The sequence below is a fragment of the Haliotis cracherodii genome, unplaced genomic scaffold, assembly GCF_022045235.1.
Source record: "Haliotis cracherodii isolate W230 unplaced genomic scaffold, xgHalCrac1.p SCAF_16, whole genome shotgun sequence".
Lineage (NCBI taxonomy): Eukaryota > Metazoa > Mollusca > Gastropoda > Lepetellida > Haliotidae > Haliotis > Haliotis cracherodii.
In genome coordinates, this window is record NW_027266271.1 from 12,516,147 (window position 1) to 12,641,087 (window position 124,941).

General features: G+C 40.1%; 7 protein-coding genes across 8 annotated transcripts; 5 read left to right on the plus strand and 2 right to left on the minus strand.

Annotated features, from left to right (window-relative positions):
• Positions 1-4,767: 4,767 nt before the first annotated feature.
• LOC139463391 (IQ calmodulin-binding motif-containing protein 1-like) lies at positions 4,768-22,845 on the minus strand. The gene is made up of 14 exons (XM_071244650.1): positions 22,629-22,845; positions 20,556-20,718; positions 19,560-19,698; positions 18,988-19,093; positions 17,953-18,052; positions 16,083-16,178; positions 15,040-15,114; positions 14,711-14,819; positions 14,207-14,316; positions 13,086-13,228; positions 11,586-11,734; positions 9,644-9,775; positions 7,131-7,287; positions 4,768-6,256 (listed from the first exon to the last, which is right to left on the minus strand). Exons 1-14 carry the CDS (start codon positions 22,726-22,728, stop codon positions 6,060-6,062), a joined length of 1,776 nt encoding a protein of 591 aa, XP_071100751.1. The 5' UTR covers positions 22,729-22,845; the 3' UTR covers positions 4,768-6,059.
• A 3,376-nt stretch (positions 22,846-26,221) lies between these two features.
• LOC139463831 (uncharacterized) lies at positions 26,222-41,745 on the plus strand. The gene is made up of 5 exons (XM_071245201.1): positions 26,222-26,300; positions 29,011-30,314; positions 32,463-33,855; positions 35,686-35,809; positions 37,311-41,745. The coding sequence occupies exons 2-5, from the start codon at positions 29,036-29,038 to the stop codon at positions 38,058-38,060; spliced, it is 3,546 nt and encodes a 1,181-aa protein (XP_071101302.1). The 5' UTR covers positions 26,222-26,300; positions 29,011-29,035; the 3' UTR covers positions 38,061-41,745.
• Positions 41,746-45,687: 3,942 nt separating this feature from the next.
• LOC139463832 (uncharacterized) lies at positions 45,688-58,872 on the plus strand. The gene is made up of 5 exons (XM_071245202.1): positions 45,688-45,758; positions 49,219-51,251; positions 55,007-56,426; positions 56,698-56,821; positions 57,235-58,872. Exons 2-5 carry the CDS (start codon positions 49,244-49,246, stop codon positions 57,796-57,798), a joined length of 4,116 nt encoding a protein of 1,371 aa, XP_071101303.1. The 5' UTR covers positions 45,688-45,758; positions 49,219-49,243; the 3' UTR covers positions 57,799-58,872.
• A 2,808-nt stretch (positions 58,873-61,680) lies between these two features.
• Positions 61,681-75,771, minus strand: LOC139463392 (phosphopantothenate--cysteine ligase-like). Its single transcript, XM_071244651.1, has 7 exons — positions 75,563-75,771; positions 71,538-71,626; positions 68,803-68,927; positions 66,548-66,762; positions 65,852-65,974; positions 65,514-65,579; positions 61,681-63,758 (listed from the first exon to the last, which is right to left on the minus strand). Exons 1-7 carry the CDS (start codon positions 75,698-75,700, stop codon positions 63,588-63,590), a joined length of 927 nt encoding a protein of 308 aa, XP_071100752.1. The 5' UTR covers positions 75,701-75,771; the 3' UTR covers positions 61,681-63,587.
• Positions 75,772-79,234: 3,463 nt separating this feature from the next.
• LOC139463833 (uncharacterized) lies at positions 79,235-85,271 on the plus strand. 2 transcript variants are annotated; one of them, XM_071245203.1, is made up of 7 exons: positions 79,235-79,510; positions 80,146-80,359; positions 81,508-81,651; positions 82,114-82,446; positions 83,398-83,685; positions 84,334-84,459; positions 84,865-85,271. In XM_071245203.1, the coding sequence occupies exons 1-7, from the start codon at positions 79,385-79,387 to the stop codon at positions 85,101-85,103; spliced, it is 1,470 nt and encodes a 489-aa protein (XP_071101304.1). In that variant the 5' UTR covers positions 79,235-79,384; the 3' UTR covers positions 85,104-85,271. The 2 variants fall into 2 exon arrangements, with proteins under 2 accessions (XP_071101304.1, XP_071101305.1); XM_071245204.1 differs by having other exon boundaries at positions 79,430-79,518.
• A 2,862-nt stretch (positions 85,272-88,133) lies between these two features.
• Positions 88,134-98,355, plus strand: LOC139463393 (uncharacterized). Its single transcript, XM_071244652.1, has 9 exons — positions 88,134-88,461; positions 90,860-90,987; positions 93,433-93,723; positions 94,245-94,392; positions 94,487-94,636; positions 95,326-95,616; positions 95,941-96,210; positions 96,913-97,038; positions 98,210-98,355. The coding sequence occupies exons 1-9, from the start codon at positions 88,134-88,136 to the stop codon at positions 98,353-98,355; spliced, it is 1,878 nt and encodes a 625-aa protein (XP_071100753.1).
• Positions 98,356-105,078: 6,723 nt separating this feature from the next.
• Positions 105,079-118,757, plus strand: LOC139463584 (uncharacterized). Its single transcript, XM_071244855.1, has 9 exons — positions 105,079-105,400; positions 109,364-109,470; positions 111,658-111,948; positions 112,477-112,624; positions 113,396-113,545; positions 114,252-114,554; positions 115,475-115,744; positions 116,446-116,571; positions 118,612-118,757. The coding sequence occupies exons 1-9, from the start codon at positions 105,079-105,081 to the stop codon at positions 118,755-118,757; spliced, it is 1,863 nt and encodes a 620-aa protein (XP_071100956.1).
• The last annotated feature ends 6,184 nt before the right edge of the window (positions 118,758-124,941 follow it).

The following is a 124,941-nucleotide window of genomic DNA, read 5'->3' on the forward strand; positions in this document are numbered from 1 at the left end:
TTTGGATTTGTACACGACGGCTTGGCGGGAGTCTTGGTAGGAACCTTGACCGAGGCAGGACACACGACCCTGTATTGATGGTTATTTTTAAGGGTGATGCCCTTGAACTAGAGGAACACGCACTGGGCATGACTGAGTACAGAGACTAAATACAGATGTACTTTCTCTGGGTTGAAATGTCTGAGACTTAGAACTCTTACATCACAGAGAGGACGCATGGCGAGTAGCCTATCATCAACAGTCAACAACAAACTGATTACATGTCGTTGGTAGGTGACGTTTGTGATATATGTTTACACGAAGGTGGGTGAAACTGACTCCACATATTCCAAAGCGGAATGGCTTAAAAGAATATTTTGATATATAATGAGTTGAAAAAATGACTTGTTGTAAATAAGATAGCCGCACGTGAATCTCTCTCTCTCTCTCTCTCTCTCTCTCTCACACACACACGCGCGCACGCGCGCACACACAAATAAAATATTAAATGTGGGCCCTAAGAGGCTTTGATTTGTTGTCCTACTTATCGTTGACATATTTTATTGTCTCGTACAGTTTATCCCCTGTCCACTAAAACCACTTTAGTTCATCTCTAAGTAGAAACCAGTGGTAGTGACATTTATCATTCACACATAGCCAACTCAGTCTGATCAATGTAACCTAGGTCCTGTAAATAAATGATCTGGCCTCTCCTTGAACCGCCGTGCTTTAACAAATGAACTGTCTCCAGATTGAATATTGTTCAGATCCATTGGTATTTGTTGTCAACCATCCTTAGGATAGTTATGGCGCTGTCACTTGACCTTTGATCAACTTTATTAAGACTGATTTATCAAGCTATCGAACTTGGGCCTATTTTAAATGAATAATATGGCCTGTCCAGTAACAGTGATTTGGCACAAATAGACTCCAGCTCTTTGTGCGTGTTGTGAAGTCGTCAAAGACAAAATACTATGCAGTTGTGACTCATTGGTCGGGGTACTGCGGTAAGTGCCTGATGTCATCCCAGTGGGTTTCGGTTGGTTGGTTTGTTTTGTTGTTTAACGCCGCACTCAGCAATATTCCAGCTATATGACGGCGGTCTGTAAATAATCGAGTCTGGACCAAACAATCCAGCGATTAATATCATGAGCATCGATCCACGCAATTGGGATCGATGACATGCATCAACCAAGTCAGTGAGCCTGACCACCCGATCCCGTTAGTCGGCTTTTTCGACAAGCATAGTCGCCTTTTATGGCAAGCATGGGTTGCTCAAGACCTATTCTACCCCGGAATCTTCACGGGTCCCCAGTGGGTTTCGGGTTAGAATAGGTTCCCACTTACCTCTGTCTGGAGGGGGAGATTGGGTTAAACCCGGGTTCGAATCCCAACGTTGTTACAATGTGTGACACCGTTTCGGATGTCCCCTGACGCGATATTGCAGGAATATAGCTAAAAGCGGCGTAAACCCATACTCATTTACTCGTTTTAGCTACGAAATAGATTTTTTGCACGTGCAAAACGCGGGTTATAAGTACATGGTTTTAGCAGTCGTCGGTATATATCCAAGTAAGATGGGAGAGTGAGAGAGATCTTTGCTCGGCTGTGTGAAGTGTACAGATTACTGCGGTGAGTCATTTCTTGCAATAAAGTAAAATTATGTGAGTGGTTATTGGATGTCATAGGTGTCCGTGTATCGTTTGAAAATTAACTGATCAACATCGCGCGCGCTTTCATTTCCAGTTTTTTTATCTCTGATTTGAATACCCAGTTACACTAGAATTTAAAAACTAAATGGTTCGTTATTGTACTGCCAGTACACAAATATGAGGAAAACGAATACTAGTATGCTGTTTGATATCAAGGGTCAATATAATCTTGTACATTTCCGGTGAGGTGAAATTGGGTTTAACGTCGCGTCCAAGATTATTGCAATTATATAGCGATGTGCATGCATGTGTGTGTGTGGCTGCTTGTGCTAGTCCGGACTGATGCCGATTTATAGTGCTAGCCCAACTGAGATACCATGCCGCAGTTTAACATGAATACCCCACTCAGACACAGTATACTGACTCCGAACCGACCAGTCCTTGTTTTAACCCCTTAATGCCGAGCGTCAGACAGGGTAACAACAAGTAACATCTTTAAACGTCTTTAGGTATGACGCGGCCGGGGATCGAACCCCGGACCTTCGGCTCTCCGGGCGGACGCTCTACCTCTAGACCACGGAGGCGGTCTGTACATTTCAGGAATCAAATCCAAAACTATCAGGATCTTCGAAAAGACCAATGGCGCGACTGGATGACTCAAATAAAACTTGTCACCCAGTGTCTTATTGATGTTCTACAACTATTCCTTCATTTGCGAGGTTCTATTTTGTGGTTTTACTTTTGAAGGAAAGCATTATATGAGACGTTAGTTCATGCAAAACCTCTCAATATCTTTTCCTGTGTTTGACAAACACCCTTTAGAGGCTTATAAAACTTTAGTGAACAAAGCGAGCACGGGTATGATGCTGACAAACAATCAAATTCAAAGCGAATGTTAGATTCGGACACACGATTGTAGGATTCTGTCACAGCACAAAGACAACTGGGCCATCGTGTACCAGGCGGCTAAATAAAGTACTGAAGTCAACCATCGCGCACCAGGCGGCTAAATAAAGTACTGCAGTCAACCATCGCGCACCAGGCGGCTAATTAAAGCACTGCAGTCAACCATCGCGCACCAGGCGGCTAATTAAAGCACTGCAGTCAACCATCGCGCACCAGGCGGCTAATTAAAGCACTGCAGTCAACCATTGCGCACCAGGCGGCTAATTAATGCACTGCAGTCAACCATCGCGCACCAGGCGGCTAATTAAAGCACTGCAGTCAACCATCGAGCTCCAGGCGGCTAATTAAAGCACTGCTATCTTGCAGTTAAAGTTGATTCTATGCGATGTCGTTGAAAGCATTGATCAAATATGTTTCAGTTGCCCCGCATGGCTTTCTGGTTTGTTCATCCTATCCGGAAAAAAAGAAGACGATTTGAACTCTGTATAAAGTTCTTCCCCGAACTGTCGACATTCCCATTGTACAACCTTAATCATAGCGAGAGAGCGAAAGCTGTTTTACGGTGAAATATCACAGCTTTATCATTGCAGCTTATACGTCTTGTGTATGTTGTTTAATTCCGCACTCAGCAATATTCCATCTGTGTGATGGCGGTCTGTAAATAATAGTCTGGACCAGACAATCCAGAGATCGACATCATGTGAACATATCTACGCAAATGTGATACGAGGATATGCATCAACAAAGTCAATGAGACTAACCACCCGATCCCGTTAGTCGCCTCTTATAAATAATCGAATATCATATCTGAACGGTAATACGGTTGAGGTATAATGAAACACAATCATCCAGGTTTAACATTGCAACCTGCTGACGTTCATATGGGTTAAACCTTACACAACCATTGCTAATGTCAGTCTGTTCTGACCTAGAATCCCAGTTGGACACAATTTATAAGAGCCATCGTTTATTATGAACTGTGAACTCTTAAAATAACTTTTTCGTTTTCATTACATCTGACCGTGAAAACAACTTAACTAAAACAGGAGTTGGTTCATCAAAATAACGACCTTGTATATCTCATTTTGATCGAGAACAGTATCTTGACCTTTAAAAATAAAGGCACGACCTCTAGAAACTTGCATGTAAATTCATGACTTTGGAAGCTCATTCAATATTGGGAGGTTTCATACTTGTGTGCTGGAATTCGCTTTGCGTGACACATTAACTATAATAATAAGAAAGAATCGGATGTTCTTCTTTTAAGTAGTACATGTTTCGTTACGAGACCATAGGTTGGCGTCTTGAAGAGTCAAATCACTTGAACTAATACTCGTTTTCTATTTTGATATCGCAAATATACAGTTTTCAAAACATAACGATTATAAAGAATGTATTGTCGCAGATCGGACAAAATGAAGCATTTAACGTCAGTCACGAACAATTACGTGCCAATTCCTTTCAGAAACCAGGGTTCCAAGCAAATTATTTCAGCTTTTTTGTCTTAGCTTTATTACAAAATCACCTCTTGCCAGTACTTGCTCCAGTCATACTGCAGCCATATGACTTACAGAGGCATTAAACGTCTCTCATTCAACCAATATTAGCCATACGTGTGTCTCACAGCAGTATATCTATGGCTTATTGTCTATATTGTCTAAAGGAAATTACCCACTTTGCTGAAACAACAGGATTACATTGCCTGGAGGTGAGTACCCCTAGAAGTCCCTGAATCTTACATACACCGACCACAGGGCTTAGAATCAATAGTGGGCGAATGAGTATATTTTTATGCCGTTTTTAAGCAACATCGCGGCAGGGAACACCAGAAATGGACTCCACACATTGTACCCATGTGGGGGGGAATCGGGCCTCGGCTACCCGACCGCCACCTTCAGTACCTGTGTGGGTAAGAGTTTCTAGTAATAAAGTTGAAGTTGTTTGAAATAATAACGTCAGTTGTGGGGAAATCAATATGTTAAATATACAACTCAAAAGAAGTTAAAGAACACCTGATTTTGCACGTTAATCTGTCGTGTCTGGTGGGTACATTTACCGTCAGTTAACTACCTTGGCTCGGGAAAATGGGTGGGTTTTGCTACACGTAACCTTCAAATTGTTGGTGTTCTTCAATATGTTATGTATATGGTTGAAACACTTTTTAGGTGGGATAAAAACTCAAATATATCATGAATAAATACGAACCAAAAAAAACAAAGATGGACGGATTTATTCACTTTACAAAATGATACATAAATACTTCTATGTACAAGATCGGTATGAAATGACCCCAAAATAATATAATGTTTATCATTCAAACTCAACATGTCACTGAGTTCGGTTGGAGAATTACTCAAACATTACTTCCTAAATAAGGAGTGAATATGGTTGTTCACTGCATTTAGGAATATTACAGCAATATCATGGGGGTTGGGGGGAGAGGGGTGCACCAGAAATGGACTTCACACATTGTACCCATGCATGTGGGAATCGAACCTGGGCCTTGGTGTGTTGAAAGCTTTCACCACTTGGCCATCCCACTGCCCAATAGTGAATAAAAGCAGAGACCATAAAATAGATTTGATTTTATGGTCTCTGGTATAAGGTAGATTTAACCTCACTTAGTATGACCAGTATTTCAAGTATTTTAAGTGAGGAGACAAGTTAACCATGAATCATGCTGTAGTTGAAACCAAGGAGTTTAAACCATTACAATGACATCAATCTGTTGTGCCAGTTTATTCTGAGCCAGCAACATTGGTCATTCTGAAAGTGCATTTTAACATGTAAAACTGATGCAATCATAGATCTTTATGCAAAATTATAGAGATATTCTACATTAACTCAACATGGTTTTAAGTAAGAGAAATCACTGAAATCTGTTGATTGTCATGATTTCTCCATTACATAAAGATAAGAACAAGATACTGGTGTGGCAGATCTTTGAACTCATAGCCAACAGATCTTGGCATCACTTGTAGTGCCATTGGCCACCCTATACAGAGTCATGCACTGTCTTGGTTTGGTTTGTTTGTTGTTTAACGCAGCACTCAGCAATATTCCAACTATATGACGGCGGTCTGTAAATAATTGAGTCTGGTCCAGACAATCCAGTGATTGACATCGTGCGCAGCGATCCAGGCAATTGGGATCGATGACATGCATGAACCAAGTCTGCGAGCCTGACCACCCAATCCCGTTAGGCGCCTCTCACGACAAGCATAGTCGCCAGTGACGGCAAGAATGGGTTGCTGAAGACCTATTCCACTATCCTTCATGCTCTGATTCTTACTGCTAACAGTTTCAGTCGAACTTTGTTGAGAAGATAATGAGCCGTATTCCTTAGATGCAAGCACCAGAACAACACAAAACCATAAATCTATAAGTCATATATAGCTTGATAATGTTGATCTGGGAATGATATCTGAAGACAAAGGTAAGTATTGACATCGGACCTAGTTGTTTTTATCTTCCCGGAACATATGAAACGACGAAAGAAAAGCAATGTTGTTGTTATTTCTACTAGAAGATGATGTCCTCCTGGTACATCTCAAAATCTGTCGCCTCCTCATCTTCCTCGCCCAGTCTCTTCCACCAGGGGAGCTGTAGCCGCTTCATCGTCTCTACGTGGTTGGAGCGAGCCTTGGCACCAACTGGCACTGATCTGCTGGTGTACATGTGGACATCCTTCTGTGTCACAGACTTCAGGGGCGGTGCCACTGCATGTAGTTTAAATATAAATACATAGAACTCAGATAGAACATATATAACTCCATGGAACATGGAACTCAGAAATTGAGGGGCATCTATCAATCATGCGATGAAATTTGGGAAAGTGGAATTTGTTTAGTATATCCATTTTTGATAGTATTAATGCCAAATATGTTGGACAAGTCTTTAGCTTTACCTTGGTGAAAACAATACATAGGGATTATTACACTCACATGTGTGTCACACTGATTTTACGAAACGAGTGTCAGAATTCTTGTATTTCCCGAGCAAGAGCAAGGGTAATACCTGAATTCTTCCACAAGTTCTGTATAATCAGTATGACACTGTGAGTGTAATCATTTCTTTATTACCCATTACTTCTTTATCCTTGAGCTCCCCTTTAGAAAAATGCAGTTATCTCCACCACTGTCCTAGAAACCACAATTTGTCGAATGACGTCAACAATCTTCAGCTTTGACATTGTTTTCTTGTGTGACGTCATTCCGACCTAATGTCTCAATAAGATTTAAATGACATCAACAATGCCGTCCGTATGACAGAAATAATACACTGGTGTGCGAGAAGTGATATGATTTTATAACTCGGTCATTTCTAAACCTATGGGTAATAAATCAATTTATGAAGCTTTGTGTTCTTGAGAATCATTGTATTATTGTGAAATATGCAGTATTTCAGCAAAAGTGTACACATTAAATATTCCTCAAGACATTTCAAGACACCCTCCCAAACGTTTATCATATCACGAGTCTAGCATAACATTATATTTTCTATCTTCAATTGATCTCCATCAACCCACAAACACTTTTTCCATCTAAATCTTTTTCTAAAAATTATGGAGATAATTTTTATAATGTCCCTTACACAGTATGAGCTCCGAATCTGTGTCAAGACGAGCAATGAGGGCATCTCGCTGTTGCTGCGTGCGTCGCTGAGAGCGCACACTGGCATAATGATGATGTAGCATCTCGGCAGCCTTTGTGTGAATCTCCAGCAGCTCCTCGGGGGTCTTACTGGGGGTCTGGAAGACAAACGGTTCCTCAGATGAGTTAGTGGGTAACTGAGTGTGGCATGCAGTAGTCACATACAAGGCTTATTTCTGTAACAGTTGCAAGTGGTCAGTTTTTACAAGACTGATCCATGCAATCAGGGCTTGATGAATTTTACCAGTGATCTGTTATATCTAACAGATGGTCTTCTCCACTAGTGACTGCAGAACTATCCACAGAACCAAGTTCCCAAAGCAATGGAGTTAACTGACTATACAAGTCCACTTTCCACCCTTGCTGGAATTATGGAGTTATATTTTGGCTGTACGAACGAGTCTATGCGTAGTCCAGTCATAATCGTGTAACAAAATCGACATCTGGTTTGATGCACTTCATGAAGTAAGACCGGTTGTATCACTAAAGAGATTTTGATCATCGATCAGATCATCTTGACTGGGTGCAGTCATTTTGATTTAAGAAAATGGAAGTAATATGAGAGGTGGAATCTCACTGGTCAACAGAAGGGACATGTAATAACCACTGGTGGTGCTATGATCGAACCCATTCCAGCCTAGTTTGGCAAGGTTGGAAACAGCACTTTTACAGTCAGTTAACTCCCTTGCCTCAGGAAGATGCCATAGAACTATGACAGAGGCGGATCCAGGATTTTGAAAAAATGACTGCTGTACATAATACCCTAGTCACAAAGTGACGTGGCTGATGGGACAGTCAACATGTGAGGTGACAACTGAATACATGAACACTGCACTCCACCTCGGGATCCTCCAGAGTAGCAAATGGTGAAATCCTATAAATTACAATAGAATAAAGAGTACACTGTACATTGTTGAAATAAATATCATGTGCATGGGTGAATTGTAACTCCACAAACAGTTTTGTGGTATTGGTGTCTTTAACATTGGCTTCTAGTTGGTGCCTGTAGATCACCTTGTTGGGTGAGACATTGAAACATGTTGAAACATGTGCACATGATCTTGAAGTTCCCTCATTGGGACTACGTCAAAGCCCCCTAAATGAAGACATATTATACATTAAAAATGGGTTATTTTATTCGTCTGGACAATAAGCTTAGAGGTATGGAATGTCTTAAAAGATTGATGTTTCGTGGATGTGTAAGGGTTAGACCCAAATATGAAATTTTTGACATGCATTTGGTGCATGTAGACATAAATAAGTGTTTGCATTTTTCAATGATAGGTAGCCCTGTACTTGGGAGTACTCAACTTATCAACAAATCAACTTATCATACAGACTCAAATCCTACTTGGAAAGAAATTGGACATTTCTTAACCATTGCTACAAGAATGTGTTTTCATTAATATCTTAAATATTGGTGTTAATATATCATCTTGTAAATTTAAAAGAACATATGAATTATAATAAGAAAATTTTGTCAAGTCTCTTAGAAAAGGATACGTTGTCTTCAGTCCTAGTTTCATTTCACAATGTAAGGGACATAACTCTCATCAAGCCAAGCCATTTCAAACAAGGGAGATTGTCTTTAATCTTTACGACACAGGAGATACTGTTTCTTCTAACTCTTAAAAGAATACTGACATAATTAAAGAAATTTAATAGTACAATAATCATGATGATACCCACCCTAACTTTGGGGTGGAGTTGGAAAGTGGTCAAAAGCGCCAGGTGCCAAGAACGTATCCCGCTAGTGACCAGGTAGTTATTCCATGGACCAGCAATGTTTTCAGGTGTTGTCACTACCCCTAGTGAACAGTATATTCACCCTGTGCCCTCAAAGAATCCACTCATCCATAGATGACAAGAGGGTGGAAACACGAATACGTAAATACATCCGAAACGCAAAATTGTGGTGTCACTCTGAGCAAGTGACTCAAAAGCACCTCTGTTCACCTTACAGGAAATGTGTGCCTGATATGTGAGGTGGATGTGAAAACCTTCTGGTGCCTTTTGGCAGCATGGGTTGTATACTCCCCAAGTAGTTGAAAATGATAATTGAATGCATACAGATACATTAATTGGGGAACAAATAAACCATATCAGAGATGTCTCGATAAGATCTCTTGATGTCTGTATGAAGTAATAATTGTTGGACAGTACAATTTCAGAGTTAAAGGTATAATGACAAGTTGGTGCAGAATGATTCCTACATGGCATACATAAAAGACAATTTGTGCTGCATGTTTATTCCAACTTTATGACAGCGGACTGTAATTACTCAAATCTGGACCAGACAATCCAGTGATAGATATTTTGAACTCCCCTCGTCTCCCGTATGGGACATCCATCTATTTGCCTCATATAACCAGCATAGGTTCTAGAGACTAATTCTCCACAGGGAGCCTACTGTGTACATGGTAAACATACAACCGGACCCACACAAGTACTCACCGGGTTGCTCTCCCGCCAGTTCTCAATCTGCTGATGCAGCTCTAACCGCTTCACATCAGTGAGGCCAGGGGGTTTGAGGGAGATGGGGACGTCTTCCCGCCTCTTGTCCAGCCGGTCCATCCACCTCCGCACCTACAGAGAGGAAGCAGGTTGGGGGCATTCAAACAATAATCCACCAGCATGACGAGCTATTTCTTGTCATATAAATCCATAATGGTGAGAGGTCTTAGCACTTCAACTATCACAAGCCTAATCATATTGACAGTTTCAAAAAGTTTCAAGATCCTTTCACTTACATAGCGATGCAAATGCATGTTTGTTGTTTAACATCACACTCAGCAATATTCCAGCTATATTACGGCGGTCTGTAAATAAACGAGTCTGGACCAGACAATCCAGTGACTGAGATCATGAGCACCGATCCATGCAATTGGGATACGATGACATGCATCAACCAAGTTAGCGAGCCAGACCACCCGATCCCATTAGTCGCCTCCTATGACAAGCATAGTCGCCTTGTACGAAAAGCATGGGTTCCTGAAGACCTATTCTACCCCGGATCTTCACGGGTCGAAAATGTTTGTGTGTTTGGCTGCTTGTACTAACCCACACTGTTTTGCTAGCCGACTGAGATATCATGACACAGTTTAACATGGATATGTCTCTCAGACACATAATACTGATCCCGAGCAAACCAATCCATGTAGCATCTTTTGACGTATTTAGGTATGACACGGAATTCTAACCACTGACCTTCCACTCTCAGGGAGGGGCAGTCGGGTGGCCTAGTGGTCAAAGCGTTCGCTCGTCACGCTGAAGACCCAGGTTTGATTCCCGACATGGGTACAACGTGTGAAGCCCATTTCTGGTGTCCCCCGCCGTGATATTGATGGAATATTGCTAAAAACGGCATAAAACCATAATCACTCACTCACTCCACTCTACTGACGCTCTACTGACACTCTACTGACACTCTACTCACTACTCACCAGGGAGACACTAACATCTACTGTACTGGAGCAGTACACATGCACCTACTTGGGTCATGAACCAGGTGTGAGGTGAAAGGGGGTTTAATGTCGCGTCCAAGATTATTGCACTTATTTTAACGTCTTTAGGTATGACGCGGTCTTGGATCGAACCCTGGACCTTCCGCTCTCTGGTCGGACGCTCTACCATTAGACCACGGAGGCGGTCCGGGTCAAGAACCATGTACACCATGTATACATCCCAAGCAAGGTGGCCTAGCTTTGGTTACTGGTGGCCTATAGCCCGTGTTTAAAACTGTATACATGATATTGTTATGCTCAAATATGTTTCATAAATTGTTTTTAAATACAACTTTGCATAAATAACTAAATTGTGAGTATATTAACTTGGTCTCGTCACTAAATGGCTGAAATAATGCTGATGCAACATTAAATTTTAACTCACTCACTCACTCACTCACTCACTCACTGTGGTATACTGAAACCCTAAGCCAATGTTCTTTTCCCTTTTTGTTTGTTTAATGCTTAAAAAATTTCAGCAAGAGAAGAGGCTGCTCGTAAAAAATAATGGAACAAACCAGTGACTGATATTGTCAGCAACAGTTTACACCACCAGAGTACGATGACACACAATCAACTAAGTCACCAAGCCGATCAATGAAGTCGCCTCGTACCTCAACCACAGGTTACTTGGGACTCGGACCCAGCAAACCAGTTCAAAGCTGAGAGCTGGTCTTGAGAAGCAGGACGAAACAGGCACATTAAACTGGTCATCTTTTCAAGGCCAAAATGGGGTACAACAACATTAACATGGGTTACATGCCAGAAAAGGCTCATCTGGTGGTAGGGTTTTTAACATGACAGTACCGTTGACACAAATATTGATTAAACAAATTTACAAATCGTGTATCAATCACAAATGAGTGACCAAGACTAATTTGGAAGGTACATACTGTTCTCTGTATCTTTATGACAGCCTTGACCTGTCGTGCGACCTCCTGGCGACCTGGAAGTCGATTCCTCTCTTTGTGACCCCTCCACATTGTTTGAATCTTGACAGCGGCATCAGATTGTTCTCTCTGCAGAAACCTGGGTATCTGCACTGAAGACACACAACAATAATCAAATAAGGGTGACTAGTGGAAGCATTGTTACTGTTGCAATAGTATTGTGATAGCTACAATACTGTCATGATAAACCCATGAGTGAGTGAGTATGGTTTTATGCCGCTTTTAGCAATATTCCAGCAATATCACGGCGGGGGACACCAGAAATGGGCTTCACACATTGTACCCATGTCGGGAATCGAACCCGGGTCTTCGGCATAACGTGCTAACGCTTTAACCACTAGGCTACCCGACCGCCCCTGATAAACCCATGAAGATTCCGGGGTGGAATAGGTCTTCAGCAACCCATGCTTGTCGTAAAAGGTGACTAACGGGATTGGGTGGTCAGGCTGGCTGACTTGGTTGATGCATGTCATCGCGTGGATCGATGCTCATGATATTAACCACTGGGTTGTCTGGTCCAGACTCGATTATTTACAGACCGCCATCATATAGCTGGATTATTGCTGAGTACGGCGTTAAACAACAAACCAACCAACCAACTGTCATGATACTGTCATGATACCACAGAAACAGGAACTCAATAGTTTAAAGAATAAGGAACTTGATTTACCTGCACCAGGTGAATGTTGACATAAAAACCAAGTTGCACAAACAAAACCAGGTTGCACCCTGGTCCAATATTTTTATCAAAGTTAAAACAGGCCAGTCTGCTGCCAGTGTGACATAAATAAATGATGTATTGCTGTAAGACATAATAGGAACATGTGCAGTATTAAGTCAGTGAACCAATGGGGACTCAGTGTAAGAATATACAACCCCAGCAACCCATGCTTGTTATAAGAGGCAATTAATTGCATCGGGTGGTCAGGTTCAGAGATATGGTTGATTGCATGTAGTAGTATCCCAGTTGAATAAATCAATGTTCATGACATCAATCATTGGTCCAGACTTGACTTGACTAGACATGGGTGAGTGAGTGATTATTGCGAAATGCCACATCAGCAACCTTGCAGCTATTGGCGGCAAGTACTGTAAATCGTAAAATTAATGCGTCTCCAAAAGAATGTGACCGTTGACCCCAAGTAAAAAATGTGCCTCAATACGAATGTGACATCCCCCCCTCTCAAGCATCAGTGGATTGCTGCTCAATAAACAGTGATGTGGAATACATAGTTGTCTGTTTGTTTTCAGCTTATGTCTAAGTTGGTATTTCTGCTATCCAAAATGTCTTATTGTTGATATGAATGCGATGTTTAAGAACGCGAGCAAAGATCAATTAAATTGTTGCATTTAATTCACGCTCACGCTTTCAAGATTTACAGCATATTACTGGAGTATGTCATTAAACAAACAAACACATAAGACAAATGGATGATATGTTACCTGCTGGCATTATTTCTATCAAGTGGAGGCGTCTCTCCTTGAACTCCCTCATGATCCGCTGTCTGTTAAGTTTCAGATGGTGGTAAAACTCGGCATCTATCTTTGTCTGTTCTCGGAAACGTTCTTCTTTCTCCTTCTTGAGTCTAGTGAATCAACCAAACATATCAAAACATTGCAAGTCCGTGAGTGAATATTGTTCAACAGAGTAGTTAGCTAACACAAGCACAGATACATCGATTTAGAAAAGAGGGGTGCACTGAAAATACAACAATGCCATCGAAATAATTCAGGAAACAATTGTGGTATCCCAATGTCTGCGACGTGTAAGGGGCAACACAACACATGGCTGTCGAGCATGGAGATGAGCTGCAATTTCTAATAATCGTCTGACCCATGGTTTGTACTCTAGTAACCTGATGAAAATTTGCAGCAATTTCATTAACCATCTGAGCTTGATTTCGTAGAGCCTGGTTTCAGATCAGTTGATCCTGTACTCTTGTCGTTGACCTGGGACGCCCTGAAGAGGGTCGATCGTCAACATTTTGGGTTTGTTGGTACCTGTTCCATAGTCAGCTGTTCACAGACTGTGAAACACTTAACGTATTGGCCACTGCACTGCGAACTTCTGACAGTTTCTAGCATGCCAATAAACCACAGATGCTCCGCACGTTGCAGACTCCACATCACTAGTTCATACACATACATACACTTCCTTGAAAGTATATAAAATCAGGACTGACACCTTTTGCATGTGTGTGGTGCTATTGCATAAGACATGAAAACTATAGGACGTATTTTGGTGTTAAGTTCTACCGACATAAACGTTCTTGTATAGGATGTTTGTCAGCAACACTTATCTTCGTTCTGATTCTTGGTATCAACAGTTTAATTTCATGATGCTATTTCCTTTATTTAAGAGTAAAGTTGACAATCCAGTGGTTGATAGCATGAACAACAATCTATAACAACAAGCTATAGGGGTGTAACAACATACAGTCAAACAAGTCACACACTGTCACCACCCAATTTCTATTTAGTAAGCTCCTACAACATGCATTAGGTACACGCCCCGGGCCATTTAGCCTCAGAAAACACATAGGGAAATATGAAATTTAACTAACCTGTAAGTTCTCTGAAACTTCTTGAAAGCCGCATTTGCCCTCCTAAGTTTGATTCTTGTAATGCATCCCTTCCAACATGCTTGCAGATAGATTGCTGCCAGATGGTATTTCTGGAAGGAGGGATGAAGACTTACAAAGATGGATGGACTGCTGGTTTAAAATCGCAGCAAACCCTGCAGGATCACTATTGTAAAGTGAGGCAGTAGACCTTTAACCACCATTAACAGTGCTTATTCAGATATATTCCAGCCAGACAGCCGTTTGTCAGTCCGTTTAAAAAGTTGTCAGTCAAGATTTCTCTTACACTGGACTGAACAATCAAGACAAACAACTACAGGTGAGAATAATGAAATCCATGCATTGTTGATCTATGCATGGAATAATTATTGCAAGTTTTGAGCTGTATGTTAAGATTGAGCCAAAATAAACTCACAACATAAGTCCATATTCTTTATTTTATTAATTAAATCATGGGGTACTTAGGACCTGACTCAGGTCACACACCTCCATCTCTGCCTTTTTAGCACTTCCGGTGTCGAGGAGGACCAACAGCTGCTTCAGCTCTCTGGCAAACCCCTTGCCATGCCACTTCCCTAGTAATGGCCGTAGACCTCTGAAATGGGTGACATAACACTGATATATGGAAACTAAAACAAACCAATTAATTTGCAATGTTCTGTGAGATGTTCAACTACTGTTCAGTGAGTATAGTTTCTTGCCTCTTTTAGCAATATTCCAGCAATTTCACAGCGGGGGACACCAGAAATGGTCTTCCCTAACATTAAAAGCTGCCTATGTTATCTGCACATGTTTCCGAGGCTGATGATACTTACTTGTATCTTGTACACAGGACATCCACTATCAGTCTGAATGCATCACAGATCTTCAAGATACACTTGGTAGCTGCCCTGAAGAAACAACATCAGTTCACAACCAAGACATTCTAAACTGGGATATCATAAATGATGCATTCTCAATTCTGCTTCAGACACTCAAAATGACAGCAAACAGTTCAGCAAACATGGAGTTCATAACTGATCATTGAAATGGACTAGTATAACTAGAATGTGTTTTTTACCCAAATACATGTGTCTCTCCCATACTTTTTTTTAATACATTAGCTCAAGTTGTTACTGTAAATGTGTTTGCAAGTCCGAAAAACAATAATAGCAATTATAGCCTAGAAAGATAATGGTTTAACACAGAAATATTCATTAATGCAGAGTGTTGGTTGGAAACAAACGCTACCTGTTTGAGACTTAGTCCAAATTGTTTCCATGGAAACACAACAAATTAAAAAATAAATAAAAATATGATATGCTCATTGCACATGTATAGTTTCATGCAAATGTATTCATTAGTTTGAGAGTTAGGGCTCGGAAACAAAGCCTAGAGTTGTTTGAGGCTAAGTCCAAACAGTTTCCAAGGAAACGTAACAAACTAAAATATAGAAACATTTCGAAATAGCAAAAGGCACCTGTGAAGCTGATGAGCAATGCATATCTCAAGTTTCGTTAAAATATGTTGAACGGTTTTCAAGTTATGGCCCAGAAACGAACCCTACCCTTGCTTGAGACTAAGTCGAAATTGTTTCCAGGGAATCATAAAAAAATAAAATTTTGAAAAAATTCAATGCATATGTGTATTTTAAACATGCGAACAGTAATAAAAAAATCATGAAAAAACACGTTTTCACTTTTAAAGTCTACTGTATGCTAACTTCAATACCAAAATATCATTAGAAAAGCATTCACAACTCAATTATTGTTTGGCATGTACAAAATTGATGGGGATTGCCACAATATTCTGACAGGCCAGGATGAGAGAGCAGGGATGGGGAATGCTAATCATGTCAGTTATGGAGACTGTTACTTACGCTCCAACAGCCACATTGTTGTTTACTGAGATCTTGTAAATCAGTTCATCCAAGATGCTGTAGACGATTTTCTGGTCAATTTGTGACAAAGCAACACTGAAATAATACAAAAAAATAAGAGCTTGGTACATACTGGTACTGGTACTCCATAAGGCAACAAAGCAAGTGTTCATTTCTCTACACCAATATCTAGGATGATCAGTAGCACATCTGTCCAGGACACCACCTAAACAAGACACCCTCCATACAGGACACCCTCTGTACAGGACATCCTCCATACAGGACACCATCTGTACAGGACACCCTCTGTACAGGACACCCTCCATTCAGGACACCCTCCATACAGGACATCCTCCATACAGGACACCCTCTGTACAGGACACCACCTGTACAGGACACCCTCTGTACTGGACACCCTCTGTACAGGACACCACCTGTACAGGACACCCTCTGTACAGGACACCCTCTGTACAGGACACCCTCTGTACAGGACATCCTCTGTACAGGACACCACCTGTACAGGACACCCTCTGTACAGGACATCCTCTGTACAGGACACCACCTGTACAGGACACCCTCCATACAGGACACCCTCTGTACAGGACACCCTCTGTACAGGACACCCTCTGTACAGGACACCCTCTGTCCAGGACACCATGTGTACAGGACACTATACTGGACACCCTCTGTACAGGACACCCTCTGTACATGACACCATGTGTATAGGACACCCTCTATACAGTGAGTGAGTGAGTTAATGCTTTACGTCACATCGGCAATATTCCAGCCATATCGTGACGATCCCCTCTATACAGGACACCACCTGTACAGGACACCCTCTGTACATGACACCATGTGTATAGGACACCCTCTATACAGGACACCACCTGTACAGGACACCCTCTGCGTAGGACACCCCCTGTACAGGACACCCTCTATACAGGACACCATGTGTACAGGACACCATGTGTACAGGACACCCTCTGTATATGACACCCCCTTTACAGGACACCCTCTGTATATGACACCCCCTTTACAGGACACCCTCTGTACATCAGTTTTGTTTGTTTGTCGTTTAACGCCGTACTCAGCAATATTCCAGCAATGTGGCACAGAGGAAACACTCAACCATGTTGTGAGTCAGAGTGATGGAATCGCAGCTAAAGGTGGCTATTATCTTGAACATTTTGCTAACAGTCAAGCAAGTGATTACTGCCAGCCATATTCCACCTATCACTGATTGAGTATGGGCCAGGCAAACCAGTGTTGGATAGCATGAGCAAGCACCATCTGGGTACGATGATATACAATGAACCAGGTAACACATTATAACACCTGATAATCAGTTTTGTCATCTATTACAGGCACTGGTTACTTGGACATTGCAAGCCCCACATGGTTGAATGTTGACCCTAGGAGGAACACCCCTTTATACAACCTTACAATTGTCTCTGGCAGGAGGAGTCAAAAGAAGAATGACAGTGTGCACAAAGGCAGAGCAATCAAATCTAACACTTATTTGTTTTCATCTCACACAAAACCACCTTGCCACTGTGATACCTTCAAGAAAAGTCTCCCAGTTTTAACTCAATGATGGAGGCATGGGTGGCCCAGTCATCTTGCACACTGCAATTCACCGTTCAGAATTGAATACCAGAAACTTTTGGATCATGAGTATGTTTCTAGGTTTCTCAGCATCATACCTGTGCTTGAGGTTTTCACCACAGTGATAAATGTCGAACACCTGCATCACTTCCGGCTTTCCTCCCACATTAAACTCACACACTAGATATAACTGGAATACTGTTCAAACCGGTGTTGAACAAAACTCACTAACAAACAAAACGATTCTCTTCTAAAAAAACCTTACCCATATGCCCTGATGACCTTGTCCATCATGGTGATAACTGCTACCACCGTATCCGGCTCATCTGTTATCAGCAGCTGGAGTAGCCACGGAGACTTCAAAACTGAGAAACAGTTCAAGGATTATGACCTCATGAATCTTCTTATTATCATATTCAGTGATAATGATCATGCAAATACTGATCAATGGATTAGTTCACATGCTGCATCATGGCACACTGTGTTAAATAAGTCTAAGCCCGGCTAACCAGTGACCACCTCCGTGGTCTAGTGGTAGAGCGTCCGCCTTGAGAGCAGAAGGTCAGGGACACAGGTTTGATCCCCGGCCGCATCATACCAAAAGATGTTAAAAGATGGTACTTGTTGTTACCTAGCCTGGCGCTCTGCATTTAGGGGCCAAAACAATGACAAGTCGGCTCGAAGTCAGTATACTGTGGGGTATTCATGTTAAACTGCGTCATGGTATCTCAGTGGGCTAGCACTATTAATCAGCATTACTCTGGACTAGAACAAGTAGCCACACAAACAGCTGCATGCACTTCACTATATAAGTGCATTTCACCTCACCAGACTAACTAGTGGTTGATATTATGAGCAACAACCAACACCAAGGCATTACAGTCAGCCAAGTCAGACCTAGACCAATCTAACTTAACTGCCACTTATGGTAAGCCATAGAATAGCTTAACCTACAATACTCCTACTAACCTACTATACATAATAAGTTCCCCAGGCAGTTAGACAACTGACTGAAGGGCTGCTTATTAAATTTGTCAGAGATCGAGCACTAGAGAACCAATGATGAAAATAAAACTTTGGGGATAATTGATACCTATCAATTATATAACTTTCTTGTGTATTTTCTGAAGAAAATTTTGACTGTCATTATCAAGATTAGTACGGGATGGTTATAAAGATTACTTACATATTCGTCTGGAAGGGGGCACTTATTGGCAAGGTGTGCTGAATAGAGCAAATACTGGTATTATGGGTAGTGTATGTTCATGAGTGTACTATGATGCCTTCAATAACAACTTACTCTCAGCAACTAATGTGACATAGCCACTGGCGAGGTACACCACAGACTCCATGATGGCCTTAATGTAACCCGTGTACTCCATCTTCTTCCTCTCCGGCTGGTCCACCTTAAACACAGTTCACCCACATGTCAACAGCTACATACTTAAACAAAATTGCAAATCATGTAGGTATTATTTCGAATATGTATAATCATCTAGCCAAAATATAGCTCCAAAATATAACACCTAGATTGGCAAGGGTGAAAACTGGACTTTAATAGTCAGTTAACTCTTTCATAAGAAATAACAGGATTTCAAAACACAATTGTCTTATCATTGATGGCGTGAGAAAATGTATATAACGAACAGATTTCTCCGATCCTTGTAGTTCATCATATCCACATTCTACTGTATGCATTGTTTGAAAAGTGTATCGCACTATTCCGGTATACTATGCAGTTCTACTATTCTTTGTGATGACCTACATTATTTTACAGCATGCATATGAATGACTTACATCATCAAAATCATCAAGGAAAAAAAACCTACATAACAATGCTGAACAGAAATATTGATGGTAGAAAAAGCATACCTCATCCTGTTTGAGTGCTGTAATCTGGGCCTGAATCCGCCGAGTCAGCAGGAAAATGTAATCAAGCGCTCGAGGCAGATGGTGCTCTTGAAACTGCCGCATCTCTTGACGAGGAAGGTTCAGACCAGAACTTGCCTGACTGCAAATGCACACAATTCATGATTTGGTTTGGTTTGGTTTGGTTTGGTTTGGTTTGGTTTGGTTAGTTGTATCAAGCGCATAATCCACTACCACTGACTATGAAATTGCCACAATTAGAATGTTAGGATATATACCACTCAAAGAAGATAAAGAACAAATGCCATGACAGAATAACTATAGTAATATCAAATAATAAGGTTTCTTTAACTTCTTTTCAGCAGTATACATGATATATAGCGTATACCATATTCGCCATACTAAGGGGGTTCCTTATCAAAAGGGGGCACAGGTGGCTCAATCGTCTAAGGCGCCGCAATTCGCTGTGCAGAGTTGCGTCCCTTGGGCACGCCAGAAACATATGATTGTGAGTTAAAATCGCCCAGATTATGTTTCTAGGTTTGTCAGCACCATACCCGTGCTCAATGGTTTCACAGAAGCAGTAAACATGTGAAATCTGCATCACTTCGGGCTTTCCTCCCACATTAAGCTAACACGCCGCAATATAGTTCGAATACTCTCAAAAGCGGTGTTAAAACCCAACTCACTCACCTTACTAAAACTTTTATAATGGTTACAAGGCAATTACATATATATATATATATATATCACTTCTAAGCTTGTTTTCTGTAAAACAAATCTGCAATATACACAAAAAACTACAGACTGTAATGTAAATTTTCAATTTGAGTAGGGGGCTCTGATGAAGAGAACTTGCATATTGGTTTAGAAGTTGGTAGTGAGGTGATTCTTGCCGAAGGGGGTTCAATACGTAGAATACAGTAGAATAGTTTTTAACACTACATCAGAGTGTGCCATATAAAAACTGATTTAATCTAATGTGCTGTATTGGATTACCTGAGCAAGTCCACCAGCCTGACAGCTGTCCTCCACTCCCCTGGGATGATGCTGAAGTCCTGTCTGAGGACAAGGATGAGCACCTGCAGCAGGTTGTACTCCCATACTTCTCGCCGCAGTCGCACAAAGTCAACCTCACCTGCTTCAGCAGTGTCCAAAATATCTGAAACAGCAGTTCATTAGAGTCCACAACAATTCAGGCAAAAGTCTTTCTATTTTGAAAAACTGTAATTTGAAGCAATAGCTTCAGTTTTCTGTAATTATCCTACTAAATCTATCAGGCAATGCAAATGCAGTATGTCTTGTAAACTATCATGAGTTACAAATCAAAACAGCAAAAGATCAAAACTTTTGGCCAAATTACTCCAGTTGTATGTACCAGGTGTACAGTAAACTGAGAAAGACATTGATATAACAAACACTGAGACATGTAAATTGGTTGGTTTACATATTTGTTAATTTTAACTTGTTACTCACATGTCCCACATGTTACTGTTGTTCACATAAGTTCATATATCATAAAAGAAATTGTTGTGGAATGCTTCTGTAAGTAAATATTGATTGTCAGGATGGTTAAGAGCTGAAAATAAATTCGTTGCATCTCAGTATCTGTTGACTGGTTATATAAGATAGCTACACAATAAATCCCAAAGAACAATGAAGAACGAAGCGTGGTTTACTTCACAATAAAACATTGTTCTATCCTGACGTCATTTCTGGAGATTTGAATAGGTGCTCGCAACTTGATGACGTCATATATTGGACGACATTATTTTCGAGAGGGAAGTGTCTAGTAAGTCGTTCCCTATACATGTAGCTGGGCTATGTAGACAATCAGTGGCCGAACTTTAACAGAGAGATATGACAATCGGTATTGGGAGAAAAGGTACAGATAATCGACGTGAGGATTGTGAGGATATGCAGGAAATACCAAACTTGACCCACCTGTTTGTAAAATGCACTTGTCTGACATTTCCGAGGTCGGATTGCATTCAGAGAGTCATCATCATCATTAAAATTTGGGTAAATACTTTTAAAGCTTGTACATTTTATCAACATCCTTAAGAGGCTGTACATAATGTTGATGTCTCATAAGAAATAAACGACTTGTGTTTGTTGTTTATCATACAATAAAACACTGCAGGGAGAATAAACCACTCGATAAACAACTCCCACTTGTCACTTCTTATTACTTATTATTATTTCTTATGTACAATATTCTCACACGGATTCTTTTTGATGATAAATTGTCTGTTGGCAACTTTAAAACAGTAAATATGCTATATCATTCTGGGAGTATTTCCATTTAACACAGACGAAAGTGGTTGGTAAGCAAAACGAGTAGTGGTCATAAGCATGTAAGGTTTCTAATTCAAACATATTTTCATGTCTTCAGGATCATGTTGTATGGCTATACATACTCATGTCATCAAAAGTGTAGGCAATTCATGTGTGCATTTGAACTTCTACGAAAAAAAAGAGGTTTGGACAAGCTGTAAGTGCTTTTTGGTTCTCATATGGGTTAGACTGGAGTATACCGGACACCTTTGGCAGCTCTGGTAACGGATTTGCAGGAGATCCTTCCCTAGTAGTGATTTTTAAGTTGTTCAGATGCCCTTTTTAGCAATCTTGCTAAATTAACAGGGGTTCTGGAGGGCTTGTCCCCCACTAAAGTCCATTATGGAACATCTATTTTTCTGCTTATTGTGAGCTTTATACCCCAATATTTCAAATAGTATCAAACACATATGTCAAAATGGTATCAAGTATCATGCAAGTGTACCCTCATAAGTGAGGCTTCAGAGTTAAATAGGGGATGTGGGGGTAAAATTATGTGGTTGTTTTTCTTACACTGATAACTTTAAATGATAAAAAAATCCAATGCCAAAGAACTAAAATGCTTTTAGACCATGCCATTATAGATAGCAATCTACTGATCTGCATCCTTATAATACAGCCACTTCATAACATATATGAAGGCATTAAGATCAATCATGGGCACAGTTTAAAGTGGTTATTTCTGGAACAAAAACTGTAGTTGTAAAGGATGTTCACTCTGAAATGTGAATAAACCTTTTAGCTTCAACAACGTCAGAGGCAGTTTTCTCTCGCGTGTATCTGCAACAAGGTTAGCGAGGTTGATAACTCGTTGGTCTTTTTCTTTCTTCGCCATTGTCAGCTTTGATCCATTAATCCCATTAATGTTATTCAACGAGGAGATAGGGTCATCTTTTGGGTACAAGTGTGTTTTCTTTCAAGCGAACCGCGACACAGTTACAAGTTTGATCATGTCAACATAATAGAGTTACTTGCCCTTGTTAGTCGTTTCGGCAAGCTCTTCACAGCGATAGCTAGTCGTCCTCTATCAGAATAACGAAAATAGCACGCACTGTAATGGAGCTTGTCGTGGTTTATTCCTTTGAGGTTCGTAGTTCTTCAAGCTACTAAAATTACACTGGAATCGGGAAAATGGAGTTGATTCAAGATATGTGTCATTTATATGCTTCTGTAACACAATGATCAACCAAAGTACCTTTGATTTCTTTTCGTCTCAAATCACGAAGAAAGCTTTTTGTAGCACCCTCGACGGTTTCAGTCTAAAACAGCCATGTTCCAAAATTGCAATACGATATTCGAATGGCAAAAACTCCGTTTTTACTTTCTAACGCATCGTTAGAAATTGGCGCTAGATTTTATGGTCTTTGTTGGCACTTGTCCTATAGTTCTTGCAAAACGGCCCAATAGTCAAGGTATAATAAGGACTGGTAGAAATTCGCCCCTTTTTAAGAGTTCCGCGTTAACTCTTAAAAGGGGCGAATTTCTACATGTCCTTATTATACCTTGACTATTGGGCCGTTTTGCAAGAACTATGCGGGTGTGAAAAGTGAGGGACCATATATGGTCCCGTGGCACCAAGAGGGTTAAGGACTAGTGGACTAAAACTTTTAGTTTCTATCGCTGATTTTTACGGCTGTATGAACTATCCCCTGGCAAGAAATACATTAGCACAGCTAGCTTTCAGGTTCTATACAACGTTTATCTAATGCAAATTTCTTAACATTGAGTATTCGAGCTATTCTAGTTCGAACAAGGGCGATGAGGTAGCCTAGTGGTTAAAGCGTTCGCTCGTCACGCCGAAAACCCGTGTTTGATTCCCCACATGAGTACAATGGCTAAAGCCTATTTCTGGTGCCCGCCCTCCCTTCATTACAATGTCATAATACAACGCTAGCTAAATACTATATACAACAACAATGCTCAAAATACACAGTAACCTAAGCTTCCAGATTAATAAAGTAATAATTGAATGAACTTACCCTATATGATACAGTGAAGAGAACGTGCTGAGAAATATGTGTTGATTAACCAGTAGAAGTTGTGATCAGGGTATCCACATGATTGCAGAGAACATGCAAAAAGCTAGATAACAAAGAGCACCTAATCACAGGTCAAGCCTGTGACCGACCCAGTGACAATAGCCATGAACCTAAGAACGAAATGGTTGAACCTCCCAAGCTATATACAGAACTAGCTTACCTGTGAATTAGAAGATTTGTGCAAGTGCTGAAGTTAACGCAAGTATTTAAGACAATAAATGTTAAATATTTAGGTTAGCTTATTAATTTAATTCATGTTTGGTTATTAAAATGATACTTTAAATTCTAACAATATTCTATTTACAAGCATACTGCTATACTGAGACAGTACATTACGTAATATTATTTTTTAAAATTGCGTATATATGTGAAGGTCAAAAGTCGTATCTAGATCAAGAATTAGATAAACTCACTTGACTTACAGTCAGTTGAGCTAAAAGTTTCATTTATACCAGAGAACCAAATGTTTCCATCAACGCTGATGTCGCACAAAAGGGGCAAGGGTGTGCATAATAAAGTAGTCATTTTATTTAACTGGATTCATTGTTTTTGGTGTGTCTTTTAATTGGTTGGTTTGTTGTTTAACGCCGCACTCAGCAATGTTCCAGCTATATGACGACGGTCTGTAAATAATCAAGTCTGGACCAGACAATCCAGTGATTAATATCATAAGGATCGATCCACGCAATTGGGATCGATGATATGCTTCAAACCGGCAGCGAGCCTGACCACCCGATCCCGTTAGTCGTCTCTTACGACAAGCAGAGTCGCCTTTTACGGCAAGCATGGGTTGCTGAAGACCTATTCTACCCCGGATCTTCCCGGGTCTGTCTTTTATTTACTCAGAACATGAGTGAGTATGGTTTTACGCCACTTTTAGCCATATCACGACGGGGGACACCAGAAATGGGCTTCACACATGTGGGGAATCGAACCTGGGCCTTCGGCGTGACGAGCAAACGCTGTAACCACCAGGCTATCCCACCGCTCCTATTTTGATGTAAATGCTGACAAAGAATAATTTCATTAATTAGAATACACCTTACATTTATTACTGTCCAGCAATATATGCTCTTATGTTTGCTGATGACGGGTCATCTATTGCTGATACACCTTTAAATTTACAAAAGAAGATCAATGCGTTGGAACATTTTTGCAATACCACAGGCATGAAGGTAAACTTAAGGAAAAACTAAAGTTATGGTATTCGGAAATGGCGGAACCCTTAGACATTATGAAAAATAGAAATTTAATAGTGTATATATATCGTTTTATAGATATTTGGGTATTGTGTTCAAGCTCACACTTGTTTGGACTAAGGCACGAAATACTCTTGCTGCGCAACAAGGCCATTATGACATTATATAGATATCAAAAGAAAGCTGGTAATATACCCTGTCAAGATTTATATAAGATATTGGATGCTATAATTGTGCCTATTGTCTATTACGGTGCAGAAGTATGGGGCATCACATAGTGTAAAATTATTGAAGATGTATAGAACAAAATGTGTAAACGGTTTCTAAATACAGGTAAAACAACAAACAATGGTGTGGTTTTAGAAGAGTGCGGCAGAGCCCCTCTCCAACTTGTGTATACCACAAGGGCCATCAAGTATTGATGCAGACTGCCTCGCCAATGCTATTTAAAGCTCAAATCACTGGACCATTTTGGTCGCACCACATGGGCTACTCACATTAAGAATATTTTGTTAAAATTAGGATTTCGATATGTATGGTTCACACAAGATGTTGGCTATGTGAAGATATTTATTCATCTTTTTAAACATGATTATTTGTCGCAAGCTCCGACGTTCATACAGTTTGGCCCTCACTCTATGAACGTTCATACTCCAATGAACTCACACAAAGTGAAGGTCAACTCTTAAATGTATCTTGATCTAAATTATATTATTTAAAAATCAATAAAAAATGGGTGATCTTTACGAATTATTGCCAAATAATATAATTGCCGCTTATTGCAATATATTCTTTCTTTTGGGGTAAAAGACTGCAGTCACTTCTGGAGTATAACTTTATAACTTTGGAGTCCATATACCATCTATAGACTCCCTGACCTATATGTCAATTCTTTCAGCAGTGAGTCCTGCAGTGCACCTGCCGCCAGTCTATGTAACTTAACTCTCCCCTGGGTTCACGCTTACTGGCACCTCTGTGTGGCTCCCGGCACACGGCACATAGGAGCCTTCCCCCACGCCACCCGTGTCCTGTTCCTTACCGCCAGATTGCGGTTAGTGCCGTTTTGACGCTGTACCGATATCGCTTTTCGCGGCTTTCAAAGGGAGATAATAAAACACGCCGAAAGAAGTTGGATGTGCACCGGCTCGATATTTTCATCCTTTTGCGAGGTAATGCATTAATGACAAGTTGGCTCGTCTTCAGCTTCGAAGTGCTATTGTAAAACAACTGTTGTACATTAGATTTATATCGAGACCAACTCAATAAATGGTGCTTTCTAAGACAGAAGAAAGATAACTGTCGGCCATATTTGTTTGCTCGTGCTGCTAATAAAGCGGCGCGCGACAGCGTTGCTATTGGAAGAATGGGGGGATAAATAACCAAAATACAGAGATAATGACACCGAATGCATTTTTATGGTTTTACAAGACTATGCCCTCGAATTGAATATCAAAGAAAAGAAGTTTATCAGGCTAACACAAACAGCTGATAAAGGAAGGAGCTCTCGCACATGCAAATCCTTACCACAATGGCGGAAGTTATGTTTTTCTCATCTTCCGAGGCAAGAGATTTTGTTTGTTGTTAACGCCGTACTCGGCAATATTACAGCTATATCTGTAAATAATCGAGTCCAATCCAGACAATTCAGTGATTGACATCATGAGCATCGATCGACACAATTGGGATCGATGACATGCATCAACCAAGTCAGTGAGCCTGACCTCCTGATCCCGTATGTTATTACGTCGAATACGGTAATCATGTTAATACTGATGCATTTGTTATGACCGCATAATGTGAACACATTGAAATATGGGACATAATAACATCCGCAGCGAAATACACAACCACCTGCAGATCAGCAATACAATTGCAGGGATAATTCCAGCAATGAGAAGAAAATGGTGGACAACAGTTTCAACACATGTTAATATTTTTATTTTCAAATTTTCTGTCTCTTTGCAATTATTTACATTTTAATGTTATTTATTTAGCGTCAAGAAAGTCCAATTATCGATATGTAGTATTTGTTGTCAATCTGAGCATAATGGCCAGTCAGGGTTTGTGTTTCCACTGATGACAAGCATGTCATTGTAGTTTGGCAAGGCAACTGCCTCCGAGCAATCCCCAAAACTGTATCTAGTTTTAAGGTATGGAATAAAGAAAACATGTTTCGATTTCTTTCATGTCATAATAAGCAATTATCTCAGAATAAACATGCTCAGGGACCTATGGTGAAATTTTATTGGAATTAAATGCATCTCGCAATCACCACTAGTTTTACACAGTGTACAGGAATATAGCAATGAACATGATGAATGTTTATGACATTGATCAAACGTGACATTACCGTGAAGAAAAATATATAATACAATCGTTGTCAAAGTTTCTTAGGTATGTTCAATATTCTATATTTTTGACTGCTTAGAAATCTTGCCTGCTCTCCAGCTTTTCCCATGGCCGCCATTTTCTCACACTTTTCTGAAGTAGTGCTAAGTCACCATTTGAAGCGCCTTTTCACAGAAAAGAGCTCTGTGTTTCTGTTGCTGATGCTTCCACTATAAGAGGTTCGCGTATCCATTTCAAATGGCTTTGTTTGCATGGAATATGGCTTTGTGATCTATTTTATATCTTATTTCTCAAGGAAGGCAAAGAGGTTTGAATGTGGTCATAGAAAGCCTTATTAAGAAAGCTATTTGTCGGCATTACTCTCATCATTTTTGTTAACTACACTACAGTCAGAAAAAATGTTTTGCATTTAAAACAAATTATTCTATTGAGAACATTTATGATGCTCAGAGTTGAAACTTTGTGTTAAGTATATATAACGGTTGTGTATTGCTACCTTGTTTTACAATAGTACAATTGTTCTTGCAGATTAAGAAACATGGAGATTTAGACCTAGTTAGTTGTTCATATTTGTTAAAACGTTTGTATTTTTACAGAAAATATTGGAATAGCATTGCTGACAGCAACTTCATTCAAGTGTTTTTCTTTGTTGACATTTTAAACTTTTGACTACATATATACTGGTGTGCCGGAGGCTGAATTATGTTTCCCCCGTCAAAGGCTTATTATTCTCCTGAGCTAAAAGAGTTGGGGTAGACACATGTAGTTAGGATTTCTCTCCGTCCTTCTGAGGACATGTTTTTGTGCTACCTATAATTTGAAACTACTGCATTGATTCTTTTCCAACTTGAACATTTTCTATACCAATAGTTTGTTGGTTGGTTGGTTGTTTTACGCCGCACTCAGCAATATTTCAGCTATATGACGGTGGTCTGTAGATAATCAAGTCTGGACCAGACAATCCAGTGATTGATATCATGAGCATCAATCCACACATTTGGAATCGATGACATGCATCAACCAAGTCAGTGAGTCTGACCTCCTGATCCCTTTCGTTGCCTCTTATGACAAGCATAGTCGCCTTTTACGACAAGCATAGGTTGCTGAAGAGCTATTCCACCCCGGATCTTCACGGGTCTCTATACCAATAGAAGAGATGCAGTGCAAAGTTGGATTTTAATTTTTTGATTTTTCCGAAATATTACAGCTTTTTTTCACTTAAATTATTTTTACGTAAACATTTGTAGGAGCTGTTACATGAAAACTACTGCCTGGATTCTTTACTCATGTAGGTAACAGTTTCATACTAATAGAAGAGGTGTAGTGCAAAGTTTGATTTTGATATGTGGACTTTCTGAAAAAATGTGTTTTTCATTCTTTGAACCGAGAAATTTGTTGGGAGTCGAGGTCGGGGGTATCAGTGAGTCTTGTTCACTTATGTCTCTTTTATATTGCAAAACCCAAATCACCACCCCACCCCTAAATATCAATGGTCAGCCACTTATAATAAGTGATCTTCTGTTCTTTCAGGTTCTGGCGAGCTCCAAGATCAGACATGTTTTCTAGGTTTGGGAGCGGGGAGCCGGTCAAGAAGAGCGCCAATATTTGGGATGATGGTGATGACACACCATCACAGTTCTCCAGAACAGGCATGTATTCTAGGCCGAAGTTTCAGTATGGCAGCAGCGGGAGAGGGCAGTTAGACAAGACGAGCCAACAGACAGGAGGCAATCTGTGGGATGATGCTGATGAGAATCCATCACAGCTCTCACGTGGCAGCAGGACAGTTTCTGACAAGACAGGCAGATTCAGTGGATATTCTAAGTTTAGTTTCCAGGAGTCTCAAACTGCCCCTACTTCAGACACTTGGGGTGGTTTGAGGTCTTCCTTCAGAAATGAGTCATTGGACAAAGGTCCAGGTAAAGATTACTTCGGTGCCCAAAGCAGAAATCTAGGCATGGAAACTGAGAGCAGTGGAAGAGGCAGAGGTTGGACCACTGGCCAAAGGATGGAGACAGACAGATTGCCCCATGCAGGCATTGACACCGGCAGCAACAGATTTGGCATGGAATCGAGAGGTTTGGAGTCGGATAGAAGATTCCTCGGAAGTAGTAACACATCATATCCAATGGAAACCGAAAGTATGAGATTTGATGAAGGTGGCAGAAACTGGACAAATTTTGCAAATCCTACAAATTTAAGGAAGGAACCCGAAAGTCACATGTTCAGTGACAGACACAGAGGCTCATCCTCACAGCCCAGAAATGAAACCAGAAACCAATGGTCCCATGAAAGTCCTCGAAGTCATTCTGCAGGTGCCCGTTGGGAAAGAGAAAGCTACAGATTGAGTGAAACACCTAGAGGTCCATCTGCTGGACAAGAAAGAGCTCGGGGAAGGGACAACTCTGTGCTGGATACAGGGGTAATGCAAGAGTTGAAAATGAGGATGGCTGCCGAAAGGCAGCAAAGCAGAGCCAATCCTGTCGACATGAACAAGGTCATGAAAGTTATGAACATTGTGGACCAGCTTTCTGATGAGCCCAGGCAAAATGTTTCTCCGAGGGGAAATCCAAGGACTAGAGATTTTTATGGAAAAGTAGAAACTGCACACCCTCACGAATCAAGGGGTTTGAAAAGAGATGGCAGCATGCATAGCATCAAAGACAGAGAGGATAGAAGCTTTAAGAGAGGGAGGAGGGAAGACTTTGGAGACCAAGAAAGACCCAGAAGCTATCAACGGACTGAAACATTTAGAGACCAACAGAAGTCCAGTATTCACACAAGAGAAAAACCAGTTTCATTACTGGACTTGAAGTTTGATTTTCCAAAACAGGGTAAGTTACTTCTTACAAGTGGTACAACTGGTTATTATGACCCAACACCCTTCCAAGTACGATAAGTCGGTGCTGTTCATACCAGAGTTCAAAATTAAGCATGAAAGTCAGTGGGTGTTGGTCATGACCCTAATGTTGAAAGTTTAGGGTTTTGGGGTTCCCTTGAGTCAAATACCGCAGAGGACCTCCAGGACACCAGGGCCCCCTTTTATTTTGAACACTGCAAACTAAGCTACCACCTGATTCCCATTATGCTAGAGTATGTATCATTTTATTGCCATGTTAGTTTCAATTATGACACAGAGTCAGGTATTTATCTAGACCTGCTCAGTGGTCGATATTCAGCACCATATCTGAAGCAAATGACAATGAAAAGTCCCTGTTGGAATTTTAAAATTCCCAGTTCACCAGCATTTACGCAAATAAGAATGTTAAGAATAATCAGTTTTGAACAATATCACGATTTGCCTGCCAATGGTAGTTAAATAGATTTGAATCTTCATTTTCCCGAGGGGGCGGTCAGGTAGCCTAGTGGTTAAAGCGTTCGCTCGTCATACCGAAGACCCAGGTTCGATTCCCGACATGGGTACAATGTGTGAAGCCTATTTCTGGTGTCCCCCGCCGTGATATTGCTGGAATATTGCTAAAAGCGGCGTAAAACCATACTCACTCTCTCACTCATTTTCCCGAGGCAAGGGAGTTCACTGACCAGTTTCCACCTTTGCCAAACTATGCTGGAATTCGGGAGTTATATTTTTGCTTGACTAATGAGTCCATGCATAGTCCAATCAAATTCGCGTAACAAAATTAGAAATGAGGTTCATTACCATGGATTTCAACATGCAGATTTTCATTGACTGCATGATTTGCAAAGCATGTGTACCGTCACCTGGGCGTAGACCGATATTTCTCAATTTTGTTTCATGTTTTTAATGATGGTGCTCAAGTGATTTGATGCACTACGCGAGGTAAGACCCATTTTATTACAGTATACATTTTGATTATCAATCAGATCATTTTGACTGGGTGCCCCACCATTTTGTTTGAAGCAAGTGATTTGAGAAGTGGAATTTGATTGGTCAAAAGGAGGGACGGAAGGGGCATAACTTGTAATAGCCACTGGTGGAGCTACGAGGTAGAAATGAAATTTCAGCCTAGTTCGACAAGGGTGAAAACTGGAATCCTTGCCTTGGGAGATGGGAATCCTAAACAAATCTCGTCAGCTGAATATTGCCAAGTGTGGCGTTAAACAACAAACAAACACAAGAGCCTACTGTATGTTCGAGTATTTTTAAGGTAAAGTTAACTTTTGTAATCTCTCTCCATAATTTTCATTTTTCCAAAAGCTACAAGGCGCGAACAAAGCTCTTCACATCATTTTCAGTAGATTTTAGTGTTAATTAATATATGTGGACTCCCATCAGCTGAGCTTACTTGACTGAACAGCAGAAAGAGTGTTGGGCACGCTTGAGTTGAAACCCATGGTCGTGTGTTTGGATCCCGGTTCTCCATGATTATGTTTCTAGGTTTAAAGTGGTAAGTGTCTAACACATGCCTCACTTCCTGCTTTCATCCCTCATCAATTTGACACACTGGAGTTCTGTTCCAAGCAGCATTAAACCCAAACTCACTCACTCGCTGACTTGGTTGATGCATGTCATCAATCCCAATTGCATAGATCGATGCTCGTGTCAGTCACTGGATTGTCTGGTCCAGACTCAATTATTTACAGACCGCCGTCATATAGCTGGAATACTGCTGAGTGCTGCGTTAAACAACAAACACTCACTCACTCATTCATGAAGATTCGGGGTGGAATAGCCCTTCAGCAACCTATGCTTGCCGTAAAAGGCGACTATGCGTGTCGTAAGAGGCAACATACAGGATCAGGAGGTCAGGCTCGCTGACTTGGTTGATGCATGTCATCGATCCCCATGATCATGATGATGTCAATCCCTTGATTGTCTAGTCCAGACTCGATTATTTTACAGCCCGCCATCATATAGCTGGAATATTGCCATGATTACTGAGTGCGGAGTTTCACAACAAACAAACACACCACAACACAACATAACACAACACACTGTTAAAACCCTTTCACCTTGTGTCCACCTTACCTTTGAATGAACACTGATGCTTGCATTACAGGTGTGCAGGAAACAATGGGTTTGAAGCTGAGAAGACTGGTTGCCAATATCAAGAGCTTCAAGGCTTCCGGTGACCACGTAAATGACATTCACACCCTCGACATTTCTCTGGCTAAGTGTAAAATAAGGTCTGATTACAAGCAGGAAGTGCTGGGGAAAGTTGGAAAAAAACTCACATTTACTGGATGTTTGATGGTTAATGGTATCTTCCTTGCCAGGTGTCTGGGTACAGGTAAGAAGGAGGTGAAACATGCATGCTACGAGGAAGCTATTAAAATCCTGATGACTAAACCTGTGGAAGAAATTATGGAAATGAAGGACGAAGGTAGCGATAACATGATGAAGAAATTGCTTGCTGTTGAAGAGAAGAAAAAGGCTACGAAAGAAGTGGTTCCTGGAGCACCAAATCTTGAGCTGTGTGAAAAATTGGAAAAGTTGATCAAATATCTTAATGGTTTCAAGAAGAGAGCTGATACACCAATAATTGAGTTGAACAATGCTAATGTAGCTGCAAGCAATGTCTTCCATCGGGAATACAGGGAAGACTCAATGGAGCTTGTCAAGAGTACCTCTCTTGGTAAAGGACATCTTACACTTGACGGGCATCTGATTGCTACTGCTGTTGGGAAGGTATCCAAACGAGTGAAGTACAGGACATATGCAAAAGGAATCGATTTTCTCAAGAACAGTCCTATGTCTGTTGTTCTGGAGGGAGTCCCTGCAGACGACAACTACTCTAACCTATCTGCCCATGATGTTCTGTCATCCAGACATGTGGGTCTTCCAGACGAGGAGACGCAGCAGAAGCTGGGCAAACTGATTGGTCAGGTGAAGAGGATGGCCAACTCCAATCAGGCTGCAAACAACATACTCCAGATTGCTTCAAAAAATACCAATCTCCTCCTGACTTGTCTTTCAAAGAGAGGAGCAAAAGGTGGCGAGTTATTTACCGAATGTGATCTTTACGTCGACTGCATCTATATCTGCACAGGGGAAGGCTACAAATATACCGATGCAGTAAAGCAGACCTACGAGGAAGCAATAAGGGTGCTTTCCAACAGTTCTCCAGACGTCATCTTCAACGACTTCAAGCGCATAACAACTCAAGATGTGCACAATGTCACGGAAGTTTGTGAGGTTTGGGAAGGGAAGAAGATGAAGACATTCTTCTGGTCAAATTATCATAAGATCCAAACCTTCAAGAAAAGAATACTCTTCAAGCAAAATCCTGACTACACAGAATTTCCAAGGGATTGGGAACGAATGATTATCATGGAACAAGAAAAGTTTTCGTCAGATCGGGTGAACAAGGCCTACGAAATACTTCTTAACTCTGCAACCAGAAACTTTGTGACTCTGCATGGGAAGGGCTCAACCGAAGGAAATGTTCTCAAGTAAGTATTTGTTTGTTGTTTAATGCTGCACTCAACAATATTCCGGCTTTATGACGGGGGTCTGTAAATAACCTGGATCAGACAGTAAATAGTCTGGACCAGACAATCCAGTGATTGAAATCATGAGCATCGATCCTAGCAATTGTATAACCATTGTAATACAGCAGAACCCTGTTAATCTAGATTCCACTAATCCCGAAACTGAACCTCACGGATTATCGTGTTTAGGATATATAAATTTATACTACTCTAAAGAAGCTAAAGAACGCCCGATTCTTTCATATTACCATGGTTAATCTGTGAAAGAATCAGGTGTTCCTTCACTCTCTTTTTTATCCCCCCGACATATAATGTCTGTCTGTCCGTCTGTAATCATTGTTTGTCCAGAGCATATTTCCTAAACCGTACAACCTAGCTTCACAAAGCTTGGTACACTTACCAATCAGGCTCAGTAGAAGTGCCTTTTGCTATTTAGAGATTTTTAGAATTTTATATTTTTGTCGTTTCCATGGAAATATTTTGAACTTAGGAAATTTGAGGGTACTGCTTTTGTCCAGAGCATATTTTCTAAACCGTACAACCTAGCTTCGCAAAACTTGGTACACTTAACATACAGGCTCAGTAGAAGTGCCTTTTGCTATTTAGAGATTTTTAGAATATTATATTTTTGTCGTTTCCATGGAAATATGATGAAATTTTTGGGTAGTGCTCTTGTCCGGACCGTATCTCCCGAACCATACAACTTAGCTGCTCAAAAGTTTTTATGGTTGGACCAGTCATCTTAGGCATGGCAATTTGCTGTGAAGATAATTGTTCACGTTTGAAACCTGTGATTGCGGGTTCAAATCCCGGTTTACCCCGATTATGTTTCTAGGTTGTAGAAGGGGGTAGGAGGAGCCTGTGATTTGTTTTTGATTTTTTATTAAGACAAGTATTTGAAAGTATTATTCTGAAAAATATTTAAAAAAAGACATTTTTTGCCATTTTATTCTGGAAAAAATTATTGTTTCTCAAAACGGACCAATCAATGCGTCGCTTACCAGATCACGAAAATGACAGTCAGAATGTGATTTCTAATCATGCAATCTCGAAAACGTAAACATGGGGACCTGTAATGGAATGTCCTCAGATCTTTGTTTAGCGGCAGCGAGAACTTAGATCTGATTTAAATGCGATTGCTGGGCACAAGGCTTAACTTTGTGTGAATGTCATGATCATAAGAAGATCTAAGTTCATGGCATCACTATTTGCACTCAACACAGTTCTTTAACTTTGTTGTAAAAACACTTGTTTTTCCTTCTTCCCAGAATGCTTTTGCGCCAGTCTTTCTTTAGCTCACCAAAATAAGATTGAAGTGTCATTAAATCAGTCAGTTGAGCTACAGCACATTGTGTGTCTTATTTCTTTATACATGTATGTTTATCCAAAAACATGGACTCTGGACCAAGCTTATAATTGTTTTCATTATACACACGCAAGACAATTATTATGAAGATGAACATGATGAAACACCATTTGGACAAAGACCTATTTAGATAGACCCATCAGATTAACAAGCCCGTGAAAACAGGGTTAGCACTGGTCTTCAGCGAACCACGCTTGTTGTAAGAGGCGATGCTTGTCGTAGATCGATGCTTATGTCAATCACTGGTTTGTCGAGATTCGATTTTCAGACTGCTGTCACATTGCTTAACTATTTGCTGAGTGTGGTGTAAAACAACGAACATCAGGTCATCAGATCAGATATTTTGATTTACCAATATTTAGCTTTTATATTGTGGACTCTTCTTTTTACCTCTGTCGCTCTCTATCTGCTGAAATGTTGTTTAGGTGTGAACTGTTCCTACAAGGTGAGAAGCTGGCTGAGGCCAATGGCAAGAACAACGTTGAAGCTTCTGCAAAAGCAGCGGCTAAAATCCTCTTCAAATTCTACGAGCAACAACCTACCATCAAGGTAAACAGAGTTAACAGATTTACACGTTGCTTTTCACCCTCATTATGAAATAATATAAGGTAGCTACGTGATAAATTGCAAAAAACAGTGTGTGTGTGGTTTATTTCACGATAAAACATTGTTCTATCATGATGTCATTTCTGGAGATTCAAACATGTGCTCGCAAGTTGATAATGTCAAAATTGGAAGACGTTATTTTTGAGAGGGAAGTGTCTCGTGAGTTGTTCCCCATAGATGTGGCTAGACAGCACAGATGAACGCAATGGCCGAACAATCACACCCAAAAGTGGGAGAGATATGACAATCAGATTTGAGAGAAAAGGTACAGATAATCGATGTGAAGCTTTTAAGAATGTGAGGGAAAGACCAAATTTACCCCCCTCTTCCCCCCCCCCTGTTCATTAATTGGACTTGTCAAACATTGCCATGGACAGATTCTGTTCAGGGAGTCATCATTATTTAAAAACGGGTTAATATGTTTAAAGCGTGTACTTTTTACTGACATCCTTACAGAGGCTGTACTAATGCTGATATCGTGTAAGAATTAAATAAAACACTGTGGGGAGAATAAACCATGAGGCGCAAGTATTCTCAGTGCAGTATTTTACTGTACGATAAACAACTCCCACTCGTTGTTTATTTCTTAATTAAGGAAATCAATGTGTTTCCTGTTCCATATCCTACATCTTTTTCCTCATTCGTCCTGTGTTGCATGATGGAATTTATCTCCATCCTGCATGTTATGCCGCCAGTGTATGTTTGTTGGGCTTCACTGTCGATTAAAGAACTTACCTACCTTCCAATAATGGCCTAAAATAGGAAACATTTATTCGGGAAAGGGGAAACTTCGTTCATTCGGATCACCTAGTAATATTTTTCTGAGTTGAAAATCAAGGCAAAAATGGAGAAATATATTTGTTGATTTTGTGTCCCCACTGTATTTTATTTTTTTAACTAATTACTTGAAATGTCTTTATATTGCTTTTTGATATGTTGATACAGACCTATTGTAGAAGCATTGAAATTGTTTCAATGAGTTTGCAATTACGGAAGATAATAATTCTAAATCTCTCAATAAAATATAACAAATTGAAATGAAATGTCCATCAGACATTGCGAAAAGTGATAGATTTGATACGTGAGTTATATGACTGGTAGGTTTGTAAAGTTCTATGTTATTTTGATGTGGCTGGGGACTGGCCGGCATGCAGTGTCTTAGGACTCATGAAGTCCTGCCTGGAGTTAAGCTAACACGCAGTGATAGGACTTGAATACTGTTATACCCAACCCACTCACTTGCTCAGTCTCAGTAACAATAATCTGTTTGAACCAGAGGTTAAAATGTTTACCTTCCTAAAACCAGAAGTGTTGACGATTTCTTTTTATTCCTCTCAATATGGCATGGCCTACTAGCAGAATGTACCTGAGTATTGATATCTGCTTTTATCTGGAATATCTCTTCTGCTTTTGGAAAGCGAACTAATGTTATCTCTGGTTGCAGCTGCTCGCAGATGGAGATGATTCCAAGTCCTGGCATACCTACGAGTCGATCAAAGAAAAGGCAGATCAGATGAAGGCTGAGAGTGAGGACTCAGAGACAGATGATTTCATCTACATCAACGACTTCCCCCCACTTCGAAAACAAAAAGTCCAGGAAGAAGCCATGGAAGTGGATCAGCAGGATGCAGACAAGGATGCAGACAACAATGCAGACAAGGAAGCAGACAAGGATGCCGACAAGGATGCCCCATCGTCCAGCCTTTCAGTCACTGAAGTAAAGCACCAAGACGCCATGGACGAGGGAGACTGTCTTGTAGGGGACAGTGATGCACCATCCTCAACACTACCAGTCAACAAGTGGGTGAAACAGGTGGTGGAGAAGATGATCGTGGAGTTTGCAGCCACAGAAAGTTTGGAGGAAGTCATCTTTGGTCCTGGGTTTCCTGTGGGAGATCAAAGGCAGATCAAGATTAGTGCTGCAAAGCATCGTGTTTACAGCTGCATCAGGGCGACTCCAGATAAAAGTACCTATGTGTGTCTCTTTCAGAAGCTTTCACCAGAGATGACACTGAGAACATTGAAATGGAAAGGCAAATGTGGGAAATATGCTATCATGCCCAAGGAAGAACTTCCAAAATTAGATGATCTAGAAAAGGACTCATTTGGAATACACACCAGTCTACAGCGAAGCCATTGGAAAGGTTATCAAGCATACAAACCGAAGAAGCCTCAAGAGGAAGAAGATGCATGAGAACTTCTGGGATTGCTTTGTGAGAACAGAAATGACAGACATGTCATAGAGCCTAGTCTCAAAGAAGAACTTTAGAATCACAGGATCTAACACTCCTACAGAAATAGGTCTTGTTTAAGGGAATGAAACTGATGTGAAAAAAAATGCCATCGCTGACAATTTATTTGTTTGTATGAGTGTGAATAATGCTGACAATGTCATCATTTAAGCCCAGAGATCAGAAATGGCCATCATGCTTCTTGAAATGCAGCAGAAAGACTGGACAATAACTTCATGTTGTCTCTTTGTGTGAACATTGTGAAGGGATATTCTGATTTGGAATATAGAGCAGGCACAGTGCTTGGTCCATTCTATTGCACTTGCTTTGTACCATTCATGTTCAAGAGTATTATCCCATATTTGCAGATTTAGACATATTGTGGTGTATATTGTTCGTCTGTAGAACTGACTTTACATTCAAGAAAGAAATAAGGAAGGCAATGTACAAACTTTTAGTTACGATGCAAAAGTCATAAGGCTGAGGTTGATTTTGTGTACCATTGTTTCCATTACCCTGTCTCCATCATGTCGTGATGGCTACTCTTGAATAAATCATAATTAAATAGCCCCATATGCTGCTGCTGCTGCTACACTTTATTTTCAAAATCATGCAGTGCTTGGACATCCATCAGGGATATATGAAGTATGACTCCTTGAAAGCCCTTGGCAATTATTAGAGACATGGATTAGTTACGTCAAGGGTTAAGGTCACAGCTTGAAAGGGAGTTTGTTTTCTGCCTACCTTGAGAAGGGTCCACTGCAGGTCATGATAAAAGTTGCTACGTTATCCTCAGGGTGGGATCAAGTTTGGGAAGATTGTGAGTCACCTATATATAAGGTCAAGGTTACAGTGAAGGCCATTAGTAAAGAATATTTGCCATTTTCACCCAAATGCTGTTTCTGCAGATAAGTTACTTATACAGCGATTGTGATTTGATTAATAATGTTTGGCAAGTGATGACAACAATAGTAGGTCACTGTGACCTACTTTCATTAAGTATCATGTGTAAAATTTGTTGCTACATTAAGTTCACTTAGGGTCATCACATTTGGTTTATGTGCTGGGGAGGGCTATATTACACATGAAAACACTTGCCAAGCATGCAAAGTGAGAAGACATATTCTATTATCCAAGAGATTGAAATTATACCCTGGCTTGAACCTTCTTGTACATACTGGCCAATAAATGTATTTTGCAATTTTTTTTCAAACGGTTTTACATGTCACATTTGTATATACATGATATATATATTTCATTTTGTATTGATAACCTATAGATATGTTTCATGCAACATTTCGATCTCATTTACAAGATACCTTTGACTCAGATGCGATATGTCTTTGCATGATGATCTATGAACACCCAATAGAAGGTCGCGTCAAGTGAACCCTGAAAGTGGTTGGTTGGTTGGTTTGTTGTTTAACGCACTCAGCAATGTTCCAGCTATATGGCTGCGGTCTGTAAATAATCTGCATCAACCAATTCAGAGAGCCTGACCATCTGATCCCGTTAGCCGCCTCTTATGACAAGCATGAACCCTGAAGTAACCCTTGACCTCCCAATCGAAATGAAGTTTCTTCAGCCATTCGGATGTCAGCTTTCTGAAATGATTTGGCTTCATTTCTTCACCACCTTGGCTGACTTGAGGCTGATTGGCCAATTAGAAAGTTCTACCTGTAAAGATCCGGTTTAGAATAGGTCTTAAGTAACCCTTGCTTGTGGTAAGAGGCAACTATGCTTGTCCTAATGAGTGTGAGCAGACAATCTGTGAGGCAATCCCCGTAACAGATAGGGTACTTTGTGTACTTTTCATGAGGGGGATTTCCTCACTGATTACAGGGTGATCGGGTAGCTTAGTGGTTAAAGCGTTCGCTCGTCATGCCGAAGACTAGGGTTCGATTCCCGACATGGGTCCAATGTGTGAAGCCCATTTCTGGTGTCCCCCGCCTTGATATTGCTGGAATATTGCTAAAAGCGGCATAAAGCCCAAACTCACTTCTCACTGATATATCAATCAAGACAGTTCAATAATTATATCCCAACTGCAGTCTCCGTTACCCAAGTGTTTAGAATAAATCATGTTTGCATGTTAAATATAAAATGTACTTGCACTTACACTTGAATGAATGAAGCAATTACATTATCATCCAAAACGGGCTTCCCAGGAACCTATGATTGTGGGTTCGAATCCTGGTCCGCCCCGATTATGTTTCTAGGTTTGTCAGCACCATACCCGTGAATGTCTGAGACATGCATCACTTCAGGCTTTCCTCCCACATTAAGCTGACGCGCCACGATATACATGTAACTGGAATACTGTTAAAAGCAGTGTTTAATCCCAACTCACACACTCACGCAATCACTCACTCCAAAACAGGCTTCAACAGGAGATTGGGCGGTTACTATGACATCACAATCAAATGACATTGCTTATCTGTTCCTAATGGATACTAGTCAATATTGCTGCTGTGACTTTAAATATTAACTCACTCACACTCACCTAATGGATACAATTAGCTGTACTCCCTACTATCAAAACGGGCAGTCAGGTAGCTTAGTGGTTAAAGTATTTGGTCGTCATGCCGAAGACCTGGGTTCTATTCACCAAATGGGTATAACGTGTGAAGCCCATTTCTGGTGTCCCAAGCCGTGATATTGCTGGAATATTGCTAAAAGTGGCGTAAAACCATACTCACTCACTTTACAGAAAATGTGATGTTATGTATGTTTCTTTTGCTCATCAGTATATATATATATATATATATGTGTGTATATATATTTAAGTATTATTTTTAATCATACCGTGTTAATTTCCAACGAATTACAAATTGCCAAGGAAACCGAAGTCAATAATCTAATGACGTTTTAAAACTATTACATTGTGACATTGCTGGAATATTGCTAAAAGTGGCATAAAACCATACTCACCCACTACAATCAGAACACTTGTTGTTGCTGTTTGCAAACTGAAAGAGTGTTTGTAAGATATATAGAATCTTGCACTCGTTTCTTTTGACATTTATTTTTGTCAACACTCCTTGATGAAAGTTTATATCTTTTCCACAAGCCTCTGAGATTTAAACTCTCATCGACTCATGTTGATATATTTGATATCAAAAGATACCTGTGTGAGATTCTCTCTGTCCCTTTCCTGAGTTTATTGCTGTACAGCTTTGGGAATAATATTCCTGAAAATATGAAGAGCCCACCGAATGTTGGTCAAGGTGATTGTTGTCCTTTGGGCACTACAAAAACCTGTAATTATGGGTTTTGAATCCCAGTTAGCCCTGACTATGTTTCAGGGTTGTGCTCATGCGATTCAACAAAGTGTTGAACGTCTGAGACGTCAGACATCACTTTTGGATTTTCCCCGACATAAGCTGACACACAGTGATATACTAGTAACTGGAACACTGTTAAAAGCGATGTAACACTCACTCATTCACTCAAGGTGATTGTTTAAGCATCATCCTGATTTTGTAGCTCATAATTATTTCTGTTTAGAATGTGATCTTTCCCAATTGGGATTCTGGGTTGGAATGGGTCCCTGTGGATTTTGAACTTTTACATTTTGTTGAAAAAAACTATCCTTTGTAGTTCATAATTTGTTTAATTTAATTATGCTAATCTTGCATTTCCAAACATTGAAAAGATTACTTAGGAAATAAACTTTGGATGAAGCCATGTATTTTTATGTACTTTGTACTAAGATTAATATCCAATAATTAAGCAAGCATTTTAGTCTAAATATGAAAGCTGTACTACATACTGTACTGTATAATGTTACATATGACAAGATTGAAAAATGTCAATGATCAAGGAAGAAGTAATGAATGTTGAATGTTTTGATACAGATTAAAAAAGTTACTTAATTTAAATTTATTTCACATTAGCAATACTGCAGTTATTTGCAGCGAGATACAAATACATCCATCCTCTGGCAGTTTGATTTGAATGTCCTCTCTGGAACTGAGGATTGGATATTGCCAGGGTTGCTGAGACCCTTGGCCCTGTGCTACAAAGGGGTCCTAGCACTACGACTGTCGTTACAGTTGAGGAGTTGCGTTGTCTTGTGTGGAACGAGGCCCTGGTTTATCTCAGAGATATGGTAGCTCGAGTGTGTTGTATTTCTCTCTCAGGACATGCCAGTCTTTCAGATACCAATGATGCAGACAGTTACCAATGGTATTGTTTTAACAATATACGTAGCCCAGGAATGTGCACCGAGATGAAACACTCCTTTGGTCTTGTTGGTGCTTGGGTAGCATGTTATCACAAGGCAATTTCCTTGGGACATGGCAGCCCTGTGGCAACTACCTTGGTTTGGTTCATATCACACACAACCTTCTTGCAGTTTGGACCTTGCAACCACTACCGCCTCAGTTGGATAGGGCGTCTGACCGCAAAGTCGAAGTTGGGTCGATCGATCCAGGCCGCGTCATACCAAAAGACGTTAAAAGATGGTACATGTTATTTTCATGTCAGGCGCTAAGCATTATGGGGATAAAACAAGGAATGGTCGGCTTGGATACGGAATACTGCGCCTGAGTGAGGTATCCATGGTAAACTGTGGAGTTTGTTGCACGATAGAACCAGCGTATAGTACAAGCGCACAGACACCACAGAGCATGTACTTCTCTATGTAAGTGCAATAATCTTGAACGCAACGATAAACCCCATCAAAGCTCACCTCACCATGCATCCAGCCGAAAAAAGGACTGACATAATTTGTGTTGAAACTATTTGGGACTATTTACACCTTTCTGGAGTTGACAACAACCTTATAACCTCTTGGGCTGTGTCAAGTATCGATGTTCATGGCTTAATTACAAATTTATTCAACTAGAAAAAATGTTAAGAACAAGCCCTTCGATATTTCCATATGTCTCAAACTATGGGGTGCATCATTTAGACACGTCAACACCGAAACCTGTGGAAATGCAGGTAAACACTTGTACCCTGTAACAGTTTTAAAACGTAATTAGATTATTGATTTCGGTTTCTTTCGCCACTTGTGATTCGTTGGAAATTAACACAGGATACGATTTAAAAACTACTATAATATAAAAATATATATATACTGACGAGCAAAAGAAACGTTAACATTTTCATTTTGAAGGCACATCATCATGTGTTAAGTTCAGACGGTTTACTGATAACTGATACAATGGCGACACCGATGGGGTTAAGTCATGGGTATTAGAGCAAGTAGTTAGTGCCCTCGTGCACAATAAAGTCACATTGAAGAACATCACGCAGGTGTGACAATAAAGGATCGACCATTTAACATGCTATAACTCGACGCCAAAATAAGAACTCAGACGTCTGAGGAGGGCTGTTTGATCCGGCGCCATTCTTCAACCATGCAGTACCTGAGGAAAACGAAGAGGAAGAGGCCATCTCTTGTGAGTGAAGGATATGGTCGTTCTCTGATCTGGCGATCCAGAAAGGCCCACAGACCCCCTTGAGGAGACATGTTGGGGAAATCGTGTCGCCCAGGACACGACGTTGACGTGTTTGGTGTGCAGAAACATGGTTGTAAACGTTGCCGTTTGCGGTCTGGCGTTGTCTTGTTTGACGGGGTTGGGTTCTGCTGCACAAACGGCAGCTCAACGGGAGGAAGTACCTGTTAATAAAGCGTTGGGGAATAAGATTGACATGAAAACAAGACTAGATCTGTTTGGACATCAGCACTGAACTACCCACCACACAGCTGGACCTCCAGAATACAACCACGTGCCTCCCGTGTGACTGGTGGGCGGTGTACTCGGACTCCCTCGTCAGTTCTGAATAGTTGGGTATCCATATGGCCGAAATAATGCCGATGAGACGTAAATTTTAACTCACTCACTCACTTAAGAGTTCGAGCCGATTCTCGTCAGAAAAGATAACTCTTTATCAGTTCCTGATCTGCCGCTGACGTACAGCGCATGCGCATCTAAATCACTGACGTCAGTTTTTGCGCCTTTGGGCTACGTTACGGAGAGGTCTAAATGCCCGAAAACCCTATCTTGATTCCACTCGCATTATAATGTTTAATATATTTCAAATTAGTTTTAAAATGTTCTCATCTCGTACCAACCGTGAATCGACATTAATAAAACATAACATCTATAAATTTGATCGCTGAAAATAGTATGAAGACAGAAGAACAAAACACAATTCCTAATCATACTTAAAGGTACATTGTCATGTTAGAAATTCCACAAAAAGCATAATTGGGGTATTTCGAAAAAAAACAAACCCAACATTTTCACCCATTAATATTTTAAAGATTTTTAACCAGCTGAGGGTCTTATTCAGCATCAAACACTACTATAATTTACAATCACATTTTAATTGTCACCCAAAAGAGTGCGTTGCAAACAAACCGTATAACAGGACAGAACTTTATTGAACTCAAGACTATGTACATACAATGTTGAGGTTAGCAGAGTAGCATATTTATGTTTGATGGCGACAATTTCACATTTGTTACACTTTTTTTACTGAAATTAGGACCGACTCCGTGGTCTCGTGGTAGAGCGTTCCCCCGGACAGCGGAAGGTCGGGAGTTCAATCCCCGGCCGCGTCATACCAAAAGACGTTAAAAGATGGTAGATTCTACTTGTTGTTACCCTGTCTGGCGCTCGGCATTAAGGGTCTTAAACAGGGACTGGTCGACTCGGAGTCTGTACACTGTGTCTAAGTGGGGTATTCATGTTAAACTACGGCATAGTATCTCAGCGAACTAGCACTATAAATCGGCATCAGTCCGGACTTGTACCAGCAGCAACACACACGTGCATGCACGTCGCTATGTAAGTTCAATAATCCTGGACGCGACATTAAACCCCATTTAACCTCATGAAATTATCAAGTTTCCTTAGAACACCTTTTCTGTGAAATTCAAGTAATAATGAGATGGATTTACATACCGAAATGTTTTGTAAGTATTCCTGATGTCGTCAATTAAAATAGTCACATAGAAAAAAATAATGTTATGCATCACCTAAGTCCTTGGTCATTACCACTGCATAATGTATAGAGAAATGTTCATCGATAAGTATTTTATTCCATCTTCCTTCCTCAATTGGTAGTCAATAACACGAGGTTCCTAATGTCAACAGGTTCAAGTGAGGTAGTTTTAATAGATAACATTTACAGTACCATGCGTTTTTTGCTTTCGATGACCTGTCTACATCTGAATGCCATTTCTGAATAAACTGATAATGGAGACAGGCATAAACGTGGTATTTTTAGCCATTCTAAATATTATTGGGTAAAAAACGTTTTTAAAAACGTACAATCATTTATTAGATCTGGTAGTTGTATGTATTTTGAAGTTTCCGAGTTACAGATACTAAACACAGAAAGATAACTTGGTGGCCTTACCAGAGATAATTTTCCCTAGAATGTAATTACCCCTTCTCTAAATATGTCTGCTATATAGGTGTTCCCTTCCTGTTTCTCCGTACAAAACATTCAAGGGGGGCATTCGTAACCAACTCGTCCCATTCTGAGACAAGACTTAAAAATACTTATAGTAAGTTTCGGAAACGAATGACGTCGTTACATCGCTGTGAGGAGCTTGATTCCAAGGGAGATAATTTAGGACGCTGATACAAGAAGAAGCGCGTAATGTTTTACCTCCTGTTTTCAAGGGTAACCAACTCAAGGTGTGCGGTTTTTCTATATTATTCATAATGCATGGATTAGTCCACTCTACTGATTTCGGATTTCAATTAGGCCTACCGCATGTCGAAATCAAGTTGACAGCTTGAAGCGACGCTCAGATGCCATGTGATCCATTTAGTTCACAAAATGGCCACCCTATAAACTGCATTGATTGTTGGGGGTAGCGCAGAGGAACGAACCTAAATTAGTTAAAAATGAGGTTAATACTTTAATGCATTGTTCAGTATTTTGTAATGTACATCTTTGCCAAAAGTACATGGCATGTCTCATTCTGTTTGGCAAACTGTCGTATCGGGATTTTATGTCTACTCTTTGAGTTAATGGTTTAGCCTGCAACCTCGGGGTATCGCGGTACTTGTCATGTACGCTAAACAGAACAAAATTCACTCACTAACCTTTATGATTATTCGTGTTCCCTGTATCAGATATCATTCATTTTATCAAACAATGCATATTTTACTGATAAAAGTTCATTATTCACATCAGTAGCTCCGAGTAAAAGCCGGGCCTCGCGCTCTGTTTGACAAGGGTGAGAACTCCATCGTATCGCGGTACAGAGAAAAGTTGTGTATGGAGGTCCGAATTGGACAAAAAGAGGACATAATTCTACCAACCACTTGGTATGATCATGCATGACATCAGTGATTTGTCCAGACAAGTGCAAAGACAGCACAAGTAAAATTCTAAATGTGTTATCAGCAATAGGTATTCAATGCATTTTTACCGAAAAGTAAGAGAAAAATATTTTTGTAAGTCAACAACAAAATATCAGAAATGATATTTTAAGATTGTTTAAAAAAAATTGGATGACAATAATTTGTCACAAAATGGAAAAATGTTAAAAGTCAACAATAAATATATAAAAAGCACTCCTAGTATGCCCAAGGTATGTATTTATCTTTTGACTTCTAGTGAAGAACGTATTTCTAAGTTTGGCATTATGGCCCTTATGATCTCCCAATAGATTCTGGGCACAGAGCGGGAAAAAATTCGATTACCTCATTAAAACTTCCATTACCTCATTAGTCGCCATGAATATGCAGATGATCTAGTTCAGGTCGATCGAGAAAGTTTACTTGGGGAACTGCGGGTTATATCGTTGGCCATTGATAGATGGGGGTAAGGCAATATTACAACAGATGCCAGAAATATATATTGACGGATTAATAACTCCTTACTTATAGCAGACGGAACATTCCGAGGAAATTGAAATTGTTTACGAAGTGAGCACTTCCTGGTTACCAATTTGCATTAATAGACAGCCGCTAAGAGGCGTGTCCCGCGTGAACTATCAGAAATCACAAATGCCGCGATACGATGAATGCCGCGGTACCATGGGGTCCGAGTATACATGATAAAGTCAAGATGTCCCGAACCTGGCCCAATGGACCATGAGGTCGTGTTTGTTTTTGATTTCATGTAACTGTCTCAGCAGCCAAATTTTCAGAGTTTAACACCACACTCAGCAATAGTCCAGATACATGACGCCAGTCTGTTAATAATCGAGTCTGGACCAGACAATCCAGTGATTGATATCATGGATCTGCGCAATTGGGATCAACAACATGCATCAATGAAGTCGTGAGCATGACCACCCAATCCCATTAGTCGCCTCTTACGACAAGCATAGTCGCCTTTTACAGCAAGTATGGGTTTCTGAATACCTATTCTACCCGGGATCTTCACGGGTCATTTATAGTTATCAGTCATTGGGTCTGTTAATCATTTAACAGATAGCATTTTCCTCATCATTCCAGCAATTCATTTATTGATCAGTCATTAAAGTGTCCTGTCAGATCAGCCTGTAAGCAATTTAAAAACCTAGTGGTTATGGAAATGTGGATTTTGATGATTGACCTGCTTTCTTGTTAGGAATACTACACGATCTGTACCAACAGAGATTTGTACACACCAAAAAATGGCTAACGCTAAAAGTCCTGTCTGAACTGTTCCAGATTTGGAACAATCTTCCCTTATTTGACTGACTCGTATACAAATGTGGAGGACCCGTGTCAGTCTGTTACAACCTGAACACAAATGATGAGGATCTGTACTGGCTAACAACCAGTCACAGCTGAGCACCAATTATAGCCAAACCCCATGTCATTGTATCATATTTGCGTGGATCAATACACATGATGTCAATCACTGGATTGTCTGGTCCAGACTCGATTATTTACAGATTGACGTCATGAAGCTCGAATATTGCTGAGTGTGGCGTTAAACAACAGACATTAAATTTAGAAGACACATGTTTGGAAACACACCATGTTCAAATACAACTTTCGAAAAGACATGTGGGTGGTGTCACTTGACTTCCTCGCATCAACAGAAATCCAACAACACGATGTACATATAGTTTAGTCATTGCTTTCCTTCTGTCTGTCATTTCTTCTCATAAATACAATTCTAAAACCTAATTTAGGTATTTTTCCCCTAATGCATAACCTATATGTATCACAAAATCCATAGTAAACAGTGTTATGGATAAGCATGTGAAGATCAAAGTTTGGGAATATTCGTTTACTTCATTTGGCAGACGACAAACGAACAAATCTTACTCATTTTAATGAATAAAATAATTGAGTTCGATACCAGAGATTATAGAAAATGTAATTTGTAAAAGTCGAGCAGTGCATGTGATCATGTGGCATGTGTTGATCAAACGATGGCAATAACTGGTACAATAGTCAACAGGAAAGTTTTATTTCCACCCATTTGATTCCCTCTCATCGCATTAACAGAAATAAGTGTAACAACATAAACATATTTGCTGATAGTTTTACAAGGTCAGTTATTGGTACAGTCGATTTAATACACAGAATATTTCAGAAATAACAAGAAAAAAATGGTAACAACTGGTCATTAACCAGTACTCATTTATTTTCATATTTATTGCCTTGGAAATGGCACTCGTGAATATCCGGGGTTGAATAGGTCTTGAGCAACCCATGCTTGCTGTTAAAAGCGATTATGCTTGTCGTAAGAGGCGATTAACGGGATCGGGTGGTCAGGTTCGCTGATTTTGGTTGATGCATGTCATCGTATCTCAATTGTGTTGATCAGTGCTCATGACATCAATCACTGGATTGTCTGATCCAAACTCGATTATGTACAGACCGCTGTCATATAGCTAGAATATTGCTGGGTGCAGCACTAGGCGACAAACAAACATTATATTTAGAAGACACATGTTAGGAAATAATAAAAACACACCATGCTCAAATGCAACTTTAGAAAAGGCACGCAGGAGGTGTCACTTGACTTCCGCAAATAAACAGAAATCCAAAGACTCGATTATGGACAGACCACTATCATATACATGGAATATTGTTGAGTGGAGCGCTAATCAACAAAGAAATAAACAAATCATACAGGGATAAATAAAATGCAACACTCCATTTATAAAAAGCTATATCTGAGCTTGCTTCTTTTCCTCAGGTGCTACTGAACCTCAAGATCAGTCATGTACTCTAGGTCTCAATATGAATATGGTGGCAGGGACACACGAGAACAAGATAGAATTCCTCAAGCAAGAGCTGTTTGGGACAGTGATGAGAATCCTTCACAGTTCTCACATGGCAGCAGGAGAGTGTCGGGCACTACAGACAGATACGGAGAGGGATCTATGTTTGGTTTCAAGGGGAAGTCTCCAGCAGCTGCTGCTTTAAACACCTGGGGGCAACCTGCAGTACAGAAGACTTCAGGATGGAGAAGAAGCACAGATATCAATGATGATAACATTTATCATGATATTCACAGACAATTTGGTCGGACTGATGGATTTGATTCAATTGACTCCTCTGCAGTGATTGATCGGAGCAGGTCAGGCAATTTTGGTGAAAGAACAAGTCATGGATCTTCCTTCAGAGATGACTCATTTGGGTTAGATCAAGGTGGAGAATTTTTGTTACGCAGAGGTGACAAAGACACAAATAGAACAGGGACAAGTGGAAGTCGTAGAAGTCTGATCACTGGCTTAGGGATGGAGAAGGAAAGTAACAGGTTGACAGAAAGTATGAGATGGATGGACGCTTCAGGCATGGACACAGGCAACAGCAGATTTGGTCGGGAATCAAGAGAAGATTTTACTACAAATTATGGAATGGAAAATCCAAGAAACAGGTTTGACAGGAAATCTAGAGATTTTACTACAAGAAGTTTGGCTTCAAGTTCTCCAATGGAAACAGACAGAAGTAGATATGGTCTGGAATCGAGAAACTTGGCTACAAATTTGGGAATGAAACTGCACAGAAGCAGATCTGGCCTGGACTCAAGAGGTTTGGTTCCAAGTTCTCCATTGGAAATTGACAGAAGTAGATTTGGCCTTGAATCAGGAGGTTTGGCTATGAGTTCTGAATTGGAAATTGACAGAAGTAGAAATGGTCGTGAATCAAGAGGTTTGGCTATGAGCTCTGGATTTGAAACCAACAGAAACAGAGTCCTTCAAAGTAGAAGTAACACATTGTATCCAATGGAAACAGAAGGTATGACATTGAATGAAGATGGCAGATACCGTGGAAATCCAAACTATCCCTCAAAGGTAATCAGGGAACCTGAAAGTGACATATTCAGAGGACATAGCACTAACACCTACTTTCCAGTGGATACAGAAAGAGGGAGATTGAGTGCAAGTCAAAGTTATGCTACAAATGCAAGTTTGGAGAAAGAAGGCAACAGAATAACTAAGGGGTTTAGGCTTTCTTCTTGGGGACCAAGAAGCAGTGAGACAGTAAGCATCGATCGGAGAGAGAGTCATACAGACCGTTACACTTCCAATCCAATTGCTGCAGACAGGAACAGGTTTAGAGAAAGTCGAAGATATCCTACTGATGTTAGAAGGATGACTGAGGACAATGTAATCTCTGACATTCATAGAAGGTCATCTGTGTTGAGAAAAGGTGGTAGAAATTGGACACCCAGGCTGGTAGCTGAAAATAGAAACAGATCTGAGGTAATAGACTATTCTGCAATTGCAAGGATGGATATGGACAGCGAAAGACTTGACATTGGTTACAGACAATGTATTGACAAACCAAGCACAGCAACCAGCATCCATAGATTTGAGAGCGATAGATTTTCTCCTAATTTAAGCACTGAATTTCAAAGAATCAGAGGTTTTGCAAATTCTAGAAAAGACATGAGCCTGAAGCCGAGGGAGAGTCGAACAGGTTATCCAACAAAAGCAAAAAAGCTAACACTAAGCAACAGGCGTAGTTTAAATTCAAGAAGGCCAACAAGACCAAACGTGAGGACAGGTGGTAACATATTAAGGCAGAAGTCCAAACTCGGCCATGAAATCAAGCAAGAGAACAGAAATGTTGACACAGGAATACAAGTCAGAAAGAGAAGAAGTAACATGCATGCTGAGACAAGCAATTCAAATAAAACGAGAAGGCTGGACGTTCAACACACCAAAAGTTACACAGCCAGTGGCAAGCAGAAGACTCAAAGCCAAAGTAAACCAAGCGATGGTAAGTATGTTTCTGTGGTAAACCTGTATTTCTGTTAATGTTATGTTTAAGGTAGGCATGAGGAATGTAGAACATACTGATACCAATATAGTTTCATAGTAGTTTTCGTATTGTAAAATATCATATGTTAGGAATAAAAATTGTATTATGCACGACGCATCTAATATCCAATTTATTAAATACTTCTTGTGTAGTTATCCGCCGGAAAATTAAATCATTTCATTACAAATATGAAACATTGAAACATGAATTGTCCCTACTTAACATGCAGTGAAGTCTCACCAGCACTTGTCATTGCGACCTAAAATATATTTAAGGTAAATAAAATTCTTTATCATACTTTGAGATGAACAAAATCAATTCAACAAAAGATATTCTTAAAATCTACAAGACCGCTGTTGGAATTGAAATATTACATGACATTACAAAATGCGCTTTGTGAAAGTCTCGATATTTGAGTTATTAAACGTTTACAGTTTATAACAAAACATTTTCATGAGAATAACAAACAGCAAGAAGCTTACAATAAAAGGGGAGATAATTTGCAGGGAGGTAACTCTTGTAAGATTAAGATATTTAGAAACTGCATAGGAAAATAAGCCTGAGTGAATCGCTCCTTTATGCTATTGTCCGAAAGGATTTTAATTCATGGCTGTTTACATAAGCACACACACATAGGAAAACCACCATGTAATGATTTAGGGAACACTGTGCAATAGTTTGGAGAAAGTAAATGTACATCTATGTACAGAGCTTACTAAATGTGGTTCTGCTAGGTGACCTCATTTCTATATTTATCAGATCGGGTCACCAAATTTATTGGATTTATTTGAAGCATCAATAACCATTATCTCTCAGCCTTGAATTCTTCGATAGGCATTACTTAGAAGTTGACGGATGACAAAGTAGACACAATTCATGGATAACAACTTTACTGTGAAAAGTGATGTTTTGGTATAGATCCTTATACCAGACTTGACAGTGGTATATGGATCCTCTCCGAAACGTCGCTCTTTACAGCGTTCCCATTTACCGGTAATTACCAGATTTTAAAATTAATTCATGTGACTGCCAGTCCCTGTGGACCTGCGAATAAAGTACCTTATAAATCTTTGTTGTTGAACAAAACATCGGTGATATTCATATAAGTACATTTTCCGAACAAAGTCAGCTTGTCTGTTACCATCAGTGTTTCCCCTAGTCTATTTCTAGGTTAAATATCCATTTGTAGCGACTTTGTCTCGAAATATTAAAAAAAAAAGCGTAAGTGGTAAATGTCTGAGACCTGCATCTCTTCAGGCTTTCCTCCCACATTAAGCTGACAAGCCGTGATATAACTGCAATAATGTTTAAAGCGGCGTTAAACTCACTCACTCACTCACTCACTCACTCACTCACTCACTCACCTCAACTGCCTGGAGTGTAACATTGATTCCCTCTCTCAGGCCTTCAGTGTGCGATTGTTTATTTTAGGTATTCTACAACCCCCATGCTTGAACAATTATGGAAGGCAAGGATTTATCGAGGATTCCAAAATACGTGGTGGGCAAATTTGGAAAAAAAAATTAAGTTGTAATTTAGTTGTGTTGTAACATTGCATTCAATACATTGAATACATTAATGTAAAAGAAAACATCTTCCTCTTTTTTTGTCCTCTTATCAGTGGAAAATTAAATCACAATGACCAGGACATAAAATAAGTTATAAAATGAAATAGGAATGTTGTAGTTGCTATTTGGTAATTTTCCTGACACTTGCTGCAGTTTTGGGGCCGAATATCAGCCTCAGAGCAGGTGCAGTCCAGCCAAAATGTAGCTCCATAATTCCAGCCTAGTTCGGCACGCGTTGAAACTGGACTTTTGTAGTCATTTAACTCCCTTGTCTCTGGAAGATGAGTAATTGTTATAGAAAAATATTTTGATTTCATTGATGTTTGAACTAAGTTTCTACACTACCACGCAATCTCTAAAAACAAATTTAACTCATTGTGAATTGGTCTTCAGCCATCCATGCTTGTCATAAGAGGCGGCAAACAGAATCTGGTGGTCATCATTTCCCAACTGTTAACATGGTTAAACAACCAGTTTACGCAGATAATCTCGCATTTCACATTTGGTTATGAATAGCATAACATTCACAGTGTGCTCAAGCCTACGTGTTTCCTTCCCTTCAATACCCCATCTTTGATCTCTGAAATTGATAAACAAGACTTTTAGAGTTGTGTTTGTTTGTTTGTTGTTTAACGCCACACTCAGCAATATTCCAGCTATATGATGGCGGTCTGTGAATAATCGAGTCTGGACCAGACAATCCAGTGACTGATATCATGAGCATCGATCCACGGAATTGTGATCGATGACATGCATCTACCAAGCATAGTCACCTTTTACGGCAAGCATGGGTTGCTGAAGACCTATTCTACCCCGGAATCTTCAAACATTTAGTTAGGGTCACATAGGGTTTGGCATATAAACTTTATCACTTCTGTACTTGTGGTACACTGGTAACATTGTTCTACTTATCTGATTTTTATTTTATCATCAACATTGAATAAAACATAAGGCTCACAATGGCTAGTGAGTGAGATTGTAGAAACATTTAAACAGGGTGCCCCTTCTTTTTGAAGAAGTATTTTTTTATGTATAACAAAGCAAAGTCATTTGGGCATGTATTTTCAACACAGGTAACGATGTATTTGACTTATTTATTTATAAATTGAAATTGTTTCCCAAATATTGTGCTAGAATATATTTGTATTTTATGTGAACACCACTTTTTCTGAAAAGCTGCATCCAAACACGGGTTTCAACTGTGATTTGGCTTATTGTGATCCAGGCATCATGAACAGATGAAAGGCTATTGAGCTCTGATTTACTGGCTTCAGCACCTTTTGGCTTAATCAGTTTGCAGGTTACTTTAGCAGTGTTCGAAATTGAGCTTGAAAGTCAAGAAGTCCTTGTCATAACCTTGATTTTAAAAATCAATGGTGACTTTGTTGATGCAGGTCATCGTATATGTAAATCAATGCGCTTGTTGTCAAATACTGGATTGCCTGGTCCAGACTCCCATTATTTACAGACCACTGTCATATTGCTGGAATATGCTGCGAGTGGCGTTAACAAAAAGAGGAAAAAGTGAAGATTTATTTCGGGCAATCTTATTAAGATCAGATCTTAGTTCTCGTTACCGCTAAACAAAGATCTGAGGACATCCCATTACGGGTCACATCAGAACGAGCTTTCGCAAATTTTGACCGACCCATGAAATGACTGACAAGAAATCGACATCAGCCATTCAGAAGGGAGCTTTCTCGAGCTTTACGACATTAGTTTCAAACTAGCGACTTTGCTGCGAAACATATTTTGACGTATTCTCGATTAAAAAAATTAAAACTGATAAGAAGAAAATTCTGGAATGGCTTATAGATGGCCTAGATTGTATGGATATAATCATAAAACCCGTAACTGTCGTTCGGAATACCCCGTGTTAAATATTTCGTGGTTGCATGATTAGAAAACACATTCCGACTGTCACTTTCATGATCTGGTGAACAACGTTCCAATTGGTTGGATGAAAGGTCATTCTGACGTGACCCTTAATGGGATGTCCCCAGATCTTTGTTTAGCGAAAGCGAAAGGTCGGATTATAATGAGATTGAATTTCGGGTGGTCTATCTATCAGGGGTCTAATCATCACTATCATGAGTATGTTTCCTCCTTTTTATTTGGATTATTAACAAAATATTTATGTTACAGGTAAACAAGAGCAGAGGGTTAATGAAAAGACTTCAAATACTGGAAATCAACTCTGGAAGTTTATTGCATTAAAACTAGTTGTTAGAAACTTAGGTGAAGCAGAAAAGAAAAACTCCATATCTGCAATGAACCTTGCCCTGGAGAGGAGTAAACTGGATCTAAAGTTGGTTTTCCATTGTACAGAGTTGGGCAGGATTCAGAACAAATTGAGGTTCACAGGAACATTGCACATCGGTGAGGTCTTCCTAGCTAGATCTGTGAGCAACAGCAGGAAGTTTGCGAGAGGTACATGCTATTCAAAGGCCATGAAGGTCCTCATGACTCAGTCAGCGGAAGATATTTTGAAACTGAAAGACAAAGGTACTAAGGAATCCATTGATTCTTTCCAAAATGTTGAAAGAAGCCAAAAGGAGACCTCCACTGAGGAAATCGAAAGTCTTGACCTGTGTGAAAAGTTGAAGAAGCTGATCAGCTTTATGAATGGTTCACAGAGGAAAGCTTGTAACCCTATGGATGAGTTGAACCATGCAGTTGGTTCTTCAGTGTGTCAGCTACGTCGAGAATACAAAGAAGAATTGGTTGAGGTTCAAGAGGGAGTCACTTTTTGCAAGGGCACGCTCACTCTTGATGGACTTCTGATTGCTACTGTTACAGGGAAAGAACCAAAACAGGTCAAGCGTAGGACATATGCGAAAGCAGTAGATTTTCTCAAGAAAAGCCCACTGTCAGTTGTCATTGATGGTGCTGCTGAAGATAAGCACAGTTCTTTTCTTTCAGCACATGATGTCCTGTCACAGAATCATGTGAAGGCAAATGTAAACACACAGCAGAAGCTTGCCAAGCTCATCAACCTGGTTAAAAAGATACCAGATGAAAGTGACATTGTCGACCAATTGGGCCTTGCTATCAGGAAAGCCGATGTGCTTCTCACATGTCTCTACAAGAGAGGTGATATTGTGGACCGTTTGAAAGTTTTTGAGTGTGAACTTTACCTAAACTGCATATATATCTGTACAGCTGAAGGCCACAGGATTCAGGAGGCAGGAATCAATGCTTACAGAGAAGCATTTACTGTACTTTCAAACAGTTCATCAGACACCATCTTCAATGATTTCAAGCAGGTGACTTCTCAAGATGTACAGGGAGTTATTGAAGTTAGTGAGGATTTTGAAGGCAAAAGAATTTTGAAATGTTTTAATTCAAATCTATTGAGGAGCAATGGGCTCAAGAGTGGTATACGGTTTGAACCTGTGCCAGACTACAGAGAATTTCCAAGAGATTGGCAGAGCATGATTATTATGGAGCAGGACGCAATGTCATCAGACCGCTTGAATAGAGCATATGACATTCTTTTCGAAACTGCTACCAAGAACTTTACCTCAATGTTTCGGAAGATTGGGTCAAAAGGAAGCGTTCGCAAGTAAGTTTAAAAAAGAAGAAGAAGAAAAATTGATGTAATGATGGATACTACAGTATGTAATGTATCATGACACAAGATAATTGCCTTTGCACAATGTTGCAGTACATGGGTTTCCAAGTGACAATGAATAATAATGTGCACTTAAAACTGAAAAAAGGTAACATGGTTAACACAATAAACATGAGACTAATTCCATCAATCACTCATAATTAGCTGTAATATATAGGGATATTCACTGGCTCAAGATGACAGTCCTTATGTTGTTTTTAAGGTGTGAACTATTCCTACAAGGTGAAAAGCTCGCAGCGGCCAGTGGCAGAAATAATGGTGAAGCTTCTGCAAAGGCAGCAGCCAAAATCCTCTTCAAGTTGTACGAGAATCAACCAACAATCAAGGTATTAAGCATCTGTGTGAGAAAGTCAGCCAAATATTGATGTAACATTTTATTGTTAGAGGATTTGTTGTGAATGCTTTAGTTACATGGCAAAGAGACTTTGTAGTCATTGTTGGGTCAAGCACAAACAGGAAATAAACTATCATATCAAGTTGAGGCCTCAACATACCAAAGGATTCAGTTTTCAATTTCTTTTTGTCAAGGGGCAATACACTTATGTGAGGAGCCATCATTTTTTAAACTTGATAAAAACGAATATAGTTTCTATTTCTAATTCACAATTTATTATGTTTACAATGAAATAACAATGATTGATTTTTATCTAACGAAATCAGCATCTAGGGTACAAAACCGGGGGATATGAATATTGTGGGAATATTTTTCTTGTGTTTTGAAAGGGATCTGTGGTTTCAGCTGCTGTCTGAAGGGGATTATTCAAGGTCCTGCCACACCTACGAGTCAATCAAAGAAAAGGCAGATAAGATGAAGGCTGAGAGTGAGGACTCGGGGACAGATGACTTCATCGTTCTCCCGTGGACACAACAAAATAACCAGGAAGAACTCATGGAGGAGGAAGACAGTTTTATAGGGGATAGTGATGCACCATCCTCGACACTACCAGTCAACAAGTGGGTGAAACAGGTGGTAGAGGTGATGATCGAGGACTTTGCAGAAACAGAAAGTTTGGAGGAACTCGTCTTTGGTCCTGGGTTTCCTTTGGGAGATCAAAAGCAGATCAAGATTACTGCTACAAAGCATCATGTTTATAGCGTTTACAGGAAAGCACCAGATAAAGATAAGACCGTCAGTGTTTTTCAGAAACATTCACCCGAGAAAATGCTGGAAATATTGGAGGCAAATGATGGTGCATGTGGAAAGTATGTTCTTGTACCAAAGAAAGATCTTCCAAGATTAGCAGATCTGGAGGCAGATAATTTTGGAATCAGCATGGCCCTGCAAGAAAGTCATTTTAAATAATTTTGTGGTAATCCATCTGAACAGACAACAATACTAAAACATTGATTTACAAATATCCACCAAACACTTCTCTTTCACCCTTATTTTACACTTCAGTTGTTGATTGTAATCAGATATTAGCAGTATATTTCCTGGCATCCACATGTCACTGATCAGGTGCTATTTTCATCGACAATAAAAGTGTTCATGTGATCACCTTCCAAACAAGGTATGTTTACTAATTACAAGATTTCACTCGAAGAGTCGTATTCCATTAAATCTGTCATTAATTGGCTGTTTTTGTGAATACGTCTCAGGAATTTTGCGGAGTTTTCATCTGCAACAAGCATATGTACATATTTGAATTTCATAATTGAAACTGAGCATGTTTTGTTGCTGCGTTCTTTGGTGACATTGTTGAATACAACTTACATACTTATGTGAAGGTATACATACGGCCTGCTTAGGGCTGGGATGGGTGACTCGGGCACTCAAATCGGATAGGTATACTGAGTAGGACCCGGGTACCAACATGATACATTGTTTAATGACAAAGTTTAACTGTGACTGTGGTAACACTACAGGTTAGGGCTGGGACGAGTCCAAATTTACTACCTGGGTACCAGCCCCGCTAGAACCCGTCCCTACCCGGGTACCCGCTACAGGTCTCAAGAGTTTGGTACAAAATGTCCGATTGGAAATAGTTTGAGTGTAGCCCTGGTAAAATGTATTTAATATATGAATAAAACGATCTGGTCATGCATACACTGAAGTTGACTGAAGTGTTATTTTTTTTTCAAACCTATAAATGTCACAAGCAATAGTGCTTATTCAGAAAGAAATGCGAACATTAGTGACTTGTACTGTAACCATAGCGTCCTAGATATTTTTAATCATTACACAATATATCACATGACTAACCACGGGTCCGGGTAGTCCTGTGGGTACCTGGGTTCTACTCAGTACCCACCCGACCCAAGTACCCGAGTTGCCCGTCCTAGCCCTGCTACAGGTCACTAATTATACATTTATTTCTTACTTTGTTTGAATAAAAACAAAGCTTCTGTCAACTGCAGTGTATGCATGACCAGATCTTTTTAGACATGTATCTAAAAACTTTTTTCCCAGGGTTCCAATAAAACAATTCCCAATCCCACTTTTGTCCCCATCTCTTCAGACTGACAGGGGTAGTGTCGGGTAATAGGGTTCGGGTACCTGGACAGTAAATTTGGGCTCGTTCCAACCCAACTTGTGATGTAATGTGAAAGGACTTTTTACATGAAACAAATTAATTTTTATATTATGAAGTCAATGTCTTGTAAATACATCTTGTAAATACTTAAAAAATAATTTTGGCAACATATTTAATATGTTTAAGAATAATATTTTGTTAAAACCACATGGCTCAGGTTTAAAAACTTTGTGTGAATGTAATGGCCAAGTTTATTCAGGGCATCACTATTTGCCGTCAAGATCCTCGTCCTACATTATTCTTTGACTCACTACAGATACATGTACAAGTCTAAGGTTGAAGTGTCATACAAGTATTACCTCATTACTTGTAAAGATTCAGGTTAGAATATGTCTTCAGCAACCCATGCTTGCCGTAAAAGGTGATTTACGGGATTGGGTGATCAGGTTTGCTGACTTGGTTGATGCATGTCATCATATCCCAGTTGTGTGGATCGATGCTCATGATATCAATCACTGGATTGTCCTGTTCAGATTTGACTACAGTTATTAAAGACCACCGTCATTTAACAAACAAACCAAACAAAATTACTTCATTAGTTAGGTTGGTCTTCAGCAACCCATGTTTGCCTTAAAAGGCGACTATGCTTGTCGTAAGAGGCGACTAATGAGATTGGGTGGATCTGGCTCACTGACTTGGTTGATGCATGTCATCGTATCCCAATTGCGTGGATCGATGCACATGACATCAATCACTGGATTGTCTGGTCCAGACTTGATTATTTACATAGAGCTGGAATATTGAGGAGTGTGGCGTTAAACAACAAACAAACAAACAACATTAGTTAGGTTACCTACAGAGACTGGCTCTATTTTCAAGATGTTTGTCAACTGAACCTACCCAGTATGTTTGTTTGATGTGTTTGTAATAGTTCGCAACCATGGTTTCATATAGAAATAATCAAATCTGTGAAGATCTTCACACTGATACTGAATATTTCGCAACTTTCTTACAAGGTACCGGTAGCGAGAGGCACGGGACTTTCTATTTTATTTCAGTACTTCATTTGAAGAAGTAGGCATGTGTTTTACCAGTCGGGTCACACTGAAAATGTGTGGTACTATTCAATCATTCCTGGAGACTTCTAGAGTGAGTGAGTGAGTGAGTGAGTATGGTTTTACGCCGCTTTTAGCAATATCACGGCGGGGGACACCAGAAATGGGTTTCACACATTGTACCCATATTGGGAATCGAACCCAGGTCTTCGGTGTGACGAGCAAACGCTTTAACCACTGGGCTACAGGACCACCCCTGGAGACTTCTAGAAATGCAAGCACTTTCAAACACTATTATGTATATTGGTAAATGATCTTATAACATAAAGGTGTAATTCCATTGAATCATGTTTCTGTGTTTTATTTGCTGCATTTATTATCTCATCTTGTCTTCCGCTGTGAAAAGCTGCAACAATGTATCAGGTAATATTCACTCTCTCATCTCGTCAAACAGCTGTTATATTTGATTTAATCTGTTTTTCATTCTTATTAGCTTACCTGAGTGAGTGGGTTTGGTTTGTCGGCACCTTGAACAGGATTTCAGCTATATGACGGCAAACCAAGCCTGGATCAATGATTGACATCTTGAGCATCAATCCATGCACTTGGGATATGATGTCATGGAATCAATCAAGTCACCTGACCACTACAACCTTTTGGTCTTACAACAACCACAGTTGACTTTTATCAAAGCGTGTCAACTTGATGTGGGAGGAAAGCCTGAAGTAATGCAGGCCTTCTGTGGCTATGGTGCTGACAAGCCTAGACACATTATCGGGGCAAACATGGATTTGAATCCATCATAGGTTTCTGTCATACCTGAGGGATGCTACTGCACAGCGAATTGCAGTACCTTAGACGACTGGGCTACTCGAGCTTCCTCGCTTGACTGAAGGGGCCATGGATTGCCCAGTAGTCAAAGGCGTTGCAATTCGATGTATAGAGTAAAGACCCTATGATTGTGGGTTCGGATCCCAGTTCACCCTGATTATGTTTCTTGGATTGTCGGCACCATACCCGTGCTTGTGGGTTTCACCAAAGTGGTAAAGGTCTAAGACCTGCAGCACTTCAGGCTTTCCTCACACCATAAGCTGACATACTGTGATATAACTAATACTGTTCAAACAGATGTAAACCTCACTCACTTGACTGAAAGGCAAGTGATCTCATGTCACTGAGTACATGTCTGAAATCAATCACTGGATTGTCTGGTCCAGACTCGATTATTTACGGACTGTCGTCATATAGCTGGAATATTGCTGAGTGCGGCATTAAACAACAAACAAAACATGTCTGAAACTCCACTCAAGCTACATTCTCCCCTGTCAACAGAAGGCATGTCCCCGGGTGCATAGTTACGTACTGACACTTATTTTGCTCAAATTTGATATTAAAATGCTCCACCCCACGTTCGAGAACCAATGTAGTGACACAACATTTCAGATTCTCATATGATGCTTGTATGTGACCAAAGAGGTTAAACCCGTCAACAAACTGACAAGGTACAGATGTCATCTGTGGGGTGACTCCAACGATGTTTAACCAAACACTCACTCAACCACCCTGTCCGAGTAGATATATATCAAATCAAATATTATATATAACAATTTTATTGAATTTATAGATAACTATTTAACAAAATGAATGTATGCTGATTACATATATGTAAAACAAGACCCATATTTACCACTGACATCCTACATCAATAGAATATGTTCTACACGAAAGGGCAATGGATGCACACAGTGTGCTATATAAAAGGAACGCATACCACGACCTCTGGCCTGAAGAGGTGAAAGTGCATCAGCCAGTGCATGACTGGTTCAGCAATCTTTTATCAATCTGTGGGCAATGAGAAGCTCAAAGCAGAAAATCATAGAATAAAAGTGAGATCCTCTAACTCAAGGTGTATATACATATGAGAATTCATGAACTTGTTGATTCATTTCTTGACAAGATATTGCTTAACTTGCTCATCGCTTTCAACAAAAATAAATGTGAATATGTTGTCACCTGCTCTGCTTTTACCGATAAGCCAATCAGACCATTTATCAATTAGATTTCATGATTATCAAGCTAAGAAAAAAGAGAGGAATACATACAAGCAAACATCCTTAAAACACACTTGAAAGTTTCTATGATCAAGTAAAACAAAACAAAGTTGACTTCATGACCTTAGAATTTTTTCTTAAGGTGTTTCATGAATCCACTATTGAACAATCTTGTCTGCTGCCAAGTATAAGAATGTCATGCATCTGCTGATGACCGGTGAAGATCTGGGGTAGAATAGGTCTTCAGCAACCCATGCTTGCTGTAAAAGGCTTGTATTAGGTGACTAATGGGATCGGGTGGTCAAACTCACTAACTTGGTTGATGCATGTCATTGTATCCCAATTGATAGGTACAATGATGTCAATCACTGGATTGTCTGGTCCAGACTAAATTATTTACAGACCGCTGTCATATAGCTAGATTATTGCTGAGTGCGGCGTTAAAACAAACAAACATTTGCTGGTGAAGTGATCATCAGGTCCACATTGTGTTGCAGCAGGAGTTGAGAGCTATAGGTGATACACGAAGACTACAAATCTTGTGTTCTGATTATGCTGAGATTATCTCAACTCCCACAAATAAACCTAAGGCAATTGTAGCACGATGATTGTGGAAAGATGAGCTGAATGATGAATTACGCAGCAATCCCCAATCTTCCAGCTGTGTCATGGTTGTCACAGGTCGCAAATAAGTGGTTGACTGCATGAACAATTATTCTCACTGTCGGGGTATAATGACACATTATCAACTCATTAGACGGATATAATAAGCATGGATTATTAGGCAACAATCTTGACCTGTATTTACACAGTAAACAAGGGACACAAATGTGCACTAGCTTATAAGCCCTTGTCAGTTTGTCTAATGTCAAGGGTATCCGAACGCTAGTAAAATTTCAGGATTTGTTGGGACTGTCCTCATATCATTAACGGTTAGAGTTCAAGCTGCATCCCTGAATTATATAAAACTACATCGTAGAGACATTCACTCATCATACTCATTTCTTTCAGACCCAGAGGTATACTAAACAAAATAATCCACCCCATTCCATTCTCACCCGCTTCTCGGGGCACGAGTGGCCCAGTCGTCTAAGGCACCGCGATTCGCTGTGCAGAGTTGCGTCCCTTGTGCACACCAGAAGCCTATGATTGTGAGTTCGAATCCAGGTTTGCCCCGATTTTGTGTCTAGGTTTGTCAGCACCATACCCGCTGCGTTAAACCAGACTCACTTACTCATCTGCTTCTCAGTCCTAGCAGCCTATATTCATCCCATTTTATCTTTATGGCCTTCGAGTTAGTTATGTGATACTGTAAAAACAATGAGTGCTGCAATGTGCTTTGTCGATAATTGTACATCTGTGAATTTTGACGCCCCCAACTTCCCACTATACACTGAAGCTGGAATTGTGTGGCTGTGAATAATCCTGAGTACACTTTCATGACGAAGGCTCTACAAAGTCAAGCTGGCCATGTGCTCCCTTCACCAAGTTCATCTTAACCGTCACATTTCATCAACTCTCAATGAAATGTTTATGCCGAACAATAAGTTGCTTCACAATTTCTTCTTCAATCTCTAATCCCTTGTCCGAATCTTCTTTTGAAAGTAAGATTGGCTTTTCTGTTTGCTTGGTTACAAGTACAACTTCGTACTTCCTTGTGTCAAGAAGGTTTGCTATAACAACCTGAAAATGAAATTCCATTACTCATTCATGTGATCTTGTACACCCTACTAAAGTCAGCTGTCAAACATGGGTTATTGGTAGTGAATCATGAAACACTCCGTAACATCACGGTGGGGTTGCGATAGATACGTATCCCGATCTATAGGAGTGGATATGATACAGAGCTTTTATTTCATAAATTGATATACCCCGAACCGAATCACAACTCTGAAAGATCCGTGTTAGAATAGGTCTTCAGCAACCCATGCTTGCCATAAAAGGCGACTATGCTTGTCGTAAGAGGCGACTAACGGGATCGGGTGGTCAGGCTCACTGACTTGGTTGATGCAGGACATCGTATCCCAAATGCTATATAGCTAAAATATTGCTGAGTGTGGCGTTAAATAACAAACAAACACAACTCTGAAAGTCTTGTTTATAAATTTCAGAGAACAAAGATGGGGTATTGAAGGAAGAATGTAGGCTTGAGCGCACTGTGAATGTTATGCTATTTAAAACCAACTGTGAAATGCGGGAGTATCTGCGTAAACTGGTTGTTTAACAGTTGGGAAATGATGACATTCATCAACCAACTCGGCGAGCCTGACCACCCGATTCTGTTTGCCGCCTCTTATGACAAGCATGGATGGCTTAAGACCAATTCACAATGAGTTAAATTTGTTTTTAGAGATTACAGGTAGTGTAGAAACTTAGTTCAAACATCAATGAAATCAAAATATTTTTCCATAACAATTACTTATCTTCCCGAGACAAGGGAGTTAAATGACTATAAAAGTCCAGTTTCCACACGTGCAGAACTAGGCTGGAATTATTGAGTTACATTTTGGCTGGACTGACGATTCTTATGTAAAGTCCAATCAAAATCGTGTAACGAAATCGACATCCGGTTTATGAACTGCCATGCAGATTTTAGTCGATTGCAGGATTTGCAAACCATGTGTATCCCCAACTCGGAGTCAACAGATATTTTCCAAAGCTGTTCATACATTTAATCAAGGTTCTCAAGTGATTTGATACATCTTGTGAAGTAAGACCTGTTTTATCACAATACAGATTTTAATTATTGATCAGATTGTTTTGACTGGGTGCCAGCATTTTGTTTGAAGCAAATGCAAGTGATATGAGAGGTGGAATCTCATTGTTCAATAGAAGGGACCTAACTCATAATAGCCACTGGTGGCACTACGATCGAGCACGGAAATTGCAGCCTAGTTCGTGAAGTGTGGACACTGGACAGTCAGTTAAATCCTTTGCCTGAGGAATACTAGGCAATCATATACCCCTTCTGAGCTGCTGGTGTCTGTAACAAATAGTTGTATTGTATACACAAGAAAATATTGAGCGTCATTAAAATTGTCAGTCATATTTGGGATACTAATAAATATTACTTACAGATTGCTCAAGAAGTTGGCTAAGGGGTCTCAGTACGGTGATATACAGTAATGTCAATTTGACATTCACTGAGCCCTGGTTGGTTTGAACTCTGTTACCTATGTATATCATAAGAGACAAAGGAACATTATCGTCTCAGCAAATATTTTATTATGCCTATAGTCTAATACACTCCTATGTGGTCTAGTGGATAGAGCACCTGCCTGGAGAGTGTAAAGTCAGTGGTTCGATCCCCATGCGTGTCATACCAAAAGATGTTTTGTTTCCCTGCCTGGTGCTCAGCATTGACACACTAAAACAATGACTGGTGGGTTTGGAGTCGGTATGCAGTTTTCTGAATGGGGTATTCATGTTAACACTTACCTGATGCTGGTATTTTTCTAGAGCTGCGTATGCCTTTTTTGACAGCAAATTTCTGTCCGTTTCAAGCTGAAAGGTCACACATATATTACAAGCATTTTGTAAATTTACATCAAGAAATATGGCATATATTTGAATAGATGAGTTTGGAAAAAGTTCGTCTACATCCCACTAGTTTCAATAGTGATGATAAATATTAACTTTTCAAAAGTACTTACATAAATACAAATCAACAGTCAGTTTAATTATTTTTTCAAACTATCAAGACCAAGCACTAAAAATGTACAGGTCATTTCTTGCGATGGAAGTATTTTAGTGATCATGTATTTGTTCTTTTGTACCTTGAAAGAAACAACAAAGGCATTTGGTGCCCACTCATGGACGAGAGGTTTCAACATCTTGGGGACAAGCTGCAGGGAGAGTTGCAGTGGTTTGTCTGTGGACGACTGGATCTTGTGTTCAGGCTGGCAAAGGAAAGTCTCTCATTTTAATTAGGAGATAACTACCAGGTATACTGTGTTCTCAATGTACAACATACGATATGTAGGTCTGACATAGCATAGGTCACTTGGGACCAAACTTCACCCCCAAATCCAGATCGGGAGACTACATATGAAAAGCCCTAAACGTCCCACTAATAATTTTATTACCCATAGGGTTAGAAATAACAGAGTTCATAAAATCGGATGTGTACTGATGTCAATAACACTTCACGCGCTCCAGTGTACTGACCTCATTCGATTCATATTGTGAAGTAAGGTCAGAATGACGTCACAGGTCGTGGTCAGTGCATTTTTCTGGAGGGAAGCTCAAAAGGATTAAGAGGGTAATTAAGAAATTATTACACTTGAATGTGTAGCATACAGATTTTTCGAAACTCGTGTAAGAATTCATGTATTACCCAGTGATCATGGATCCCTGTCATCTCATATATCACCAATGGGCAAGCTGTGAAACATAAATGTACTACAGTTTGGATGAAAGCGATTTCAAAAAGATGGGTTTTTATTTAAGATTCAATGTCAACAGCTTTGTACCATTTCATGTTTGGGAATGTAGAAGTCCGACACGGCGGCAGCGAGGTAGAGAAGGGCCATCTTGTTGATGGTGTTTAGAATCTGTGCGGAGGCCCGGAGGAGATGCAGGTACTCAGCCAGGGATGTGAAGTCGATGCTCAACAACAGGTCCTTCTCCTTCACACTCTCATACTCCTGGAGGACCGACTTCAGGGACGATGTGTGTTCATGCTTCACTGGCAGTTTCAGGAACAAAACACCTCATTATGGACATTATTTGAGTGAGTGGATTGGTGGGAGAGTGAGAGAGTGGATTGGTGGGTGAGTGGATGGGTGGAAGAGTTAGTGGATGGGGGGGGGGGGGGGGGGGAGGGGAGTGAGTGGATGGGGTGTGTGTGTTTGAGTGAGTGGATTGGGGGTGGGGGGTGGGTTGGGGTTTGAGTGAGTGAGTGAGTGAGTTTTTTCGTCTCTTTCAGCAATATTCCAGCAACATCAAGGCAGAACTCCAGAAATGGGCTTCGCCCATTATTAACATGTGGGAAATCGAATAAGGGCCTACAGTGTGACAAGTGAATGCTTTAACCATGTGGCTTCATACAATATGACTGTGCTTTCAAATCAGCAATCATTGTAAGGCTGAAATATTGATTTTGTGACTTTAAGTATTGATTTGCTCAAATTAACATATATATTTAGACTGTAATAAAGATTTCATTTGAAATTATTATACTGAAAACAGCTAGCACAATACGACTTGTTTATTCAAGATCTAGTCTCAAACTGCCATCTCTACAATATAATCATGACATCCTCACAACCTGACCAGATATCCCAGCAACATGTACCAAATAATCAATCACATACCATTTCTTACCAGTTACATAGAAACATTAGAATTCTTTATAACTCCCTGACAAGCTTTTACCTTCGTCATCACTTCCGGTATCTAGAGTTATCTCCCTTCGATCATATGCGCTTGTTGCTAACACAGGAACTTCATACGAGAGTGAGTGAGTATAGTTTTATGCCGCTTTTAGCAATATTCCAGCAATATCACTGCAGGGGCACCAAATATTGGCTTTAAACTTCGGCCTTCGGTGTGATGAGCAAACACTTTAAGCAATAGGCTACACCACCACACCTGTTCATAGAATTCTCTGTGAGGATTCCTGGTTAGAATAGTTCCCAGGCAACCTATGCTAGTCATATTAAGAGATGACCAAATGTTCCAGGGTCAGGCTAGGTTAAACTGTGTGTCATTCTACCCTGATGGTGTGTATAGCTGCTCACAATATCGATCACTTGATTGTCTGGTCCAAATATTCAAGTCTGGACCAGACAATCCAGTGATTGATAGTACAAGCAAGGTACAATGCTGTCGGGGTATGATGACACCCAAACAACCAAGTCACAGAGCTTGACTACACAATCCATTTACTGGTGATCACCTCATAGACGAGCAAAGGCTGCTAGGGGCTGTTCTAAACTGAGTTGGAAACAATGTACGGGTAAACTGTCACTGCTTTCAAGGAAATTGTGTCATTGGTGTAAATGGGTGAATCTTATTTTTATCAGCAAAATCACAGGTGTGAACCAAGTAATCAAGCCTGGACCTGACAGACCAGTTGATGACAGTGTGAGCCCCAATCCAGTCAGGCCAAGATCGGCCAGGTCATCAAGATTTGACCATAGCTCAAAGGCTTACACTTCCTAACACACTTCAGACATTCATCCAACATTATCTTACACATGAATGTCAGATTCTGATTCAATTAGACCCATGCTATTATTTTCAACGTACCCTTCTCACATGTTAGGGGCATTTTCTTGTGTTTCCCGCTAGAATCTCAAACTTTTGGCATTACATTTGGGACATACTAACCGCAAGTGAATTATGAAGTAAGACGCCATTCACTAGATATTTACGATATTTTCCGAATGAAATAGATCTAGGAGGAATGACTCTAAGTTTGTTTGCAACCATCTAAAACCCAAATCCCCATTGTATTTGTCTCTTAGACGAGATACATGGGTATGGAAACCTGTTCTATCATACATGGTTCAATCCCAGACGAATTCTGTGGTAAAATTACCAAAAGCTTTGGATAGAAAGGATTAAAAATAATGGAAATTAGTGTATTGATTGACAAAGGGCAAATTCCACAATTTTTCTACAATTTTGTGATAAGTTACATTTTCTGCAAATATTTTTGCGATTGCAGAATCACAGAATTTGTCTTGGTCTGATGGTGAGACTTGTGCATAGGTGAGAGTACCAGTTATTGAATCTCCCTTGACCTCCAGCATATCCATCATGTGGCGCTGGACATGGCGAGAGTACGGCTCCAGCGACCTCAGTCGGTACAGAAATATAACGGCATACCCTTGCTGCAGGAAATATCTGGCTCCAGGTCAAGGACACTCAAACAATCAGACTATGCAAAAAAACTAAATATGGTCTCTCACTGTCACTGCAAGTATATCTATACTCGGTATGAAGGTCATAGGCCCATGTACATCAATTCAGCAGGTGACAGATGGGTAGTTAATCTTCTCTCATTAACACTTCATTAACATTTTTATCATGTTACAAAATAATGACATATTCAACTTACTCATGTTAGGGTTATATCAATAAAACTTAGAAATATCATTTGATCAAAAGCAGTGTCTGAAACTCAGCAGAGTAAACTGAGAGGGCCAGCACATTTCAAAAACTGTAGGCCCAGTGGAAAAACTGTAGGCCCAAACATTTTAGCTATATCAGGGAGATAGAAAATAGAAATGACACACCACAACTAGTCAACCAGAGGCTTTTACTGCTATCACACCGAGTTCCCCGAGACTGGTGAAAATGATCAAGGCAGTGCAACATGGGCATGCCAATAGAAAGTGGTACTCATCTGAAATTGTTCCAAACATACACAATCTACAGGGTCAACTGCAACAAGCAATACCACATCCTCTTCCAACATTTATCCTTAATGGGAGTTGCCTAAAATTTAATAAACATAAAATTTGTCTATCAAATCATGAACTGTGAGTGTACATAAAAAATACTTAACTGCTTGATGTCATTTATATTCTTGATACAGACATAGTTTAACAGATTCACAAACTGTTGAATGCCATTCTTACTGACTGCAATTTCTTCAACCTTGGAACCGTAAAGATCAGGGTTAGTATTGGTCCATGCTCGTCTTAATGGCGAGTGGGTGGTCACACTCTCTGACTTAGTTAATACATGTCATTGTATCTCAATCTCGATCTTGTAGATTGATGCTCATGATGTCAATCACTGAATTGCCTGGTCTTGATTATTTACAGACCATCGTCATATAGTTGGAATATTACTAAGTCCTGCATTTAAAACAATCAAACAAACTTTTAATCTCTGTACAACTTTTACTGCCACAATTTTGGTTCTTTCCATGCAATTTTTTACAGTTGTTTCTGTTATGACGATTCAGGATAACAACAGACCCTTTTCTTGATTTTGATTCCTCAGCATCGAAAATCTTGAGGACATAACAACAGTATGTCAAGGTGGTCTGCCACACTGCCATTACATCGTTACAATAGTGTCACTGTGATATGAACTATATCTACAGTGAGCCAGATGTCATCACACATATTGTACTGTGATGTATTGTTGCAATCCTAACCAGTAAAGACAAGTGACTACAGATTTTTCTTCAAATAACCTTGGGCAGAAGCCTAGGTGAGTTTCTTGCAAGACCTTCTCTCATAGGGCAAGCAGAGCCAACACAGCAACTAGGCAGACTTTAATACGTTAGGGCATCGTATATCACAAATGCTTGTCCAAAATAAAATTTGAAAATCGGAAATAGTGGAAAACACCAGAAATGCAAAATCGTCCATACAAAAAAATTCCTCCAGTAAGGGGATTAAAGGAGGTTAAAGCGGGTTCCTGGAGTTTGACACCTTGGCATTTTCAATGACGAGCAAACGCCTTAACCACTAGGCTACTCGACCGCCCCACATCAAGAAGTGACATGAACACATGATGAAGCATGCCTCCTGCACCTCCCTCCCCTTCTGGATCCACAGTGTTTGTTAGTTTGTACTTTAACGCCGCACTCACCAATATTCCTGCTATAAAACGGTGGTTTATAAATAATCGAGTCTCGACCAGACAATCCAGTGACTGACATCATGAGCAGCCATCTATGCAATTGGGATACGATGACATGCATCAACCAAGTCAGCGTGTCTGACCACATTATTCTGTTAGTCCCCTTGCGCGCCAAGCATGGATTGCTGACCAAATTCCCAAATCAGTTCTAACCCGGATCTTCATGTCAAGGATAAAACAAGACTCACAGTTTTACATTTTCAATGAAAACCGAGGAAGAGTGTTTTATCCTCCTTATCAATAGTCTTAATGCAAAACATTCCAGAAAAAATAAGAGACCATTGGGTAACCTTATGGTGAAACAATACAATGGGTCACAGTATAAAGGAATTTGATCAAAGTGTGCGAGAAAGATCATGTGCTTTATGCATACAACTGAAATCATGACATGTAAAATTGAACAACCTATCACCTAGGTCTTACAATTCAAATGTAAAACCTCTGCACAGGTCTCCCTTGAAAGTAGTACCTCTCACAAGGTTACTATAAGATAGGATTGGTTGGTTGGTTGGTTGGTTGTTTAATGCCACACTCAGCATTATTCCAGCTCTATGACGGCGGTCTGTAAATAATCGAGTCTGGACCAGACAATCCAGTGATTAATATCATGAGCATCGATCCACGCAATTGGGATCGATGACATGCATCAACCAAGTCAGCTAGCCTGACCACCCGATCCCGATAGTCGCCTTTTACGACAAGCACAGTCACCTTTTACGGCAAGCATGGGTTGCTGAAGACCTATTCTACCCCGGAATCTTCACGGGTCTATAAGATAGGAAGACACCTACAATACAAAAGACAAAAGTGGCATTGATCCTCCTTTAATGTCTGACAGTGTAAAGCAAAGGATACTCAGCGGATGCAGAGCCCCTGGTGCCGATACTGAAGTTGTCGATGAAGCGGACTGTTCTGCTCTCAAGGGGCACTGTGGTTCCTCCTGACTAGATAAATGAAAAAGGGATGATTTCAACAAGATGGTGGGTGGATTGTTTGGGAGGGAGTAAGAGAGTGTGTAGGTCTGGGTGGAAGGTGGAAGAGTGAGTGAGTGGATGGTGGGAGAGTGAGTGGATGGACGGGAGAGTGGATGGGTGGGAGAGTGAGTGGGAGAGTGAGAGTGACTGGGTGAGTGAGTGAGAAAGTGGGTGAGAGAGTGGGAGAGTGAGTGAGTGGATGGACGGGAGAGTGGATGGGTGGGAGAGTGAGTGGGAGAGTGAGAGTGACTGGGAGAGTGTGTGAGAGAGTGGGTGAGTGGATGGATGGGATAGTGGATGGATGGGACAGTGGGTGAGTGGATGGTGGAAGAGTGAGTGAGTGGATGGGTGGGAGAGTGTTTGTTTGTTGTTTAATGCCACGCTCAGCAATATTCCAGCTATATGACGGTGGTCTGTAAATAACCCAGTATGGACCAGACATTCCAGTGACTGACATCAGGAGCATCGATCCATACAGTTGGGATACAATGACATGCATCAATCAAGTAAGCGAGCCTGACCAGCTTATCCCGTTAGAGGTCTATTACTACAAGCATAGTGGCCTGTGGAGAGTGAGTGAGTGGGAGAGTGAGTGGATGGGAGAGTGAGTGGATGGGTGAGTGAGTGGATGGGAGAGTGAGTGAGTGGATGGGTGAGTTTTAGACAGGAAGCACATGTGAAACAAGAAATTAAGTAAAAAGCAAAGGTAAGAGTTATGTAACTTATAAACATATCCCTCTGGTGAGACATGTAACAGAGTAATCATAGTATCATAAGCATACAGTGTTACAAATTGGCACTAGTCCTGTAGTCCTTGCCAAACTGCCTCATAGTTAAGGTATCATAAGGACTAGTAGAAATTTGACCTTTTTAAGGGGTTACCTATATGTTATCATTATAAGGACTAGTGGACTAAAACTGTTAGTTTCTACCACTGGCATAAGATATTTATTTGCAGTATGATATGTTTATGTGACAAGTTGATTAATGCTAAAACATGCATGGAAACAAGAGTGTGTCCATTGTGACAAGCCTCCATCAAATTAATAATCATGATGTCTGCTTATGCCGGCCAGTTGACTTGAAAATGGTTTGTACAAGATGACAAGCCAAACGATGAAGTATTCTGGTTTTGTGTATCCCCTGTTGTCCTACCGGGGATTTATCCAGGAAACTAAACTAAGTGCTTCTGGCATGCAAATTGGGGAAGAAAATTGTTATTTTGTTCAAAATTTGGATTTTTTAAAAAGTTCTTGTGTTCCTTAATTCGGAGGTGTTTTGGCATTGTATTTTGATACTGTAATGAAAAAATATATAACTAAGCATTAAAATCTCTTTCAATTTATTGGTCTTGTAATCAGTGACAAACAGGTTAATCTATATATAGCAGCCCTGAGTGATTTATTCTCCCTGCAGTGTTTTACAGTACGATAAACAATGACCATGGGTTGTTTATTTCTCATATGAGATACCGGTATCAACATTGTGTACAGCCTCTTTAAGGATGTTGATGAAATGTAGAAGCTTTAAAAATATATAACCAAATTTTAATAATGATGACTCCCTGAATAGAATCCGACCTCGGAAATGTCGGACAAGACCATTTTATGAACAGGTGGATCAGCTTGGTATTTCCTGCATATTCTCCTATCTCCGTGTCAATTATCTGTACCTTTTCTCCTGATACCGATTGTCATATGAGATCATTCAGCCACTGCGTTTATCTACATAGCAACTTACTAGACACTTCCCTCTCAAAAATAATGTTGTCCATTACGCGACGTCATCCATATATACTCAACAATAAAAGTTCCTGTCACACCAGTATATTAGTGTATTTTTCAAACAAGTAAAGTTTGGTTTTCAATATTGTAGTACATGTATGGCATCAAGTCACAAAAACGCAACTGCTACAGTAAAGCATGCATTCCATGTAAAAGTTTACTTTTATGCAAGCCCCATGCATTTCACTACCCAAGAATGGGTATGAAAACATACGGATTTACGGGATTCCATATGCATTGTTTAGCATCGGGCTGACAACAACCACTCAGAAAAACAACAAAATTACGCAATTATTCAACATTACGAAAAGCCACGCCTGTCCAAAAATGAGCGTCTGCGAGCCACTTGTATACTTGAAGCAGGATCGAGTCAACGTGATGTTGCAAGACAATTTAATGTCCACAGAAACACGATTTGGTGTTAATGGCAACGTTGGCAACAGACGAATGCAGTCAGAGACCGACAGACCATCCTTGGAGTGGCAAGCTACGCGTAACCAATAATCGACAAGACAACTGGATTCGAACAACAAACCTACGAAATCGATTCCAGCCAGCAACAGTGACTGCAAGAAGCATCCCTGGCCTTCAACGAATATCTTCACAAACCGTACGTCATTGCCTCAGATGTGCAGGGATTATCGCCAGAAGACCCGCAAGACGTCCCATTTGGACACAAAACCACAGTCAAGCACGTCTACAGTGGTTCAGACAGCGTCCATGCAGTGGGGACAAGTTCTATTCACTGACGAGTCTCGTTTTCACCTCAGCCACAGCGATGGACGGATTCGAGTGTACCGACCTCCAGGTGAACGTTACGTCAATCATTGTGTCATGGAAGAAGATCGGTTCGGGGGCGGCAGCGTTACGGTATGGGATTACAGCAAGACAGATGACCCGTTTGATAGTGGTAGAGGGAAATCTCAATGGACAGCGCTACCGCGACGAGATCATCGGCCCTGTTGTTCTTCCGTTTTTGCGTCGTCATGGCCCAGGCATTACCTTTCAACATGACAACGCCCGGTCTCATATTGCTTGTTCAGGATTCTCTTAAAAAAAACAACGTGAATGTCATCCCCTGGCCGGCTCGCTCCCCTGATCTATCACCAATCAGGCACATGTGGGATGAGATGGATTGGTGCCGTGACGTCAACCACGTGTTCCACAGACACTCCAGGAACTTCGAAACATTCGACAGATATCCAATAGGACTTTGTGCGATGCCTGGTCTATTCCATGGGACGAAGATGTATTGCTTGCATCGCAACCAGAGGTGGACACACATGCTATTGATTTGTAAATTGACATTTTGGCATGTTCATGTTTTTTATGAAATCACACATTTTCTGAAGTCAGTAGGGCAAATTAAACCATTTGAACGCTTACAGGAGTCTTTTATCTATTGCAAACCGAAATTGTTTCAGATTTGGTAAAAAACATAACTTGGCATAAATCTTATTCAATGTCACAGGAACTTTTGTTGTTCAGTATATATAAGGCATAGGACATATTTTTATATGGAACATTTTTAATTCTAATTTGGGACTTTATTAGCAGGTCTAGAAATATTCCTGTCTACAGTAGCACTCTTTCTATCTTACACATATTAATTGAATATTCTTTATTGTTATAAAGATATGAAATAAATGATATTCAATGACTGCTTCACAATGAAAACCACAAAGATTTGCTTGTTTATGAAGGAGGAACAATCTATGGCGTGGGCGATGTATGTGTAAGTGGAGCGTTGTTATGGAAGAAACGTGGATGAAAATGAATGTATAATTTCCACTTTAATGGAAAACACGTGAAAAGGATAAATTTCACAATGTTAAGGAAAAGAGATTTTATGAATGCTTCATCAAATATATCCACGAAGTATCGCAGATGCGATTTATGTCCCTTTATATATAATCCAAAGTTCATGCGCTGAAAGATCCATGTTCTATCTTTAAATATAACACTGCTAATAGAACATGTCAACAGAATATATACTCAAAACGATCTATTTTCAACAGTTACGAACATTCTCTACATAAACATTAGGGCCTAGTTTCAATTCAAAATCCGCATGTGGAAATACGGACTGCACGTGAAAGCGGTACTTTGGACTGATACTCACTGATACAAGGACCACCCTGTTCCCGATCGCACTGTGTTTGGATACAAATTCCCTCATATACTCGTATTTGTCATTGAACCTTTCCGGCACTGCTGTTTGTGCGAAGAAATCATCTTGATTTGTAGATGCCGCACTCATGATTCGTCTTTTGCAAAAACCCTGTTCCTGTAAACTTTCAACACCGTATGGCCACTGACAACACTGCGAGCGAGTCCGCAACCTCGTAGCAAAGAGACACCGCTAATATGTAAAACACGAACAGCGCAACGAAACACGATTGCTTGATTTTAATACACATGGTATTGCAACAGCTGTGCACAATTCAATATGTAGCATTCTAATAAAATTCGCTGTTTTACCCAATAAACGAACTCAATGAGTACAAGGTATTATATTGCTTGTACATGCAGAAATATGTTTTATCCAATATGAAATACTAAATGTAAATTTTAACAAGAACTCGTTGTTGTTATTATCAATATTGAGACATGATTATTTATAAATAAATAGATATATTGAGATGGATTGATGGATGGATGAATAAACGACCAGTGGACCCAGCGCAGTAGAACGAGCGTCGCTGACCATGTGCAGGGTTGACTGAATCCACATATAAAGATTCAGTCAACCCTGCACATGTTACAGTGTATGAAATGAAATATACTACAATTGGTTCACGTAGACATATAAGAAAGAACTAATTATTCGTTATTAAAACATAAGTTGTTTGTTTGCCATACGTGAAGGTGGAGTGTGTGCGTGTGTGCGTGTGTGCGTGTGTGCGTGTGTGCGTTTCTGTGTGTGTATATATACACTCCAATCTTTTTTGGGCGGTCGGGTAGCCTAGAGTTTAAAAGCGTTCGCTCGTCACACCGAAGACCCGGGTTCGATTCCCGACATGGGTATAATGTGTGAAGCCCATTTCTGGTGTCCCCCGTCGTGATATTGCTGGAATATTGCTAAAAGCGGCGTAAAACCGTACTCACTCACTCACTCCAAACTTTTGTTTTTGTCTGTCTATCCATCTATTCCACTGTATGCATACATCCTATACCTATCAACCTGTTTTACATTAAAACATTCGTCTTTGCATATTTTTATTGTACTAGAATATGTGTAGTTTCGATAACACAGCATCTGATGTAACATATATGTAATTTAAGAATAATCTTAGAAACCCACGAAACAATATTTATCATGCGCATGTTGGTCGTTTACAAGTATGTTTAAGTAAGGATAAGAATTTATGGATGAACAACTTTTTTGTTACAACCAAGCGCGACGTGTCGGTGTTAGAACCTACACCGAAACGTCGCTCTTAATTGTAATATAGAAGTTGTTCATCCATAAATTCTTATCCTTACTCTAACTTCTAAATGCCTATCAAAGAGGTTACAAGTATGTTTGTATATTTTTGTTTATGCCACGCTCAGTAATAGTCCAGCTACATGAGGGCGGTCTGGAAATAATTGAGTCTGGATCAGGCAATCCAGTGATTGATATTAGTAGCATCGATCTATGCAATCCGGTAAGAACATAAAATCAACCAATTTTTGTAAGTTACGCACGCGCATGCCCTTACGAACGAACACACGCACGCACGTCCGAAATCCCCGCGAGTGAATAAGTACATGTATATTATCGTAATATTTCACATGTTTTATTAAATAATTACTAGAATGCAATATTCAAACCTGTATTATTTAAATATACCTGTGAGGAAACGTTTGGCAACATCCTATTTTTATGGTGATGTACATCTGCGGCTTCATATAGTAACAGTAAACATTATATTCTGACAATCATATCACAATATTCTATATATTTATTTAAATACACACGAGAGAACTGTAGTTTTACAATGGAACAATAAAAACTTTATGTTGAATACGTTATCCACGGCTGTGCGTGTAACACATCATTCCATAGACATGCTCAACCACACTACGTCAGTGAGTGATTGCTGCAATATCACTAGTGAGTGTGTTGGGTTTAACACCCCTTTTAACAATATTCCAGTTAAATCGCGGCGTGTCAGGTTAATATGGGAGGAAAGCCCGAAGTGATGCACATCTCAGACGTTTACCACTTCGGTGAAACCCACGAGCAAGGGTATGGTGCTGACAAACCTAGAAACTTAATCGGGGCGAACCGGGATTCGAACCCACCACCATAGGTTTCTGGCATGCAGCAATATCACAAAACGGGATCGGGATAAGAATGGGATAGGATGGAGTTTCAAGAATAATTCTATTCCAGAATCTGTAAATAAAAGCGACAAAACCCTTTCGATGCCAAAAGGAGAGTCCATTGTACGATTCCGACTATATCATGAGAATGAGGTGAAATGGGGTTTTCAACGTCGCGTTCAAGATTATTGCACTTATATAGCTACGTGCATGCACGTGTGTGTGATGCTGCTTGTACATGTACTAGCTAAGTAAGGAGCATCAATTCGCTGTCTAGAGTTGCGTCCCTTGAGCACGTCAAAACCCTATGATTGTGGGTTCGAATCCCGGTTCGCCCCGATTATGTTTCTAGGTTAGCCATCACCATACCAGTTTTTGTGGGTTTCGTGATATACGACTGAGATCTGCATCACATGTGTTCAGAACGCCGTGCCATATCTGGAACACTGTTCAAAGTTGCGTTAACTATTTACGTTTAATTCGATTATCCTTAAAATAGTATAAATTATTCTACATTTATACCAGAAGCCAAATAATATACCACCTGTAACCAACTTGTACGATAATACTTATACGCATCATCCTGCACAGTGTCGTGTGTCATGTGTCATGATATGTCATGATTCACCAAGCTATCCCGGGGTGTACATGCATATAATGTCGCCATGCACCAGCGCATATCAACAATCTGGGGAACAACGCTATCTGTACGTTAATGTAACATTCTTATGTCCCTCTGAACCAAGATCCCTGCTACGTCACAAATATTGACAGACAAGCTGCAGGAAGACGCGATCCATAAAGTGCACGATAAGCACGTGCCAAACAAAGTATTATGATTTTTGTTTATGGATTATTATGTTTTTATTTGCAGTGTCATCATCAATGCTTATGTAAATATTATCAGCTATAATTTCTAAAAGTATTTTTTTTCTGGAATTAATTTTCAACCACATATTCATTCTTATGTAAGCAACTCTAAAACGAATCCAAGGCTTCGTATATATATATATATATATATATATCCAAGGTATATTTGTCGTTTCTGTATGCAAGCTTGTTGAACATAAGAGATAGCGCAACTATTTACAATAAATTTCAATGTTTTCTTTTGTTATTTTGTAGCTTAACGTCGCACTCGGCAAAATTCAAGCTATATGACGGAGCTGTAAAAAATCGATTCTGGACCAGACAATCGGGTGATTAAAATCATGAGTGAGTAGGTAGGTAGGTAGGTTTTCTGTTTGTTGTTTAAAGCCGCACTCAGCAATGTTCCACCTATATGACGGCGGTCTTTAAATAATCGAATCTGGGCCAGACAATCCGGTGACTGACATCACGAGTGTGTATGTGTGTGTGTGTGTGTGTGTGTGTTTGTGTATGTATATGCACGTTTATGCGCATCTGGAATAGGGAGATAAACATTACCGAGAATAGAGGAACAAGCACTTCAAACCATTTCCTCTTATTGTTGTGACACTCGTGGGCTACAGTAGTAGACCTTGTCTGTATTGCCGCCGTTCACACAATACCAGCGGCTTATCATAGCGCTGTTTAGGCCCCTGAGAACCATCTCACCAACAGCTCATAAGTTGTAACTCGTGTAAGCCTATATACTAGTACATTTGAAACAATGTCTGAAGAAGTCAATCTTGCCTCTAGCGATTTCCAATCAATCGAAGGACTAAACGAAGAACTTGGAGCAAAGGCAGAAAAACAGAATCGCACCGGTGATGATGACCAAGCACAAGGGGACAGGGTAAGTCTGTGAGTCGTGTTTTACTAAGTGGTCATTGCACGTGCGTGAGCAAGTGAATACGTTTTTTACGCCGCAGTCAGCCAAAAATTCCACAATATCACGGCGACCTGGAAATTATCGACTCTGTACCAAAGAAACCTGTGCCAGAAAGAATGGACACAGATCCACGTCACTAGGGTACACTTTCACGCACTCATTCAAATAAATTAATTTCCATTTCTCGTGTCTGCCGTCGTGATTTTACCGGAATATTGCTAAAAAGGGCATATCATCCATACTTAGTCACTATTCTTAGTGCACGTGCCATTCGATACAGGCACCCGAGCAAAAGAAAATGAATACATTCAAGACGTCAACACCAGAGAATAACCAGTCTCGATTATCCGCCGAACAGATTCCATTGGGAACAAAAGGCAAAACAGTAAAATTGTATGAATGGATCACTGAAAGTCAGTGATCGTGAAACGTAAGCGTATCCTGAATTATCAGCGGCCCGACGGCGGCCTGTAAACCAACCTGACAGTCTTCATCATCCAATCCGGGTTTCAGTCGGCCCTGACGACAGTAATAGGCAATTTTAGCTGACCAGGGAACGTCATATGGTCAAATAACACCATGTCTTCGTTTGTTTTCAGCTTACGCTGAGGAACAGAGCAGTAGATAAAGGCAAGAAGATCATTGTCTTTCTCGTTCCCATATTTGCCAGTGTGATAGTGAACATCATAGCTGGATTCTTCTACATGTCGTTCCTGTTCGTCGTCCAGATTGTTGTTACAAGGGCATTCGGTGAAGATGGAGAGATGGTCACTAAAGTACAAAACACATTTAGGGTGTTTTCTGCGCTGGCAAGTATGTTGTGCTAATTGTGATATTAAACTGTCCCCTCAAGGTGTACGTTTTTTCTGTGTTTTTTTTTTGTAGGGATCATCCTTGATTGTTTCCTTGTTTGTTGTTTAACGCCGCACTCAGCAATATTCCAGCTATGACGACGGTCTGTAAATAATCGTGTCTGAACCAGGCAATCCAGTGATTGACATCGTGTGCATCGATCCACGCAATGTCAGCCAAGTCAGCGAGCCTGACCACCCGATCCCGTTAGTCGCCTCTTACGACAAGCATAGTTGCCTTTTACAGCAAGCATGGGTTGCTGAAGACTTATTCTACCCCGGATCTTCACGGGTCGACAGGCATCTATAACACTATTATGTATATAATTATGCATGATGTATATCTGTTTGTTTGTTGTTTAACATTATGACAGCGGTCTGTAACTAATCGATTGATATCATGAGCATCGATCTACGCAATTGGGATACGATGACATGCATCAACCAGGTCAGCGAGCCTGACCACCCATTCCCGTTAGACGCCTTTTACAGCAAGCATGAGTTGCTAAAGACCTGTTCTACCCCGGATCTTCACAGGTCTGACGTAGATCTACAAATAAATGTATACATATTGATAAACAATAGGTTTTTGTCTATTTGGAACATCACAGTTGGTCCAAATATTCTTATGGCCATGTCCACAAGTGTCGTTCTAGTATGTTGTTGACGTTGATGGACTGTTATACACCAGTATAAGTATTTATCGGGTGGGTAAGAGCTGCATTTTATCATAATACATGATAATTTATTTTCGCCGGAATACGAAGATGAATTAAATATGGTTATATTGCACATCTGTGGTTATTTCAGCTGCTCGGGGGCACTGGTGGCAGTGATCAAAGGCGCCGCGATTCGCTGTGCAGAGATGCGTCCCTTGGGCACGCCGGAAACCTATGATTGTGGGTTCGAATCCTGGTTCGCCCCGATTATGTTTCTAGGTTTGTCAGCACTATACCCGTGCTCGTGGGTTTCACCGAAGTGGTAAACGTCTGAGACCTGCATCACTTCGGGCTTTCCTCCCATCTTAAGCTGACACGCCGTGATATAACTGGAATACTGTTAAAAGCGGCGTTAAACCCAACTCACTCACACACTCACTCACTATTTCAGCTGCTTCCTGTGCGCCGCTTATGATCAGATACGGCTTCCGGAAGGTCGCCCTGGGCGGAAGTGTTCTACTCATCTTTTCCTGTATCTCGTCGTCATTGACAACCACAGCTGACATTCTGACTATACCATATGGATTTATGGGAGGTATGTGTTAGCATCGCCCCTTATATACACGTCACATTATTTTTTCATTAGTCAGTGATGTTTAGACAAAGCGGTGTACGGTGTACAGCTGGAAATGATATACCCCCGTTGTTATGGTAACATACATTTTGCCGATAAATTCGTTTCAGGCTATACTAGCGTCTTTCAGCCAAACGGCGTCGCATTATGTGTACCACTATTGACCTTAGAAGTGTTGGATGAACAAAGCCGAAACAGAAACAAACTTTTGTATTTTACACGGGATTGAAGAAAAAGTTTCTTTTGTCAATAAAACGATATAGGTCATATAGACGGATATATTTTTTCTCTCTAGAATTTCCCCCTTTCTCTTTCGCCTACCATTCTGGATTCCTATACGTTCGGCTAATATTATAATTATATCAATTGAAAAACTGCTTTAAATGTTTGTCCTGACTAAGTACCATATGGAATCTTTGTAAGGCATTGCTTTGGGTCTTCTTCGGACTACTGGTGTCGTGGCCACCATCGACTACCTCAACACTCGCCCAGCTCTCGCTCTCTTCATCAGCGTCATCAGCTTCGTCATTGGGAACATCATCGGCATCATTGTCATCATCTTCGACTTAATTCAATATCTGGACAGTAGACGGAGATGGTCTAACGTCATGAGAGTGTTTGAGATAACGGCTGTGATAGGACTTCTCGCTGGTAGTTTTCTGCAGAAGAACTCACAGACCCAGCAGAATGTGCCCAAGCTCTTCAAACATCCACCTTTTTATTTCCTCATATGGATTAGAGTCGCCGCTTCGGTTGGTAAGTTTTTCCCCAGTAAACTACGGTTATTTCGAACTCAAAGGGACCAGTAATTTTAGTTTGTTATAACTGTAGTTCGTTATAAGAATATATACACAATATATACAGCAAATGTCCTGGACCGAAACATATGTTCGTTATATCCGTCAGTTCGCTACAAGCGTGTTCATTATTAACGTAGTTTACAGTACAACACATTTCAAATGATCTTCTCTCCTAACTGTGTCTTGGTTTCTAATCGGTGTTCTTTGTGAATCCTGGTTGACATCCAAGTGTTATACTTAGTAAACCCGATACAATCTGCGTCATTTGGCCTGCGTGCCGTCATATAACTGAAATACATTTTGAAGGACCCAGTCATCTCATTGGATTCTGAGGAGGACAATAGCCACCACCGTTTATGCGTTTTGAAATCTTTGATGAGCGTTTTAGAAGTTGGAAGAACATGGCAATTTTTATAGATAACAACTTATTTATCCTCTGAGCTACTCCTTCCCCTATGACCCAAAGTAACCATGACACATAGTTGCAAAAAAGTTCAATAAAAAAGTTTCATGTCTTCTTTATTTGTGTTGTTGCCAACATGTCTCTAAAGAAAAGGGGAGGTCGGGTAGCCTAGTGGTTTAAGCGTTCGCTCGTCACGCCGAAGACCCGGGTTCGATTCCCGACATGGGTACAATGTGTGAAGCCCATTTCTGGTGCCCCCCGCCGTGATATTGCTGGAATATTGCTAAAAGCGGCGTAATACCACACTCCCTCACTCACTCACTCTAAAGAAACCATCGTATAGCTGGAATACTGCACTGCGACGTTAAACAACAAACAGACGCTAACGATTCGAAGATTTTACGAACTATAGTTGAACCTACTAGTCGATATTTACATGAAGCTTTATACTGTTATGCTTTATAATTAATAATTACACTTATGGATTTAATTTTATCACAACAGGATTGTCAATTCTCCTACCGTCGGCTCAACTCATCCCTTCTGAAAGAGGCTTCACGACAGGCCTGGCTAGCACCATTTTGTATTTCGTCCTCTTCGGCAGTCAGTTGATCGTGCTGATTGTTCTGCTGATCATCCGAAAGTTCCAGAGAGAAAATCTTAAAAAGTCAGCTCTTTTATCGATGGGAATCCTGATCTTAGTTATCGGCCTTGGCACCATGGTCCACCAGGTGGCGTTTGTTAACATTTGGGTTGTAGGAGTTTTTGCCTTGGTGCTGGGAACCGTGACTGGTACGTGTTATCTGGTTGTACATCATATACACTATACACCGTATTTGTATGTTTCATCTCCCAACTGTATGAATTTATATTGATGCAGCTTGTAGGACATCGTTTCAACCCCCCAAAGTGACAAGCGAGTATTATCTGCATCTCTTCGGCGCCTCACTTTTCACTTTTTCCCCACATGAAGCTGCAATACTGCGGTTTAATTGGTGTTAAACCCAACTCGCTCACTCACTTATTCAAGGTTTGCCCACGCTCGCGGGTTTCACCTAACTGATACACATGTGAGACCTGTATTACTTCGGGCTTTCCTCCCACATCATGCTGACATGCCCTGATATAACTACGGTATATAAATATTGTTTACAAAGACGTAAGAGGTGGCGGGGTAGCCTAGTGGTTAAAGCTTTCGCTCGTCACGCCGAAGGCCCGGGTTCGATTCCCGACATGGGTACAATGTGTGAAGCCCGTTTTGTTGCCCCCCGCCGTGATATTGCTGGAATATAGCTAAAGGCAGCGTAAAACCACACTCACTCACTCACTACACAGATGCAAACCCTCCATCACTTCCTCACACTTTAGTGATGTGTTTTGTCTGATGGAACCACAGTCATGGAGGTAACTGAAGACTTGTGATTTGTTTTCATATTACAGCGTTCGCTCAAGTAATGATGCCACTGGCGTTGGTCCACGCCACGGGAAGAAGCAACTTGAAACTCTCCCTACCAATGCTGGGATGCTTTGAGGAGGTGGGGGGACTTGTAGGCGGCTCTAGCATGGGTATGTTGCACTGCTTGGTACTGATACACGATCTCGTTATCCTTTATTTAAGGAAATATAATACAGAAGATGTTGGTGTTCTTGTAACAAACATGACCGATTAAATGCCGAATCCCTTCAGTCTATGCTTGTCGTTAGGGGCTACAATAAGAATTGAGTGGTCGCACTCGGTGACTTGGCTGATTGCGTTTCATCGTACTCCATTGGACGTTGCTCATAACATCAATTACTAGTTTATCGGCAGAGTTAAACAATAAATAAACAAACAATCAAAACAACTAGTTTTCTATTTTTGACTTTGTAGTCAATTCACCATGATCACACGAGCTTATAACATTATAATACTCTATATATTCGAGTCTTTCTCATGTTCATAATGCGTCCTGTTTGTGTTTGTCATTTTAGCAAAAATCATAAAAGAGACATCCTCTGTAAATGGAGCCTTGTATTTTGCTGGAGTGTCCCTGATCATTGCCGGAGTTGGTGCCATCATTGCATGGGTGCTGATAAAACGCTGGCCCCCTCTCAGTGATGAGGCTGTCTCCCGGGCTTTTGTGATGGGCGTCGAGAACGCTGGCGAGGAGGAAGGGGCAGAGGACACCGGGGAGGACACTGGCAATGGCGAGACTACTGGGACCCAGTAGCTGCTGTTTCACACGTCGATTGGGAAACATGGACAGCTTGAAACTCTATCTCGGATATCTGCCACACTGGATACATTGTTGATGTTGATGTTAGTATTGAAAATGCCAGAATGTCTGTTATGAAGACAAGCGAGTTGAATATTGGATAATTGTTATCATTGCGTCAACGATGTTGGTCTGTTCACGGCTATGATGATGAAAGATAGTGTATCTTGAATTTGTATTTTCTGTTTACAAAACCTAAAAATGATATACAGTCATGCACCTGTTTGAAAATTAAAAAAATCCTTTGAAAATCAACTCGAATGTTTGAATAAAAAGGTTTTTCATTTAAAATAGAATTCACGTTTTTTTCATGTAACACTTGATGGAAATACAATATACACAAGACGTATCAAATACAAAAAATACAACTGCACGAATGCATGCATCAACACAAGGCTTTGCACGAAGTAATCGTGCCTTCGATGAACCTTAACATATACGATAAACTAACAAACACCATACCTAAGTCTAAGTCAAATTATCATATGTTTAAAATCAAAACATATTTAGGATTAAGTATTTGAATGACATTTAGAAGTGAGTGAGTGAGTGAGTTGGGTTTAACGCCGCTTTTAACAGTATTCCAGTTATATCACGGCGTGTCAGCTTAATGTGGGAGGAAAGCCCGAAGTGATGCAGGTCTCAGACGTTTACCACTTCGGTGAAACCCACGAGCACGGGTATGGTGCTGACAAACCTAGAAACATAATCGGGGCGAACCGGGATTTGAACCCACAATCATAGGTTTCTGGCGTGCCCAAGGGACGCAACTCTGAACAGCGAATCGCGGCGCCTTAGACGACTGGGCCACCCGTGCCCCCCATTTAGAAGTGATATATATATAAGAATGTGCATACATACACATAACATTATTATGAGGAATACAACGTTTCGGAGTAAATACCTACTCCTTCATTGGGTGAATAAAATGCTGTGAAGCAGAGAACATATATATGTACCTGTGAGAACAACAAAAATGATAAAGTAACAAAAGTGCAAACTTCACAAGGGAAGCCAACAGATAATTGGCGCTAATAGGTGATTAGTAATGGAGAAATTGAAGCCGGGTTCTAATCCGAGGATCTGGAGGGCAAGGGGAGAACATCAACGTTGTTGTGTAGACAGGTTCTTGTGACCGGTCTTGTATGCGGTCGAGCGTTGTCCTGTTGGAATACACCGTTGCCGCTGGCTACATTTGGGAGGACGTGCGGTAGAATAATTTCGTTGATGTATCGTTGAGTCGCAAGATTGCCCTGGATATGGACCAAACCTGTCCTGCCATGATGAGAGATATCCACCCACATCATAACGCTACCCCCACCAAACATGTCCACTTCCTGAACGCAGTTTCCGCGTAACTTTCTCCCCGACGTCAGTTGACCCGTGCTCTTCCACCCCCTCGACTGAGGAGAAATCTTCATTCGTCGCTGAACCAGACATATCTCAATCGCAGTTGAGGCCATATCCTGTGTTGACGACACCAATGCAGTTGTTGTTGACGATGTTGTCGACTCAATATGACGCGTCGAACAGGAAGTCTTGCTCGTAGACCTGCTGCTCTTACGGTTTCGTACGGTATGGTCGGAGATTCTGCTCAATCCAGTTATTTGGGATGCGGTTAAGGTGTGGTTGTCCTTTCACGTAGGTGGCACAGTCGGATCACTAGCCTAGCAGGATCAGTTTCATTTTCTGTGTTTGTAGCCCTTGGAACCTTTTCCCCAAATTAGAACAGTAAGATTTGCCCGAAATATGTCCGAATTGTTACCTTGTTTCGTTTTGTCGCTGTGTGACCACACTTCGTAACGTTATGACAGGACAGGTCGACTCCAAGCGAACAGGGAAGTAGATACAATTTGTGTGGGCAAGTGTTGTTTTGCCTATATTTAGCGACGCCACTGCATAAGAAACAGGTTTCAGTTTGACCCATATTGACTGTTGTCACAGTCTGACCGACACATTACTTACCTTCTTACCATTGATAATATATATATATATATATGTATGTATGTATGTATGTATGTATGTATGTATGTATGTATGTATGTATGTATGTATGTATGTATGTATGTATGTATGTATGTATGTATGTATACATGTGTCAATGCGCACATTCAAGGATAACTTGCAATGTTATGGAACAAACACTATGTATTTAGCCAAGGCTCGCTAAATACAATGTTTATTCCTAAAAGAGGATATTTACCATCCTCAAGCACATTCGTGTGATAACCTCTATATATCCACTTTTACAAACAATATATACTGAACCGCAAAAGAAACGTCACCATGTATAGATATATAGATATATGAGAAACCTTTTTTGTCCAAACACTGTAAACATACTTTGAGACATATTAAAAAGATGAAACTTGGTAAAGCTGATCATCAAGGTTGAAATTAAAGTGTCAGATGTTCTTAAAGTGAAACACAACACTAGTCTCTGAGACAATGGCATCACAAGTCAGTATCTCGAGTGTCCGCCATGTGCATTGATGACTGCCGTGCAGCGTCGATACATGGAATGGATGAGGCGGTTGATGAAAATTAAAACCACCATCTGATAATACTAATAGTCATCATTCACATGAATTGTCCGATCCTCGGGGTTGAGATTCTTTAACATTCAATTTTGCCAAGTATACAAGAAGACAAAGTAATTATTCAATTTCCTTTCCCTGAAAAATCTTTTCAAATTTGCAGGTGGGCGAACCGTTGACTCTCTTAAATAGGGTTACATTGACTTAAATATTTCCTTAAAATGAAAAAAACGAAACTGGAATGAATACACATGAAATACGTCCGGGTACATTTTCGACAGCGAAAAGTAATTATTCATATGAATATTCAACTAAAAACGCCACAATGAAACGTCCTCGAAACACACCATGGTGTAATGATGTCATTTTGTCGTTCATTACCTGCAAGTGAGGTGATCAACATACGGTCTGGCTACAAAGAACATATATTACTCTGACGTTACCAACAATGTCGTCTGAATTCAGACCAACTTCTCATCATGAATCCTGTGAAATCATCTGTACTCCCGATGGACAAGATATCCTGAATGAAAACAATCATACTGAGCACGAATCCATTGACGAAACTAAATTTACTACCGATAGTAATGCTCGCACTGACCACGACAATCCTGCGTCTGTTGAATATCACTACATTGACGACGTCAACCCAGCCTCTGCCTGTCAACAGGTGACAGAAGAACGCCAGTCGAAAGCTGATGATGACTATGAATGCATTGCTGACACCAACACTGCGTATGATTACCTTGAAGCAATAAACGAGCCACGCACGGTAAGAGTTGAAATTGTATGTTTTTATGGCACAGGTTACAAAGTTCATTTAAGCTTTTACTGTGTATTTGTTTCGGTTCATGTGGGAGATCAACGTCATGCACTTTTAGATTTGTGGGTTTCATTGAGTATTCGATGGCAGGAAATTAAATTTGGAACACTTGAATTGCCTTTGCACGTGTTTGTGACGGGTGCCGGTGGTGGGGTAGGATAAGCGGATCTTTTCGCGAACGCCTGGTATCATCACTATTTAACAGTGATTTATAAACACATGCCGGCGGTATCGTCAGAATCGTTCCATGACCGCTCCTTTTAGCAGATATTTCCTCTGGTTAGGGAAAGGGTTTTATTTTGTAATCGGTACTCACTTTAATACATGCGATAACATTTCATGAAATAGGTTCTGACATAACATTTCTGCAATGTGTTGAAAACATTGTAATAACAGTGAAATAGTTTCGCCTATCTTATGCAAGATGTTCACGAAAAAAACATTTTAAAAACATTTCAACACAATTTTGAACAATTATAAAACATTTACATTTATTCGGATGATTTTACATATGTGTACACAATGTATTTAAAACATGATGATAACATTTCATGAAATATGTTCTGGCAAAACATTTCTGCAATGTGGTGAAAACATTGTAATAACATGTTCTGAAATAGTCTCGCTTATGATATAGAATGATGTTCTTGAATAACATTTTGAAAACATTTCAATAACACTTTGAATAGATGTAAACTATTTCTAAAACGTTAAACAAATGTTTTGACGAAAATGTTTTTGAAAAACTACAATGAACCCTTTTTGAAAATGTTATGTGTCAGCTGGGAGTGTTAAAAAATGCGTAAAACAAATATTGCCTCCAAGTTTATTTACGCTGTCTTTACAGGCGGTAGCCCAGTCTCTTGTCACGCTCTTTTGCGTTAGCGAGCAAATCGACTCACGGCAGCTAGTGAGCCCAAGCGGCCAGTGTCAGACAGCCGAGAAGAAGCCAGAGATTAGTGCCCCTTAAAATGTTAATGGGTTCTCATTGGGTCATTAATCGGGTCATATGTAAGAGATATTTCATTCATAAGCTCACATTTGTTAACCAATCTAAACATGATACAGTCTTGCTTGACAACGGTATAAGGATCTATACCGAAACTTCGCCTTTACAATATTAAAGAAGTTGTTATCCATAAATTGTGTCTACTTTGTCATCCGTCAACTTCTAGGTAATGCCCATCAAACAATTCAATCTAAACGTAACCCATAACACGAATATAAGAAGAAATCCAGTTTGCTTAAGGAACGGAACCAAAACAGAGAAACTGAAGGAAAAAAGTGTATCGCAATATCATCACTGACATTGTTCAAAATATTTTATAGTTTTGCTATTTGTTCGTTATTTCAGTCTACATTGAGGAAAAGAGCAGAAGAAATCAAATATCTTATAATTGAACTGAAACATGTGAGAACAATTTGCACTGGGCCTTCAGGCTGCCCAGGGTGTATTGAGGAATAAAACAGACGTTAATCTAACGTTGGGTCAACGTTGGCCATCAACGTTGGGCTAACATTGGCTACGTTGTTGCTATGCTGACGTCGGTTTTTCAAATTACGCTATACATGTTTCGGCTTTGAATTCTAACATGTCTAAAGGCAGGCACTTTGATTTATATACATGTACAAAGACATAAAACGCATGTGCGAGGCAACTCGAAAGTTGAGCTTTGGTTCGTATGGACATTCGATCCGAATTATATCAATATGCATTTGGTCTATTCAGTTATTGACCCATCACAACAAATAGTTGCCTGTCATTGCAAACATGATCTTCCTGTAACACGGAAGGCCATGCATCTTGTGAATGGAAACGAAGGGAAAAAGGTTGCTTAGCTGTACGGTTTTGACATGTTTGAATTATCTCTTTGATCTAGGGGAGATGTCATTTGTCCTGTTTAAAGAGCTGTCAGTCTCAAGTTCATTTTTAAATACAGAGGTTCAAGGTAGCATACGGGTACATATTCCCCAAAATGAGGAAACTACTGAACAATGGAACGATCACATAAGAACGCAACGTAAAACTTCCGGCTTATCTCCAAACACACCACTGTGTACAGACTATATTTTGTGAGGTCAGCTTTAAAAAGTATTTATCATTTAACTAAAGCATTTATCCATGACATAAGCTTATGACATAAAAACGTGTATGTCATACCCCAATGACATAAGTATGCAAATTAGATGACAGGAAGTAGGACGTTTTTCGCCGTCGCACGTGAGTAGGTGTTTACAAACAATATGGCTACCTTTGATGTTGGAGACAATGTTTCAATAGTTCAAAGGGGAAGTGCTACAGTGATATCCGTGTTCACAAATGGATGTTACAGATAACAGGTTGATGAAACCGAATTTGAATTTGTCTGTGATGAAGGCAGATTATCAAAAATTCCCTGTGACCAACGTTTCGTCATGGAAACACCATCGTCGAGCACGACAAAGCAGACGACGAACACGAAGTCTAAAGATGTCCAAGGTAGATTTGTGGCTGTTGAGGATGGCATGATCGATGGTGTGATTCTAGTCAATCAAAACAAAAACACAGCCAAGAAAACGTTGTACGATTTGAAACTGTTTGATAACTTTCTAAAATTCCAAAATGAAATTCGCCAAATGCATGAAATACCTCCAAACGAACTAGACACACTTCCCAGCAAGTTTTTCATTAGTGTTAAAAAAATAAAGGGGAAATTATGAGCAGTCTCACAGGTTTTCAGAGCAGCATCGAGAGGTCGCTAAAACGAAGGGGGTATGGCTATTCACTCACGCCATCTTTAGAATTTTCACGATCACGGTAAGTATTAAAGGGGAGGAAAATTTAACTAAAGAAAGAAGGGCGTGGTAACTTACCAAGGAGAGCTGACCCGATTGGTGATGAAGAGATCAAGTCCCTGTGGCAGTCCTGATCCATTGGAATCAGTAATCATAAACTGATTAAATAAACTGTCTATGGCTCCACAACAAAATCCATTTCGTGTTAAGAGGTGCCAGTGAGCAGTACAACATGTGTTGGGGGGGGGGGGGGGGGGGGGGGGGGGGGAATGGAAAGAATGGGTCTGGTGAGAATCCTCGTGATTGTCGTGACGTAAGGCCCCGAATGTGGTCTAATGTTGCTGATCTCGGTGCCCTGTGCAGGTGTATAAGTATGCCTCCACGCGTCCACTCAACTTCTGTCGAGAAGAAGATCCCTTTTACACCGGCACTCACACTTTAGGCAAGCCTAAACCAGGCGATCAGTGGTTTATCCTCTGTCATATTGGGAAAAACAAACTTTCCTCTCATGAAAAACATGTGCGATGCCGCCAGTCTCCAAACATCGAAACGACTCAATAATCACTCTGCGCGCAAACACCTTGTGCAAGAGTTGAATGACAATAAAGTCCGGCCAAATCAAATAATGCAGATAACTAGTCACAAAAATATCCATTCTGTGAACAATTACTGCCATATTAATTCTGACCACCACAAGCAAATATCAAACATTATTTCGCGAAAATATAGAGTACTAAACGAGCTCCCGTGTAATACCAATTTTATGAAACGAGTGAATAGTTCTGATATCTGATGAGAGATTGCTTCATATCTCTCAGGACTCTATCAATCTTTCATCATAAATGGAGTAAGATCAAATAAGTATGAACTAAAGTTTAAAGTGCCTCAAGGCTCTGTCCTTGGCTCAATACTTTTTGCCCAAAACTCTTGTGCCCAAAATCTAGGCGTGATCATTAACATAGACTTCCGACTCTCGTTGCGCTACAGTGCGATCGCCTTGTGGAACGGGGCCCTGCACCACAAAGTTTACAATCACGTTACAATACCCGTTGGCGCAATTTGTGGAAATTTGTTGCAAGATCCATTGGCGAAACAATGCTATGTGACGTCAGCCTAGCAACGGGGTTGCTTGGGTTATTGCGTGTGCATAAGCTCCTCTCAGTAATCTATCATCTCCACACGCAATGTCGTTGAATAAGACAGGGAAGTTGAGAGCTTTCAATATTTGTTCAGGAAACTTGTTCCGACAGTACATAAGCACGCGTTTTGGTATTACACATGTGTAATACAGCTGTATGTTTATCAAACGGGTGATCTCTCCACGAGCAAGTGATAACACTCCATCCGACACTGTAACATCCCAGCTTGTTGATGAAACTCCCGTCATGTACAGCGGCCCCTCGCGTAATGTTCAAATCGCCAGTAGACAACACAGTCAGCGGTCTCAAATTATAAATGTTTCTGGTGGTGTCAACACTAAGTTTGATGGCAACATTACTGGTGGAAACTTAACGATCAATCTCGTTAACGATCCAAGCCCGGTTCCGGTCAAACGACGCCGGATTGTCATTGAAAGTGATAGTGACACCGACTAATGCATCTACTCTGACCGCGAGACATTCTTCAAGTGAGTGAGCGGTTTGTTTCGAAAGCTGTATATAAGCGAAATTACACCAGAGATATAATCACATTACACAGAATCGTTGTTGTAACTGTTATTAAAGTTTCAATTATTCTGCAAAACTCTGTCCAAACATTTTGTTTGAAATAATCCGAGGAACATTTTTTTCGCAGCGAAAGAATATGACATGAAGGAGTTAAGAGGTTGTTTATTTTGGTTCACAGTAACTTCACAATGGAAAACATGTATCACTACGCACGTTCTAAACGTAAGATATCGACAAGTTGCTGATGTAAATACTTTTATTACTTTAAAACGGAAACAATAATGTAAAAATGACAAATAGAATTCATCACTCGTGTGTTTTAATATGGGAAATATCAACCTCGTCCCGTTGATAAGTATTTGCCTCGCCAAAGGCTCGGCAATCGGTTGATATTTCGCCTTAAAAAAACACTCGTGATGAATCCTCTATATACTACTCTGACATTACCAACAATGTCGGCTAAATTCAGACCTATTTATCAGGAATCTGGTGAAGAAATCATCCCTACTCCTGAAGGACAAGAGATGCTGCAAGTAAACAAACCTGCTGAGTACGAATCCATTGACGACAAGTCTACTGCCGGTAGTTACGCTAGCACTGACCACAACAACCCAGGTTCTGTTGAATATCACTCCACTGACGACGTCAACCAAGCTCCTCCCGATCAACAGGGGACGGAAGAAAGCAAATCGGATTCTGATGATGGCTATGACTGCATTGCTGACGTTAACCCTGTGTATGACTACATTGAAGCAATAAACGAGCCACGTACTGTAAGAGTTGAAATGGTGTATTTTTAACCCACAAAGTTATAAGTCTCGGATCAGAATAAAATCATTTATTTTAATTATCTAACATCACCGTTCCATTGTGTTATGACGATTCTTGTACCGGTCTAACTGTAATAATTCTAACTGTTTAAGAATATTTCGGTGTCCCATAGGCATGACAGCAACCCTTGATTGCAGCTTCGAATTCACCATGCTTATGATCAATGGTTAACGTGTACCATATCCATGCTTGGCGTCTAAATAATATTGCAATCAGTTGGAAGATTACCAAACGAATCTGTGGTTAAGAAACTGTAAATAAAGTACATATCATAATAAAATGGTGATACGGGGTTATCGAGTAAGGTAGTGTTACATACATAATATTTGGAGGCAAGTGGTATTTTGGTTTTATTTTTTTGTCGACCTCATACATAACTTTTCACAACCAGTAAAATGTTCAAACACAAGGTTATTTTAACGCTTGAGTGCACACACTGTAAATCCTCAAACGACTTTTTCAGATGTCAATGAGAGAAGCAGCATCTGGAAGGATCATGATTGTCGGTCTGATAATAAACCTCATTGCCGGCGCCTTCTCTGTCTTCTGCAAAAGAAGAGCTGACCGGGAAGAGGCCTGCGTCAGTTTTCGACTGGCCACTGCAGTGGCTGGTACAGTATATCCAAACTATGTGTTTAGACATCATCGTACTCACTAACTCATTTCTGAACGCATACCTTTCATGATGTTTATATTCTTTTTCAGCTGTCTGCTGTGTGCCGCTTATGATCAAATATGATCTCAGGAAGGTAGCCATTGCCGGAAGCGTCGGTCTCATCTGTTTTTGTACACTGCTGACAGTGTCACTGGCAACTGGAATTGATGTCCTAATTGTTCCAGAAAGTATCATTGGGGGTATGGTTGTGACATTTTGTTATGGAAGGCAGCAGCTGGTTAACATATGTAAAGTTAATTTCATAAAAAAACGGATGTCTGATAATGATCCAATTTCTTTACGTCTTGATTTTGTTAAAAGTATTGCTGTATTTATTTTTATTGACTTTTAGGGATGGAGACTGAGGTGGGAGAAGAATTCAAATCAATTAATAGCAGTTCTAATTTGTTTACTTTGAAAATGAAATACCTGCTGAATGTAAGTAAGACAAAAGGAGCCACACGAGCCTTATAGTGGCCTATATAGTTGCGCCCCTCAGCTGTACCAGGATTCTCAGATCAAACGTGTGCTCGCCATAGTATGATTCTTTGTTTGCACGATAGTCGTGTTGATGGGTTTCACCAAAGCGGTAAACGTCTACGATTTGCATCACTTCGAGTTGTTCTCCCACATGAAGCTGACACGCACTAGTATAACTGAAATACTGTTCAAAGCAGCGTTAAAACCAACTCATCCATTCAAGCAGGAAACTATCGGGAATGCAGTAAATACATATTGTTACCTGTTTCTGCTCGTTTTTGTTCCTTTAATAATGAAGTAGTTATATTGAGTATCATATTTTATTCGTCTTTATAAGAGATTCTACATGTTAAAACACAAAACATAACATTTAAGCTAATATTTGTAAAAACACCCATCTATATTACAGGTACTGCATACGGCCTTTTGGGTACAGCTGGATTTGTCGGCACCATCCTCCTCCTCCCTGGCCGCCTTGCTCTCGCTGTCTTCATCAGTTACGTCGGATGCGTCATTGGAAACATCATCGGCATCACTATCAGCTATAAAGTTGATCCGTATGCTTTGTGGGCACTGCCAGCGCTTGGTCTGTTGTGTTGCAGGTTCCTTTCCCACTACGAGAAAACAAGAAATATAACCAATATTTTGAGACATTCTTCATTTTATGTCACGTTGATAATGAGAACGTCAGTCTCTATTGGTGAGTTTTACGTCCTTTCAAAGCCATTCAGTCAGATAAAGTTTTGTTGTACCTTCTGGCAACAACTGATTAAAGTTTAATGTTTCCTTTAACGGCAGCAGATGAGCTGCACACTGACGACTACACACATTTAAATAACAATATATGATGGATTGATAATGAAATATTTTATAGATGTTAACCCAGTAGGTATTAGGGGCCTGGTGTAATGAGATTGAATGTGGATTGAAACTAATATAACATATGCTTTGAGCAGGTTTTTGCGATGCAAGGACCACTGGGTTGCTTCTATTCACTACACCTATCACTATTTATTTTTTCCAGGATTGGCAATCCTTCCATCGCTGATCAAAACTGTGTCCATTGCAGAAACGCAATATTTTCTGTTCCTTGTCCTCTTCGGCAGTCAAGTAATGTACATGGTTATTTTGGTAATGAGTGTCAGGTTTTGGAGAGAAAACCTGCGGAATCCTAGCCCAACACCTTTGGGAATGGTGGTTCTGATGATCGGACTTGGCACCTTGATCCATCAGGTTGTACCTATGAACGTATGGATTGTGGGAGTCTATATGGCCTTGCTTGGGATAGTATTGGGTATGATACACTGAAAATATCAATTTATGTTCGAAACAACATTTCAAGATCTTCTCTTAACATTAACCATTAACGATATGTGTTCAAATCTTGTATCAGTTTTCTCAAAATAGACCTTTCAAGTATGTCTGCAAGGGAAGCATCTCTAATGTTGTCGTTTAGCCCACACGATAAGAGTCATCTTCAATCTTCAATTAATACTTAGTTGATCAATATTTTGATAAATGGTACACTGCAATAGCAATATATAACCCTTGCACATCTTGGACGATCGATTAATGTCACCATTTTCAGAGTTACTTAGTATTTTTTCTGACTTGATGGGTAACATTTGTTTATAAAAAATGTTATGTGTTCGTGGATCGGAGGTTTTCACCTCGTCATCGTGGTGTGACAGGCTGAGCAGATGCTTCCCTTAGTCTAGCAAGAATCCGAGATTATGTAATTAGGGTTATCAACACCATACCAGTGCTAATGGGTTTAAATACAGTGGTAAACATCTAAGACAAGCATAGTTTGTGATTCAATCAACATTAGCTGCTATATAATCAGTAGTGTTCAAGACGTCGTAAACACAAATCACGCATACCTTTCTCCGTCTTTCAGTTGGCTTGCTTAAAAAAGTAAACATACAATGTGTCTTTCGCAACAGCGCGTCCATTATTGCAATAAGTATTTCTCATAGTAATCTTGACCTTGCAGCGTACTCTCACGTAATGATGCCACTGGTAATGCTGCATGCTACGGGCACTGCCAACTGCAGACTGACCATTCCTGTCTTGAGATGCTGTGATGAAGTTGGTATAATCCTGGGTGTCGTCATTCTCGGTAGGAAAGATGCTGACATAGTTGTCGTGAACCTATATTTGAAAGTTATATACACTTCATGGTGATAATAATCTCATTAATAGCGAGCAAGTTTCTATTTTGTCTTCTTTCTGTTTGTTACATAGCATATGTCTTCTCTACACTGAATGGTCCAGTGAAGTTTGTTTAAAATTCCTAGTCCTTAAGATTGTCTTCACTGGATAGTTTTCGGTTGTTAAAGGCCTTGTACAAGGAACGATAATGTCTCCGCACAGAGAGAGACCTATTGCTGGCTCCAGCAAATGTTACACCTAATCCCTGTCTAAAAAAATAAACATTATTCTAAACAAAGTCAAGGAATGACTTTCTTTATATTCACAGAAAGTATTCGCGACAAGTCATATCATGTGAGTTCTTAAAAAGTCAGAGGATTTGTTTCAACATTTACAATCTCAAACAGATTGTTCACTGTCACTTATGTCACAAGTGACACTTTTGTCACAATATTTGATTTTTCACTTAAACCCCACTATCACACACGACAATCGTAAGGAGCGGAATCATTCCTTAACCCATGAGGCATTTGTCACTAAAAGGGTTAACCATAGATTTTGATACGTCAATATCGTCAATGTTTCAGGTCAATTTGTTCAAAATGAAAACAAGTGCCATCTGTAGTTTATAAAGGAAACAGTATGTGAAATGATAGACTTTCTTAATGATAACATCTAGGGGATATTTGGGGATAGGACATTTAGGCAAAAAGGTAGGCATCCCCATGGTCTCCAATTGCGCTCCCTTTCTTACTGATACGTTTCTTAATGAGTATGGATTTCTGCTCGTTCTGCAAATTCAAAACAAGGACAATGTGGCTTAATTTAAGCATCAGGTATATCAACGATAAATAAATATCACAAACAGTTTTAAAATCGCACTCTAAAGAATCACGGGGCACAAGGCGTAAACTTATGAAGATCCAAGTATGTACAAGGCATCTCCATTTGCACTGATCATTATTGTCCTAAACGATGTTGCAAATAAAGCGTTTCCTTTCCTTTCCTTTTCCAAAATCACAGCACATGTTTTCTTTTCCTCATTTACTTCCTTCATATTTTCCATAACATTCACGGAAAGTTGATATGTGTAGATATGCTACTCAAATAGTTTCATGTGTGTGTCTATGCTTTTGCAGATAGAGAGACATTTTGGACACAGAATGGAGCCTTGTACTTTGCTGGAGGGATTCTCGTCGTGTCCGGGGTCGGCATCCTACTGGCGAGAGGCTACTTGAGACGCCCGCCTCCTCTGACAGATGAGGCTTTATCAATAGTTGGCTAAAACACGGAATGATCCCGGATATTATTCTCCATGTACATAAAGATCAATTAGCAACATGTGTGAATAACAACTATCTCATAACTATCGAATGTTGTCAACAAAGCTGTCTTCACATACAATATTAATATTAAGCGTTGTTTGCAAGTTGTGTTGGCGAGCCACGATATTACATTGTGAGGTTGTTTGCAAGTTGTGTTGGCGAGCCATGATATACATTGTGAGGTTATTTGCAAGTTGTGTTGGCGAGCCACGATAATACATTGTGAGGTTGTTTGCAAGTTGTGTTTGCGAGCCATGATAATACATTGTGAGGCTGTTTGCAAGTTGTGTTGGCGAGCCATGATAATACATTGTGAGGTTGTTTGCAAGTTGCGTTTGCGAGCCATGATAATACATTGTGAGGTTGTTTGCAAGTTGTGTTGGCGAGCCATGATATACATTGTGAGGTTGTTTGCAAGTTGTGATGGCGAGCCACGATAATACATTGTGAGGCTGTTTGCAAGTTGTGTTGGCGAGCCATGATAATACATTGTGAGGCTGTTTGCAAGTTGTGATGGCGAGCCATGATAATACATTGTGAGGTTGTTTGCAAGTTGTGTTGGCGAGCCATGATAATACATTGTGAGGTTGTTTGCAAGTTGTGTTGGCGAGCCATGATATACATTGTGAGGTTGTTTGCAAGTTGTGATGGCGAGCCATGATAATACATTGTGAGGTTGTTTGCAAGTTGTTTTGGCGAGCCATGATAATACATTGTGAGGTTGTTTGCAAGTTGTGTTGGCGAGCCATGATAATACATTGTGAGGTTGTTTGCAAGTTGTGTCGGCGAGCCATGATATACATTGTGAGGTTGTTTGCAAGTTGTGTTGGCGAGCCATGATAATACATTGTGAGGTTGTTTGCAAGTTGTTTTGGCGAGCCATGATAATACGTTGTGAGGTTATTTGCAAGTTGTGTTGGCGAGCCATGATAATACTCGTGAGGTTGTTTGCAAGTTGTGATGGCGAGCCATGATAATACATTGTGAGGTTGTTTGCAAGTTGTTTTGGCGAGCCATGATAATACGTTGTGAGGTTATTTGCAAGTTGTGTTGGCGAGCCATGATAATACTCGTGAGGTTGTTTGCAAGTTGTGATAGCGAACCATGATAATACATTGTGAGATGGATCGGTATCCATAGTTGAAATCTCGAACACTCCAGTTGTGAGAGGATGGATTTGGGATACACTCTGAGTATATGCGCTGACGAGCCATTAGAACATGTGGTTGGGCGTCGGTGCCTGTGAATATTATATACGTTGGAAATGTGAGGCATCGAGTTAATATTCATGTAAATCACGATGTGTTGATGGTCATGATGCTGTTGATGTTCCTGATGCGGACAATGTTGAAGATAATGTGGATATATGTTGAAGAATAAACTGCGGTCACTATGTGCACCGTACGGTATCCCAATGTGTTATAGTTGTGTATTTTGTTGTGTTAAGGGGGAGAAGGAGGAGAAGTCTGTCATTACTTACGACGGTGCTACCGATCGGGCAGTTTGAGTTCATCCTGATGACATCCCAGGATTCTTTGGGAGGGTCTTAAATTTGACCTTTACAAATTTAATCTTTACTTCTAATATATTAATGAAAATGATTAAATATGTGGATTTGCTTTCGTCATACATTCAGTGCGTTTTGTAGCTCTGCCGAGAAGATATATTGAATTGTTTTGGAAAACACATCCACCAGATTATTGTACGCGTGTGTGTGTGCGTGTGTGTGTGTGTGTGTGTGGCTACTTGTACTAGTCTGGATTGATGCCGATTTATAGTGCTTAGCCCACTGAGATACCATGCCGCAGTTTAACATGAATATCTTACTCAGACACAGTATACTGACACCGAGCCGACCTGTCCTTGTTTTAGCCCCTTAATGCGCTCGAAGGTAACAACAAGTACCTTTTAACATATTTTGGTATGACGCGGCCGGGGATCGAACCCCGGACCTTCCGCTCTCCGGGCGAATATACAGCTAGAATCAGATAAATACAGTCAAATCCCGTTTATCCGACATTGTTGGTTGCTTCTGATTATGTCGGATTAATGAGTATGTCGGATAAACAATTTAGGTAGTATCAACGTTCGTGGTCGAAAATCGGACAACTACACGACAGATAACGATTCAAACATGTACTAAAAAAGGAAAAAGGAAATGTTCATTTTGTTATGTTACTTTGTTAGCGGAATATATTTTCTAATCATGCAACCTCACAATACTACTACACAATACTACTGTTATGGACTCGTATGACTGTTTCAAAATATTTTTTAAAGCATAGTCTGGAATGGAAGTCGCCAATTTGAAACTAGTGCGGCAATGCTTAAGAAAGCTGCTTCCTTAGTGACTAATGTCGACGTCCTGCTGGTAATTTCATTGGTAGCGAGAGCTTGTATCCGATTTAATGAGATTAAGGTAATCTAGGCATGTGATTAATCCTGTTTTGTTTATTTAAAGCAGTAATTGTTTATTGTAATGCAAGTATATCTCTGCAGCCGTAGAAATATGCAGCTACTCGCCGACACGTCTCGTATCAAAGCACGGGGCTGTGTACTCGAAGGCAGATGACCACGGTGTAGACTGATCACTGTGTCGGATTAACGAGACTGATTAATAAGTAATTCCAGCAATTCGTTGAAAAATAGGTGTGTCGGAATCAGAGTGCAAGACTGTCGGATTAACGGGTCTAAATAGCATTGATTTAATTGACTTCGTTTCCTATACCAAGCTCAAACATCAGTAAACAGTAAATAAGAAAGCGTACAACTTTATGGATAACAACTTTTGGTTTATTGCATATAGCGACGTTTCGATGTAGTGAGTGTTCGTAGTGTAATGAGTGTTTTGGGTTTATAGCCGCTTTTAACAGTATTCCAGTTGAATGTAGGAGGAGTCGGAAAGCCCGAAGAGTTTCATTCTCAGCTCCCTGTGAGGCGCTATAAGGTTACCATCTCATCCTACCTGGGTACCCACTCAGTGCTGGGTGGACAGAGGCACATTTCGAACAAAGTCACTTGCCTAAGGAGACACGACATGTGCTGCAGGCAGCAGTGTGGGGCAGGACCCAAGCTCTAGAAACTCTCAGGAGTCAAGCTGCCTAACGTGGTCACTCATCCAACTACTCTCCGAGAACCGACGTTGCTTAACTTCACCTGATTTATGACCTGTGTGCTGTGCACAGGGCCACGTGCGACCACACGGATAGACAATAGAAGGTGGTGTGGGTCATCTCAAAACATTTATTTCCATTGTACATTGGGACATATCATTTATATATCAATTGCAACTTCGTCATCTTCTATAATTTTATTTTTATAATTACAAAATATCTTATTTCCCCAACAAAGAAACGAACCAATGGTCCAAACTGTACATTATAATATTGTTGTTCTAACTAACCTGACAGCTCTCCATCATATATTGTTGGGATACATGAAGGTTTGCTGTCACTCACACTTGATCCTTCACGCTAGCCAGGAACTTGTCCACTAGTACTTCTTGATTGGTTCGGAAGGTGGTTGTGGATCTGTCTGTATGTGGTGATGAGGCGATGGTAGGTGTTGGTGTAGGGCCGGACAAGTAGAAACACATTTCCAATGTATATTTGCATCTCATCTCGTTTTCTCTTAACTTCTGGTCCTAGAATGCAAGACACGCCTTGAGTCAGCGCCAAATCTGTAGGTCTACAGGATGCTCTTTATACTGTTACAGAGAGTTCATATGACCAGAGATTAACTTACAATGCCAATAAAAGCCACAACGTTATATTCATTAGATTGAATTCCCAACATAATCCCTTCAAATTTCAGCTGGGTAGTGTTCCTATTGCAACATCCGATAGTGTAACATATAGGGTAGTCATTCTAAACATTGCACTACATGTACAAATATGATGGTGCGATGTTGCCAAAACGCAAGACGCACAGTAAGCTCAGTCAAGTCGCTTGGATGTTGCATGTTTTAAAATATGGCACCGAATAGTTCTCTCTACTATTGTTTATGCGTGTCAGCTGTTAAGGGGCATACGCGGTAAAGACACTATTTAGATAGAGAATACTAAACGGCACTTCGCAAGAGTCATTCAAGCTCTAGACCAATAATAATCAACTGATTCAACCATAGCGAATCTAGGAATGCGATCACCAACAGGATATATATCTATAGTCAAATGCAGGCTACTACTCCTCGGACGACTGTGTACAAACTCATGCTACGAAACATATTATATGTGCATACTAAGCTTCAGTCAATGTTCATACTATCAAAACTAGCACTTGCATATGTAACACAATGATATTAACTGCTTGTAAATATAACCTTAAAAATGTCTTTTTCAACTTTATCAGTACTGGAATATTTCCTTGGAAAATTGAATGGACCGAGGATGTGGTCAGATACAGGTCAGTACACTCAAAACTTAAACTACATGTATTATGGAAACTAGCACTAACTTATCCTCGTCTTAGATATTGGATCCAATACTCCCTTGAAATAGCTTCCCGACACATTACATCAAGAGAATGTTGTAAATGTGGCTGACATGTACTTCTACATTGTGAATATTTTATAAATCATAAATGATCGAAATGAATTCTTCTACACCCTCACTGACAAACTAGATATTGAAAGTTATATTCCGATGTTACCGTATCAATTATACGAAATCAGGCTGAGTTAGGTTCACGTGCACCTTGGTGTCAGTCCCTAAGCTGGACGTGAACTGAGATGCCACATTTGCTTGTAAAACACAACTATTGTTAATCCCTTACAGGGTTGTGGCAAACCGAAGATAAACATGCATGACATGTTGTGATAAGCAGCAGATTAACATTGAGAACAACAAGTAATATATAACAGGTAGTATACAGTTAATTGGATGAAGCCAAATGTACAGTAAGAATAACACATAGCACACAGGTGATGTACAGCTGGATTAAACAGCTGTGACAAACTGATTGGATCCTTATTAAAACAGTCTATTGCTTGATTAGATCAACATTGGCAGGCGAGATGTAATACTACATAATCTTACATCTCATCTGCCAATGAGTATTTTTTTAATATAAAAAACATTTGCTACATTTTACTATTATCGACAACTTGTAACCGTATGGACAAAACTTTGACTGATACATTTTCCTTTCCTCCATACTATATGATAATTTATAGCCAAACTATTGCTGTTTATCCCATTTTATTTGGCCAGACAGTGCGTTCAGATAGCTTTAATAGGGCTCTGATAATAACGGCTATTTGTTTTTAATCTGCTTCAATGCATGTGAATATATACAGGGCGCTAAAATCTATGACATTCCCTGTTATTCCTGTGACATCTCGTTCCTGGTTAGATTGACACATCCTAATGATGTTTGTGTGTACTCCTTTATGAAAACTTCACTAAAAAGTTTACAATAAGAATAATATTTTGCACCTATGAAACCTGAATAATTAGCAGTAATGAAGCCAACCACGCCAGTCTTACTTGCTACAATCATATTTGCAGTTTAAGAAACACTGTTGAAATGTAGTGACTTGTTTCATATCTGTAAATGCGTCCTCAATTTGAAGGCGGCAAATTCTTAGGTCAATATGTCCATCGTTATTTTTTACATTCAAAACCTTGTGACTGCATAGCCTGATTATTGAAACTGTATATTGAGATACATCGCGTAAGTTAGTTTTTTAGATATCTAGAGGCGTTGGGCTAACTGAAGTTTAATGTCACACTGAATTATTCATGCACTTTTACAAACAAAATATGATACCGGAAGCAATTGCATCAAAACGTTTTACTAACGTATCGAGAGTACTGCTTGTGGTGTTAATTCGTGTTTTATCTCAGTCCACAACTTGTAAACCTTGCTTATTGAAACTGTATATTGAGATCAATCCTGTCAGTTTGGGAAAACTAAAGCTATGAAAGCAACATTTTCTTGTTGCGCTAGGATTGAATCACTCTAGAGTGACCTGATCCTAGAACTGACATACCCTATTTACATATATACATAAATATATAGACATGTGCATATCTACAGTAAGTAGTTCACAGTTAAACAAACGATAGACAATATTTTGAATAGCGGTATCTAGCGGTAAAATATTTCTTTGATACTATACTAGTTGTTGTACTGTCCTCAGTTGACAGGTCTTAGCTATATAGAAGTATATGGCGGCAATATTATAGATGCGAAGATTCACATGAATTGTCCGATCCTTGGGGTTGAGATTCTTTAACATTCAATTTGCTCAGTATAAAAGAAGAAAAATAATTATTCAATTTCTATTCCCTGAAAAATCTTATCGAATTTGCAGGTGGGCCATCCGTTGACTCACTTAAATAGGGTTACATTGACTTTAATATTTCCTTAAAATAAACAACAACAAAAACAAAACTGGAATGAATACACATGAAATAATTCATTTGCATTTGGGACATAATATTAGCAAACCTTTCCTTAGTGAAACCGAAGTCACACTACATCCGGGTACATTTTCGACAACGAAAAGAAACTATTCAGCAATGAAACATTCATATGAATATTCAACCAAAAACTAAATGAAACTTCCTCGAAACACACCATGGTGTAACGACTTCATTTTGTCGTTCATTGCCTCCAAGGAAGGTGATCAACATACAGTCTGGCTACAAAGAACACATATTACACTGACGTTACCAACAATGTCGTCTGAATTCAGATCAACTTCTCATCATGAACTCGGTCATCATGAAATCACCCGTACCCCTAACGGACAAGAGATCCTGGATGAAAACAGTCCTGCTGAGCACGTATCCACCGACGAAACGAAATCTACTACCGATAGTAATGCTCGCACTGACCTCAGTAATCCAGGTTCTGTTGAATATCCCTACAAAGACGACGTCAACCCAGCTTCTGCCTTTGAAGAAAGACAATCGGAAGTTGATGATGACTATGAATGCATTGCTGACACCAACCCTGCGTATGATTACCTTGAAGCAATAAACGAGCCACGTACGGTAAGAGTTAAAATCGCATGTTTTTATGGCACTGGTTACAAAGTTTATTTAAGGATTCACTGAATTTGTTTCGGTTCATTTGGGAGATCGACGTCATGCACTTTTAGATTTGTGGGTTTCAGTGAGTATTCGATGGCAGGAAATTAAATTTGGAACACTTGAATTGCCTTTGCATGTGTTTGTGACGGGTGCCGGTGGTGGGTAGGATAAGCTGATCTTTTCGCGATGCCTGGTATCATCACTATTTAACGGTGATTTATAAACACATGCCGGCGATATCGTTAGAATCGTTCCATGACCTCGCCTTTTAGCAGAGATTTCTTCTGATTAGGGAAAGAGTTTTGTTTGCTTTGATTTCATATCTTCATTCTCCCTTTGCATGCAGGTTTGTCATGACAGGTCGTTTCTCAGTTTTCCCATTTTCGCATGTTCTCTCACGTCTTTATTTATAACGTAGTTATCTAATTGACTTCTCGAACGCCACACGAAACAAAACACTATTTATGAAGCCATGAACTATATATATATATGAAACAACACTTCATATATATTGCATACTAAGTACTAAAATACGAACAACTTCAATTCAATTTGTATGCATGCAGAAACAACTTCGTGATAAACATTACTTTCAACAGAGGTACAACCACTTGTGATCAGCCTCAAGGAGAGAACGGCCCACAACTGCTGATGTTGTGTTTGCTCTCCCTAAAATGTTAACGGGTTCTCATTGGGTCATTAATAGGGGTCATATGTAAAAGATATTTCTTTCATAAGCTCACATTTGTTAACCAATCTAAACATAGTACAGTCTTGCTTGACAACGGTATAAGGATCTATACCGAAACTTCGCCTTTACACTATTAAAGAAGTTGTTATCCATAAATAGTGTCTACTTTGTCATCCGTCAACTTCTAGGTAATGCCTATCAAACAATTCAATCTAAACATAACCTATAAAACAAATAGAAGAAGAAATCCAGTTTGCTTCAGGAACGGAACCAAAACAGAGAAACTAAAGGAAACAAGTGTATCGCAATGTCATCTCTGACATTGTTCAAATAGTTTTGCTATTTGTTCGTTATTTCAGCCTATGTTGAGGAAAAGAGCAGAAGAAATCAAATATCTTTTAATTGAATTGAAACATGTGTGAACGATTTGCACTGGTTATTTTTACAAATAAATATTATATACCTTAATTGTACATGTAATTTAACGAAAAACATTTTGATTTTTTTCTTGGCCCTACATCAAACTATCCCGAGGTACCCTGTCAAGAGAGTGTATTTCGCTAACTTGTTGTTTGCATGGATAGAGTTAAAAGTAAATTCAGCTTGCAGTGTGTATTGCTTACTACCTAATGTCTGAACCAGATTGGTACAAACATTTCAGGCTGCCCAGGGGGTATTGAGGAATATAACAGACGTTAATCTAACGTTGGGTCAACGTTGGCCATCAACGTTGGGCTAACATTGGCTATCAACGTTATGCCAACGTCTTTTTGTTGACCAGCGGTCTAACGTTGGCTAAATATCGTTGGCCCAACCTTGGGTTGTCGGTAAAAAAAACTATAATACAACCAGGTTTTAACCAGTACATTACACCCGCAATGGGATGTCCTCAGATCTTTGTTTAGCGGTAGCGAGAACTAAGATCTGATTTTGATGCGATTGGTCGAACATCCTTCTTTGTCTTTAACTTGTGATAGTCTGTGATGGCTTCCACTTTAGCTGTATTAGGCGCGACCGCGACCGCGACCGAGGATTTGAGTCGTCTTTCGCCGGAGCATTGACCTGTTTCAGGTCGGCGTCGACAAGGAACAGATTTTCAGGTTTGGGCACCATGATGCAGGGGGAACTCCAATTGCTGTCGCTGGTGGGGCTCACTCCCTGTCGAAGCATTTTGGGAATAATCTCCTTCTTCAATAAGGCTCTCTTGTGAGGCCCACGCCCATGTCCAGCACCATTGCGTTGGTAGTACCAGGAGGTCTCATGATCAGCGACCACGGCCTTCAGTTCCTCTTTTTGTTGACTCTGGAGATGTTGTAGCTTGTTCTCCAAGGCTGCCAGGGCTTCACTGTTATGGAGTTTGCCTCCCGTAACATCTGGACCATCGTTTCCTTCGAGGGTGACTATACTGACTGGTGTGGCACGTCTAGCTCTGTACGCCTTCAGCAAATTAACTTGACAATATTTCTCCTTCCTGCCTCGATCTGGTGTACTGATAACATACCCTACATCATAAATCTGGCGTTTAACAGTGTAAGGGCCAAAGTACTTAGCCTAAAGGGAGGACATTATCATTACAGACCCAACCCCAAATATGTCATGTTGCCTTATTTGACGTTCGAATTACCCGTGTGGGGAATTCAACGTGACAGTCCAAATCTTTCTAGCTACCTGTCTGTACCATTTTACAAGCAGCACCATTGTACTTGTAGTATCTGAGAAAAGTTTGGCATTGGAATGCGCCCATGTGCATATGGCTAAAAGTCATCTCTTAATAATTTGTAATAACGAACATTACAATCACGTGACATAGGAGAAACTGAAATTGCAATCTGCAGTGCCACGATGTTGGTGTAACCACTTTCTGTGCAAGCATAACACACCGCATAACATCGAAGTCTTAGCAGCTTTCTAAAGTATTTTGAATAAATGGATTGCTTGAATCCTGTTACGACATGTTCTTGGCACAGCATTTTCCCTCTCAACAAGTTTTAAAAGTGGGGAAATGTTTTACGTCAATAAAATGTGTTCCACCTTATCGCTAACGGGTTTTTGCTTTCGCTGTGTATCGATGACGTCATAATCTCGCGACTTGTCGCTCTCGTAACAAATATATGAAACAACAAAATGCCGACCATCAGCAAGCGACCGAAAGTGGCACTTCCTCCACTAAACTTTGTTTGGAGAATACAGCTCGCAAGGTAGTACAGTCTGACTGAAGTTGCATTCAAATCGCGGATGGGAGGACTATGACTTGCCAAATGAAATGTGCATGTTACCTGAAAGATTTTCAATTAAAAAAAAATTAAACTGGAATATGTATATTGCGTTTAGAAGAACAGTGTTCCCCGTGTTCTGTTTTTAGTAATAATTTCACTCTTGCAATTCAGTCAGTTAGCTTGTGGAGATGATGTATTAGCATGAGTGCTTACACATATTCAACCCCAGCTACGTTGTTGCTATGCTGACGTTGGTTTTTCAAATTATGTAATACATGTTATGGCACTGAATTCTAACATATCTAAGCGCAGGCACTTTGATTTATATACATGTAAATTGACATTAAATGCATGTGCGAGGCAACTCGAAAGTTGAGCTTTGTTCGTACGGATATTCGATCCGAATTATATCAATATATATTTGGTCTATTCAGTAATTGACCAATCACATTGCAAACATGATCTTCCTGTAACACGGAAGGCCATGAATCTTGTCAATGGAAACGAAGGGAACACGGTTGCTTAGCTGTACGGGTTTGACATGTTTGAATTATCTCTTTGATCTAGGGGAGATGTCATTTGTCCTGTTTAAAGAGCTGTCAGTCTCAAGTTCGTTTTTAAATACAGAGGTTCAAGGTAGCATCCGGGTACATATTCCCCAAAATGAGGAAACTACTGAACAATCGAACGAGCACATGAGAATGCAACTTAAATGTTCCGGCTTATTTCCAAACACACCACTGTGTACAGACTATATTTTGTGAGGTTAGCTTTAAAAAGTATTTATCATTTAACTAAAGCATTTATCCATGACATAAGCTTATGACATAAAAACGTGTATGTCATACCCCAATGACATAAGTATGCAAATTAGATGACAGGAAGTGGGACGTGAGTAGGTGTTTACAAACAATATGGCTACCTTTGATGTTGGAGACAATGTTTCAACAGATCAAAGGGGAAGTGCTACAGTGATATCTGTGTTCACAAATGGATGTTACAGATTACAGGTTGATGAAACCGAATTTGAATTTGTCTGTGATGAAGGCAGATTATCAAAAATTCCCTGTGACCAACGTTTCGTCATGGAAACACCATTGTCAAGCACAAAGTCTAAAGATGTCCAAGGTAGATTTGTGGCTGTTGAGGATGGCATGATCGATGGTGTGATTCTAGTCAATCAAAACAAAAACACAGCAAGAAAACATTGTACGATTTGAAACTGTTTCATAACTTTCTAAAATCTAAAATGAAATTCGCCAAATGCATGAAATACCTCCAAACGAACTAGACACACTTCCCAGCAAGTTTTTCATTAGTGTTCAAAAAATAAATGGGGAAAATTATGAGCAGTCTCACAGGTTTTCAGAGCAGCATCGAGAGATCACTAAAACGAAGGGGGTATGGCTATTCACTCACGTCATCTTTAGAATTTTCACGATGACGGTAAGTATTAAAGGGGAGGAAAATTTAACTAAAGAAAGAAGGGCGTGGCAACTTACCAAGGAGAGCTGACCCGATCAAGTCCCTGTGGCAGTCCTGATCCATTGGAATCAGTAATCCAATGAGCATAATAAACTGTCTATGGCTCCACAACACAATCCATTTCATGTTAAGAGGTGTCAGTGATCACTACAACATGTGTTGGGGGGACATCATCTTGCCTGTTGATGGAGACGGTCAAGAATATCTTGAACTGCCTTTGAGACAAAGAAAGAATGGGTCTGGTGAGAATCCTCGTGATTGTCGTGACGTAAGGCCCCAAATGTGGTCTAATGTTGCTGATCTCGGTGCCCTGTGCAGGTGTATAAGTATGCCTCCACGCGTCCACTCAACTTCTGTCGAGATGAAGATCCCTTTTACACCAGCACTCACACTTTAGGCAAGCCTAAACCAGGCGATCAGTGGTTTATCCACTGTCATATTGGGAAAAACAAACTTTCCTCTCATGAAAAACATGTGCGATGCCGCCAGTCTCCAAACATCGAAACGACTCACTAATCACTCTGCGCGCAAACACCTTGTGCAAAAGTTGAATGACAATAATGCAGATAACTAGTCACAAAAACAACCATTCTGTTAATAATTACTGCCATATTAATCCTGACCAGCACAAGCAAATACCCAACATTATTTTACGACCCTCGTTGCGCTACAGTGCGATCGCCTTGTGGAACGGGGCCCTGCACCACAAAGTGTACAATCACGTCACAATACCCGATGACGTAATATGTGGAATTGTGTTGCAAGATCCATGGGCGAAACAATGCTATGTGACGTCAGCCTAGCAACGGGGTTGTTTTGGTTATTGCGTGTGCATAAGCTCCTCTCAGTGATCTATCATCTTAACACCCAATGTCGTTGAATAACCCAGGGATGTTGAGAGCTTTCAATATTTGTTCAGGAAACTTGTTCCGACAGTACATAAGCACGCGTTTTGGCATTACACAATGTGTAATACAGCTGTATGTTTATTAAACGGGTGATCTCTCCACGAGCAAGTAATAACACTCCATCCCACACTGTGACATCCCAACTTGTTGATAAAACTCCCGTCATGTACAGCGGCCCCTCGCGTAAGGTCCAAATCGCCAGTAGACAACACAAATTATAAATGTTTCTGGTGGTGTGAACACTAAGTTTGATGGCATCATTACTGGAGGAAACATAACGACCAATCTCGTTAACGATCCAAGCCCGGTTCCGGTCAAACGACGCCGGATTGTCATTGAAAGTGATAGTGACACCGACTAATGCATCTACTCTGACCTCTCCTCCGCGAGACATTCTTCAAGTGAGTGAGCGGTTTGTTTTGAAAGCTGTATATAAGCGAAATTACACCAGAGATATAATCACATTACACAGAATCGTTGTTGTAACTGTTATTAAAGTTTCAATTATTCTGCAAAACTCTGTCCAAATATTTTGTTTGAAATAATCCGAGGAACATTTTTTCGCAGCGAAAGAATATGACATGAAGGAGTTAACAGGTTGTTTATTTTGGTTCACAGTAACTTCACAATGGAACACATGTATCACTACGCACGTTCTAAACGTAAGATATCGACACGTTACTGATGTTAATACATTTATTACTTTAAAAGGGAAACAATAATGTCAACATGACAAATAGAATTCATCACTCGTGTGTTTTAATATGGGAAATATCAACCTCGTCCCGTTATTCAGTATTTGCCTCGCCAAAGGCTCGGCAATCGGTTGATATTTCGCCTTAAAAAAACACTCGTGATGATTCCTCTATAAACTACTCTGACATTACTAACAATGTCGGCTAAATGTAGACCTATTTATCAGGAATCTGGTGAAGAAATCATCCCTACTCCTGAAGGACAAGAGATGCTGCAAGTAAACAAACCTGCTGAGCACGAATCCATTGACGACAAGTCTACTGCCGGTAGTTACGCTAGCACTGACCACAACAACCCAGGTTCTGTTGAATATCACTCCACTGACGACGTCAACCCAGCTGTTCCCGATCACCAGGGGACTGAAGAAAGCAAATCGGACTCTGATGATGGCTATGATTGCATTGCTGACGTTAACCCTGTGTATGACTACATTGAAGCAATAAACGAGCCACGTACGGTAAGAGTTGAAATGGTGTATTTTTAACCCACAAAGTTATAAGTCTCGGATCAGAATAAAATCATTTATTTTAATTATCTAACATCACCGTTCCATTGTGTTATGACAATTCTTGTACCGGTCTAACTGTAATAATTCTAACTGTTTAAGAATATTTCGGTGTCCCATAGGCATGACAGCAACCCTTGATTGCAGCTTCGAATTCACCATGCTTATGATCATTGGTTAACGTGTACCATATCCATGCTTGGCGTCTAAATAATATTGCAATCAGTTGGAAGATCACCAAACGAATCTGTGGTTAAGAAACTGTAAATAAGGTACATATCATGATAAAATGGTTATATAACGTACGGGGTTATCGAGTAAGGTAGTGTTACATACATAATATTTGGAGGCAGGTGGTATTTTGGTTTTATTTTTTTGTCGACCTCATACATAACTTTTAACAACCAGTAAAATGTTCAAACACAAAGTTATTTTAACGCTTGAGTGCACACACTGTAAATCCTCAAACGACTTTTTCAGATGTCACTGAGAGAAGCGGCATCTGTAAGGATCATGATTGTCGGTCTGATAATAAACCTCATTGCCGGCGCCTTCTCTGTCTTCTGCATAAGAAGAGCAGACCGGGAAGTGGCCCGCGTCAGTTTTCGACTGGCCACTGCAGTGGCTGGTACAGTATATCCAAACTATGTGTTGGTTTTGATAGATAAATGCAACGTGAGGAAGAAAGCATGTAACAAATGCATTTTCTTTCAATTTCAAACGGAAATACGTACACAAATGCATTTCGTACATGTTATATAGCTTAAACATCTGGCAACATCGAACAGGTCGTTCAAAAATATAGCACTACCTTCTATGATAATATTAAGTGTCGCCCTATTTAACTCTTTGACGTATATTGACGAAGTCAAAGGCTCGGGTCATTTGCGGGTTTGAACTTGTATGTAAATTTATGTATTGGAATGGCTTTGTAGACCCTGATGCACAATAGCCACAAGGGCAACGTGTGTGTCTGGTGTGTATCCTTTAAACGCATTGTGTGAGTGAGTTCAGTGTATCACCACATTGAAAGGTGTTTCCGTAATTTTACATGTTGTCAGCTTGATAATAGGGGAGAGCTGGAAGTGATGCTCATATATGTGTATATAGTGCAGGCCGTCATGATATTAATTTTACTGCGGCATTAAATACCATATGCTCATTCCAAGAGAAGGTCGGACAAGTGTACCAGACCTCATGGTCATCTTGCTGGAATATGAGGCCTCAAACCACATGCTCTCGCCCAACCCTGCTTCAATATTATTTACAAGCATGCAGTATTTTCATATATATTACAATGTATTAAGACTGAACTATTCCGATACGACGTTAGACATCATCGTACTCACTAACTCATTTCTGAACGCATATCTTTCATGATGTTTATATTCTTTTTCAGCTGGCTGCTGTGTGCCGCTTATGATCAAATATGATCTCAGGAAGGTAGCCATTGCCGGAAGTGTCGGTCTCATCTGTTTTTGTACACTGCTGACAGTGTCACTGGCAACTGGAATTGATGCCCTAATTGTTCCAGAAAGTATCATTGGGGGTATGGTTTTGACATTTTGTTATGGAAGGCAGCAGTCGGTTAAGATATGTATAGTTAATTTCATAAAAAACGGTTGTCTGATAATAATCAAATTTCTTTAAGTCTTGTTTGTGTTAAAAGTATTGCTGTATTTATTTTTATTGACTTTTAGAGATGGAGACTGAGGTGGGAGAAGAATTCAAATCAATTAATAGCAGTTCCTATTTGTTTACTTTGAAAATGAAATACCTGCTGAATGTAAGTAAGACAAAAGGAGGCATACGAGCCTTATATTGGCCTTACGTGTCGTGCAGAGTTGCGTCCCTCAGCTGTACCAGGATCCTCAGATCAAATGTGTGCTCAAATGTGTGCTCGCCATAGTATGATGTTTGCACGATAGTCGTGTTGTTGGGTTTCACCAAAGTGGTAAACGTCCACGATCTGCATCACTTCGAGTTGTTCTCCCACATGAAGCTGACACACACTGGTATAACTGAAATACTGTTCAAAGCGGCGTTAAACCCAACTCATCCATTCAAGCAGGAAACTATCGGGAATGCAGTAAATACATATTGTTACCTGTTTCTGCTCGTTTTTGTTTCCTTTAAGAATGAAGTAGTAATATTATGTACCATATTTTATTCGTCTTTATAAGAGATCCGACATGTTTAAATACAAAACATAACATTTAAGCTAATATTTTGAAAAACACCCATATATATTACAGGTACTGCATACGGCCTTTTGGGTACAGCTGGATTTGTAGGCACCATCCTCCTCCTCCCTGGCCGCCTTGCTCTCGCTGTCTTCATCAGTTACGTCGGATGCGTCATTGGAAACATCATCGGCATCACTATCAGCTATAAAATTGATCCCCCGATGTCTCGGTATGCTTTGTGGACACTGGCAGCGCTTGGTCTGTTGTGTCGCAAGTTCCTTTCATACTACGAGAGAACAGGAAATATAACGGATGTTTTGAGACATTCTTCATTTTATGTCACGTTACTAATGAGAACGTCAGTCTCTATTGGTGAGTTTTACGTCCTTTCAAAGCCATTCAGTCAGATAAAGTTTTGTTGTACCTTCTGGCAACAACTGATTAAATTTTGATGTTGCCTTTAACAGCAGCAGGTGAGCTACACACTGACGACAACACACATTTTTAATCACAATATATATGATGGACTGATAATGAAATATTTTATAAATGTGCCAGATCAAAAACAACTATCTGAGTTTGTTCAATGAATAATTTGTATTCAGTTATAATGAAAAGAATATCTGTTTCTGTTTGAATCTTTACTTCACACAGGTATTCTCCATATTATGGAGGACCATACAGAGTTTTTTTTGGACACGTAGTTCAGACATAACAGACATATAGTCTAGAGTAAATACGAATTTATTCTGCCTCTTAAGTTCTCATTAGCCAATAATTTGCCGTAAAAGGCAACCAGAGAGGATCGAGTGGTCAGATTTTTTGGGGGGCTGATTGTGTGTGTGTGCGCGTGTGTGTGTAATAGGTGCTCATATCTTCGTTCAAAGGTTTGCCTGTTGGAGGCTCAATTATTTACAGACCAATGTAACACAGCTGGAATGTTTGCTGCAAATCACCCACTCAGTCTTCAGTGTTGGCATATGACCTTATGCATGGTGCAAATGTCACAATCCAGTGAAGTTAAGCAACTTGGGTGAACACTGGTGAATTGGTCATTCCGTAGAGTTTCTGTACTACCCGTGACGGCACCACAGTTAATTCATCATGAATGTCTCATTTGACCCGACCTTCCCGACCTTCCTCTCTGTTAACCCAGTAGGTATTAGGGGCCTGCTGTAATGAGATTGAATGTGGATTGAAACTAATATAACATATGCTTTGAGCAGGTTTTTGCGATGCAAGGACCCTTGGGTTGCTTCTTTTCACTACACTTATCCCTATTTTTTTTCCAGGATTGGCAATCATCCCATCGCTGATCAAAACTGTGTCCATTGCAGAAACGCAATATTTTCTGTTCCTTGTCCTCTTCGGCAGTCAAGTAATGTACATGGTTATTTTGGTAATGAGTGTCAGGTTTTGGAGAGAAAACCTGCGGAATCCCAGTCCAACACCATTGGGAATAGTGGTCCTGATGGTCGGACTTGGCACCTTGATTCATCAGGTTGTACCTATGAACGTGTGGACGGTGGGAGTCTATATGGCCTTGCTTGGGATAGTATTGGGTATGATACACTGAAAATACCAATTTATGTTAGAAACAACATTTCAAGATCTTTACTTAACATTAACCATTAACGATATGTGTTCAAATCGTGTATCAGTTTTCTTAAACCAGACCTGTCAAGTATGTCTGCAAGGGAAGCATCTCTAATGTTGCCGTTTAGCCCACACGATAAGAGTCATCTTCAATCTTCAATTAATACTTAGTTGATCAATATTTTGATAAATAGTACACTGCAATTGCAATATATAACCCTTGCACATCTTGGACAATCGATTAATGTCACCATTTTTAGAGTTACTTAGTATTTTTTCTGACTTGATTGGTAACATTTGTTTATAAAAATGTTATGTGTTCATGGATCGGTGGTTTTCACTTCGTCATCGTGGTGTGACAGGCTGAGCAGATGCTTCCCTTAGTCTAGCAAGAATCCGAGATTATGTAATTAGGGTTATCAACACCATACCAGTGCTAATGGGTTTAAATACAGTGGTAAACATCTAAGACATGCATAGTTTGTGATTCAATCAACATTAGCTGCTATATAATAAGTAGTGTTCAAGACGTCGTAAACACAAATCACGCACACCTTTCTCCATCTTTCAGTTGGCTTGCTTAAAAAAGTAAACATACAATGTGTCTTTCGCAACAGCTCGTCCTTTATTTCAATAAGTATTTCTCATAGTAATCTTGACCTTGCAGCGTACTCTCACATAATGATGCCACTGGTAATGCTGCATGCTACGGGAACTGCCAACTGCAGACTGACCATTCCTGTCTTGAGATGCTGTGATGAAGTTGGTATAATGCTGGGTGTCGTCATTCTCGGTAGGAAAGATGCTGACATAGTTGTCGTGAACCTATATTTGAAAGTTATATACATTTCATGGTGATATTAATCTCATCAATAACAAGCAAGTTTCTATTTTGTCTTCTTTCTGTTTGTTACATAGCATATGTCTTCTATACACTGAATGGTCCAGTGAAGTTTCCTAGTCCTTAAGATTGTCTTCACTGGATAGTTTTCGGTTGTAAAAGACCTTGTACAAGGAACGATAATGTCTCCGCACAGAGAGAGACCTATTACTGGCTCCAGCAAATGTTACACCTAATCCCTGTCTAAAAAAATAAACATTATTCTTAACAAAGTCAAGGAATGACTTTCTTTATATTCACAGAAAGTATTCGCGACAAGTCATATCATGTGAGTTCTTAAAAACTCAAAGGATTTGTTTCAACATTTACAATCTCAAACAGATTGTTCACTGTCACTTATGTCACAATATTTGATATTTCACTTAAACACCACTATCACACACGACAAACGTAAGGAACGGAATCATTCCTTGATCCATGAAGCATTTGTCACTAAAAGGGTTAACCATAGATTTTGTTGCGTCAATTTTTTCAATGTTTCAGGTCAATTTGTTTAAAATGAAAACAAGGGCCATCTGTAGTTTATAAAGGAAAGAGTATGTGAAATGATAGACTTTCTTATTGATAACATCTAGGTGATATTTGGGGATAGGACATTCAGGCAAAAAAGGAGGCCTCCCCATGGCCACCAATTGCGCTCCCTTTCTTACTGATATGTTTCTAAATGCATATGGATTTCTGCTCGTCTTGGCAAATTCAACACAAGGACAAGGGGGCTTAATTTAAGCATCAGGTATATCAACGATCTGATAGCATTCACCGTGGCTTTATTGAAAATGTCATTTTTGGATATATTTCATCCACTGCATGTTTGATTATGAAATTTAATATGCTCCAGTAATGTTGTTTTCGGGATAACATATAATACGTTTCGTGGCATATTAAGCTGATCTAGCTTCGACTACTGACATTCAAGTACCCACGTTTTTTGTGTTACAGCATTTCGACATCTCCTCTGAAACTAAGAACACAAATTGTGCAAGTTTGGAAAACCATATGTTAGACCCCACCACACACTAGCCTGTCACACTGTTTCATCAAATTATCTTCATACATTGGGGAGCATTGGCAAAAAGAAGGTTTGACATGGAAACCAAACTTGACTTAAAAAAACAAATGGTTCGAACATCACTGGGTGATGTCGGCAGAAAGATTGTACAGGCAACGTTTCACCATCCAACATTTTTAAATTTAGGAGAAACTTGAGAAATAAATTCAAGCAGGCCACAAGTGTCCACGAACGAGGGGCCGCCGATTTTGCTAATTTGACTAGTGTGTCAAGTCCCAAACAACTATTGCTTCAGCAGTCGGCTAAGGACCTACATCACGTTAAAAGGTGTTCTTGTTCGTGACAGACTGCTTGAAAGCAACACGACCTTGTAATCTCCAGTAAACCCGATACCGACTTTTGCAGTTGAAAGACTTTCTCTCTTCTCCTGTGGTACTGTTTCACTGTTGAAGCTGAGATTTGGCATGCAGGTTCCATCTTGTGAAGACATTGTATCTTGTGATCAATGTGATTTTAAAAAAAAACAATATTAAAAAATTAAATGTCACAAACAGTTTTAAAATTGCACTCTTAAGAACCACGGGTCACAAGGCGTAAACTTATGAAGATCTCAAGTATGCACAAGGCATCTCTAATTGCACTGATGATTGTTGTCCTAAACGATGTTGCAAATATAGCGTTTCCTTTCCTTCCCTTTTCCAGAATCCCAGCCCATGTTTTTCTTTTCCTCATTTTAGAAGTTTGTACTAAAATAAGGTTGATGTATCATACAATTATTTCTTCATAAATCAGGTGAGCTACAGATATTGTGGCTCTATTTACCTCTAATAGGGATATATCCCTCATATTCTCATAATCTTCAGGGAAAAGTTGTGTAGATATGCTACGCAAATATTTTCATTTTTATGTCTATGCTATTGCAGATAGAGAGACATTTTGGACACAGAATGGAGCCTTGTACTTTGCTGGAGGGATTCTCGTCGTGTCCGGGGTCGGCATCCTACTGGCGAGAGGCTACTTGAGACGCCCGCCTCATCTGACAGATGAGGCTTTATCAATAGTTGGCTAAAACACGGGATAGTCCCGGGTATTATTCTCCATGTACATTGAGATCAGTTAGCAACATGTGTGAATAACTACTATCTCATAACTATCGAATGTTGTCAACAAAGCTGTCTTCACATACAATATTAATATAATTTCTTTCGTTTGAGGGACGAATTAGAACGAAATTATTTTCTCCTAACGTCGGAAAGCACAACAAAGGGGGTTAACTTGGTCCCGTAATGGGTATACAACTAAAGGCGGGAAGTTGAAACTTCATTCTCAGGTGCGGTGCACGCTGGGCTGGCTATATTAAACATGTTCGGTTATGTATGATGCCGATTGAAGTACAAGTCGGGTGACTCGTTACTTTTTATTTTTTATGTGTGTATTGGCTGCTGCTGTCCATATAATGATCAGGATGTTATGGGTTGTTTGCAAGTTGTGTTGGCGAGCCATGATAATACATTGTGAGATGGATCGGTATCCATAGTTGAAATCTCGAACACTCCAGTTGTGAGAGGATGGATTTGGGATATACTCTGATGAGTATATGCGCTGACGAGCCATTAGAACATATGATTGGGCGTCGATGCCTGTAAATATTATATACGTTGGAAATGTGAGGCATGTGAATCACGATGTGTTGATGATCATGATGCTGTTGATGTTCCTGATGCGGACGATGTTCATGATAATGTGGATACATGTTGAAGAATAAACTGCAGTCAGTCAGTGCACCGTACAGTACCCCAATATGTTGTAGTTGTGTATTTTGTTGTGTTAAGGGGGAGAAGGAGAAGTCTGTCATCACTTACGACGGTGCTACCGATCGGGCAGTTTGAGTTCATCCTGATGTCATCCCAGTGATAACAGGATTCCTTGGGAGGGTCTTGAATTTGACCTTTACAAATTGAATCTTTACTTCTAATATATCAATAAAAATGATTAAATATGGGATATTTGATCACAAGTTTTACCTCAAACTGTTTCCATCATCTGTGGATTTGCTTTCGTCATACATTCAATGTTTTTGTATCTCTGCCGAGAAACTTTTGTCAAATATATTGAATTGTTTTGGAAAACAAATCCACCAGATTATTGCACGTGTGTGTATGTGTGTGTGTGGCTGATTGTACTAGTCCGGACTGATGCCGATTGACAGTGCTGGCTCACTGAGATACCATGCCGCAGTTTAACATGAATACCCTACTCAAACACAGTATACTGACTCCGGGACGACCAGTCCTTGTTGTAGCCCCTTAATGCCGAGCATCAGACAGGGTAACAACAAGTATTTTGGTATGACGCAGCCGGGGATCGAACCCGTCCGGGCGGACGCTCTACCACTAGATCACGGAGGCTGTCCCCATCAGTTAATGAAAATAGGGAATGTTTTTTTCAGGTTTGCTCCATTATTATACCAATATGAACTGCCAGCTGCGAATGCTGGGAATATTCAGGAACTGCTAGAATCAGATAAATACAGTCAAGTCCCGTTAATCCGACATTGTTGGTTGCTTATGATAATGTCGGATTAACGAGTATGTCGGATAAACGAATTTAGGTAGTATCAACGAACGTGGTCGAAAATCGGACAACTACACGATAGATAACGATTCAAACCTGTTGTAAAAAAAAGGAAAAAGGAAATGTTCATTTTGTTATGTTACATTGTTAGCGGAATATGTTTTCTAATCATGCAACCTCACAATACTACTGTTACGGACTGTATGACTGATTCAAAATATTTTTTAAAGCATAGTCTGGAATGGAAGACGCCAATTTGAAACTAGTGTGGCAATGCTTAAGAAAGCTGCTTTCTTAGTGGCTAATGTCGACGTCCTGTTAGTAATTTCATTGGTAGCGAGAGCTTGTGTCCGATTTGATGAGAATAAGGTAATCTAGACATGTGATTAATCCTGTTTTGTTTATTTAAAACAGTAATTGTTTATTGTTAAGCAAGTTTATCTCTGAAGCCGTTGAAATATGCAGCTACTCGCCGACTCGTCTCGCATCAAAACACGAGGCTTTGTACTCGAAGGCAGATCACCACAGAGTACGCTGATCACTGTGTCGGATTAACGAGTAAAAAGTAATTCTAGCAATTCGTTGACATGTAGGTGTGTCGGAGTCGGAGTGCAAGACTGTCGGATTAACGGGTCTAAAAGCACTGATGTAGTCGATTCTCATCATAAGTGTCGGATAAAGCCGATTGTCGGATTAACGAGATCATTTTTGGGCTTGTAAATATACTCTGTCGGTTAAAAGAGAACGCTCGGGTAATAAAATATGCTTCCGACAGAGTCAATTGGACATTTTGTTCATATTTGATTTTAAACGCTAATTGGTATGACCTTGTCTACGATTATCGTTATGGTTAGAAAGCATTTATGAAACCATTTGCTAATAAATACTGGGAGTGTAGGATGTTTGTGATGTTCATTAACAACAGTTGTACACAGTATAGGCTGAAAATAAAAGTGGCAAAACACTTTCCATACTGTACTATTCCGACTATACTCAACAACAAAAGTTCCTGTGACACCAATATTTTAGTGTATTTTTCAAACAAGTAAAGCTTGGTTTTCAATATTGTAGTACAATGTACATGTATGGAATCAAGTCACAAAAACGCAACTGCTACAGAAAAGCATGCATTCCATGCAAAAGTTGACTTTTATGCAAGCCCCATGCATTTCACTGTCCAAGAATGGGTATATAAACGTGCGTTAACGGGATTCCATATGCATTGTTTAGCATCGTGCTGAAAAATTACGCAATTATTCAACATTACGAAATGCCATGCCTGTCCGAAAATGAGCGTCTGCGAGCCATTGGTATTCTTGAAGCAGGATCGAGTCAACGTGATGTTGCAAGACAATATAACGTCCACAGAAACACCATGTGGTGTTTATTGCAACGTTGACAACAGTCGAATGCAGTCAGAGACCATCCTCGGAGTGACAGGCCACGCGTAACCAATAAGCGACAAGACAAGAATCCACCGTCAAACACGTCTACAGTGGTGCAGACAGCATCTACGCTGGACGACCATGCAGTGGGGACAAGTTCTATTCACTGACGGGTCTCGTTTTCACCTCAGCCACAGCGATGGACGGATTCGAGTGTATCGACGTCGAGGTGAACGTTACGTCAATCATTGTGTCATGGAGGAAGATCGGTTCGGGGCGGCAGCGTTATGGAATGTGGTGGGATTACAGCAAGAAAGAGGACCCGTTTGATAGTGATAGAGGGAAATCCTAATGGACAGAGCTACTGCGACGAGATCATCGGCCCTGTTGTTCTACCGTTTTTGCGTCGTCATGGCCCAGGCATTACATTTCAACGTGACAACGCCCCGCCTCATATTGCTCGACTTGTTCAGGATTCCCTTCAACAAAACAACGTGAATATCATTCCCTGGCCGGCTCGCTCCCCTGATCTCTCACCAATAGAGCACTTGTGGGGTGAGATGGATCGGCGCCTTCGACGTCATCCACGTGTTCCACAGACACTCCAGGAACTTCGAAACATGCTCCAGCAGATATGGACAGATATCCCACAGGACTTTGTGCGACGCCTGGTCCATTCCATGAGACGAAGATGTGTTGCTTGCATCGCAACCAGAGGTGGACACACACGCTATTGATTTGTAAATTGACATTTTGGCATGTTCATGTTTTTTGTGTGAAATCACGCATTTTCTGAAGTCAGTATGGCAAATTAAACCGTTTGAACACGTACAGGAGTCTTTTATCTATTGCAAACCGAAATTGTTTCAGATTTGGTTAAAAACTTAACTTTAAATGCATTAAATCTTATTCAGTGTCAAAGGAACTTTTGTAGTTCAGTATATATCGTAAGGATGCTATATCCAGCAATATCATAAATCTTTGGACTAGACACAACACATTTGCATGCCATATAGTTTGAATAAAAAACCTTTAATTACATTACTCTGAGACATGAATTTCCCTAGTTTTATTCATATGGAGCTACAAATAGCCGACAATACAATGTATAGAGCATAGGTGACCCAGTGGCCTAAGGCGCCGCAATTGGTTGATTAGAGTTGCGTTCCTTAGACGTTCAAAGATCCACTCATCAAGGATTTATACCCCAATGATCCTTCGTTTTTTAGGGAAAGGTAAAGACCGACCAGACTGGATTTCCTCTCGCTTTTAACAGTATTCCAGTTATATCAAGGTGTGTCAGCTAAATGTGAGAGGAAAGCCCGAAGATTTTCATTTTCATCTCCCTGGGGAATATACAACCCGAGCTGCCTATGAGGCGCTAGAAGGTTACCATCTCATCCTACCGGGTACCCACTCACTGCTGGGTGAACAAAGGCACATTTTGAACTTGCCTGAGGAGACTCCACATGTGCTGCATGTGCTTCAGGGCCGAAGCCTTTGAAAAATCTCAGGAGTCAAGCTGACGTGGTTACCCATCCAACTACTCTCTTTGTTACCCATCCTCTACTCTATTGTTGTTCTAACTACTCTCCGAGACCGACGTTGCTTAACTTTCCCAAGCAAAGAAACGAGCCAATTGTCCAAACTGTACATTATAATATTGTTGTTCTGACTAACCTGACAGCTCTCCTTCATATTGTTGGGATACATGTAGGTTTGCTGTCACTCTTCACTTTATCCTTCACGCTAGCCAGGAACCTGTCCACTAGTACTTCTTGATTCGTTCGGAAGGTGGTTGTGGATCAGTCTGTATGTGGTGATGAGGCGATGCTAGGTGTTGATGTAGGCCGGACAAGTAGAAACACATTCCCAATGTATATTTGCAACTCATCTCGTCTTCTCTTAACTCGGAACTTCTGGTCCTAGAATGCAAGACACTACATTAGTCAGCGCCAAATATGCAGGTCTACAGGATGCTCTTTATACTGTTACAGAGAGTTCATATGACCGGAGATTAACTTACAATGCCAATAAAAGCCACAACGTTATATTCATTAGATTGAATTCCCAACATAATCCCTTCAAATTTCAGCTGGGTAGTGATCCTATTGCAACATCCGATAGTGTAACATATAGGGTAGTCATTCTAAACATTGCACTACTTGTACAAATATGATGGCGCGATGTTGCCAAAACGCAAGACGCACAGTAAGCTCAGTCAAGTCGCTTGGATGTTGCATGTTTTAAAATATGGCACCGAATAGTTCTCTCTACTATTGTTTATGTGTGTGAGCTGTTAAGCGGCATACACGGTAAAGATACTATTTAGATAGAGAATACTTAACGGCACTTTGCAAGGGTCATTCAAGCTGTAGACCAATAATAATCAACTGATTCAACCATAGCGAATCTAGGAATGTGAACACCAACAGAACACACACACACACACACACACACACACACACACACACACACACACACACACACACACACACACATATATATATATATATATATATATATATATATATATATATATATATATATATATATATATAGACAAATGCAGGCTACTACTCCTCGGACGAGTGTGTACAAACCCATTCAACGAAACATATTATATGTGTATACTAAGCCTCAGATAACTGGATGAAGCCAAATGTACAGTAAGAATAACACATAGCACACAGGTGATGTACAGCTGGATTAAATGATTAAACAGCTGTGACAAACTGATTGGATCCTTATTAAAACAGTCTATTGCTTGATAAGATCCACATTAGCAGACGAAATGTAATACTACATAATATATAATCTCATCTGCAAATGAGTGTTTTTTTTTATCAAAAACATTCGCCAAATTTTAGTATTATCGACATCATGTAACCGTATGGACAAAACTTTGACTGAAACATTTTCCCTTCCTCCATACTACATGACAATTTATAGCCAAACTATTGCTGTTTATCCCATTTTATTTGGCCAGACAGTGCGTTCAGATAGCTTTAATAGGGCTCTGATAATAACGGCTATTTGTTTTTAATCTGCTTCAATGCATGTGAGTATATACAGGGCGCTATAATCAATAATCTTCCCTGTTATTTCTGTGACATCTTGTTCCTGGTTAGATTGACACATCCTAAGGGTGTTTGTGTGTACTCCTTTATGAAAACTTCACTAAATGGTTTACAATAAGAATAATATTTTGCCCCCATGAAACCTGAATAATTAGCAGTAATGAAGCCAACCACGCCAGTCTTACTTGCTACAATCATATTTGCAGTTTAAGAA

Bases quoted from the DNA above. Each gene is read 5' to 3' on its own strand.
- LOC139463391 (XM_071244650.1), bottom strand. From the start codon at position 22,728: ATGGCGAAGAAAGAAAAAGACCAACGAGTTATCAACCTCGCTAACCTT. The intron at 15,115-16,082 runs GTAAGTAACAGT...TTGTTTCTTCAG, and splicing joins AACAATGTGGCTGTTGGAGC to GGCAGCTACCAAGTGTATCT. The intron at 11,735-13,085 runs GTAACATATCAT...GTGTGTCTTCAG, and splicing joins GATAGAAATAATGCCAGCAG to TGCAGATACCCAGGTTTCTG.
- LOC139463831 (XM_071245201.1), top strand. From the start codon at position 29,036: ATGTTTTCTAGGTTTGGGAGCGGGGAGCCGGTCAAGAAGAGCGCCAAT. The intron at 30,315-32,462 runs GTAAGTTACTTC...CTTGCATTACAG, and splicing joins GTTTGATTTTCCAAAACAGG to GTGTGCAGGAAACAATGGGT. The intron at 33,856-35,685 runs GTAAGTATTTGT...AATGTTGTTTAG, and splicing joins ACCGAAGGAAATGTTCTCAA to GTGTGAACTGTTCCTACAAG.
- LOC139463832 (XM_071245202.1), top strand. From the start codon at position 49,244: ATGTACTCTAGGTCTCAATATGAATATGGTGGCAGGGACACACGAGAA. The intron at 51,252-55,006 runs GTAAGTATGTTT...TTTATGTTACAG, and splicing joins CCAAAGTAAACCAAGCGATG to GTAAACAAGAGCAGAGGGTT. The intron at 56,427-56,697 runs GTAAGTTTAAAA...GTTGTTTTTAAG, and splicing joins TCAAAAGGAAGCGTTCGCAA to GTGTGAACTATTCCTACAAG.
- LOC139463392 (XM_071244651.1), bottom strand. From the start codon at position 75,700: ATGAGTGCGGCATCTACAAATCAAGATGATTTCTTCGCACAAACAGCA. The intron at 65,580-65,851 runs GTACAAAAGAAC...GTGACCTTTCAG, and splicing joins CCTTTGTTGTTTCTTTCAAG to CTTGAAACGGACAGAAATTT. The intron at 63,759-65,513 runs GTAAGTGTTAAC...TTTCATTTTCAG, and splicing joins TAGAAAAATACCAGCATCAG to GTTGTTATAGCAAACCTTCT.
- LOC139463833 (XM_071245203.1), top strand. From the start codon at position 79,385: ATGTCTGAAGAAGTCAATCTTGCCTCTAGCGATTTCCAATCAATCGAA. The intron at 81,652-82,113 runs GTATGTGTTAGC...AATCTTTGTAAG, and splicing joins ACCATATGGATTTATGGGAG to GCATTGCTTTGGGTCTTCTT. The intron at 83,686-84,333 runs GTACGTGTTATC...TTCATATTACAG, and splicing joins GGTGCTGGGAACCGTGACTG to CGTTCGCTCAAGTAATGATG.
- LOC139463393 (XM_071244652.1), top strand. From the start codon at position 88,134: ATGTCGTCTGAATTCAGACCAACTTCTCATCATGAATCCTGTGAAATC. The intron at 95,617-95,940 runs GTGAGTTTTACG...TATTTTTTCCAG, and splicing joins GAGAACGTCAGTCTCTATTG to GATTGGCAATCCTTCCATCG. The intron at 97,039-98,209 runs GTAGGAAAGATG...ATGCTTTTGCAG, and splicing joins CCTGGGTGTCGTCATTCTCG to ATAGAGAGACATTTTGGACA.
- LOC139463584 (XM_071244855.1), top strand. From the start codon at position 105,079: ATGTCGTCTGAATTCAGATCAACTTCTCATCATGAACTCGGTCATCAT. The intron at 113,546-114,251 runs GTATGGTTTTGA...TATATATTACAG, and splicing joins TCCAGAAAGTATCATTGGGG to GTACTGCATACGGCCTTTTG. The intron at 115,745-116,445 runs GTATGATACACT...TTGACCTTGCAG, and splicing joins CTTGCTTGGGATAGTATTGG to CGTACTCTCACATAATGATG.